At 43.7% G+C, this 124272-nt stretch overlaps 1 protein-coding gene across 1 annotated transcript; it reads left to right on the top strand.

Moving 5' to 3' along the window:
• The first annotated feature begins 2776 nt into the window (after nt 1-2776).
• gabrr2a (gamma-aminobutyric acid type A receptor subunit rho2a) lies at nt 2777-60979 on the top strand. Its single transcript, XM_030724995.1, has 7 exons — nt 2777-2840; nt 17343-17566; nt 24698-24780; nt 36353-36493; nt 38194-38346; nt 40795-41003; nt 57066-60979. Exons 1-7 carry the CDS (start codon nt 2838-2840, stop codon nt 57399-57401), a joined length of 1149 nt encoding a protein of 382 aa, XP_030580855.1. The 5' UTR covers nt 2777-2837; the 3' UTR covers nt 57402-60979.
• The last annotated feature ends 63293 nt before the right edge of the window (nt 60980-124272 follow it).

Genomic DNA, 124272 nt, shown 5'->3' with positions numbered 1-124272 from the left:
TTTCCAGCACCCTGGCATCTATCGTGAAGACTGAGGAGCCCTAGAACATCCAGAGCCTTCAGGGACTCAGGGCAATTCTTGTCCACCCCAGGGGCCCTGCCATTAAGGAGCTATTTAACCACCTCAGTGACCTCACCCCAGTGATGGGCAAGTCATCCCCCTCATCCCCAGACTATGCTTCTACTACAGAGGGTGTGTCGGTGGGATTAAGGAGGTCCTAAAAGTATTCCTTCCACCACCTGACTATAGCCTCAGTTGAAGTCAGCAGCAACCTCAAAAATGGAGGTGGTCTTGGTCTATTCAGACTCATTGTCCTCAGCCTTCCTCAGAATGCTGTCAAAGTTCTGCCAGAGGTGGGAGTTTAAGATTTCGCAGACTAGGGTCTCTGCCAGGCGTTCCCAGTGCACCCTCACAATACATTTAGGTGCACCAGGTCTGTCCAGCATCCTCCCCCACCACCTGATCCAACTCACCACCAGGTGTTGATCAGTTGACAGCTTAACTCTTCTCTTCACCCAAGTGTTCAGAAGATATAGCCACAGATTTGGTGATATGATTACAAAATTGATCACCGACCTCCAACCTAGGGTGTCCTGTGCCATTTTTACTTATGAACATCCTTATGTTCGAACATGGTGTTTGTAACGGCCAAACTGTGGACTTTGCGCAGAACTCCAATAACCAAACATCATTTGGGTTTAGATCAGGCGGGGCCGTTCACGCCCTGCCAGGATGTTCACCGGTGCTGTAGGTGGTGACTTCCTCCTGAAGTCTATGACCATCTCCTTCATTTTGCTGCCGTTGATTTGGAGGGCGTTGGTCTCACACCAGCCGACAAAAATTACTTATAACCCCCCCCCCCCGTATTCCTCGTCGTTCCCATCTGATATGCATCTGATGATGGCTGTATCATCTGAGAACTTCTGTAGGTGGCAGTGGTCTGAGTTGTACCTGAAGTCTGAAGTGTACAGACTGAACAGAAAAGGTGAGAGGACCGTGCCCTGTGGTGCACCCGTGCTGCAGACTACCACATTAGACACACAGTCATGGCACCTCACATAGTATGGTCTGTTGGTGAGGTAGTCAATGTCCCTGCAGTCAGCTGCCTGTCCACTCCAGCGCCCTCCAGCTTCCCTCTAAGCAGTGCAGGCAGGCTGGATGGTGTTGAAAGCACTGGAGAAGTCAAAGAACGTGACCCTGACAGTGTTCCCCCCTGCTCTAGGTGAGAGAGGGATCTTTGCAGCAGGTAGATGATGGCGTCGTCTACCCCAGTACTTGGCTGGTAGACAAACTGCAGGGCGTCCAGCACTGGGTTCACCAGTGGGCAAAGGTGGTGCAGGATGAGCCTCTCCATGGTCTTCATCAGATGAGAAGTCAGGACCACAGGTCTGTAGTGGTTGGGTTCCCTGGGGTGTGTGATCTTTGGCATTGGGACTATGCAGAAAATCTTCCACAGTTCAGGAACCCTCTCCAGATTCAGGCTCACGTTGCAGGACCACCTGACAAAGCTGGTCTGCGCAGTCCCTGAGCAGTCTGGAGCTGATTCCATCCAGACCTGCTGCCTTCCTGAGCTGACTTCTCACCTGATCAGCTGTGAGGTGGATGTGAGGCTGGGCTGGGGTGGAAGATGGGGCTGGATCTGTTGTGGGTGGGGGTGAGGAGAGTGCAAGACGACAAGTACGCACTTTGAGTCCTTTTATGTGTGATATAAACTGATACAAAGCAGCAAGTTCAGCCTTAGGGCCCAACCTAATTCACAGCTGTGAAAATCACATCGCTTTTCTCATGTAATACACACCATGCAGTGAAATAGCAGTAGAAAGCTTTATGTTGAGATGGCAGAGTCACGCCCTTCTGCCACTTTCGTTACACGTTCTTGGTGCGAGACCAGCTAGCTTGTGGGGCCCAAGTTGAACCTGTTTTTCGGCCAAGCACTGAGTGCGTTCATGGTAAAAAAAAACTGTTCAAATACTGGTACCGGCACCTCAAGGGCCAGAGTCAGAAAGAAAAACTTAAAACATAAGAAAAACACACAAAAGAAGGAAATAAACTGGGAGCTGTGGTAACAGGCTGCCTACCGTTGCACCATCTTGAAAAAAAGTCCTTTGAACAGAGGAAAACATAGGACAATATGACCTAGTGGTCGAATGAGGAAGTACAGGAAGGTGATGACAGAAGCAGGGGTATTGGGAGAATAAGTGCACCACAAAGAGAGTTGCAAAGGAATGGCATATAGTGAGTTGTATGTGAGACTGGATTCTAAGGAAGGAAAAAAAGAAGGTGTCAGAAGGAGTTATACTGTGAGTGGCAAAGTTGAGATAGTTTGGGGATGTACAGAGGAGGAATAATGAATATGTTGGAAGAGGATGTTGACCATGGAGCTGCCAGGCACAAGGAAAAGAGGAAGACCACAAAGAAGGTTCATGGATATAATGAAAGAGGACATGCAGAAAGTGACAGAAGAGGATGAAAAGAAAAGTGAGTGAGATGAAGCAGAAGTGTTACTGTGGTGACTCTTAAAGGGACCAGCCAAAAGAAGAATAAGAGGAATCAAAGGAATATCAGCTCTCCCTTCTGCACAGTGATGTGTTTTGCAGGTGCAGTTCAGTAGAAAGAAACTTACAACAGGATTTGTAGGGTGTGATTTTTTTCCTTTTTTTTTCTAAAGCCTGTCATGTCATCAGGGTTCCCACAAGAAGGCAATTTTTCCACAACTGGACAACTGTAAGTGTAGCCTTATGTATTTGTTCATAATGGAATTCTGTTTGATAGGTCCTGCAATCCCTGTTGGAGTGGATGTTCAGGTGGAAAGCTTGGACAGCATCTCTGAAGTTGATATGGTAAGAAAAACTGTGTTTTTCCACACTACTACAGATGGATGATACAGTATCAGGTAAGATGAGATAGAACTTGATTTATTGCTCCATATTAGGGAAAAGTAGAACTAATGGATCAGTAGTTATGTAATAATAGAGCAAATATAATAATTTTTTCTATAATTTTGTTATGGTGATAATTAAATGCAATTTAATATGCATAACTAGCAATGCTACACTTTTGTGATGGTTCCCATTTGAATCTGTTCTAAATTCATGCTTACATTGATTGTATTAAGCTCTGAACTCCTACGCTAAGAATTGTGCCTAAATGTTGGCACAGATGGAAGACTGAAGCAGACGCTGATGTGTTATTGCTATTGTGCTGTTTAGTCATTATATTGAGCCAAAACTGACTGTATATCTTTAAAATAAAAGTAATCAACACCATGGCTAATGTTGATTTCCTAATTACTCTGCATTTTCATCTTGGTGTTGACTGGAGAATACTAATGAAAGGAGTCTGTTAGGTTTCATACATAACAAACCTAAGAAACTATTCCTGCCAGCTTGAATGTTGGGCTACCCGTTGGAGCTGGTGATCAGAAACAAGGTTTACTTATCATCAGCAACACAATTTGCTCTCTGATAGTTGACAGTTTGTTATATATGTATATAGTTGTACATTTTATATAAACCCCTTTTTGTAAAAAGTTGGAACATTATTTGTCATGATCCTGGGTTGTTGGCCCAGTGTTTTGAATTTTTTTATGCTTAGTCCTTTGTTAAAGAGCTCCCAGTTATGATTTTCTGTTTTAAAACTATTTCTTGGATTTAGGTTGGAGTTTCTAGTTTTGTGTTCTAGTCACCCATGTTTCCTGTGACATGTCGAGTCTCTGTCTCTGTTTGGTGTTAGTTACTTCCTGTTTTATTTTGCTAGCTTTTTTTTTCTCTTGTGCATTGTGTTCAGTTTTACTTCCTTTTTTCCCATTAGTTTCAGCTTTCTTTCTTAGTGTTTTCCATTTTCACAATTACCCCACTGTGTATTTATCCCATTTGCTTGTGCTTTTGGTTGCATCGTCACTCGTACTCAGTGCTGTGTTCTGCCTGTGTTCTCTGTTTGCTCAAGTTCCTAGTTTGCTTCCTGGTTCCAGTCTAGCTCTGTATATTCTGTTTGAGTGAAGCCTTCAGCATTAAAGCAATTTTTTTTCTGTTACATCCTGACTCCTGAGTCCTGCATTTTGTGTCCACAACCTGCCTGGTTAACAGCACCCATGACCCATGAGGGTCCTCAGCAAAACCACTCAACATTCTTTTTCCAGCAGCAGCCCAGCAACCAGTTGCCCATCACAAGGGGGGTGCTTTGGGCTCAGCCAGTCCCTGCACCTGTTTCTGTTGCCTGGATGAGGGTGGTCAGGGTCCAGACTGTACTTGTACCCATTCCTATTCCCCGGTTTAGGCCAGACCCCAGCTTCAGTCCACTGAATCAGCAGTGGGCCCTGTGCAGCCCCAGCCATCAGATGAGTTGCCTATGCAGTCCCAGCCAGGGCAACCTGAACTGCCAGAGCCCACCGTGCTCAGCAACATAATATTTCTCACCCCAGCACTAATGCTAATGCTAATTAGTAAGCTAATACTAACCACTAAATGCCGCTCCCACTTGTTAATTGAGTGATGGGGCCTAAGACGTAACCAGAAAGCAGTAATCAGTTTTTTTGGACGTGTAGTTACATTTCTCGTGGTGCATGTCAGGTTTGCTTCAGAGAGGATTTTCAGTTATACACAAAGGATCAATGCAGAACTCTAAATCAGGCCTTATTAGATCGATAGAATGATCATTTTTGCATATAATCCAGAAAAGTTACATTATACAATCAAGCATTTAATGTGTCCCAGAGTGCCGTTTCCTTCCACTGTGTTTGCAGAAATCACATAAAAAATACACAACAAAAACATAATCCAGATTCCTCGGCTGCTAATAGCATTTCCTACATTTGAATATCAGCCACCATGTTTGTGAGCATAAACTATCACGTTTTAATGCAACAATAGGAAGTGACATCATCTTGCTGGGAACTGTAGTATTTTATTCTTGAAGGCTCTCACAGCTCTACTGGTGCTGAAAACTAATGTTTGACTATGGATTTCTGAATACAAGTAGGGCTGCAACTATCAGTTATTTTAGTAATCAAGTATTCAGTTGATTACTCTGTCAATTAATCAAGTAATTGGATAAGAAATAATTTTTAATTTTAACAATTCATCAGCATATTTTAACTTCCGTACTGCAGATGTTTCTCTGTGTGAAACAAACAGGGTGGATGGAGCAGCTACAAAGTTCTCTGTTCTTCATGTTGCTGATCAGGTGGTTGATAAAAACATTTTGACGGATCCCCTCTGTACTGAAGGGGGTGGGGGGGCACCGAACGATTGCTAGTGCTAATGGCGATTGCTAGTGCTAATGGCTAATGGCCCCTTTCCCCAGTACACTGTGGTTATTGATCTGTTCTGGTGGCTACAGCTGACGTAAAGAAAAAAATAACAGCTGACATCCTCTGCACAACACGCGCGCACATTCAAACATGCGCACTCACAGCACAGAGAAGTGGGGGCGTGGAAAAAACATCTCAGCGATCCACTCGTGTTAAAGGGCTCGTTTTTTGTTTTTTTGGAAATGCTCCGCTTACACAGGAGACACCTGAGCTGCAGAGCTGAAACGAAACATCAAAGCAACAAATTTGTGTCGAGGATTTTTAATAATCGAATTGCGTTATTCCAAGAATCGTTGCAGCCCTAAAACTTGCATTAAATTTTTAGTTTGTGTATCAAAATACATGAAGGTTGGTATTTACCTTTCATGCTGGGATTTTTTTGTTGATTCGGAAGCCTGAAATTTTCCTTTGATCTTCATTTTCCCTCTTACTTCTCTTCGTGTTCATGCGGTTATTTCGATTTATGCAGCACACGCGTGACCATAGTGAGATCAACGTACACACTGTGAATGAAACTGTCCGTGCTCTGTGGTAGATTGCAAACTGCGGTGAAATGATACAGGCGTAAGCAGCGATAATAGCAGCGACCTAGCTGGGGCGGAGTCTGCGAGGTGCGCTCTTTTGAGAGGCAGAGGAGCGCAATCTTTGTTGGATTTGAATCAGAACGTTTTGCATCCAATAAAAGCAAAGATGTTAACAAATAAATTGGACAGTATTCTGGCAATTTAGTGATATTTCCACAGCTGTGGTCTTGACTGGTCTTGAAATAAAATCCCGAGTCCGCAAGGTCCGAGTCCATGACAAGACCGAGACCAAATGCGGTCGAGTCCATGACAAGACCGAGACCATCAAAAAGCGGTCTCGAGACCGGTCTCGAGACCAAGACCGATCTCGAGTACTACAACACTAGTCTCAGTAACCCAAGTATCCTGAATATCCTGAACCTGAGCTTGTAGTCTTTGAGCTACCTGAACCTGAGCTCGAGGGTCCCGATCTGCCTGCACCTGAACATGAACCTGAGCTTGAGGGGCCAAAGCTGCCTGCACCTAAACCTTCAAGCCTGTGGGTTCCGCTTCACCTGAGTTTCAAGATTCTGCGCCTGAGTCCAAGTGATGAATGCTGCCTGTGTCAGAGGTGCCTGCAGTGATGTTGCCCCACAGCTAAGCCAGCAGAGGTGTTCTGTCACCTTCACCATCGACCTCCTGCCAAGCTGCCTGATGGTCTCCATCGCTGTCCTCCCAGTCAGCCACTGGAAATGCTTAGCCTCTGCTGGCCTCCAGGCTTGTCCCCAGAGTTCCTCCATCTCTGCTGCTGCCCCTGAACTGATTTGTTTCCACTACTGGGCCACCCAGCCAACCTTCAGAACTGCTTCCCAGCCTTGCTCTATGGCCTGGGCTCCAGAGCTCCCTGTACCTGAACATGAACCTGAGCTCAAGGGTCCTAAGCAGCCTGCACCTGAACCTGAGCCCAAGGGTCCTGAGCTGCCTGCACCTGAACATGAACCTGAGCCAGAGGCTCCCGAACAGCGTTCACTTGAATCAGAACCTGAGCCCAAGCCTGTGGTCCCGAAGGATCCTAAGCCCAAGCCAGTGGATTCCACTATACCTGAGTGTCAAGATTCCGAGTCCAAGTGACAATAGCTGCCTGTGTCAGAGGTGTTCCATTGCCTCCATTGATACAAACACACACACACACTGATGACAACCTCCTGCCCAGCCGCCAGATAGTCTCCATCGCTGTCCTCCCAACTAGCCCCTGAAAGTCCTTAGTTTCCACCACTGGCCTCCTGGCTGGCTCCCGGAGTTCCTTCCATCTTTGTTGCTGGCCATGCAACTGGCCCCAAGACTTGCTCCATCTCTGCCATTGGCCAAGCAGCAAGCCTGTGAACTGATTTGTTTCCACTACTGGGCCATCCAGCCAGTCTTCAGAGCTGCTTCCCAGCTGTGCTCTGTGGCCTCGGACCTTTACTTGAAGAAAGATATGAAAGGGAATTCATAAGGACTTAAGAAAAGGGAGGTCCTCAGAGAATTGAACTGCATTTACATGAGACTGCTTAATAATGTGATGCTGGATGTTGTTGACTTGGTTCAGACATGTTGAAATTGACAGTGTTTCAAAGAAGGATTACAATCAGCACAATTCAGATGTGTTGCTTTATTTTCTCTCCAATGTATTGTCTCTTCACAGTCTTCATTTTAATATAGTTGCTTATCTTCATTCAAAAGTCACATTTCAAAAGTACTTCACACAAACCAGTATTTTCATAAGCAGATTTTTAAAAAGTTCACAGTTTGCCTGTAGCATCATGTATCAGCATGGTAACAAGTCTTGGAATAACAGAAGAAACAACAGAAGAAGAAACAAAATTAGACATATTCCATTTATAAGCACAACCACTTGTACAGTTTAGACAGAGTCTTGTACAATCAAAGGTAACTGAGTGAGAGATACAGTGATTAATACATTTTAGTTAATTTCATGATCTGTCTTGAGGTGTGTTCAGCTTCATGCAACATTCAACAAGAGGATATTTTTTCTGTTTTAAATATTTTATTTTAGTTTAAAGGCATACAGAGCTGTGAAACTTTGAATACCTGTTTGAGCAGTTTTCAGAAGAATTGTATGAAGGTGACAACAAAGTGAGAAAATCTAATGAAACTTTAATAATGTAGGACTGAAAGCACTGGCCGCTGTTTCCCCTTTGAGAGAATACCAATAGCTTACACAGCAGCCAGATTCCCCTGGTTTTCAGCTTCTGTCAGTCATGTTTCTCAGTATGTGAATTCAGGCTTTCTTACAGGAGCTGCTTAGGTTCCATAGTACATTCTCAATTTTACAGCTTTTTTCATAGCTGACTTCTCTTTAGTATGTAGCTTTCATTTTACACAAGCCTACATTATAGATTATATCAATTTCTTCTTAATATGGCCTGAGAGGAGGATCGTCACAAGTCGCAGGTCAGGAACTTGCAGTTTGACCAGATACATTTTATCTTCCTTACAAATAACATTTTCCCTGTTGAAATGATTTGTGAATGCTAGAGAATAGCCTGATTAAGAAAGAAAAATTACTACAGTGCTTTCTAACAGCCAACGCACAAAGGGTCTATTTACCTTAGTGTGCCATGTATTAGAGACCTTAAAAAGGCAACTATAAAAAGCATGCAATGATGCCTGAGGTTGCTCAGGAGTTGTCCACTAACTGTGGGGTTGGGACTTCATTCCAGTTTGCTGAGCCTCTGAGGACTTTGATTGGCAGCTATTCCACTTGTGGTGGACTTGGGGTGGCTGAAGCTCAGGAGTTTGAGCAGGTCACTAACCATTTTGAAGGTTGGTGGTTTGATCCCTGGCTGCTCTAGTTTGAATGCCAAAGTATCCTTGGGCGAGATACTGAACCCCGAGCTACTCTCCGATGTATTCATTAGAACGTGAATGTTAGAAATTTTAGCTGTTCCTAGGACAGCACTCTTCTGGACAGAGATCTCATTCCTAGAATGAGCTGGAGCCACTCTCCCATTGTTCCCTTCAACTTCCACATCCTCCCAAGCTCTTCTCTCAGCCCTTGGTATTTCTTGAGCGTCATGTGTTCTATCACTATGGCCTTCATCCTCTGCTTGTCCACCACTACTATGTCCTGCTTGTTAGCTATCACCAGTTTGTCCGTCTGTATCTGGAAGTCCCACAGGATCTTAGCTCAGTCACTTTCACATTTTGTATACCATTTTGACCTCTGGACTTCCAGGCCATACTTGGCACAGATGTCAGCCACTTGGTTATGGCATTCTATGTATTCCATGCCTGCTAGCATCTTGCACACTGCAATTATGTGCTGGATTGTCTCAGGGGCATCATTGCACAGCCTGCACCTGTGGTTTTGCCTTTCGTCACCTCAGCCTCATTGATCTGGTGCTTAGAGCTTGTTCCTGTGCTGCCATGATTAGTGCCTCTGTGCTGTCTTTCAGTCCAGCTTTGTTCAGTGGTACATGCTGTGCAGGGGCTTGTCTTTCCATCATGGTTCCTGTTCTTTCTCCTCTTCTTCCTTGGGTTTCTTTTGCCTGAAATATTCACTAAGCATGTAATTAACTGTAGCCATCTTCCTGGTTCTGACACTCACTTGTCCTAAGCCCCCTTCCTTCCAATACTCTGGCCCTTTTTCCACCGACAAGTTCCACTGCCAGTATTTGAACTGTTCAGTGGTTATTCCACCAAGAACGCACTTGGTGCTCGGCCGAAAAACAGGTTCAAACTCGGGCCCCCGCAAGCTAGCTGATCTCGAACCAAGAACGCATGACGAAAGCGGCAGGAGGGCGTGACTCTGCCATCTCAATGTAAAATTTTCTACCGCTGTTTCACTGCATGGTGTGTATTACATGAGAAAAGGGATGGGGTTTTCACAGCTGTGAATTAGGTTGGGCCCTGAGGCTGAACTTGCTGCTTTGTATCAGTTCATATTACAGATAAAAGGATGCAAAGTGTGTACTTATCATCTTGCTCGTAATCGCTGTCTGTGTTTAACTCTGTGCTGCACACAGATGCTGCAGTAGTTTTGTTTGGACCGTAAAATGTGTTCGCAGCACAAGAAAGGGGAGCGTGTTCTCCCACGTTTGTGCCCTACGGCTTCTGTGTCCAGACGAGGACCCGCCCACACTCATATGTAAAGGATCAGTTCACAAAGCACAGTGGAAACATAGGCTCGTTCATAGCATTTCACCAGTTCATTGAAACTGACAACAGCACTGGCATGACCACCGGCACCCTGGCAGTGGAAACATAGAATCAGAGTGCTGGATTTGGGCTGAAACCCTCCATGCCTTGTAAGGAGCTTTCTTGATTTGATGTCAGTGGTTTCTATCTCCTCCTTTGGCCGGCCTATTATCCCAGCAGGGTATCTGATGACTGGCAGGGTGTGAGTGTTGATAGCCCTGATCTTGCTCTTCCCATTGAGCTGACTTCACAGGACTTGCTTTACTCTCTGCAGGTATTTAGTGGTTGTACATTTCCTAATGGACACTTCATGGTTCCCATTTACCTATGGGATTCCAGGGTACTTTTATCTGTCGTTCTGAGTTCTGAGATCCATGAGCCACTGAGCATTGTTGTTGTGTGTTGCATCTTTCTCCCATATACTCTTCCAGTGTCGCGTTGTCTCCAGCCTTGATGGGGGGCTGTTTTCATATTGTTCCCCTGCTACTGAGAGTGCACCTTTGACAGTTCAGTGAAGAATATCCAGTTTACTGTCCTGACTTTGATGTCTCTGGTATACCTCTTCAAGCTGTTAGCCAAGGCTGTGAGTCTTTGCTTGATAGTTTCTAATACCTCAGGTATAGATAGATTGTTTGTACTTCTTAGGCAACCCTTTCTACATCACACCTTTTGGAGCTCTGATAGCTGGCTAACTTGTGCCTTGATCTTAACCTCTAGTCTTCTTTTCCGCAGAGCGTACCAAATCAAATTTTGCTTAGGGCCCCTTCAAGGCTTGGATCTCTGTATCTTTCATATTACGTTTCCACCACCGAGGTGCCGGTGCTCGTGTCAGTGCTGGTGTCAGTTTCAATGAACCGGCAAAACGCTTAGGAACGAGCCTGTGTTTCCACCGCGCTTTATGAACTGATGCTTTATGTATGAGTGTGGGCGGGTCCTCGTCTGAACACGGAAGCCGAACTACTGCAGCATCTGTGTGCATTACAGAGGTAAACACACACAGCGATTAAGAGCAAGATGACAAGTCTAGTCTATTCTGAAAATCTTTGTGTCCTTTGATCTGATACAAAGCAGCAAGTTCAGCCTTACGACCCAACCTAGTTCACAGCCACGAAAATTGCATCACTTTTCTCCTGTAATACTCACCATGCAGTAAATTGTAGTAGAAAACTTGATGTCGAGATGGAAGAGTCACACCCTTCTGCCGCATGCATCACGCGTTCTTGGTTCGAGACCAGCTAGCTTGCAGGGCCCAAGTTGAACCCTTTTTTCGGCCGAGCACCGAGTGTGTTTGCGGTGGAAAAAAACGCTGAATGGTTCAAATACTGGCACTGGCACTGAAACCCCACTGGTGGAAAAGAGGCCTCACTCATATTCTGGTAGGTTTGGGAAGCATGTGGGCCTAACTTGGGGACCCTTACTGGATGTATACACTGTCCAGGATTCAAACCCCTGACCTACTGTTCCAAAGACGTTTGTGTTGCCAGTCAAGTGAGTGTGTCCAAAATTTGATTGGTGCTATTGGTACTTTAGATTGTTTAAAGTAGGCACCTCTTGCTTAGATGACAGCTTTGCATATCTTGGCATTTTCTCAGTCAGCTTTATGAGGTAGACACCTGGAATGGCTTTCAGTTAACAGCTGTGCTTTATCAAGGGTTAATTTCTTTAATTCCTTGCCCTCTTAATGTGTTTCAGACCATCAATTGTCTTGGGAAGAGGTAGAGCTGATATACAGTAAATAGGCCTATTGGAGTTCTAATCCATGTTATAGCAAGAACTACTCATTTAAGTAAAGAAAAACAACAGTCCATCATTACTTTAAGAAATGAAAGTCAGTCAATCCAAAAAATTTCAAGAACGTTGAAAGTATCCTTAAGTGCAATCTCAAAGACCATCAAACGTTATGATGAAACTGCTCTCAACAGGACCGCCCCAGGAAAGGAAGACCTTCCCTCTAGCCACTTTTCTACCAACGGGTTGTGGTGCTGGTGCCAGTATTTGAACCATTCAGTGGTTTTTCCACCACAAACGCACTTGGTACTCAGCCAAAAAACGGGTTCAACTGGGGCCCTGCAAGCTAGCTAGTCTGGAACCAAGAACACGTGACGAAAGTGGCAGAAGGGCGTGACTTTGCCATCTCAACATAACGTTTTCTACCATATTACATGTGTATTACATGAGAAAAGTGAAGCGATTTTCACGGCTGTGAAATAGGTTTGGTCTTAAGGCTGAACTTGCTGCTTTGTATCAGTTCATGTCACAGATAAAAGGATGCAAAGTGCGTACTTGTCATCTTGCTTGTATTTTCTGTCTGTGTTTACCTCTGTGCTGCACACAGATGCTGCAGTAGTTTTGTTTGGACCGTAAAATGTGTTCACAGCACAAGAAAGGGGAGCGTGTTCTCCCACATTTGTACTCTTTGGTTTCTGTGTCCAGACGAGGACCCGCCCACACTCATACGTAAAGGAGCGGTTCACAAGTGCAATGGAAACACGGACCCGTTCCTAAGCTTTTCGCCGGTCTTTTGGGAACAGCACGGGCACCGGCACCCCTGCGGTGGAAAAGGGGCTTCTGTTGCACACCATAAGTTCATCCGAGTTACCAGCCTCAGAAACCGCAAGTCAACAGCACCCCAGATAAGAGTCCACCTAAATGCTTCACAGAGTTCAAGTAGCACACATATCTCAACATCAACTGTTCAGAGAAGACTGTATGAATCTGGACTTCATGGTCGAATTACTGCAAACAAGCCACTTCTAAGGAAGAACAACAAGAGGAAGAGAATGGCTTGGGCCAAGGAACACAAGGAATGGACATTAGACCAATGGAAATCTGTCATTTGGGCTAATGAGTCCAAATTTGGGATTTTTAGTTCCAAATGCCATGTCTTTGTAAGACACAGAAAAGGTGAGCAGATGGTTCCTACATGTGTAGTTCCCACCATGAAGTATGGTGGAGCAAGTGTGATGGTATAGGGGTGCTTTGTTGGTGACACTTTTGGCGATTTATTCAAAATCCAAGGCGCACTTAACCAGCATGGCTACCACAACATTCTGTCATCTATTTTGCGCTTAGTGGGGCTGTCATTTGTTTTTCAACAGGGCAATGACCCCAAACACACCTCCAGACTATCTAAGGGCTATTTGCCCAAGAAAGAGGGTGATGGAGTGTTGTGTCAGATGACCTGGCCTCCACAATCACCTGATTTAAACCAAACTATGATGGGTTGGGATGTGTTGGACTGCTGAGTCGAGGTAAAGCAGCCAACAAGCTCAGCAATGCTGTGAACTCCAAGACTGTTGGAAAATCATTTTAGGTGATGACCTCATGAAGCTGACTGAGAGAATGCCAAGAGTGTGCAAAGCTGTAATCAAAACAAAACATGCCTACTTTGAAGAATATACAATCTAAAACATATTTTGGTTTGTTTGACACTTTCAAGTTTACTACATGATCGATTTCATATGTGTTCCTTGATAGTCTTGATGTCCTCAGTTTTAATTTATAATGTAGAGAAAAAAGAAAAAAAGAAACAGTGAATGAGAAGGTGTGTCCAAACATTTCACTGACACTGTATCCACATATAAAGAAAAAAATATTGTGTCTCTTGAGATTTATTCAAATTGCTTGGCTATCTCAGCTAAAAATAATATTTCCCAGAGCATGAAGGGAAGAAGTGGTGTTTTCAAGCCAGCCTACAGTATGCCTTTATCCATACCTTGTCAGTTGTAGACAATTGGAAATCAAGCCTTGGTTGGCTCTGGAGCTTGAAAAAGGCGACTGGACTTCTTTTTGTTTCTTGAAGACGTTTCACCTCTCATCCGAAAGGCTTCTTCAGTTCTCAACCAAATGGTGGAGAGACACAGGTATTAAACCCCTGTGGGCGTAGTCCCCTGGAGGTGGTTATGACCCTCTATTGATCATGTGTGTGAACACATGTGCCCAGGTGTGAAGGGGGCGTGGGTCATATTTAATCAGTGGTTTCAGTTGAAACCAATTTAGGACTCCGCTCCATTGTTTCCTGTGGCCTATTGAGGTCACTGGAACAAAGGTGTGAATGGGGGTTGAGACGTCTGGGAAGGGAGCTCAGGACAGCACTGTAAGCGGGGGAAAGTTGGTGACGTAATCCACCTCCTCTGTTCAATGATGGTTGTTCACAGTGGACATAGATGGCTTCTTTCACTCCTCTTTCAAACCATCTGTTTTCCCTGTCCAAAATGTGAACATTGGCATCCTCAAAAGAGTAGGATGCCAATGTTCACATTGGCATCCTACTCTTTTTTTCCTTCAGATGCAGATGTACTGCTGAATCTTGTCCTGTCGAGGTGGCTCTTCTATGTTGTGCCATTCGTTTGTGAAGAGGCTGTTTGGTTTCACCAATGTAGAGGTCCGAGCACTCTTCACTGCACTGAACAGCATACACTACATCGCTGATCTTGTGTTTGGCGGGTTTGTCCTTGGGATGAACCAGTTTTTGTCTTAGGGTGTGACTTGGTTTGAAGTATACTGGGATGTCATGCTTGGAGAAAATTCTTCTGAGTTTCTCTGACAAGCCTGACACATATGGGATGACAATGTTGTTCCTCTTGTCCTTCCTATTCTCTGTAGTTTGTGTTTGGCCTTCATTCCTGTGCATCTTAGCTGATTTGATGAAGGCCCAGTTGGGGTAACCGCATGTTTTGAGGGCTTTCTTAATGTGTGTGTGTTCCTTATGCTTCCCTTCTGCCTTAGAGGGAACACTTTCCGCACGGTGTTGTAGGGTCCTGATCACCCCAAGTTTGTGTTCCAGAGGGTGGTGGGAGTCAAAGAGGAGATACTGGTCTGTGTGTGTGGGCTTCCGGTAAACTTCAATGTTGAGGCTTCCATCTTCCTCGATAAGCACCGCACAGTCCAAGAATGGTAACTTGTTATCTCTGGTGTCCTCCCTGGTAAAACGTATGTATTTATCCACTGAGTTAATGTGACGAGTGAAGGCTTCTACTTCTTGGGTTTTGATTTTGACCCAGGTGTCATCTACATATCTGTACCAGTGGCTAGGTGCCATCCCTTTGAAAGAACCAAGAGCTTTACTTTCCACTTCCTCCATGTAAAGGTTGGCTACAATGGGAGACACTGGGGAGCCCATGGCACATCCATGCTTCTGTCTGTAGAATCCATCATTGTATTTAAAATATGTTGTGGTAAGGCAGAGGTCTAAAAGTGCACAAATCTGATCTGGGGTGAAGCTGGTTCTGTTCTGTAAGGAGTCGTCTTCCTGTAGTCGTCTTCTGACGGTCTCCACTGCCTCAGTTGTGGGTATGCAAGTGAAAAGTGAAACCACATCAAAGGACACCATGGTTTCATCTGAATCCAGTACAAGATTCTGGACCTTGTTAGTAAAATCTGTAGAGTTTTCAATGTGGTGGGGTGTGATGCCAACAAGCGGTGATAAGATGGTGGCGAGGTGTTTGGAAATGTTGTAGGTGACCGAGTTTATCCTGCTGATAATGGGTCGAAGTGGGACTCCTTCTTTGTGGATCTTTGGGAGTCCATAAATGCATGGAGTGGCTTCTCCAGGGTACAGGCGGTAGTAAGTGGGGCGGTCAATGGCTTTTTCCTTTTCAAGTTGTTGCAGGCAGCAAACAACTTTTTTCTTGTAGTTGCTTGTGGGATCACGTCTCAAGACCTCATAAGTATTGTTGTCACTGAGGAGTGTAGTAATTTTGTTGTGGTAATCCGATGAATAGGGTGATCAGGACCCTACAACACCGTGCGGAAAGTGTTCCCTCTAAGGCAGAAGGGAAGCATAAGGAACACACACACATTAAGAAAGCCCTCAAAACATGCGGTTACCCCAACTGGGCCTTCATCAAATCAGCTAAGATGCACAGGAATGAAGGCCAAACACAAACTACAGAGAATAGGAAGGACAAGAGGAACAACATTGTCATCCCATATGTGTCAGGCTTGTCAGAGAAACTCAGAAGAATTTTCTCCAAGCATGACATCTCAGTATACTTCAAACCAAGTCACACCCTAAGACAAAAACTGGTTCATCCCAAGGACAAACCCGCCAAACACAAGATCAGCGATGTAGTGTATGCTGTTCAGTGCAGTGAAGAGTGCTCGGACCTCTACATTGGTGAAACCAAACAGCCTCTTCACAAACGAATGGCACAACATAGAAGAGCCACCTCGACAGGACAAGATTCAGCAGTACATCTGCATCTGAAGGAAAAAGGGCACTCTTTTGAGGATGCCAATGTTCACATTTTGGACAGGGAAAACAGATGGTTTGAAAGAGGAGTGAAAGAAGCCATCTATGTCCACTGTGAACAACCATCATTGAACAGAGGAGGTGGATTACGTCACCAACTTTCCCCCGCTTACAGTGCTGTCCTGAGCTCCCTTCCCAGACGTCTCAACCCCCATTCACACCTTTGTTCCAGTGACCTCAATAGGCCACAGGAAACAATGGAGCGGAGTCCTAAATTGGTTTCAACTGAAACCACTGATTAAATATGACCCACGCCCCCTTCACACCTGGGCACATGTGTTCACACACATGATCAATAGAGGGTCATAACCACCTCCAGGGGACTACGCCCACAGGGGTTTAATACCTGTGTCTCTCCACCATTTGGTTGAGAACTGAAGAAGCCTTTCGGATGAGAGGTGAAACGTCTTCAAGAAACAAAAAGAAGTCCAGTCGCCTTTTTCAAGCTCCAGAGACTACTATGACCTGGATGACTGAGAATCTACACAGACAAGCCTTGGTTGGCAACACCTAGAGACTTGCACTGCCACTGCAAGGTGGGTAGGGGTATAACAAAGCATCACTGAACATCCAGCAGGATAAACATTTCCATTAGTGCTTTTCTAAAACCAGTAGTCTTTCACTCCCTTACAATTTATACTTTAGCTTTGGTATGACAAGTAGCTTATAGTTGCGGTCCTTGAAGGCTTGGGAATAGTATTTCTATATAACAACAAAGTGGAGAAATTGAGTCAATCACTTTGTTACTGTTATTGTCCTGCTGTTTCTCTATGCATTGGCATGCCAAAGATTAACATCTTAGCAGACAATGTGGAGACATATTTATTTGTTTCCTGTGGTTGCTGCTGTCCAATGATGTGTTTAATGCAAAAGAAGCATAAGAATTGGAATGCCTATAGTTTTCTCAATTTGATTATTGAATGAGAATATCTGTCAAAGATCAGCTCGGCGTGATTGTGAAGCTATCTACCTGTATTCATTAAAACATTATACCTTGGTGAATGTTTTTGTTTCACTGGGTCATTACATTATCTCATCATCTTTACAGTCTTTAAATTGCATGTCTTAACTCCACCAGGACTTCACCATGACCTTGTATCTGAGACACTACTGGAAGGATGAGCGTCTGTCCTTCACCAGCAGCACCAACAAGAGCATGACATTTGATGGCCGTCTGGTGAAGAAGATCTGGGTCCCTGATGTCTTCTTTGTCCATTCTAAAAGATCCTTCATCCATGATACCACCACCGACAACATCATGCTCCGTGTTTTTCCTGATGGGCATGTGCTCTACAGCTTGAGGTCTGTAGTATTTCTGTACCTGACTTACTGACTGATAAATATTTTAGTGAACCTCCAATTATATGGTTAAATAGAACTGTTAAAATAAATCCTTTTCACGTTTATTGAAATGCTTGCTTACAGTCAAACAGCAATAATCTCCTTGGTGGAGGAATAAAGCCTCAGTTTAATAAAAATCTTAGACAAGCAAATACTACCGTATTTTTCGGACTATAAGGCACACTTAAAATCCTTAAATTTTCTCAAAAATTGGCAGTGCACCTTATAATCCAGTGCAAAATAAGCTGTTAAAACAAGCATGACACATTTCAACATCAAGGAATACAGCTGAGCGAATGATTAATTTCCAACTATATTAAGTGAGACATTAATGTTGAATAAAACTATCCAGGTATGATGGTAAATGGACTAGCTCTTATATAGCGCTTTTCTACTCAGTATGAGCACTCAAAGCGCTATTACAACATGTTTACATTCACCCATGCACTCCCATTCATACAAGCACTTCCATGTTTGCTAAGCTAAGTGCTTTTTAGTTAACTATCATTCACACACATTCATACTCCGACGGGACGGTCGGAGAGCAACTTGGGATTAAGTATCTTGCCCAAGGATACATTGGCATGTAGCCTGGAGTAGCCAGGAATCGAACCGCTGACCTTCTGATCAGTAGGTGACCTGCTCTACCTACTGAGCTACAGCCACCCCAATGATGCTTAATTTTAATTTCAGGAGTTTGCTTCACAGGAGCACTTCCACCCTTCATTGGTCTGTGTAGCAGACTGGTGGGAAAATAAACAAAATTTTGAAGTTTAAGCTTATGTATATTGATTCATTCATCAACCAAACTTAAATTAATATTTCTAATGTTAAATATTGAAATGTGATTAAAATGCGATTAATTTCGATTAATTAATTACAAAGCTCCTAATAATTAGATTAAGTCCCACCCCTAATATATATATATATATATATATATATATGGCTGACTGAAGGCTGGACGGTCCTGATCCCCAAGGACCCCGAGAAGGGACCAGTCCCATCCAGCTACTGGCCCATAACCTGCCTCAGTACAACATGGAAACTCCTGTCAGGTATCATAGCAGCTAAGATGAGTAGGCATGTGGCACAATACATGAGCGAGGCCCAGAAAGGGATAGGCAGAGAGACCAGGGGAGCAAAAACCAACTACTAGTAGACAGAGCAGTCACTCGAGACTGTAAGACCCAACTGACAAACCTGTGCACCGCCTGGATTGATTACAAGAAAGCGTATGACTCGATGCCGCATGCATGGATCCTGGAATGCCTAGAACTGTATAAGATCAACAGGACCCTAAGAGCCTTCATCAAGAACTCAATGGGTATGTGGAGAACAACACTAGAGGCTAACTCCAAGCCCATTGCACAAGTCAACATTAAGTGTGGGATTTACCAAGAAGATGCCTTGTCCCCACTGTTGTTCTGCATAGGCCTGAATCCCCTCAGCCAGATCATCAACAAGACTGGCTATGGATACATATTCAAAGACTATGGAATGGAGCAAACATCAGCCGCCTCCTGTACATGGATGACATCAAGCTTTATGCTAAGAGTGAACGAGATATCGATTAACTGATCCATACCACCAGGATCTACAGCAATGATATCGGCATGTCATTCAGACTGGAGAAGGGTAGTCGGATGGCAACTAAGAGAGGAAAAGTAGTCAGAACTGAGGGGATTACACTACCAGAAGGCAACATTGCAGACACTGAGGACAGCTACAAGTACCTTGGAATCCCACAGGCAAATAGGAACCATGAAGAAGCCGCTAGGAAAGCTACAACCTCCAAGTACCTGCAGAGAGTAAGGCAAGTCCTAAGGAGTCAGCTGAATGGGAAGAACAAGATCCGGGCTATCAAACCTATGCCCTGCCAGTTGTCAGATACCCTGCTGGGATAATAAGATGGCCAAAGGAGGAAATGGAAACCACTGATATTAAGACCCTGAGACTGTACGCTAAACGGAAGGGAGGTGGCCGAGGACTAGTGAGTGTCAGAACCACTGTCCTAGATTAAACAACAAAGATCCTGGAATACATCAGGAAGATAGAAGAAGTGGCTGACATAGAGAAATCCTACCAATGGCTGGACAAGGCTGGACTGACAGACAGCACAGAGGCACTAATCATGGCAGCACAAGAGCAAGCTCTATGTACAAGATCAATAGAGGCTAGGGTCTACCACACCATGCAGGACCCCAGGTGCAGGCTGTGCAGAGATGCTCCTGAGACAATCCAGCACATAACAGCAGGGTGCAAGATGCTAGCAGGCAGGGCATACATGGAATGCCATAACCAAGTGGCCGGCATAGTATACAGGAACATCTGTGCCGAGTATGACCTCGAAGTTCCGAGGTCAAAATGGGACACGCCCCCAAGGGTGGTTGAGAACAACAAAGCTAAGGTCCTGTGGGACTTCCAGATACAGACAAACTTGTGGTGGCTAACCAACCGGACATCGTAGTGGTGGACAAACAACGGAAGAAAGTTGTGGTGATAGATGTTGCAATATCAATACATACCAATACATCAAGAAGAAAAAAACACGAGAAGCTCGACAAATACCAAGAGCTCTGAGAGGAGCTGGAAAGGATGTGGAAGATGAAGGTAACAGTGGTCCCTGTGGTAATCGTAACACTCGGGGCAGTGACCCTCAAACTGGGAGAGTGGCTCCAGCAGATTCCTGGAACAACATCCGAGATCTCTGTCCAGAAGAGCGCAATACTGGGAACAGCTCTGGGGACCCTCAAGCTCCCAGACCTCTGGTAGAGGACCCAAGCTTGGAGGGGCGAGCTGGGATTTTTTTTTTTTCTTATATAAGAGCTCAGACGCATTTCACCCCCCCATCATTATAACAGGTGAGGGGTGACACTGGGTTTGATGGATTTGTTACGATGCAGTGATGCAGTTTTCTGCTGGAAAAACTTTTAAAAACCTACTTTGATGTTATTTTGACACATAGCAGCCACTCAAGCCTTGCTACAGACCAACACACACCCAGTGGCTACGATACACCCACCCCCACCCCCACCCCCATTGTGGCAACCTCATGAAGCAGGACTATACAGCCCCACTCAAAACAGTAATGACCTGAAGAAGACATTCTTCAAACTGAGATACGCTGCCCCCGTAAATAGACATTTTAATGTTTTGACTGTTACAGCATACAACAAATCATGCTTAGAGGAGTAGTAATGTTCCAGCAGAAACGATACACAAATTAAGGAGGGTTTATTGAAACCCATTATTATTTTTATTATTATTATTATCATTTGGGGTTTTCTCTGGGGCTCATCTGAATTCACTCTGGTTTCACCAATATTTGCTTCATTTTTAAAAAAAATTTATTCTACCAGTTATATTACACTAAAACACATCACAGTGCAATAAATAAAGCCTGCTATAACTGCATCACAATCTCATCACTAATTCCCTGCAGGGTTTGATACGCCATTTAAAAAATCAATGAACAATTTTGTCTGTGTATTATGTTCCTGACTTGGCACCCAGAGACATCATTGTGGCTAACTTCTGCTCTAAATGACCTACTTATTTATTTGCTTTTCTCAAATTCAGGTTTAATTACTTTCTTCTTCCTTATCTTGAAGAGCGATTCTTTGATTTTTCATGGTGCATAGGACAGGGTGAAAAAAACTGAGAAATCTTAAGGCAGTGTTTAAAGTTGCGTTTGTAGTTGAGCTCAACATCTCCAAATTCATGACATAGAAACTCACGATTTATTTCAAGACATTTCTCCTATTTCATGAGTCATAGTTCAATCTAGCAGCTGACTTTAATGAGCACCTAACCACAGTACAGAGCAGCCAAGCTTATTTACTTCAGGAATATTTGCAGTTGAGAGATTAACAGGGATTATAATGATAAGGTTAAAAAAAAAGAAAAGAAAATGTTTTTCATTTTGTATATTTTCAGGATTTCAGGGGGGAAAGACAAAAAAAATAAAAGTGTAGATAGATTTTTTGGTTGTCTACACATGAAAGTCTTTCTCACATTCTCTTTCAGATATTTAAGAACAGCAGATTGGCGAGCAGAGCAAGTGTTTATGGGAAAATATCTGAGAAAGAAAAGGATTTTAGAAGAGATGATGACACAAGAGAAAATCATCTTTCAATGTTCATTAAATATTGCTTGAATAAAACAATTTGATAGGGCATTTTTTGTAGATGATCTGTTATTTCAATAACTCTTTAATGTGGTTTCAAACAGACATGAGAGAAGAGACTATCATTCTGTCACAGTTTAATTTTATCAGTTGTATGTAAAGGAGGATGAGAAAATTTTTTTTATATTTGCTCCATTACTAACTGAGACAAGCAAACAGATCACACAAAGGGAATGATTCAGATCAAAATGCCATATTCATAAAATTATAATAAACACTCAGAAAATATGTAGGAACAAAAATTGGGGTTCCAGTGCATGCTGAGAGACTTTCTGCTGTATCTTTCCCGAGAGAATGCCAAAACATGTACTAACGATCGAGAATTTTTTATGCTGTTTCCAAGATTTTGGCAGCAGGAGATAATGATTGGAGAGATATGAAACAGCATTTAAAGGTCAGACCAGAGCAACATTACACCTCAATTGATCAGAATCAGCTCCAATGATAGCCTTTGTATTTTTCACATCTGGCTATTGAGGTCATTTCTGACTGAAGAAAATGACAAGAGAAAACTAAAAACAGATGGTGAATTGTTTGTTGCTCAAATGTCACATTATTAATGATCCAAATGCAGTACAGTTATTTTAAACAGGAAAAATCCAACAGAATCCACTACGAAAGAAAAACAAACGTTTGTGGAGTAACATGAGGAAGCAAACCGGAAGTAAAGGAAGATACAAACAGAGTTTGGTAAACAGACCAAGGGAGACAATATAAGTCAATACAGTGTCTTGCAAAAGTATTCATACCCCTTGAAATTTTCCATATTTTGTCACATTACAACCACAAACATAAATATATTTCACTGGAATTTTTTCTCTTTTTTCTGGAATTTTTTTCTTTTCTCTGAGTGCAACAATTGCATTCAGAAGTTGCCTGATGACTGCTAATGACTAAAAAGAGTCCACCTGTGTGTAATCTAATCTCAGTACAAATACAGCTGCTCCGTGATGGCCTCAGAGGTCGGTTAAGAGAATATTGGGGAGTAAACAGCATCATGAAGTCCAAAGAACAGGTCAGGAATAAGGTTGTGGAGAAGTTTAAAGCAAGCTTAGACTATAAAAAGATTTCCCAAGCTTTGAACATCTCACGGAGCACTGTTCAATCCATTATCTGGAAATGGAAAGGGTATGGCACAACTGTAAACCTACCAAGACAAGGCCGTCCACCTAAACTTACAGGCCGAACAAGGAGAGCACTGATCAGAGATGCAGCCAAGAGGCCCATGGTGACTCTGGACCAAATGCAGAGATCCACAGCTCAGGTGGGGGAATCTGTCCACAGGACAACTATTAGTCGTGCACTGCACAAATGTGGTCTTTATGGAAGAGTGGCAAGAAGAAAGCCATTGTTAAAAGAAAACCTTAAAAAGTCCCGTTTGCAGTTTGCCAGAAGCCATGTTGGAGATACAGCAAACATGTGGAACAAGGTGCTTTGGTCAGATGAGACCAAAATTGAACTTTTTGGCCAAAATGCAAAACGCTATGTGTGGCAGAGAATTAACACTGCACATCACTCTGAACACACCATCCCCACTGTCAAATATGGTGGTGCAGCATCATCATGCTCTGGAGCTGCTTCTCTTCAGCAGGGACAGGGAAGTTGGTCAGAGTTGATGGGAAGATGGATGGAGCCAAATACAGGACAATCTTGGAGGAAAACCTGTTGGAGTCTGCAAAAGACTTGAGACTGGGGCGGAGGTTCACCTTCCAGCAGGACAACGACCCTAAACATAAAGCAGGGCTACAATGGAATGGTTTAAAACCAAAGATATTCATGTGTTAGAACGGCCCAGTCAAAGTCCAGACCTAAACCCAATCTGCTGTTCACAAACGCTCTCCATCTAATCTGACTGAGCTTGAGCTGTTTTGCAAAGAAGAATGGGCAAAAATTTCAGTCACTAGATGTGCAAAGCTGGTGGAGACAAACCCTAAAAGACTTGCAGCTGTAACTGCAGCAAAAGGTGGTTCCACAAAGTATTGACTCAGGGGGGCTCAATACTTTTGCACACCGCACTTTTCAGTTTTTTATCTGTAAAAAATCATGTATCATGTATAATTTTCTTTCCACTTCACAATTGTAACCACTTTGTGTTGGTCTTTCACATGAAATTCCAGTGAAATATATTTATGTTTGTGGTTGTAATGTGACAAAATATGGAAAAGTTCAAGGGGTATAAATACTTTTGCAAGACACTGTATGTGCACTCAGGAGAGATTAGAAAAGACTCGGTCGAGAATGAGACACAACTGGGAATAGTTGGGATAGGGCAGACAGTTATAAAAGACACAAAACCAAATACAAGAAGCAAAAACACCTGAGGCCTGATGGGTCTTCATTTTTGTTTTGACATTACAAAGCAGGGTCAGAATTTGGCATTAACAACATGAAAGCATGGATCCATCCTGCTTTATATTCAACAGTTCAGGCTGCTGGTAGTCGTGTAATGTGTGGAGGATATTTTCTCTTGCTAACAGTTGAGCATTTAAATGTCACAGCCCGCCTGAATACTGGTGCTGACCATGTCCATCCCTTTATAATCACAGTATACCTATCCTCTGATCGCACCATGTCACAAAGCCCAAATAATGTCAAATTGTTTTCTCAAACATGACAGTACTGAAATGGCCTCCGCAGTCACCAGATCTTCATTTAATAGAGCATCTTTGGAATGGAAGATTCATATCATGGATATATAGCTGACAGTTGCTACCATGTCAATATGGTCCAAAATCTCTGAGGAATGTTTTCAGTACCTTGTAGAATATATGCCAAAAAGAATTAGGATATTTCTGAAGGGGTCCAATCCAGTACTGGCAAGGTATAACTAATGAAGTGGCCAGTGAGTCTAAGTAGCACAAATTACTATCACTGTGCCCCTCTGTTTTTCTGTTATTTGTTCACAGAGTGACAGTGACAGCAGCGTGTAACATGGACTTTAGTCGATTTCCTCTGGATTCTCAGACCTGTTCACTGGAGCTGGAGAGTTGTAAGTAAATAAAGTAAAGTAAGTAAGTAAGTAAAGTTTCATTCAATGTTCAAAATATCAAGTGGTGATACTCTGCCGGTTTTAAACACCATGTTGATCCTGCAAGGGAAATTATGTTACAGCAGCAAGAATACTACAGTAGTGCAATCTACAATAAATAAACAACAAATGCCACCGGCACAGAGTGCAAAACTATATATATATATATATATATATATATATATATATATATATATATATATATATATATATATATATATATATATATATATATAAATAATTTTTAACATATAATTTTTCCTGGTTATTTGGGGTTTTAATGTAATAGGAAGTATTAAAAACACATCCTGGTGTTGAAAAAATTCTGTAGATCTTGGTATCAAATACACCGTTTCCTATTAATTCTTTATTAATGAGGGTAAAAACTTTCATTGACATTAAAATTGTGTTTTTTTTTTCCAGAGATCTGCCAAAAGGGCTGCAGAAATTGCAACAAATATAACATTACATTTCTATAAAGAGTAGCCAAAAAGGACTGGATTGATTATAATGTAGCTACAATAACGCAGTCATAAATATATTTGCAAAACAAGTCATTTTATTTTATATATAAGCCCTTCATAAATCCTGTGTGCCACAGTATATTTACTGATATAAGCAAATATAATACGTTAAAAAAAAAAAATCATAAATCCCTTTTTGGCACAACACCGGAAACCTGAAAACTCAGCTGTCACCGTGTTTTGTGTATATACAGCACTCCTACAGCTTCTCTTAGTGCGCTATGGCATTGCCCAGACCTCACTTCAGTACTGAGGGGGACATCCCTCCATCTCCCAGACCTCAATTCATCCTTTAGCAACTTCTTGCGACTTTTGAGGCAGCTGACAGTGAGTTTTCTTACACACAACTTACCAACAGCGCCATCTGCCAGTCACCAGATTATGCACATATATACACGCCAGGAACCTGTAGAATTAATGTACATGCCTTCTGAATAAAATCCATCATTGTTTTCTGCGTTTTACTGGGTACGGTTTCCAGTTTTGGAACAATGCTTCCACTTTCTTGTTAAATTTATCTCCGGTGGCTTTGGCTGCTTTCCACACCTGCTGCGCCGCACTCACGGCTTGTTCCTGTCTAATATCATCAGTAGAGTCATTCTGTGAATTGATGATGGACTATTTGAGAGAATTCAATGAGGCCTTTGAACTGATCTGCCAGACTGGAGGCCATATCACTGCAGACCGCACAATAGTGTAGTGGTGTACAAGTGAACGAGTAATTTACCTGATGGAATCTTCCTAAAGAGATCAACAAAGTTTTATCTAATCTAATCTAATCTAATCTAATCTAAAACAGGCCAGAACTAGTGTCTCGAGCACTTTCATTGCATGTGATGTGAAGGCAACTGGACTGAAATCATTAAGGACAGGACAGAAGGGGTGGCTTTCTTTGGTACCAGCCATATACCAAACATGTCTTTCATAGCACGGTACCTTTTACTGCAGCAGACTCCTGCAGGTTGAAGAGATACGATGCCAGACAGCACAAGACCATGCAGCACATGACCCTGGGACTGATGCAATCAAGTCCTGCAGCTTTGTCTTGGTGTAGTTGAATAGAATAGAATAGAATAGAATAGAATAGAATAGAATAGAAATGTTATTGTCATTGTACACACAAGTTGCACAACAAAATTTAAAATGCAGTCCTTCCAGTTGCCTCAGACAATAAATAATAAAAGTATGAGTGGTAAAAGAATTAATAAAATACAATACACAATAATAAATTAAAATTTGAAGAATCCAGCCCTGATATATACATGATACACACACACACACACACACACACACACACACACACACACACACACACACACACACACACACACACACACACACACACACACACACACACACACACACTCACTTCCATTGGACTGCACAGAGTTCAGTTCAATGATGGCTCAGGCATGAAAGCTGTTTCTCAATCTGTTTCTTCTGGCCTTCATTGTCCTGAACTGTCTGCCTGATGACAGTTGCTCCAGCTGTCTCCTCACATGGCCAGCCATCACACTCAAGCCCAGCATGGAGGAGGGGGTGGTGGAGCGGTGAATTTTTTGATGACTAAGGAGGTGTTAAGATTGGTGCTGTGTGAGAAGGGGAAGCAGGGGGTCCAGTACTGAACCTGTTGAAAAACAGATTAGGTCATGTTTGTAAATGAGAACTGGTTCTCAAACATTTTACCTGGTAAAATAAAGGTTTAAAAAAAAAATTGGCTCTGTCCAGGCTGCCCCCTGCTGCTGCTGATCTTTTGGATTGAGGCCTGTGATCAGCTTCATCCCCTCCACACTTCTTTGATGTTATTAGCTGAAGTTTGGTCCCGTAGTAAATAATATGGGAGCACTGTGGTCCAGGTGCAGCCATGTCTCTATAGCCATGTTTCCATAAGTAACTATTCAGCAGGGGTCGACTCAACTCCAGCGTGTCAGGAACACCTCACCCAAGAGGCGGCCAGGAGGCATCCTAGTCAGATGCCCAAACCACCTCAACTGGCTCATTTTGATGTGGAGGAGCAGCAACTCTACTTTGAGCCCCTCTCAATTGGCTGTGCTCCTCATCCTATCTCTAAGGAAGAGGCCAGCCATCCTTCAACTGAAGTTTATTTCTGTCGCTTGTATGCACGATCTCATTTTTTTCTGTCACTACCCAAAGTTCATGACCGTAGGTGAGAGTAGGAACGTACATTGACAGGGAAATCGACAGCTTCGCTTTCACAATCAGCTCCCTCTTTAACACGACAGACCAGTGCAGTGTCCACATCACTGCAGACGCAGCCCCTATCAGTCTCCCACTTCCTTCTCCCAGGGTAACAAGACCCTGAGATGCTTGAACTCCTCCACGTGGGGCAGTAACTGGTCCCTGAGCCGGAGTGGGCACTCCATCCTTTTCCAGCTGAGACTCAGATTTAGAAGTACTAATTCTCATCCCAGCTGCTTCACACTGGGCTGCAAACTGTTCCACTGTGAGCTGGAGGCCACCACCTGATGAAGCCAACAGGACTACATCATCTGCAAAAAGCAGAGATGAGATTCTGAGGCCACCAAGGCAGCGTTCCACCACTAGGTTACGCCTAGAAATTCTGCCTATAAAAATTATGACCAGAATCGGTGACAAAACCTGGCGAAGTCCAACACCCACAGGAAAGAGTCCAACTTGTTGCCAGCAATACGGACCAAGTTCTCACTGCAGTTGTAAAGTGACTGAATGGCCTGCAACAACTGGCCAGACACTCCATACTCCAGCAGCAACTCCCACAGGATACCCCGAGGGATGCAGTCAAATGCCTTCTCCAAATTTACAAAACACATGTAGACTGGATGGGCAGACTCCCACATACACTCGAATATCCTCAAGGGGAAGAATAGCTGTCCAGCATTCCATGACCAGGAAAAACCGCATTGTTCCTCTTGAATCCGAGGTTCAACTAACGGACAGACCCTTGTTTACAGCACCCTGGCATAGACCTTACAGAGGAGGCTGAGGAGTGTGATCCCCCGATATTTGGACCACACCCTCCCATCTCCCTTCTTAATGATGGGGACTGTCACGCCAGTCTGCCAATCCAGTGGCACTGCCCCAGACCTTCATGTGATGTTGCAGAGGTATGTCAACCAAGACAAAACAGCCCAAGGCAGCTCTACAACATCCAGAACCTTCAGGAACTCAGGGTGAATCTCATCCACCCCAGGGGCCTTGCCACCAGGAGCTGTTTAACCACCTCAGTGACCTCACCCCCAGTGATGTGCAAGTCATCCCCCTCATTCCCAGACTCTATTTCCACTTCAGAAGGCGTGTCAGTGAGATTAAGGAGGTCCTCGAAGTATTGCTTCCACAGCCTCAGTTGAAGTCAGCAGTGCCCCACCCGTAATATAAACAATGTGAATAGAGCACCGTTTACCCCTCCTGAGTCACCTGACAGTTTGCAGAATTGCTTTGAGACCATCTGAAAGTCTTTTTCCATAGCCTCACTGAACTCCTCCCACATCCGAGTTTTTGCTTTGGTCACCGCCCGAGCCACGTTCCACTTGGCATGCCTGTACCCATCAGCTGTCTAGGAAATCCCACAGGCTAACAAGTCCGATAGGACTCCTTCTTCAACTTGGTGGCTCCCTTCACCTCGGGAGACCACCATCTGGTTCAGGGGTTACCACCACGACAGGCACCAACCACCTTGCAGCCACAGCTCTGAGCAGCAGCCTCAACAGTGGAGGTGCGGAACATGGTCCATTCGGACTCAATGTCTCAGCCTCCCTTGAAATGCTGTTGAAGTTCTGCCGGAAGTGCGAGTTAAAGATCTTGTGGACTAGGGCTTCTGCCAGGCATTCTCAGCGCACCCTCACAATACGTTTAGGTGCACCAGGTCTGTCCAGCATCCTTCCCTGCCACCTGATCCAACTCACCACCAGGTGGTCATCAGTTGACAGCTCAGCTCCTCTCTTCACTCAAATGTCCAGAACATTTGGCCGCAGATCTGATGGTAGGATTACAAAATTGCTCATCATGCCAAGTGCACTTATGGACACCCTTATCCTCAAACATGATGTTTGTTATGGACAAATTGTGTTTTGCACAGAAGTCCACTAACAAAACACCATTTGGGTGGAGTACATCCCCACCAGAGAGGTGACATTCCATGTCCCAATTGCCAGTCTTGGCCTCACACGACACACATTGCACCCGACCCCTACGGTGCTTCCTGTGGGTGGTGGGCGTGCAGAAGGGTGAGCCCGTGTCTCACCTTTGGGCTGCACCCAGCCGGGCACCATGGGCTATTGCCCGGCCACCAGATGCTCTCCCTCAAGCTCCCTCCCCAGGCCTCACTCCAGGGTGGGTCCCCTAAAACCCTATTCTGTGCAGGGTAAACAGTTCCCTTGGTGACTCTTCCATAGGGGTTGTTGCATCACTCTTTGCCTGGCCCCTCACCCAGGATCAATTTGCCATGAGAGACCCTACCAGGGGGGCAAGCCCACGGACAACATAGCTCCTGGAATCACTTGGACACACAAACCCCTCCACCACAATAAGGTGGCAATTCACAGATGAGACATTTCTACTATATTTAAGAAAAAGGATTCCCTCAATTGTATTTATTTTTGTAAATGACAACCTCAGCTTTTGAAGTGCTAAATCCATGGTCATTGAAGAGATGTTAAAAGTCACTAAATCAAGTCACATAGTTATTAAGCTGCCATCAATAAATGGTGTGAAGCATTACGATCCCTGCTGTGAGGATGATATCAGTCACCCAAGCTGAGATGGTACACATGTCCAACACACACACACACACACACACACACACACACACACACACACACACACACACACACACACACACACACACACACACACACACACTGAGACTGTCTGAGAACCTCCCATGCCTATGTGGCATATTGGGCGGCAAACGATCACCACTGGGCTCGGTCTTGTGCCCGTGTTTCAGCTTCTTCCAATGGAATATTCGATGTTCTGAGGTCTTGGTGGAATGACCTTCGCCAGGTATTGCGGTGGCGTCCTCGGGGTCTTTTGGCGCCCGGGGGCTGCCAGCGCACCGCCATCTTCGGGATCCTTGAGTCATCCATGCGAAGGACATGGCCGGCCAGTCGGAGTCTTCGACGTGCACTGATGTTGTGGAGCTTTTTTTTTTTTTTAGCATGTCATGTCTGGCATTTTTCACAATCGGAATGATGATCCAAATGCACTGATGTACCAAACATATTTGCTTTAACAAGAACAGCTCTATAAGTTTCTATAGGCTATGCTTGTTAATTTTTGTATTTTTATTTATTTATCTTTTTATTTAGTTAGTTAGGAAGGGGCAAGAAAAAGAGGTCGGGGGGGGGGGGGGGGGCAAAAGGAAAAAGGAAGAAAAGAAAAAAAAAGAAAGAAATCAAAGAAAAGTAGATATTCTCACACTCACATCCATACACACACCCACATGCACATACATATACACACACACACACACACACAATTTTATTGTTTCTAGTAATGTGTGTGTATGCGCCTCTGTCATGCAATGTACTCAATAATGAGGGCAAGAAACTGCAACCATGCCCCCCGCGATCCAGAGGCAAATAGGGAAGGACCCAGGGGACCCAGGCCATCCACAGCCCAGGAGCTCAGAAGACCTGAGGCCACACATCCCGATGGCAACCGCGTGCACTCCCCAGAGGAGGAAGGAGGGAGACCACAGACGGAGCCCCCACAGTCAAAGGGCAAGAGTCCAGAGAGCCAGAGGCAACGAGCAGCGCCCCCCCCCCCCCCCCCCCTCTTCGTTGGTGATGTGTTCAGTGTAGTGGATCTTCAGAATCCGGCGAAGGCACCATTGTTGGAAGACATCCAGCTTGGTGTTGATGCTGGCCGACGACTTCCAGGTCTTGCTGGCGTAGATGGCGGTTAAGGATGACTATTGAATTCAACAAGCGGAACTGATCTTGAGGGAGATGGTCGGAGAGGACCACATCTTGTTCATCCTCCGAAGTACTGCGGCCGCCTTCCCGATGCGGCACTTGACGTCCACCTCCGCGTCACCATCATGGGAAATCACACTACCGAGGTAGGTGAACTTCTCCACTTCTTCCAGCCGCTGCATCCCAACATAAATCCCCCGTCGTGGGTCCGTGGAGCTGACGAACATAACCTTCAACTTCTCGGCGCTGATCGTCAGGCCAACTTTGCCAGCTTCTCCTCCCAGCTCGGTCATTGCATGCTGTAACTTCGTCTCGCTTTCCTCGATCAGGGCGATATCATCAGCGAAATCCAGGTCACCGAGGCGGTTGTGATCGGACCAATGGATGCCGGCTTCAATGCGGGCACTGGCTCGCCTCATGACGTAGTCGAGGACAACGAGGAAGAGCAGCGGCGACAGGATGCAGCCCTGCCTGATGCCCGTGGTGATCTCGAAGAAGTTGGTGTGGCCGCTTCCGGTCTTGACGCAACAGCTCGATCGCAAGTACAGATCTTGATGAAGTTGACCGGGACACCGTACAAGCACAGGATCTGCCAAAGAGAGTCGCGGTGGATGCTGTCGAATGCTTTCTTGAAGTTGACAAAGTTGATGACGAGTTGTTGCCGGTACTCGACGCACTGCTCAATGATGTTTCTTAAGGCGAAGATCTGCTCCGTGCACGATCGGCCACTTCGGAACCCTTCTTGTTCCTCTCGCAGCCGTTGGTCAAGGGCATTCTTCAATCGTCAAAGAAGGACAATGCAGAATGCCTTGCCAGGCACGGAGAGCAGGGTGATGCCCCTCCAGTTGGTGCACTCGGAGATATTGCCCTTCTTTGGTATCTTAACTATGGCGCCTTTCCGCCAGTCCTCCAGCACCGCGCCTCTTTGCCAGCACTTGTTGAACAGGATCGTCAGCTCTTCCTCCATGGCTTGGCCGCTGTGTTTCAGAAGCTCCACTGGTATTTCATCCAGGCCGGCTGCCTTGTTGTTCTTAAGGATCTTGAACGCGACCTTCACTTCCTCGATGGGCGTCCACCGCTTCGAAGATGTACGTCGTGGTGGGCTCTGGCTGGTTGAGGGTCTCCTGGAAGTGCTCGACCCACCTTCTGTTTTGCTCTTCTTGGGCGATCAAGAGTTTTCTGTTCTTGTCCTTGACCGGGACGTTTGCATTGGACCTCGCTCCAGTGAGCTCGTTCACAATGCGGTACAAGGTCTTGGAGTCGTTCCGATTGGCTGCTTCCTTTGCTTCGGTGCCTTTCCTTTCCAGCCATTCTTTCTTGTCCTTCCGGCAGCTTTACTTCACTAGCCGATCCAACTCGGTGTATCTTTGGCTCTCTTCTTCTCTGGCTTGCTCGGTTTTGGCCTGGTCTCGTTTGAGCTTGGCGATTTTTCTCTCGTCGATCAGCTCCCATGATCAGATTAAGATTAAGATTAAGATAGTGTTTATTTGTCACATGCACAGTTATACACAGTACAATGCACAGTGAAATGTATTTTGTACCTGCAACCATATATACACACACATATAAATAAGAAGAATAAAAATAAAAAAAAGTAATTCACACTATACACTATACTCTATATACTATACACTATACACACTTTTATAAATTATAATATTTACATTGTGCAATAATGGTCCAGTTAGGGCTCAGAGTTGAGCAGACGGATGGCTTGTGGGTAAAAACTCTTCTTCAACCTTTCAGTCTTAGCCCTCAGGCAGCGGTAACGCCGGCCTGATGGGAGCAGGGAGAAGAGAGAGTGTCCGGGGTGGCTGGGCTGTTTTAGGATCTTCATGGCCCTCAGCCTGCACTGCTTGGTGTAAATGTCCTGCAGGTTGGATCCACTGCTCGCTTCTCTTTCCTCGGTGTCTTCCGATGGTGTTTTGGGCGGACTCCGTGATGGCATCCCTGAGGCCAGTCCAGAGGTCCTCCACGTCCTCCACGTCCTCCATTTCTCCAAGGAGGGCAAAACGATTTTGCAGTTCTAAAGTGAAGGTGTTGACGGCGATAGTTATTGAATTCCTTTATGAGTTGCGCCAGCCGGCCGCTCTGATATAATGTGCGAACGTTCCACGTCCCGATTCTTGTAACGGTCTTGGCGGAGAACAATGCTTCCATCGGGCGTTGAACGTCTTCCAACGCGTCATCCCGCTTGAAGTAGAATTCCCGCTGTGTTGTTCAAAACTTCTACTTTCGTTTGTCGTTTCCGTAGCGGTAAGGGTTTTACGGGGACGGGTTGCTAGCCCGACGCCCAACCCTCCTCCTTTCTCATCCGGGCTTGGGACCGGCAATGGCGGAGTTCACACACACACACACGCACGCACACACACACTTACACACACACACACACACACACACACACACACACACACACACACACACACACACACACACACACACACACACACACAAATTATCCTAAGGGAAAACTGAAAACCCAAATTCTATTAAATGAACAAAATGTTTGTTGACAGTATGGAGGAGATGAATATGCTAGGGCCAGCTTGAGTTCATAGTTCTGCATAATTATGTGGGTTTTGGCATTTATACAGTTCATCAAGGGTACATTCTATGTTTATTTGTTTAAATTCTCAAAATTAATTATTTTTGCTACCATACAGTTTTATACAGCTGCAGAGCAAAGATCCTAGCAGGCCCCAAATTCTTTGGTAGCTACAATATTTAGATAACAATTAACAGAAACTGCAGGTACATTCATTTACAGAAAACTATGAGCATACACAAGATCCAGAATAGATTGGCCATGGTTGTACCGATGACTAAACACACAAGTCTTTTCTCTCCTTGTCAGTTTGTACCTCTCTCCCTCCATGGCTGTGTGTCTAGTCCCAAAAAGGATGAGATTCAAGTTAAACCTGTGGTAAACACCATCTATTGGTTTCTGTAAATATCTGCAGGACATAAGATGCAGTAAATTGGTAGGATCCACATATCAATCAATTGGTTATAAAACAAGTACAAGTGGTTATAATGTGAAAAGCTAAACTGTTTATTATTGGCATTAAGTGCAGCCAATAAGTAAACATTTCATTAATTTCAGTGGCCAAAATAAATAAATACAAATTCTCTTTTTTCAGGACAGCATGGTGCTGCAGTGGTTAGCACTGTTGCCTCACAGCAAGAACGTCCTGGGTTTGAATCCAACATACAGTCAGGGCCTTTCTGTGTGGAGTTTGCATGCTCTTCCCATGTTTGTGTGGGTTCTCTCTGGGTACTCTGGCTTCTTCCCACAATCATGCAGTTACTGGGGTTAGGTGAATTGGTGATTCTAAATGGTCCGTATGTGTGAATGGTTATCTGTTCCTCTGTGTTGGCCCTGCAACAGACTGGTGACCTGTCCAGGGTGTACCCTGCCTCTCACCCTATGACAGCTGGAATGCCTTCTGATAATGCTGCCTAAGTGAAACATGTATAATGTAAATAGAAATGATATTAGCACAAAACCCTGTGCAACTCCATAATTAACCTTAGTGTGACTCCCCATTTACATGAACAAACCGGAGTCTATTAGATAAATATGATTCAAACCACTGCAGTGCAGAACCTTTAATACCTATGGCATGCTAAAATGTTATGATCAACAGCAGGGGTGAAAGTAGTTTTAAATTCTTGCCGGTACTATGACAAGCACACACACACACACACACACACACACACACACACACACATATATGTATATATATATATATATATATATATATATATATATATATATATATATATATATATATATAGTCTGCCTGGATAAGGCAGAAATTAGAATCAGTTGACAATGTGGAATATATTTTTGTTGTTAAGGAACTGACATGTTTGCACACAATGCACACTTAACACAATTGATGACCACCTCCATGCATTCTGGCTCTGTCCACCAATACAAAACTTCTGGACAGAAATGACCATCAAACTTTCGCAAACCTCAATCCTCTTGGCATCCACTGTGTTTTGGAGCTGAATGCACTCTCATGTAGCATAAATGAAATCTCTGGTCCTAAGCAGTGTTTTTGAGCTGTGCTGTGTTGTTGACATTGAGCAGAATAACGTGAAACACAATTAGTTCATCTCTATTTTAATTGAGATAGTTTGTAACAAGCAGACCGACATTAAACGTAGCGGTGAACGTTTTAACCTAGCCGAACCAAAATCACCTGAAAAAACTTCGCCCTCTGGTTATTATTGGCTCTGGAAAACCCCTGTTGTTGCCCGTTAACTGGCCGTGTCCTGTCCTCTGGGATGTAGTGCATTTTATATGAAAGGCTAGACCCTCCCATTTTGATTGACACCTCATTCGGCCAATCATATTATGAAATGGGTTTTCCAGAACAGGTACTAACCAGGGGGTGTCACGTAGCTTTTCGGTTGATTTTGTTGCAGCCAATTACATGATTGGCCGAATGAGGTGTCAATCAAAATAGGAGGGTCTAGCCTGCCATATAAAAGGCACTACATCCGTGCCGCTTACCGGACGTGGCTGTCCTCGATCTCTAAGGGGAGAGAAGCTAGAGAATTGAGGCACAAGCATAGCACGAACAGTTCAGAAACAATTTGAAATGAGAAAAAAAAAGCAATTTATTAACTGATTACATCGTGTTTTAGACTGCTTATTGCTAGTGGATTTATTCTGACCCAAAGTACAGCCGTGACCGGTTCTGAATGATGGCTTTACAGCAGACAGCTGCACGAACTCTGAAGATGCTCCTCAGAAAGAGCCAGCACATACCAGAGACTTTTTCACAAAGTGTCCCCATACGTTACAACCTCTGATGTTCTTGAACTCATCTGCGAAATATGTTATGCTTTAAAACTTCAACATAAGACATTTGAGCATTTGTAGCTCTTGGGTACTATTGCAAAATTACCAAATGTATATGAAATACATTTTTTTAGCCCAGCCAAGACCTGACAGTTTTGCAACTGTGGAAGAATATTCAAAGTACTCATACCTTTTTTCTTTTCCTTAAGGGAAAGAACTGCTTAAAAGTTTTACTGGCCAGGTCTAAGCTCATGACTGAAGTATGTGATGTTTTACAGATGCTTACACAGATGAAGATTTGATGCTATACTGGAAGAGCGGTGATGAGTCCCTCAGCATTGACGATCGTATCTCCTTATCACAGTTTCTTATTCAGAAGTTCCACACCACATCTCGCTTGGCCTTCTACAGCAGCACAGGTATAAACACTTTACAATGAATTATACATTTTTGATGATAATTTTTTGTGTCGTGGTATAAATTCCACCCTTAGGATAAATGCTGCTGTCTTTTTTTATGTCTGCTGCTATGCTGGCATGGTTTTAAGGGGGAGGGTTCCAAATAATATGAAATCCTCAAACATTCAAACTAAGTCTAAGTTAAATTAAAGACTGACAGAGGAACTGTGTTGAAAATGAAATGGTTTATAGGAGAAAATGACAAAAATAGAAATCCCTATTAAGGTGACAGAGGGAGGACTTCAAGGTGAATTTTGAGGGTAATAAAAAAGCCAAATGCAACCCAACCTCACAACAAACTCAACCACTTGAAGTTGTTAATCTAAGTGCTTTCTATCTATTCACACGCCAGTGAACACACTGTGATCAAGTCAGGGTTCAGTATCTTGCCCAAGGATACTTTGGCATGTAGACTGGAGCAGCCAGGGACTGAACCACTAACCTTCTGATTAGTAGATGACCCTTTACCTCCTGAACAACAACCACCCCATTGAGCAAGACTTGAGTTTTTTGTTTGTTTTTTAAAACTGAAACTAAATATGCTCAGATTCATTTTCAGCCAAGAGCCAAGAAATTTTAACAGTCACTTGAATTTACTTTCAAGGATTACTTCTGTGGTGTCAAAAGCAATCCCAAAGAAACCCATGCACATATCTATAAATAGCAGAATGCAGCTGTCTTTTCTCTGGTCTACTGAAAAATACTGTCATGATTAGCTGTGTAGCAGGTGAGAGATGGACCCAAAATGCAGGACTCTGAGACAGGATGAGGCAAGACTTCAGCTTTATTCGCTGATCAAAACAGGTTTACAAAGCTGGGTGGGGCCAGCAGCAAAAATTGGGATACTAACTTAAAGAAGGATACAGAGAGACAGGTGAGCGCACACGGCAGGCAGGGAGCCAAAGACAACAACGAAACAAAGGACAAGCCATACACACAATATATACACACATGAGGTAAAGAGAGAAGAATAGAAACATCTGGGGAGAACGGGTGAACAGAATTACACTAACGAGACAAGGGGACGTACACTAAACACAACACACACAGAACAGGGGATTGGCAAAATAAAACAGGAAGTGACCTCATGTAACATACACGCAAAAAGGAGGGAGGAATGAACAGACTGAGCAACTGAAAGCAAAATATGCTTAACAAAACCCTATACAAGGTTATAACATAACTCCAATCAAACCTGTAACACACCTACAAAACAAAACTCAGTGTCCAAAAAACTGGGCAGAACTAGTCCAGGATTTCTGATCAGACAGACATCATACATCACACATATCTGAAAGTCTTTACACTGATTACCTCTAGTTTAGCATTGATTTTACAATCATTTCATTAGTTTATAAGGCACTGCATGGCTCCTTATGGATCATTACTGGGTTATAATCCAGACGGCCCTGTGGATTCTCCAGTTGTTTTCTTTTATCTGTTACTCAAAGCAGAAAACTGTTAGTTGTTAGTTATTTTTACCTCTCACCAATGACTAATTATATTAGAGGACAAAGGTCACAAATTTTGTTTACAGTACTTGGAGGGAATAAGGGGAAGAAATTTACACTTTTTACACCCTTCACATCTGATACCTAATGCACAATCTTGGTTACAGTAAGCTCTGACCACTCTGAAAAGGTCTCTTGCTGTGATTGCAGGCTGGTACAATCGTCTCTACATCAACTTCACATTGCGACGCCACATCTTCTTCTTCCTGCTGCAAACATACTTTCCTGCAACCCTTATGGTGATGCTTTCATGGGTGTCATTCTGGATTGACCGCCGGGCTGTTCCGGCCAGAGTCTCCTTGGGTAAAAAAAAATATACCTCATGTCAAATGTTCTTTGAAGAGTCTCTGCATGCCTAAGGAAAATCTGTCTCTGTGGAATGATGAAAGCTGGCTGTGACATGGCTCCAGCAATTTTGAATACACACATACATGTGTGATCACACAAACCTCCCACACTATACCACGCTTACTTTTCTTTTGAATTATTTTCTGTTTTGGGGCTGTTGCTGTACTGTCATACAGGCATCTATTTTCCCCCCGTGCTGAGATCCACTCACGGCTCAGTTCATCACTCTTATTAAATTCAGTTGTTAGGAATGTTTTTACGTGACCCGTTGAGCTTTTTTCTGAATTCTTCCCTTCTGCTTTATGCATTCAATAACTTAGAGGCAGTCCTTGGGCAATTTTTGCTGGAAATTTTCAGGTACCTAATTCTAGTCTCTTTTCCTTTGAGAATTTCAGGACATCACAAATAAACATGAAAAGACAAAAGTAACACAATTAAAACGTTTGCTCTCTTATTACCTTGAAGAACAGTTTTAATTTAATATACCTGTAGAATTTTGTTATTTTAGCTGTTCAGATAAAATTACCAACAATTACCAGTTTAACTTGCATCACCTGTTTTAGCAACATGCTGTGTGTTCAGAGAAACACCTTCTGAATGCTAACACAACATTTAGAAACAATTCCAGACCTTTTACTTACTTTACCTACTTATTTGAGTCTGTCGTTCAATAGCATTCAAGCATCTGGCAATGGGGTTATTTGCCTCTCAGGTTAAAGCTGAAAGTCAGCATTTTGAGCATGTTTTCATCATGTAACTGTAACCTGAATAGCTTTTGATGGGCAGCTGAAATAACATAAAGATGTGACAGGGTTACTGTGAGGTTTCTGCTGCAGCCTAACCTTCTATGACAGGTATGTACATGCTCCCTACCATACATAGCTCACGAGCTCCTCAAACAAAGTGACCCTCACTTATAATATGCACTGGTAAGAAAATAAAAACCTTTTATTACCTTTATATGACATCTAAGCTAGGCTCACAGAGGCTGTGATTCTTTGATATATGAAACATTAATAAATGTTTCAGAGACCTCTTTAATGAAACATTGAAGCCCCATATAACAAAAGACTGTTGTAGTCATATTGTCTTCATGTATAGAAAGTGTGTCTACCTTCCCAGTCATTTGCTCTTGCTACACTGCACTACAGTGACTGCTGTAGGCACAATTTAATTTGGTTATGTAGCCAAGAATTTCTGCTGTTCATGTTGATGTTATAACTTCAAAGGGAAAAAGAACAAATCTCAGCTGCAGACACGAGCCAGCAATGAATGCATGGTCCAGCTTTTTTAGGAAGCTGAGGATTTTTCACAAAATAATTATACACATTATGAGCTGATTTATATCATCAGTAGGAACAGAAATGGTCAGGGCCCAGATGCTGATTTTGGTCTTTTCAAAACCGGAAAAGTATGGAACGGCAGGCTTATCGTTGAGGTTCCAGACGCTGAAATGAAGGGAGCACTGTGTAGGATTTGAGGTTGCAGAACTGTAACCAGCTGAGCAGCCCTCCCTCAACCTTTTACATTCCAAGCATGCAGAAGAAACAAACAATGACTTCATAGTAAAAGGCTCTCACTGGAGCCAGAGGTAGCATTGTCTGTTCTGGACCACTATAGAAACATGCTTCATCATTCATGGTTATGGGTGATTGTACACTAAATTAGGAGTACGTTTGTGTATAATCACTTGTAACTATGAATAATCACCTGTAACTGATATTAGATCCCACTAAATCCCAAACACTGGTCATTTAGAAACCTTTGGATTTATCCTGCTGCCTAAATAGAAAATAGGTTCCTCTGATCTTGCTGACAGCACAAAAGATGCATTTCATATATCTCTTCTTCATAAAATGAAAAGTGGCGTTCAGTTTTGAAATTAATTATGAAACTAAAACACTAAGTTCTCACATTAATTTACAGAAACATCTGTGATGTGTTAAAATACCTACCTGGCCTTGCAGGTATCTCAACACAATACACTAATCATTATTTCCTAGCGTAGACACATTTCTTAACAAATTGAATCAAAAGCTATATTTAGTTTAAAGTGGTGATATTATTATGCTTATTATAGAATAAATGTCCAGCATGTAGCAGAGTATCTCATCACACTAGTACTGAAAGTACTTCTGTAAGCAGTAATAATATTTAGAAAGTACTTACTTCCACCAGTTTTACCTCAGTTTGAATCTAGACTAGAAGACCCACAAGGTCATGCAGGGCTGTTGGATTGTACAAGTCGACATAATGCTTTCACCCCTGCAGCTTTAGCTATGTTAAGATGAGGTTAGCTCCCTGAGTCAAGACAGAAAAGAAGTTTGCTGCAGCCTGTCTACACTGTGATGCATGAGAGATTCAAACCTGTTTGTTACAGAACTTTGTATGTCCTGTGTCCAGGCATCACTACAGTGCTAACCATGTCCACCATCATTACTGGAGTGAATGCCTCCATGCCCAGGGTGTCCTACATTAAAGCTGTGGACATTTACCTCTGGGTCAGCTTTGTCTTTGTCTTCTTGTCTGTGTTGGAGTATGCCGCTGTCAACTACCTGTCCACTGTCCAGGACCGCCGGGAGCGCAAGATGAGAGAAAGGGCACGGTCTCAGGTTTGTTTCAGTGCTCTGACAAAGCCACAGAGAAAGTAATGTAACTAAAAACAGGTTCATTCACCCTACTCACAACCCCTTTAGCCCCTTTAGACAAAAACCCCAGACACGCTTGCTGAGTAATTTCACTTACAAGAACATGGACTGGTTCTTATATAGCACTTTTCTACTCTACTTTGAGAACTCAAAGAACTTTACACAGCATGCCTCATTCACCCATTCACTTCTTTCTATGCCTAAGTGCTTTCTATCTAACATTCATACAGTTGCATTGGAGAGCAACTTGGGCTTCAGTATCATGCCCATATATATATATATATATATATATATATATATATATATATATATATATACATATATATATAGTCAGATGAGACAAAGACTGAACTGAAGTAAAAATTTGGTTTTCACTCCTATCAACTATCAAGCATGGTCTGGTAACATCGTGCTCTTAGGCTGCTTTACTGCCCATGTTATTGAAACATTGCACAAAGTGGATTGAATAATGAAGATGGAGGACCCTGTATGAATTCTACATTCAAATTTGTGTACCCATTTCTTGTTTTTATTATTCTCCCATGCAAAATAAAACAGGAGGATATTGTTATCATACCATCTGCCCATCCTGTGAGGTTTTACCTCAAAAAACACACGGAGTAGAGCGATGTCATTTGGTATATGTGCTCTTTACAAAGATGTCCAACACAATATTCAGATGTCTGTTCATCCATCCGTCTGTCCGGGTGTCTGTCCATAAGGTTTTACCTTTCTGGTCTACAGACTCCAAAACCACAAGTTGAGCCATGAAATTTGGCATGTGGTTTTTACTCTTCAAAGATGTGCAGAATGATATTCATATTCCTGGATGTTCAGTACCTTTGTACACTTCGGCTGTATTTATCTGAAGTGGAGATTAAACAACATGAAGGATTTCAGGCTGCTGAAACTATGCTAATGAGATGCAGCCTCTTTCTCATGCCTGATAGGCTTATGCTAATCATGTGATCATATTGTGCTGTGTGACTGCATTTACCTACTTATTGATTGAAATGGAGAAAGTGGGTGTTCCAGATATCTAGCAGTTGATTTAGGTCACTGAACAGCTGGCTGTAGCTAGATAGTGAGAAACTCAAATATCAATTTCTTACAACATGCTTAAAATTGTTTTTTAAACTGAAAAGAAAATATCTACAAATACTGTTTGGCAGGAGAGGCCTCTCTGGGGTATTCTCAAACTAGTGATGTGTTTCTGGGTGTGATTAATGAGATCACACAGGGAGAGGCTGTGGTGATAGATGGAGAAAGCTGTCCCAGCAGGGAACACCAGCATGTGGCAGCCAGGGGAAGCAGAACAGGATGTCTACATCAGTGGTCAGCAAAGGAGAGAGGATGATTATGTTAAACTAGACAGCATTTCTAGATTACATCTTCCCACACTTGTATTTTGAAGTACAATTTCTACTTTCTGGGGGTATTTGTGCAATATGAATGACTAGAGTAAGAAGCCTGACAGTTAGTTTTATGACTTAAAAGTATCATTGCGTATCACAAATATGTAAAGTCTGAAATATTGTTCAATTTAAAATGAACAAAAGAACTGTAGTGTGTGCTACATTTTTATTAAATTATAAAGTTTTATGTTATAAGAAAGCAAAGTCAGTGCACCAACATCAAAAGTCAAAAGTGTGGTAGTAATTTTGTGGATCTCTGTAATAAATAAACAAAAAATAAACATATATATATATATATATATATATATATATATATATATATATATATATATATATATATATATATATATATATATATATATGTTTATTTTTTTTGTTTGTTTTTTTGTTTTGTTTTTTTTTGTTTGTTTATCCTGGAATACCTAGAACTATACAAGATCAACAGGACCCTAAGAGCCTTCATCAAGAACTCCAACTTCAAGCCCATTGCAGAAATCACCAGAAGGCAACATTGCAGACACTGAAGACAGTTACAAGTACCTTGGAATCCCACAGGAAAATGGGAACCATGAAGAGGCCACTAGGAAAGCTGCAACTTCCAAGTACCTCCAGAAAGTAAGGCAAGTCCTAAGGAGTCAGCTGAATAGGAAGAACAAGATCCAGGCTATCAACACCTACACCCTGCCAGTTGTCAGATACCCTGCTGGGATAATAAGCTGGCCAAAGGAAAACATAGAAGCCACTGATGTCAAGATAATGCATGGAGGTTTTCACCCCAAATCCAGCACCCTGAGACTGCACGCTAAGCAGAAGGAAGGAGGCCAAGGACTAGTGAGTGTCAGAACCACTGTTCTAGATGAAACAACAAAGATCCATGATAATATACAGGAACGTCTGATACATCCCCAAGGGTGGTTGAGAACACCTGAGCTAAGATTCTGTGGAACTTCCAGAAACAGACGGACAAACTTGTGATGGCTAACAAACCGGACATCGTAGTGGTGGACAAACAAAGGAAGAAGGTCGTAGTAATAGATGCAGCAATACCAAGTGATGGCAACATCAAGAAGAAGGAACACAAGAAGCTTGAAAAATACCAAGTGCTAAGTGAAGAACTAGAGAGGATGTGGAAGGTGAAGGTAATTGCAACACTCTGGGAATGAGAGGGAGGCTCCAGCAGATTCCAGGAATCTTACAGATTCTGTCCAGAAGAGCGCAGCCCTAGGAACAGCTAAGAGACTGTGCAGGACCCTCAGGCTCCCAGGCCTGTGTGGGTGTAAAATGTCCCTAACTTTACTGTATTTTAAGAGCATGTTAATAAAGAAAAGGCATAATCTCTTTTAAAATGCGACAGGCTATGTGTGCTGATAAGTGTTTGCCAGAACACAGTGGGTTTCCTAGCATCAAAATGACAAAAATATATAATTCAGTTTATATTGTAAATAAGGGTAACAGGGTGGATGTGTTATGCTTTAAATGGTAAATGGACTAGTTCTTATATAGTGCTTTTCTACTCAGTCAGAGCACTCAAAGCGCTTATACAACACGTTTTTACATTTACCCATGCACTCCCATTCATACAAGCACTTCCATGTTTTTACTAAGCTAAGTGCTTTTTAATTAACTAACATTCACACACATTCACACATTGGCTGTCACTTGGTGTTGGCTCTCACTGCGGTATTGTATCACTTCCTGTTCCTGTTTCGGAGCACAGTGTTTTGCTGTCTGTTAGCTGTTATATCTGTATAACTCGATTTATCTGGATAATAACATATTTTAGTGTAATCTTCACCTACATTAAATAGCATACTCTTTGCTGAATCACCTGTATTCACATTACTCACTTTATTTGTTTTTAGAAATTCGCTAGCTTAGCTCAGCTAGTAGCTTAGCCCTTAGCCGACTCACTACCAGCATGGCTTCTTCTCCTGTCTCTCCTACACTTTCCTGCTCTGGGTGTCACATGTTTAGTTACTCCTCGGCCTCCTTTAGCAGTAACGGTACTTGTAATAAATGTAGTCTGTTTGTAGCTCTGGAGGCCAGGCTTTCTGAACTGGAGACTCGGCTCCGCACCCTGGAAAATCCTACATCTAGCCAGGCCCCTGTAGCGGGTGCGGACCATGGTAGCTTAGCCGCCGTTAGCTCCCCCCCAGCAGATCCCGAGCAGCAGGGAAAACAGGCCGGCTGGGTGACTGTGAGGAGGAAGCGTAGTCCTAAGCAGAAGCCCCGGGTACACCACCAACCTGTTCACGTCTCTAACCGTTTTTCTCCACTCGGCGACACACCCGCCGAGGAACAAACTCTGGTTATTGGCGACTCTGTTTTGAGAAACGTGAAGCTAGAGACACCGGCGACCATAGTCAAATGTCTTCCAGGGGCCAGAGCAGGCGACATTCATGGAAATTTGAAACTGCTGGCTAAGGCTAATCGTAGATTTGGTAAGATCGTTATTCACGTCGGCAGTAATGACACCCGGTTACGCCAATCGGAGGTCACTAAAATTAATATTGACTCGGTGTGTAACTTTGCAAAAACGATGTCGGACTCTGTAGTTTTCTCTGGGCCCCTCCCCAATCAGACCAGGAGCGACATGTTTAGCCGCATGTTCTTGAATCGCTGGCTGTCTGAGTGGTGTCCAAAAAATGACGTGGGCTTCATAGATAATTGGCAAAGTTTCTGGGGAAAACCTGGTCTTGTTAGGAGAGACGGCATCCATCCCACTTTGGATGGAGCAGCTCTCATTTCTAGAAATTTGGCCAAATTTATTAACCCTCCTAAAACCTGACTACCCAGGGTTGAGACCAGGAAGCAGAGTTGCAGTCTTACACGCCTCTCTGCAGCTTCTCTCCTCCTGCCATCCCCCCAAAACCCCATCCCCATAGAGTCGGTGCCTGCTCCCAGACCACCAAAAACCAAAGCTAAAATCAGCAAAAAACTATTTAAGCATAAAAATTCAAAAACAATAAATAATACAGCTTCATCAACTGCACCAAAAAATAAAACAATTAAATGTGGATTGTTAAACATTAGGTCTCTCTCTTCCAAGTCCCTATTAGTAAATGATTTAATAATTGATCAACATATTGATTTATTCTGCCTTACAGAAACCTGGTTACAGCAGGATGAATATGTTAGTTTAAATGAATCAACACCCCCGAGTCACAGTAACTGTCAGAATGCTCGAAGCACAGGTCGAGGAGGAGGATTAGCTGCAATCTTCAATTCAAATCAAAGACCCAGACAAAATTTTCATTCTTTTGAAAGCCTGACTTTTAGTCTTGTCCATCCTAATTGGGAAAATCAAAAACCTGTTTTATTTGTTATTATCTATCGTCCACCTGGTCCCTACTCAGAGTTTCTGTCTGATTTCTCAGACTTTTTATCTGATTTAGTGCTCAGTTCAGATAAAATAATTATAGTGGGTGATTTCAACATCCATGTAGATGCTGAGAATGACAGCCTCAACACTGCATTTAATCTATTGTTAGATTCAATTGGCTTCTCTCAAAATGTAAAGGAGCCCACCCACCACTTTAATCATACTCTGGATCTTGTCCTGACATATGGCATAGAAACTGAAGACTTAACAGTATTCCCTGAAAGCCCCCTCCTGTCTGATCATTTCTTAGTAACATTTACATTTACTTTAATGGATTACACAGCAGTGGGGAGTAAGTTTAATTACAGTAGAAGTCTTTCTGAAAGTGCTGTAACTAAGTTTAAGGATCTAATTCCTTCATTGTTATGCTCTTCAGTGCCATGTGCCAACACAGTGCAGAGCAGCTACCTAAACTCTGCTCCCAGTGAGGTCGATTATCTCGGCAATAGTTTTACATCCTCACTGCGTATAACTTTGGATACTGTGGCTCCTCTGAAAAGGAAAGCTTCAAATCAGAAGTGCCTGACTCCGTGGTATAATTCACAAACGCACAGCTTAAAGCAGATAACCCGAAAGCTGGAGAGGGAATGGCGTCTCACTAAATTAGAAGATGCTCATTTAGCCTGGAAAAAGAGTTTGTTGCTCTATAAAAAAGCCCTCCGTAAAGCTAGGACATCTTACTATTCATCATTAATTGAAGAAAATAAGAACAATTGGCGATTCACGGAGGCGATTCCTCCGTGAATCGCCACCTTATCGTGGTGGAGGGGTTTGTGTGTCCCAGTGATCCCGGGAGCTATGTTGTCTGGGGGCTTGTCCCCCTGGTAGGGTCTCCCATGGCAAACTGGTCCTGGGTGAGGGTCCAGACAAAGAGCGGTTCAGAAGACCCTTATGAGTGAAAAAACAAGGGAACAGTTTACCCTGCCCGGGATAGGGTTACCGGGGCCCCACCCTGGAGCCAGGCCTGGGGAGGGAGCTCGAGGGAGAGCGTCTGGTGGCCAGGCATTAGCCCGTGGTGCTTGGCCGGGCGCAGCCCGAAGAGGTTACATGGGCCCGCCCTCCTGCAGGCCCACCACCCGCAGGAGGTGTCGTAGGGGTCGGGTGCAGTGTGTGTCGGGCGGTGGCCGAGGGCGGAGGCCCTGGCGGACCGATCCCCGGCTATCGAAACTGGCTATTGGGACATGGAATGTCACCTCTCTGGTGGGGAAGGAGCCTGAGCTAGTGCGTGAGGTTGAGAGATACCAGCTAGATATAGTTGGGCTCACCTCAACGCATGGCCTGGGCTCTGGAACCAGTCTCCTGGAGAAGGGCTGGACTCTGTTCCAGTCTGGAGTTGCCCTCGGTGAGAGGCGGCGAGCTGGGGTGGGTATTCTTGTATCCCCCCGGCTTGCTGCCTGTACGTCGGAGTTTTCACCGGTGGACGAGAGGGTAGTTTCCCTGCGCCTTCGGGCTGGGGAACGGGTCCTGACTGTTGTTTGCGCTTATGCGCCGAATGACAGTTCAGGGTACCCACCGTTTTTGGAGTTGCTGGGTGGGGTGCTGGAGAGTGCTCCATCTGGTGACTCCATAGTCTTGCTGGGAGACTTCAACGCTCACGTGGGCAATGACAGTGAGACCTGGAGGGGCGTGATTGGGAGGAACAGCCTGCCCGATCTGAACCCGAATGGTGTTTTGTTGTTGGACTTCTGTGCAAACCACAGTTTGTCCATAACAAACACCGTGTTCGAACACAAGGATGTCCATAAGTGCACATGGCACCAGGACACCCTAGGTCGCAGGTCGATAATCGATTTTGTAATCGTATCATCAGATCTGCGGCCATATGTTCTGGACACTCGGGTGAAGAGAGGAGCTGAGCTGTCAACTGATCACCACCTGGTGGTGAGTTGGATCAGGTGGCGGGGGAAGATGCTGGACAGACCTGGCACACCTAAACGTATTGTGAGGGTGCGCTGGGAACGCCTGGCAGAAGCCCCAGTCCGGGAGATCTTCAACTCCCACCTCCGGCAGAACTTCGACAGCATTCCGAGGGAGGCTGAGGACATTGAGTCCGAATGGACCATGTTCCGCACCTCCATTGTTGAGGCTGCTGCTCAGAGCTGTGGCTGCAAGGTGGTTGGTGCTTGTCGTGGTGGTAACCCCCGAACCAGATGGTGGTCACCGGAGGTGAAGGGAGCCATCAAGCTGAAGAAAGAGTCTTATCGGGCTTGGTTAGCCTGTGGGACTCCGGAGGCAGCTGACAGGTATCGACAGGCCAAGCAGAATGCAGCTCGGGTAGTGGCCAAAGCAAAAACTCGAGTGTGGGAGGAGTTCGGTGAGGCTATGGAAAAAGACTTTCGGACGGCATCGAAGCGATTCTGGCAAACCGTCAGGCGACTCAGGAGGGGAAAGCAGTGCTTCACTCACACTGTTTATAGTGCGGGGGGGGTGCTGCTGACTTCAACTGAGGCTATAGTCGGACGGTGGAAGGAATACTTTGAGGACCTTCTGAATCCCACTGACACGCCTTCTGTAGTGGAAGCAGAGTCTGGGGATGAGGGGGATGACTTGACCATCACTGGGGGTGAGGTCACTGAGGTAGTTAAACAACTCCTTGGTGGCAGAGCCCCTGGGGTGGACGAGATTCGCCCTGAGTTCCTGAAGGCTCTGGATGTTGTAGGACTGTCTTGGTTGACACGCCTCTGCAACATCGCGTGGAGATCTGGGGCAGTGCCATTGGATTGGCAGACCGGGGTGGTGGTCCCCATCTTTAAGAAGGGAGACCGGAGGGTGTGCTCCAACTTTCGGGGGATCACACTACTCAGCCTCCCCGGTAAGGTCTATGCCAGGGTGCTGGAAAGGAGGGTCCGTCCGTTAGTCGAACCTCGGATTCAGGAGGAACAATGCGGTTTTCGTCCTGGTCGTGGAACGCTGGACCAGCTCTTTATCCTCTCAAGGATATTCGAGTGTGCGTGGGAGTTTGCCCAACCAGTCTACATGTGCTTTGTGGACTTGGAGAAGGCATTCGACCGTGTTCCTCGGGGTGTTCTTTGGGAGGTTCTTCGGGAGTATGGGGTGTCTGGCCCATTGTTGCGGGCCATTCAGTCCTTGTACAACCACAGTGAGAGCTTGGTCCGTATAGCCGGTAATAAGTCGGATTTGTTTCCTGTGGGTGTTGGACTCCGTCAGGGCTGCCCTTTGTCACCGATTCTGTTCATAATTTTTATGGACAGAATTTCTAGGCGTAGCCAGGTGGCGGAAGGCTTCTTCCTTGGTGGCCTCAGAGTCTCATCTCTGCTTTTTGCAGATGATGCGGTTCTGTTGGCTTCATCAGGGGGGGGGCCTCCAGCTCGCAGTGGAACGGTTCGCAGCCGAGTGTGAAGCGGCTGGCATGAGAATCAGCACCTCTAAGTCTGAGGCCATGGTCCTCAGCCGGAAAAGGGTGGAGTGCCATCTCCGGCTCAGGAACGAGTTCTTGCCTCAAGTGAAGGAGTTTAAGTATCTCGGGGTCTTGTTCACGAGTGATGGGAGAAGGGAACGGGAGATCGACAGGCGGATCGGGGCTGCTTCTGCAGTGATGCGGACGCTGCACCGGTCCGTCGTGGTGAAGAGGGAGCTTAGCGTAAAAGCGAAGCTCTCGATTTACCGGTCGATCTACGTTCCTACCCTCACCTATGGTCACGAGCTTTGGGTAGTGACCGAAAGAATAAGATCGCGAATACAAGCGGCAGAAATGAGTTTCCTTCGAAGGGTGGCTGGCCTTTCCCTTAGAGATAAGGTGAGGAGTGCGGCCGTCCGGGAGGGGCTCAGAGTAGAGCCGCTGCTCCTCCACATCGAAAGGAGCCAGTTGAGGTGGCTCGGGCATCTGATTAGGATGCCTCCTGGCCGCCTCCTGGGTGAGGTGTTCCGGGCATGTCCCACCGGGAAGAGGCCCCGTGGTAGACCCAGGACACGCTGGAGAGATTATGTATCTCGGCTGGCCTGGGAACGCCTTGGGGTCCCTCCGGATGAGCTGGAGGAGGTGGCTGGGGAGAGGGAAGCCTGGGCTTCTCTGCTTAGGCTTCTGCCCCCGCGACCCGGCTCCGGATAAGCGGAAGAAAATGGATGGATGGATGGATGGAAGAACAACCCCAGGTTTGTTTTCAGCACTGTAGCCAGGCTGACAAAGAGTCAGAGCTCTGTAGAGCCGAGTATTCCTTTCACATTAACTAGTAGTGACTTCATGGATTTCTTTACAAATAAAATTTTAGACATTCGAGAAAAAATTATTCATAACCATCTCAAAGATTATTCTTCATGTTCGGCTGCTTTCAGCACTGCTGGTATTTGTTTAGACTCTTTGGCTCCAGTTGATCTTTCAGAGTTAACTTCAATAGGTACTTCCTCCAAACCAGCAACATGTTTGTTAGATCCCATTCCTACTAGACTGTTCAAAGAAGTCTTTCCAATTATTGATGCTTCAATCTTAAAAATGATCAATCAGTCTTTATTAGTTGGCTATGTACCACAGACCTTCAAGGTGGCTGTAATTAAACCTCTACTTAAAAAGCCATCACTGACCCAGCTGTCTTAGCTAATTATAGGCCAATCTCCAACCTTCCTTTTCTCTCAAAGATTCTTGAAAGAGTAGTTGTAAAACAGGTAACTGATCATCTGCAGAGGAACGGTTTATTTGAAGAGTTTCAGTCAGGTTTCAGAATTCATCACAGTACAGAAACAGCATTAGTGAAGGTTACAAATGATCTTCTTAGAGCCTCTGACAGTGGACTCATCTCTGTTCTTGTCCTGTTGGACCTCAGTGCAGCTTTGATACTGTTGACCATAACATTTTATTACAGAGATTAGAGCTTGCTATAGGTATTAAAGGTACTGCACTGCAGTGGTTTGAATCATATTTATCTCATAGACTCCAATTTGTTCATGTAAATGGGGAGTCTTCTTCACACACTAAGGTTAATTATGGAGTTCCACAGGGTTCTGTGCTAGGACCAATTTTATTTACATTATACATGCTTCCCTTAGGCAGTATTATTAGAAAGCACTGCATCAATTTTCATTGTTATGCAGATGATACTCAGCTTTACCTATCAATGAAGCCAGATGACACACATTAATTAATTAAACTGCAGGAATGTCTTAAAGACATTAAGGCCTGGATGACCTCTAATTTCCTGCTTCTAAATTCAGATAAAACTGAAATTCTTGTTCTCGGCCCCACAAATCTTAGAAACATGGTGTCTAACCAGATACTTACTCTGGATGGCATTACTTTGGCCTCCAGTAACACTGTGAGAAATCTTGGAGTCATTTTTGACCAGGATATGTCCTTCAATGCACATATTAAACAAATATGTAGGACCGCTTTTTTGCATTTGCGCAATATTTCTAAAATTAGAAACATCCTTTCTCAGAGTGATGCTGAAAAGCTCATTCATGCATTTATTACTTCTAGGCTGGATTATTGTAATTCATTATTATCAGGCTGTCCTAAAAGCTCCCTGAAAAGCCTTCAGCTGATCCAAAATGTTGCAGCTAGAGTATTGACAGGGACTAGAAAGAGAGAGCATATTTCTCCCATATTGGCTTCTCTTCATTGGCTCCCTGTTAAATCTAGAATAGAATTTAAAATTCTTCTCCTCACATACAAGGTCTTGAATAATCAGGCACCATCTTATCTCAAAGACCTCATAGTACCATATCACCCCAACAGAGCACTTCGCTCTCAGACTGCTGGCTTACTTGTGGTTCCTAGGATACTTAAGAGTAGAATGGGAGGCAGAGCCTTCAGCTTTCAGGCGCCTCTTCTGTGGAACCAGCTTCCAGCTTGGATTCGGGAGACAGACACCCTCTCTATTTTTAAGATTAGGCTTAAAACTTTCCTTTATGATAAAGCTTATAGTTAGGGCTGGATCAGGTGACCCTGAACCATCCCTTAGTTATGCTGCTATAGGCCTAGTCTGCTGGGGGGTTCACATAATCCACTGTTTCTCATTCACCTTATTTACTTTGTTTATACTCCACTCTGCATTTAATCATTAATTGATATTAATCTGTGGCTCTCTTCCACAGCATGTCTTTTCTCTCCCCTCAGCCCAACCGGTCGCGGCAGATGACTGCCCCTCCCTGAGCCTGGTTCTGCTGGAGGTTTCTTCCTGTTAAAAGGGAGTTTTTCCTTTCCACTGTCGCCAAGTGCTTGCTCATAGGGGGTCGTTTTGACTGTTGGGTTTTCTCTGTATTATTGTAGGGTCTTTACCCACAATACAAAGCGCCTTGAGGCGACAGTTTGTTGTGATTTGGCGCTATATAAATAAAATAAATAAAATAAAAAAATTCATACTCCGACAGAACGGTCGGAGAGCAACTTGGGGTTAAGTATCTTGCCCAAGGATACATTGGCATGTAGCCTGGAGTAGCCAGGAATCGAACCGCTGACCTTCCGATCAGTAGGTGACCTGCTCTACCTACTGAGCTACAGCCACCCCACTGATGTCTTATGCTTTAAGACATCAGTGAACCATTCTGAAGCATAGAATTAAAAGGCTGATGAAAGAGTGAGCATAGGAAGCAATTTAGGGATACAGTCAACCCAATCAATCCATCTTTGTATAGTGGAGGAACTGCAAAATATGTGTCATGGATGTGCCACTGACAATTCTCAGAGAAACCGTTCCAGCACTTATGTTGAATCTGTACCGAGAAAAATTAAGCCAGTCTGAAGGCCAAAGGGAGTCTGACCCAGGGGAGACCAGGGCAGTAGCAACACCCTCAGTTCCTCAAAGCAGACACAAGCTAGAGTGATTTCTGCACATGCTCATTAGGATTCTCTGTCTGCGTAGTTCAGAAGTGCAGTGTTTCAGTTGTTTTAGGTTGAATATTATAGTCTTATCCTTATTAATGACACAATATCAGTTGTCCCATTAGATAGTGTATATATATATGTTCCTTTTTCTCAAAAGGCGAATAGTGTGTTTCAAATAGTTTGTGTTATGAAGAAAAACAGTCTAATCTTGGTAACAAATATTAACAGAGTGTCTTAGCCAAGCTACCGTTTTTGTTTTTTGCTTGTTTTTTACGTACCACTAAATTGTTAAATGATTATAATATTGATTATACCATCATGTATCAAGAAGACTGTCAATATGGCTTTCATTTAATACCATCAGGGGGCTGGCCATTCTCTCAGTACATGGCAGATTTTTTTGTTAAATTGTGTTTGGAATCATATTATTACATACATTATTATTAAAAACAAACATGTTGCATTAGACACAACCTTTTTTTATATTTTCCTTGTACTCTTTTTTTAACCTAACTCCACGTCCTAAGCAATTTTTGGAACAACTGACAAACCAGATTAATATATCATAAAGATTAGCTGCTGCTGAACATAGGCCAAAGCCTAGCAGTAGTGGTTAATGGGTCTGCTGCAAATGTGGCTGTTGTCCAAACTTATACTATCCCAGATAGCATAAGTTAAACTGGATTAGCTGTCCTTTTTCAACCAAGTCAATAACAATTCCCCAAGCCACTCTAATCTTAACCAAGTCACAAAAGAGCCCCCCACCTACTGTATCCTTCCATTCTAATGTATGCAGATCATGGAGTCCATGTAAGTCAGGATGGTCCATGTAGAGAGCAGGTTCTTCTTCCAGGGGACTGACTAGTTGTTGTTTCTCTTCTTCTTCCTCTTCTTCCCATCTTTACGTTACAATATAAAGGCATGCTGAGCGCTCAAAGTGGAGTAGAAAAGTGCTATATAAGAACCAGTCCATTTACTATTTACCTTGAGGAAACTGATGTTGTGATTTGATGCTATAGAAATTGAATTGAATTATTATTTTTATTCTCCATTATTATTAGTAGTAGTAGTATTACATTTACCAAAATATCATGGTTTGGCTTAAAATACACTACCAAAAATGTTTTGATAGACATTAACACAACAGTGTGACTGTTCAGCTGCAGTGATATTTCAAAGGCTGCATCAATGATTTCCATGACCAACAGCAGGGTGGTGATATTGGATTATTTGTGCAATATTGAAACATTCTAACTTGGAATAAATATTATCAATGTGAAGGACCTTTTGTAAAGGGAGCAGGCACTTACAGATGGTTATATCAGGTTAGATCAGGTGACCCTGAGCCATCCTGTAGTTATGCTGCTATAGGCCTAGGCTGATGGGATGTTGGGGGGGTTCGTATGATGCACTGAGGGTTTCTTTTCATTCACCTCTGTTTATACCCCACTCTGCATTAATCATTAGTTATTATTAATCTCTGGCTCTCTTCCACAGCATGCCTTTTGTCCTGTCTCTCTCCCCTCTCAGCAGAGGACTGCCCCCCCCCCCCCCCCCCCGCCTGGGTCTGCTGGAGGTTTCTTCCTGTTAAAAGGGAGTTTTTCCTTCCCACTGTCACAAAGTGCTGCTCATAGGGGGTCATTTTGACTGTTGGGTTTTCTCTGTATTATTGTAGGGTCTTTATCTACAATATAAAGCACTTTGAGGTGACTGTTTGTTGTGATATGGTGCTATATAAATAAAATTGAATTGTACTGAAATATATCATTTTGGACACTCGGGTGAAGAGAGGAGCTGAGCTGTCAACTGATCACCACCTGGTGGTGAGTTGGATCAGGTGGCGGGGGAAGATGCTGGACAGACCTGGCACACCTAAACGTATTGTGAGGGTGCGCTGGGAACGCCTGGCAGAAGCCCCAGTCCGGGAGATCTTCAACTCCCACCTCCGGCAGAACTTCGACAGCATTCCGAGGGAGGCTGAGGACATTGAGTCCGAATGGACCATGTTCCGCACCTCTATTGTTGAGGCTGCTGCTCAGAGCTGTGGCTGCAAGGTGGTTGGTGCCTGTCGTGGTGGTAACCCCCGAACCAGATGGTCACCGGAGGTGAAGGGAGCCATCAAGCTGAAGAAAGAGTCCTATCGGGCTTGGTTAGTCTGTGGGACTCCGGAAGCAGCTGACAGGTATCGACAGGCCAAGCAGAATGCAGCTCGGGTAGTGGCCAAAGCAAAAACTCGGGTGTGGGAGGAGTTCGGTGAGGCTATGGAAAAAGACTTTCGGACGGCATCGAAGCGATTCTGGCAAACCGTCAGGCGACTCAGGAGGGGAAAGCAGTGCTTCACTCACACTGTTTATAGTGCGAGGGGGGGGTGCTGCTGACTTCAACTGAGGCTATAGTCGGACGGTGGAAGGAATACTTCGAGGACCTTCTGAATCCCACTGACACGCCTTCTGTAGTGGAAGCAGAGTCTGGGGATGAGGGGGATGACTTGACCATCACTGGGGGTGAGGTCACTGAGGTAGTTAAACAACTCCTTGGTGGCAGAGCCCCTGGGGTGGACGAGATTCGCCCTGAGTTCCTGAAGGCTCTGGATGTTGTAGGGCTGTCTTGGTTGACACGACTCTGCAACATCGCGTGGAGATCTGGGGCAGTGCCATTGGATTGGCAGACCGGGGTGGTGGTCCCCATCTTTAAGAAGGGAGACCGGAGGGTGTGCTCCAACTTTCGGGGGATCACACTCCTCAGCCTCCCCGGTAAGGTCTATGCCAGGGTGCTGGAAAGGAGGGTCCGTCCGTTAGTCGAACCTCGGATTCAGGAGGAACAATGCGGTTTTCGTCCTGGTCGTGGAACGCTGGACCAGCTCTTTATCCTCTCAAGGATATTCGAGTGTGCGTGGGAGGTTGCCCAACCAGTCTACATGTGCTTTGTGGACTTGGAGAAGGCATTCGACCGTGTCCCTCGGGGTGTCCTTTGGGAGCTTCTGCGGGAGTATGGGGTGTCCGGCCCGTTGTTGCGGGCCATTCAGTCCTTGTACAACCACAGTGAGAGCTTGGTCCGTATAGCCGGTAATAAGTCAGATTCGTTTCCTGTGGGTGTTGGACTCCGTCAGGGCTGCCCTTTGTCACCGATTCTGTTCATAATTTTTATGGACAGAATTTCTAGGCGTAGCCAGGTGGCGGAAGGCTTCTTCCTTGGTGGCCTCACAGTCTCATCTCTGCTTTTTGCAGATGATGTGGTTCTGTTGGCTTCATCAGGGGGGGGCCTCCAGCTCGCAGTGGAACGGTTCGCAGCCGAGTGTGAAGCGGCTGGCATGAGAATCAGCACCTCTAAGTCTGAGGCCATGGTCCTCAGCCGGAAAAGGGTGGAGTGCCATCTCCGGCTCAGGAACGAGTTCTTGCCTCAAGTGGAGGAGTTCAAGTATCTCGGGGTCTTGTTCACGAGTGATGGGAGAAGGGAACGGGAGATCGACAGGCGGATCGGGGCTGCTTCTGCAGTGATGCGGACGCTGCACCGGTCCGTCGTGGTGAAGAGGGAGCTTAGCGTAAAAGCGAAGCTCTCGATTTACCGGTCGATCTACGTTCCTACCCTCACCTATGGTCACGAGCTTTGGGTAGTGACCGAAAGAATAAGATCGCGAATACAAGCGGCAGAAATGAGTTTCCTTCGAAGGGTGGCTGGCCTCTCCCTTAGAGATAGGGTGAGGAGTGCGGCCATCCGGGAGGGGCTCAGAGTAGAGCTGCTGCTCCTCCACATCGAAAGGAGCCAGTTGAGGTGGCTCGGGCATCTGATTAGGATGCCTCCTGGCCACCTCCTGGGTGAGGTGTTCCGGGCATGTCCCACTGGGAAAAGGCCCCGTGGTAGACCCAGGACACGCTGGAGAGATTATGTATCTCGGCTGGCCTGGGAACACCTTGGGGTCCCTCCGAATGAGCTGGAGGAGGTGGCTGGGGAAAGGGAAGCCTGGGCTTCTCTGCTTAGGCTTCTGCCCCCGCGACCCGGCCCTGGATAAGCGGAAGAAAATGGATGGATGGATATATAATTTAAAAAAAGAAAAGTTCATATCTAACACAATGATGGAAAAGATGAATCCCTTATCAGGAAAGGAATTTTCCAGTTTGCCAATGATCCCAAACACAGTGCAGTCACAAAAGACTGTACAAAGACAAACGGTACATCCCCTTTATTGAATCTAATAGGAAAGTTTTGGAGAATTTTATAGCAGAACTATGAGTAACAAAATCCCTCCAGATTTTAGCAACTAAAAAGAATCTAAATAACACATTTTCAAACTGCTATCATTCATGCATCTTGTAGGAGTGTTCGGAATAACATTGGAATCTGTCTTTTAAAGATTATGATTATTCACAGCTGGTTTAATGGAAATCAGTTTTCCAGATTCCCTGTCATGGAGCAAAGTGTTAATCGCTTCTGTTGTATGTCTTCCCTGACAGTCACTGCCCTGCACTTGTGATATTTCCCAAACACGAACCATGACCATGTTGGATGGTACCTACAGTGAGGCTGACACCAACAGCTTGGCCGGCTATACTGAAGAGCCCATGATGCCTGAGGATGTACAGGCAGAGATGCACGAGGTTTCTGACAAACCTGAACATATGGTGGTCCACCTGTCAGTAAGTAGCGAGTCCACAGCCACTAAGAAGAAGAAGACCCTTCGTGCACTCAACATCATCCAGAACACACATGCCATTGACAAATACTCCCGAATGATTTTCCCTGGCTCATACATTTTCTTTAACCTTATCTACTGGTCAGTCTACTGCTGAACACCACTGTCAATCAAGACTGAGGCCAGGGACATTAACACATACAGACAGTATGAATGCTACATCCATACTGGGCTAAGAGTGCTGTTGTAATGATGTTGGATGCAGCTAAATCATTAAAATGAAGGACATGAGCAAAAAGTGTCTTGCTCATGTCACTTTGGGATGCATTGGAGCACTCTTTTTGAGTTGTTTCCCCCATGCAGCAGTTTGAGCGTTAGACACTTTCTGTTAAGACAACAGAAAGTGCTGTTGAATGCTGTTTTAAACCACTGATGCTAATTCTTGTAGTTTCTTTTAGCTTTGTCAGTTGTTAGCTGCTGTGGAAAAGGTGTTTGTCCTAATTACTACTATTCCCGATATGATGAAGGAACAGTATGTTTTGTATTTTAATTGTATAGATCAAGATACTGTATATTGTGTGTGTATTTATGCTGTGAGGTATTCTGTTGATTGGAATATGTATTTATATTGATTATGATTGATTTTTGATTTCATAAACTGAAAATCACAATGACCATCACATTTTTAGGTTTATCATGATTATTTTTTTCATATATGTAGAAACTCATATGAACTCATATTTTTTAAGCCAGTTATTTCAGCTGAAAACATGTTCTATCTTAATTTTGAGGACATGTAAATAAGCTCCTTTGCTTTAACATGGACAGCCGCTGCCATTTTCCTGTCAGGTGCAGCATTCTCACTAAACATCGAATAGAGTTCCAAAAAATATGGGTCGAAATCCAAACATTTTTGTGCAGTTTGGGTCCAAAAATATGAAGAAAATGGGCATCCTCTGAGCTCATCTTCTTATCACAGATGGCAAACATTTGCCTGAACACAAAGTCCAAGTGAATGTCAACTTTGCCCTGACAGTAGATAAAAATACAAACTCAGGATTACCAAAGTCAAGATCAAAAAAATTGTATACCAAAGTTCTTTACATTGTAAACCATAACTGCAGTGATATTTCACTCAGCTCAGACACTTGAACTAAAGGTCAACCTACTACACAGGTCAAGTGTCAGTTGATATTAGGAGTTGGGCTTATCAGCACAACAATAACAACTGAACAATATCTCAGGTGCCATTAACACTTTGCAGCAGATGGATCAAAACACTTAAAACTGACTTAAAAAAACATCCAACTCTCAGAGGACTGAGAATTATGTGGATATGCAAATCTGAGTTTGTGTTTGTCTCAAGATATGATGTGAAGAACATATTAGGCTGTGCATGGCTCAAAACAGGGCTGTGCATGGCTGCTATTTTCCACACTTCTATAGCTGAATGAAAGCCTGAGTGGCACCCACACCCAGTGTGGAAAGACCTCTTCTTCTTTTTTTAAATCATATTTAAAATTTGGATTTTTTTTAATGCAATGGCAACAGTCTAGGGTGGGGAGGTTGAAAATTCAGCGTGTTCTAATGATTTTAACTGAGAGATATCAACAACAGGGTAATGGAGCTAACAACATGCAGTCTGGTTAAAATGACTTTTTTTTTCAAATATTTTAAAGTTCAGCTTTGCAAACTAAAGGAACAGTACGTGGTAAATTTAATCACTGTGAGGCATATAAGGTGGAGTCCATTCTTAAGCTCTTAAAATATATTATACTCTAACCAATCATAATCATTGACAAGAAGTAGCACAGTGATGATTATTCATTCAGATAGCAATATGGACAGGGTAACATCACCATTATTTTGCATTTTCTAGCCAAAGTTAGTGGAACAGAGGGTAGAGGTTTAAATGGGCCCAGCCCCATCCTCCATCATCAGAAAGTTCATGACAAACACCAACTTTTTAGAAGACGCAATATTGGCATTTGGGATGCACTGCAGCACATGAGAAAAAAACACAACCTTTTTTTTAAAATACAATTTTGTTTTCATATTCTACATTGCTCTTACATGGCAGTTTGTTAAACCATGACACCGTGATAAAGGATATCCAGCACAGGAAAACAACTCACCAACTGCCACAAAAAGACTCCAATTTAAAGCGTTCATTAACATGTCTGCAGTCCATCAACTGTTAATGAAACACCATTAATGGGGTGGATTAGAGAAAATCCTAAATAAGTTCAAATTGGTGCGCCCAGTTCTTAAGTCATTAAACATGTATGCTATACATTCATTCTACCCTGGTAAAAGAACAGTTCAAAGGAATCATTAAAATTCCCCAAATTACAATGACATTCATGTCCATGATGAGTGTATGCAAACTTCTAACCACAGCAACATATAATCATCTCAGAGAGGCAGTGTCTCAGAAGTAAACATGCTCAGAGGTTTGCCAATCTGCAAAAAACACTTGACTAATTTCAGAATCATGTTCCTCAATGTAAAATTGCAAAGGTCTGAAAGATCTCATCATCTACAGTACATAATTTTAAAAGATTTAGAGAATCTGAAAAAATCTCTGTACATAAGGGACAAGGCTGAAAATTGGATAATTGGATGCCTGTGACCCTCGGACTCTCAGATGCCAGTGCATTAAAAACAGGTCTGATTCTGTCATGGAAATCCCTTCATGGGCTCAGGAACACTTCCAGAAATCATTGTCTGTGAACACAGTTTGCTGGTTGCAGGTTCAGAAACCATATGTGAGCATGATCCAGAAACACCACCATCTTCTCTGAGCCAAAGCTCATTTTAAATGGACTGAGGTAAAATCAAAACTGGAAATTCTTTTTGGAAAACATGGGCACCACATCCTCTGGAAAGAAAAGAGGTACCACCAGCCTTATTATCAGCACTCAGTTTAAAAGCCTGCGTCTCTAACAGTACGGGAATGCACCAGTCCCTATGGAATTGACACCATCAATGCTGAAAGGTATGTACTGGTTTTAAAACCGCTAATCATGATCATGGTTAAAGTCATGATTAAACAAACTGCCACATAAGACCAGTGTAGAACGTTCCCATCCAGACAGCATCTTTTTCCTGGCAGGCCATGCATATTTCAACCAGACAATGGTAAACCACATACTGCACCTATTACAACAGCATTGCATCGTACTAGAAGAGTCCAGGTGCTGAACTGGCATGCCTACACTCCAGACTTTTGACCAACTGAAAACATTTGATGCATTATTATACAAAAAGTATGAGAAAGAAGACCTAGGACTGGCAGCAATGGCCCAACAATCCACTCCCAAACGTCCTACAGCTGGTCTCCTCAGTTTCCAGATGTTTATGTCTTTGCCACCATGGTTTCCCCAACACACACAATCCAACACAACTTTCATGTTATGCCTGCTTCCTTTATTTTCATGTTACACACAGTCTTTACTGTCATTTTTAGACGATGCCCAGTCCCCTCAGTTTGATTAGTTGTCAGAGCCTGATAAACAGATGTGCCAGCCAGCCTCTCCCAGCACCCTCTGCTCCACCCCTCACCTGAAACCAAATCCACACCTCGCTGCCACAAAGAGGTTTCATAGTGAACATGGTAAACATGCTCTTGTCCATAGTTTTTTGAACATGTTGCTGCCATAAATTCAAAACGATCTAAGGTTTTTCTCAAAGTCATATATTTTCCCAGTTTAAACATTTGATATGTTTTCTGTGTGCTACTGTGAATAAAATATGGATTCATGAGATTTGCAAACTGTTGCATTCTGTTTTTATTTACATTTTATACAGCATCCCATTTTTTTAAAATCAGGGTTATATTTTTAAAGTTACATTTGAAATCACATGTGACTTCAAATTAGCTTTTGCAAACCACTGCTGTAGCAAACAAATCCAGTCGGTATTATGGGTACAAAAAAAAGGAAACAACCTACCTCGTCTGGTGTCATGTTTTCTAAAACTTGTTTTTCAAATATTGTAGTTTCTGTAATATGAAGAAAATCACACATTTTATGTATTTTTAGCCACCAATTTTCTGGAACCACTTTCACTCAGCAGGGATTCAAAGTGCCTCAACTGGTGTGCAGAGTCAAATGTGAAACACTGAGCCTCTACATAACCTCCTGCTGTGTTCTTATGTTTCCTGACTTTTTGTTTTGCAGTTCTACAGTGAAGTGTCAAAAAAATACAAAATTCTGTACAGTGATTACACTGCAATAAAACATGTAAGAAATGTTTTAAAGAACCTTTGAAGTTGGTCATGTCCACAGTTCTTATAGCCCTTTGTAATTTAATCACATTATATTGAAATAATATTTGCTGGATATTTTAAAGAATTTATGTATGTATATAAATTACAAACTTTAAACAAATATATAATATATGTATAATTATATATGTATAATAATGTAGACATTTATACATCAAACAAACTACACTGTGTAAATTCTTTTCAAATCCAGACATTTTTTCTTAGTAACTGATGTTATGATTAGTTCAATAATTTGCATGATGACATGACCACAGTAAAGCTTTATACATCATATTGTGACTCTACACATTTATATTTATATTTGGAAAATGTTCTTGTATTAGTAAACATGAAGCCTGTGGCTGAAATGCTCTGTTGGCCAATAACTAGAAGCATACATGACATTCTACTGAATGTTGTACAGTTTTTGGGCATACTGTATTAAACACATGATTCAGATGCATAAAGACTGCATTCATAGAACACAAAAGCACTCACTAAATAACTCATTAAATACCCTAATGTAATTTTTTATATTAGCAATATTTTCTATTAACAATACACAAAATGATAATAAATAATAATAAAGAAACCATGCATAATAATGGACCCACTGGTCTGTAGCTGCCTGCAGCTCTACAGCGCTTAGTGCTGTTATTTAGCTTGTGGTTTTTTGGTACATTCTTACTACTGTCCTCACCACCTCAGCACTAAACAGCAAAAGGACAGTTAGAGGCTGGCTGATGAACATACTGAAAAATTTGCAGAACCACCAACATCGCTTAGAGGAGACACAAAACATGACATGAAATATGAATGCTTTGTGTCTGCTGGATCAAATCAAATGTTTTCTAATATGTTAGCCTCAAGAATACAATATATGACCATGGTGCCTCAGAGGGCCATTTAATTTATTGCAAATATTGTCTGCTGCCCTCTTTAAATGTACAGTAAAGGAGCCCACCCACCACTTTAATCATACTCTGGCTCTTATTCTGACATAAAACTTAACAGTATTCCCTGAAAGCCCCCTCCTGTCTGATCATTTCTTAGTAACATTTACATTTACTTTAATGGATTACACAGCAGTGGGGAATAAGTTTTATTACAGTAGAAGTCTTTCTGAAAGTGCTGTAACTAAGTTTAAGGATCTAATTCCTTCATTGTTATGCTCTTCAGTGCCAACACAGTGCAGAGCAGCTACCTAAACTCTGCTCCCAGTGAGGTCGATTATCTCTTCAATAGTTTTACATCCTCACTGCGTATAACTTTGGATACTGTGGCTCCTCTGAAAAGGAAAGCTTCAAATCAGAAGTGCCTGACTCCGTGGTATAATTCACAAACGCACAGCTTAAAGCAGATAACCCGAAAGCTGGAGAGGGAATGGCGTCTCACTAAATTAGAAGATGCTCATTTAGCCTGGAAAAAGAGTTTGTTGCTCTATAAGAAAGCCTTCCATAAAGCTGTAACTTTAACTAGTAATGGCTTCATGTATTTCTTCACAAATAAAATTTTAACCATTTGAGAAAAAATTATTCAAAACTATCTCACAGGCATATCTTGGTGTATACAAACTTTCAGCACTGCTGATATTTGTTTAGACTCTCTCTGATTGAGCTTTCAGAGTTAACTTCAATAACACTGGTCAACAAAAACCCTTTCTGTCTGCTACCTGAGGAAAAACAACTGATTTATATTCATTTGGTTATGCTGGCTCCAAATATGCAAACTGAATTTCTCTAGCACATCAGGATCTTCAGTTCGGTAACTATGCCAATAAATGCCAATCACCAAACTCAACGTCAGTGATTTTATTAGAAAAGTACACCATGAACATACAACTGGCGAAAAAAGATACAGATCCCTAAATCAATCATATGAGGAATCTCAAAGTAATACAGTCCACAGTTAGTCTGCCTAAACAGTTCAAAGGTGCAACAAACACTTGCTCTTGAGCTTCATAAAGTCTGACACTGAAGAAACCAGCAGTAGTCACCATCATGTCTGTGTTATAGTGCCCCTGGTACCTGGTCTCCATCTCAGAGATATCATGTTCATCGCTCACATCACCCAAACTGGGTGGAAAGAAGTCATGATGAGAGTGAAGGAAGTGAATCTTTGGTGACATTCTGCAACCCATGTTTGAATGATACGAGCATGTCGTCAACTAGTTCTTCAGTTTATGGTTGCCCAAGAAATTCTGTCCCACCTGAACAAATGATTCCATGCTCTTAGTTCAAGGGTCTGAGCTCAGAGGGAAAGTCTCTGTCTCTAATAAGCTCACATACTTGGGGTCCATCAAAGATCCCAGCTTTCAGCTTGGCATCACTTTGGACTGCCCCAGAAACACGATTCATCACTTGATGTAGCACTAAAACTTGCTTTTGTTTTTTTTTAGTCTGTCATGTCTGGCAATTTTTGCAATCACAATGATGATCTGAATGCACTGTCGTACCAAACATATTTGCTTTTACAAGAAGAGCTCTATTTGTTTTCTAAAGGCAATTCTTGTTAATGTTTGTATTTTTTTTTAATTTATTCAGGCCAGGTCTGACAGGCAGGGAGGGGAAAGAAGAGAAAGATAGACAGAGAATGGGAAAAGGACAGATAAATTAAAAAAAAAAAAGGGACAGAACCAAAAATATATACAGTGGCTTGCAAAAGTATTCATATTGAACTTTTCCATATTTTGTCACATTACAACCACAAACATAAATATATTTCCCTGGAATTTAATGTAAAAGACCAACACAAAGTGGTATAGAATTGTGAAGTGGAAAGAAAATTATACATGATTCAAACCATTTTTTACAAATAAAAAACTGAAAAGTACGGTGTGCAAAAGTATTCAGCCCCCTTTTCTCTTTTTTTTTTTTTTTTGTGCCTGTCATGTCTGGCAGATCTTGCAAACAGAACTGTGATCTGAATGCATTGTTGTGCCAAACATATTTGCTATTTCAAGATGAGCTCTATAGGTTCTCTATAGGCTCCTCTTGTTACTGTGTAATCCTTTATTTTATTTGAATTATTTTTAACATGCTATTTATCAAATTGTGCCAGAAATGACAGGCTTAAGAAATAGAAAAGAGAAAAGAAAGAAAAGAGAAAGGGAAAGAGGAAGAAGAAGAAAGGGAAAAAAAAGGAGAGAAAATAGAAAAAAGAAACAGGAAAGAGTGCAAGTAAGTAAACCAAATAGTTAGCCACTTGTTAAACTTAAGATATTGACAATATCTGCAAAATTAAAGATTGTGTGGGGAAAAAAAATAAATAAATAAATAAAAATAAAAGAAGAATAGTTATACAAACCAACCATTTTGTGTCATTATGTGGGTATATGTGTTTGTGTCATGAAATGTACTTACCAATGAAGGCAGAAAGCCGCAGCCCCGCCCATCAGAACCCAGAGGCAGGCAAAGAGAATCCCAGGAAGCCCAGGCCACCAGCAGCCCATCAAGACCTACGAAGACCCGCGGCCACTCATTCCAAAGACAACCGTACACCCCTCCCAGCAGACGGAGGACGGAGGTCTCAGATGGAGTCCCAGCAGCCAAGGAGCAAGGGCACCAGAGCATTCGAGGCAACGAGAAGCCAGCCCCCCCCCCAGCGGCCAGCCCCCCGCACGGCCGGCAGCAGGGCCCCAGGGCCCCCGGCACCCAAGGGCCGCCCGAGCCCCCACAGGGCCCCCCCCCCCGCCGAAGAAGCCAACGCAGCCCCCAGGGGAGCAGGTCACCACCCACATCAGAACATCCGGCCCCACCCAGGAACCAGGGGGTACCCACACCCCAGGGGGGCAGGGGGGGAGAGGCAACCAGCAAGGAGCGGTCAGGAGGCAAGCCACCGGCCCAGACCCAGGTCCAGCCAAACATACAACCACACGCACACCGGCAAGCACACCCATGTACACATTTATACACAAACACACTCTCCCACACACATATAAACATAGATACACCATATTCACTCGCCCACCCATACTCACGAAGACTGTGACAAATACAAAGACACACATTCATCCATAGCTGCCCACTCTCTGAAGATGGGAGCGGAAACCACCCCAGGGCCAACAGTGACCCCAAGATGCCGCCAGCCCGGTCCCCAAGGAACCACCCGACCCCGACCCCGGGCGAGGCATAAGAAATCCTATTCCTTGGTTCAAGTCACTAGATTCAAACATCTCAAAATTTTTATGGAAAAACAAACCGTCAAGAATAAGCTTAAAAACTTTACAAAAGCCAAAACACAGTGGAGGTCTAGAATTACCAAACTTTTATTACTATTTCTTAAGCAGTAGATTGCAGTATATTTCAAAGTGGATCAAACCCAATTCATTAGACAACCCATGGCTGGATCTAGAACAGGCGTTTTGTGGAAAAATAAAAATCTCAGATCTACCTTTCATTAGTTCCAGTATTAAACATCATAACTGCTATAAAGTCCTTAGTATAAATACCTCTCTGACAGCCTGGTGGGAATTTTTAAAAATAACTAAGTCTTCACTCATCCCCTGTAAACTAACACCCATTTGGAACAATCCAGATATTTGTCAGAAAAAGAAAATGCTGAATTTTCCGTTATGGCGTGATAAGGGTATAAATAACTTAGAACATATTATCCAAGATGGAAATTTTATCACGTTCCAAGAACTTATATCAAAATATAGAATTGGCAACGGTAGATTTCTGGAATATCAACAAGTTAAGTCCGTCCTACAGGGAAGATTTAACCTTAATCAATTGAATCTAGAAATGCCTACTTGGGTAACAGAATTTCTTAACCTCTGTACCCCAAAATTGTTATCAAAATTATATAAATTATTAATAAAAACTGATGATTCAGTTTCCCTCCCAATTACAAAATGGGAGCGTGATCTTTCTGTCAACCTGGATCAAAATTTATGGACAGAAATATGTTTAAATATCTTCAAAATTACTAAAAGACCCCAAATACAACTTGTACAATATAAGATTCTCCATAGAACATACTACACTGGACAAAGGATGTTCCAAATGGGCCTTACACACTCAAACATATGCACCCACTGTACAAGCAATTCAGAGGATAATCATCTACACGCTCTGTGGTCTTGTGTACCAGTTCAGAGATTTTGGCAGAGGATTTGTGAAGATCTATCCACATGGTTTAGCTGTCATATCCCAACTTCCCCCAGACTATGCATCTTAGGTGATGTCAGTGAATTAATTATGGAGTTAAATATATCACACATAGTTCTTACTGCCTTGTGCATCGCTAAGAAGATGATCCTCATGAACTGGAAGACAAAAAATAAACTATGTATTACTCAGTACAGAAATTTATTAGTAGATCATGTTAGTTTAGAGAGAATGTCTGCTTCTTCTAAAAACAAATTGGAGGAATTTGACTCTCTTTGGTTCCCACTGCTCAGCTCCATTACTTAGTGGGGGTGGTGGGCTGCGGGCTCTGCTCCTGATGTGCTTTGTGGGGGGGTGGGGGGGGACTCCGGGGGCCTGGGTAGCTGGTAGCCTCCTGAGGCTGGGGTCCTGGGGCGACCTTCTGGTGATGTCTGTGTGCCTGTCCTGGTTGATGGTGGTGGGGGCTTGGATGGTGCTGCCTTCGGTCCTGGGGTGTGGGCGGGGTGCTTGGGGGGGTGGTGCCGGCCCTCGGTCGGTTGGCTGGTCTTCCCTGTATGGCTTGGGGGCTGGGGTCTGGGGCCCCGGCACTGGGGCCGCGCCGGCTCCCGGTGGGCCCCCCCTGGCGCGGGGGGGGCCTCTGCTGTCCCGGCCGCGCCGCCGGGTGGGGTGGGTTGGCCTGACGTCGGGATGTCCGGTCTACGCTTTTGGGGCCCTGGGGTGCCTGCATTGCAGGGGGGTGGGGTGGGGGATGGGGCCGCGGTGGGGTGGTTGGGGGGGACTGGGCACTGCATTTCCATGCCCAGGCCAGTATGTCCTGTCGCCTGTTTGTGTCTATTGTTGAGTGAATGGGCATCTAGGAGGAGCGGGCCGCCCTCTGCGGTGGGGGCGAGGGCGCCAACCTCGGGTGCTGCAGTGCTCCGGGATGCTGTCACCGCGGCCCCGGGCTCACCTCCCCCTGCCCTGTGCTGGGGTGTGGGAGGTCGGGGTGCCTATTGAGCCAGCGGACAGCTGGCTCTCTTCTTCCAGGATTTTTCCTGGTCATATGCACCCCCCCCCCCTCCCCCTCCCCATACACAAACACACACACACACACACACAGAATACACATCACTCACAGATGTAGGATGGAGAGGCCACGTGGAGAGCTGCACCACCACTTGCCTCTCCGTTTTAATTGCACTTTAGTCATTATAACTCACAACACATACACACTTACACCCTGATACACATAGGACCTTTGGGGCAGGCATGTTACTCAGAGGTTGATGAGATGGGCCGCTGAGGTGGCCCCACTCAGATCCTCGTCACTGTCTGTCTCCAAATTTTATTTGCACTTTAGACATGGAGGGTTTTGGGGGGGCAGTGTGGGCAAGCGCTGACGACCAACAGTTGGCGCTTGTGGCATAACTGTCCCCTCAATTTTAACTGCACCCTATACACCTCATTCACTCACAAACATTAACACATAGACCTACAAGTTGGGGAGGAGGAGGGGTGGATGGGTCATCTTACACCCCGATTTCTTGCGTCTCGCCCGGGGTAGGGGTCGGGTGGTTCCTTGGGGACCGGGCTGGTGGCGTCCTGGGGTCGCTGTTGGCCCTGGGGTGGTTTCCACTTGCCCCGCCTTCAGAGGGTGGGTAGCTATGGATGAATGTGTGTCTTTGTGTATTTGTCACCGTCTCCGTGAGTATGGGTGGGTGAGTGAATGTGTATGTATGGCATATCTGTGTGTGGGTAAGTATGTATGGGCATGTATGAGTATCTGTGTATAAATGTGTACACGGGTGTGTGGGTGTGTTTGTATGTATGGCTGGACCTGGGTCTGGGCCTTGTGCCTTGCCTCCTGGCCACTCCTTGCTGGTTGCCTCCTCCCCCCTACCCCCCTGGGATGGGGGTGCCTCGGGGTTCCTGGGTGGGGCTGGGTGTTCTGGCGTGGGTACTGGCCTGCCCCCCTTGGGGGTGCGGTGCGGGGCTGCGTTGGCTTCTTCGGCGTGGGGGGGGGCTCTGTGGAGGGTCGGGCGGTCCTTGGGTGCCGTGGGCCCGGGAGCCCTGCCGCCGGCCAGTGCAGGGGGCTGGCCGCTGGGGGGGGGCTGGCTTCTCATCGCCTTGGGTTCCCTGGAGCCCTCGCTCCTCGACTGGGGGGGCTCCGTCTGAGACCACCCTCTCCCGTCTGCTGGGGTAGGTGTGCGGTTGTCTTTGGACTGAGTGGCCGGGGGTCTTCCTGGCCCTTGGTGGGCTGCTGGTGGCCTGGGGTTCCGGGGGCTTTCCGTACCTACCTCTGGCTTCTGATGGGTGGAGCTGCAGCGTTTTGCCCTCATTGGTAAGTACGTTCCATGACACAGACACAAACATGACACAGACACAAACGCCCACTCAATCACAACTCAACAAAATTGTTGGTGTGCGTAACATGCTTTGTTAGTTTTGTTTTTCACACACAAATTTATTTTTGCAAGTATTGATAGTATTTTTTTATATGTTAAAGTGATGAAGTATCTGATTAATAGACTTGTGCTCTTTCCCCCTTTTTTTTTTTGCTCCCTTTCTCTCTCCCTTTTTCTTCTCTTTATTTTCCTCTTCTTCAGCCTGTCAGCTCTGGCTGTTACATAGTATGTGGAAAAATAACTCAGATAAATAAAATAAAGGGTTAAAACATCAACAAGAAGAGCCTATTGAGAACCTATAGAGCTCATCTTGAAATAGCAAATATGTTTGGCACAACAACGCATTCAGATCACAGTTCTGCTTGCAAGATCTACCAGACATGACAGGCTTTAAAAAAAAAAAAAAAAAAAAAAAAAAAAAAAAAAAGAAATCGGGGTGTGAGATGGCCCACCCCCCCACTCCCCCCGCCCAATTTATAAGTGTATGTGTTTATGTTGTGAATGAATGAGTTGTATAGGGTGCAGTTAAAATTGAGGGGGCAGTTGTGCCACAAGCACCAACTGCTGGACGTCAGTGCTCGCCCACACTGCCCCCCCAAAAACCCTCCATGTCTAAAATGCAAATAAAATTTGGGGACAAACAGAAATGAGGATCTGAATGGGGCCACCTCAGCGGCCGCCCCTCATCAACCTCTGTGTAACATGCCTGCCCCAAAGGTCCTATATGTATCGTGTAGTATGTGTGCATGTGTTGTGAATTATAATGTCTATAGTGCAATTAAAAAGGAGATGCAAGTGGCCGCGTGACTCTGCACGCAGCCTCTCAACCCTACACCCTACGTGTGTGTGTGTGTGTGTGTGTGTGTGTGGGTGGGTGGGTGGGTGGGGGGGGGGGGTAAGACCAAGAAGGTGGAAAAAAAAAAAAAACCCACCCAACCTGGAAGAAGAGAGCCAGCAGTCCACTGGCTCAGTAGGCACCCCGACCTCCCACACCCCAGCACAGGGCAGGGAGGGGTGAGCCCGGGGCCATGGCGACAGCATCCCAGAGCACTGCAGCACCTGAGACTGGTGCCACCGCCCCCATCATAGAGGGTAGCCCACTCTCACTAGACGCCCATTCACTCAACAATAGACACAAACAAGCGACAGGACATGCTGGCCTGACTTGGAAATACGGTGCCCCGTCCCCACCAACCACCCCACCGCCGTCCCCACCCCCCACCCCACCCCCCGGCAGCGCAGGCACCCCAGGGCCCCAAAAGCGCAGACCGGACGTCCCAACGCAGGTTAGGTCAACCCACCCCACCCGGTGGCGCGCCCGGGACAGCAGAGACCCCCCAGCGCCAGGGGGGACCCACCGGGAGCTGGCACGGCCCCAGCACCATCCAAGCCCCCACCACCATCAACTAGAACAGGCACACAGACATCACCAGAAGGTCGCCCCAGGACTCCAGTCTCAGGAGGCTACCAGCTACACAGGCCCCCAGAGCTCCCACCCGACCGCCTACAAAGCACCTCAGGGGCAGAACCAACAGCCAACCACCCCCACTAAGTAATGGAGCTGATCAGTGGGAACCAAAGAGAGTCAAATTCCTCAAATTGATCTTTAGATGAAGCAGACATTCTCTGCATATGTTTGAATGTGTAAGGCCCATTTGGAACATCCTTTGTCCAGTATAGTGTGTTCTATGGAGAATTTTATATTGTAAAAGTTGTACTTGGGGTCTTTTAGTCATTTTGAAGATATTTAAACATATTTCTGTCCATAAATTTTGATCTAGGTTAACAGAAAGATCACGCTCCCATTTTGCAATTGGGAGGGAAACTGAATCATCAGTTTTCAGTAATAATTTATACAATTTTGACAACAATTTTGGGGTATAGAGGTTAAGAAATTCTGTTACCCATGTAGGTATTTCTAGATTCAACTGATTAAGGTTAAATCTTCCCTGTAAAATGGACTTAAGTTGTTGATATTCCAGAAATCTACCGTTGCCAATTCTATATTTTGACATAAGTTCTTGGAATGTAATAAGGTTTCTATCTTGGATAATATGTTCTACAGTATTTACACTCTTATCACGCCATAACGGAAAATTCAGCATTTTCTTTTTCTGACAAATATCTGGATTGTTCCAAATCGGTGTTAGCTTACAGGGGATAAGTGAAGATTTAGTTATTTTCAAAAATTCCCACCAAGCTGTCAGAGAAGTATTTATACTAAGGCTTTTATAGCAGTTATGATGTTTAATACTAGGGCTAATGAAAGGTAGATTCGAGATTTTTATTTTTCCACAAAACTCCTGTTCTAGATCCAGCCATGGGTTGTCTAATGAATTGGATTTGATCCACTTTGAAATATACTGCAACCTATTGCTTAAGAAATAGTAATAAAAGTTTGGTAATTCCAGACCTCCACTTTGTTTTGGCTTTTGTAAAGTTTTTAAGCTTATTCTTGATGGTTTGTTTTTCCATAAAAATTTTGAGATGTTTGAATCTAGTGACTTAAACCAAGCAACAGAAGGTTTATTAGGGATCAGTGAGAATAGATAATTAATTTTTGGTAAGACCATCATTTTAATGGCAGCAACTCTCCCCATGAGTGATATAGGTAAACTATTCCAACGTGTGAGATCATCCTCTATTGTTTTTAATAAGGGGATATGATTTAATCTTACCAAGTCTGAGAGCCTGGCGGAAAAATTTATGCCTAAATATCTAATATTTCCTGACTTTAGTGGGGCCCTAGGGGTTCTATGGAAATTACAATTCAGAGGCAAAACTGTTGATTTACTCCAGTTGATAGAGTAATCGGATATAGATGAGAACTTATCTATCAGTGTGATAGTCTTCAAGAAAGAAGCTTGTGAATTCCCAAGGAAAAGTAATACATCATCAGCATAAAGGCTAATTTTATGGTTCATATTTTCAGTTTGAATCCCTTTAATATTTGCATTTTGACGGATTGCTGCCGCTAGTGGCTCAATGAAAATTACAAAAAGAGAGGGAGAGAGTGGGCAGCCCTGCCTAGTGCCCCTCTGCAGACTGAAGCTTTGGGAAATGAGATCATTTGTCCTAACACGTGCATTTGGGGAGCTGTGTAGTGTTCTGATCCAGTTTATAAAGGATGAACCGAATCCAAATTTTTGTAGAACTGCTAGTAAGAATTTCCAATTTACCCGATCAAATGCCTTTTCTGCATCTAAAGACACGACTGTCGTCTCTAATTTGTTAATAGAACAATAGTCTATTATAGTTATCAGTCGACGTGTATTATTGGCTGAGTGCCGACCCTTGATAAAACCTGTTTGATCTGGATGTACAATAAATGGAGTAATACTTTCTAATCTTTTGGCAAGGGCTTTGCAAATTATTTTAAGATCTACATTAATGAGAGAGATTGGCCTGTAGCTGGATGGGAGTATGGGGTCTTTGCCTGGTTTAAGAAGCAGGCTAATGTTAGCAGAGTTTAGGGTTGGAGATAAGATGTGATCACTCTGAATCTGAGTTACCATTCTGAAAAAAATGGGAGCTAGCTCAGACCAAAATTCTTTATAAAACTCGGCTGGAAAACCGTCTGGACCTGGGGCTTTATTATTTGGGAGATGCTGTAGGGCTTCACTAAGTTCAGATAATGAAAGAGGTAAATCCAGAGCTGCAGCTTGATCGTCATCTAGTTTTGGTAGATTTATATTGTTAAGAAATTCTTCCATTTCAGTATCAGATGGGTTAATCTGTGGTGAGTATAAAGCTTCATAAAAGTCTTTAAAAGAGTTATTTATTTGTTGTGGGTCATGAGTAATGTTACCAGTTGAATCTTTAATAGAATAAATAGCTGTTTTTTCTTTATTTAGTTTTAATTGGTTGGCCAGGAATTTTCCAGATTTGTTTCCATGCTCGAAGTTTTCCAAACGCAGCCTCTGCAACATAAATTGTGTCCTTTTATCAATTATTTCATTTAGCTCCAGTTTCAGTTTCCTCGGGCTGATAATTGTATGTTCTTGTGGTGAAGCGGCATAGGCAGTTTCTAAAGATTTAATTTTCTGTTCTAATTCTAACACAAGTGCTTTTTCTTTATTTTTCCTATGCGAGCAGTAAGATATTATTTTGCCCCGCATTACTGCCTTTCCTGCTTCCCAAAGAACACATGGTGATATTCCTGGAATATCATTATATTCTAAGTATGCTGACCACTCCTTTTTGAAATAATTAATAAAATCTTCTTCTTTAAGTAATGATGTATTAAATCTCCAGTTCCTGATTGGTGGTGTGACTCTTTTCTGTGTCAGAGACATAGACACCGGTGCATGATCGCTAATAGTGATAGGGTGAATCTGAGTGTCTGTGATATCCATCATCATGGAGCTGCTAACTAAAAAGTAATCTAAGCGGGAATGAGATTTGTGTACTGGTGAGAAAAAACTATAATCCCTCAGAGTGGGGTGATGTGAACGCCAAGCATCGCAAAGACCAAAATCCTTCATGTACTGTTTAAGAATGTCTGCAGACTGCCAGTTCCTCTGACTCACTGCTGTACTGAGCCTGTCAATATCTGCATTAAGTACCAGGTTGAAGTCTCCTCCTATTACAAGTGTGGTGTCAGAGTGATCGGACAGTAAAGTGAAGAAGGTATGAAAGAAGGAGGGGTCATCAACATTTGGCCCATATATACTAGCAATACATAAATCTGTATTCTGTATAGATAAATTAAGTATTATAAATCTACCTTCAGGGTCTATTGTACTGTTGCTAATGTTAAAGTTTATCTTCTTGTTAATCAATATAGCTACACCTCTTTGTTTGGAGTTATAGCAGGCTGAGTACGTGTGAGGGAACTGTGGAGAGGAAAGAGTGTGCACAGATGTTTTGGACATGTGTGTCTCCTGTAAAAGAACAACATCTGCTTTTAAGTCTTTTAACTGATTAAAAATTTTTAGTTTTTTTTCCCTCGAACCAGCTCCGTGTACATTCCATGAGACAAATCTGAGTGTGCTCATGTTTAACCTAACTAATGGGCTGTTGTGTTTCTTACTAAAGATGTGTGTGTATATGCGCTGTATGTTGGTGGGTGTGTGTGTGTATGTGTGCGTATGCTCTGTATGTTGGCGTGTTGGCGTGCTAATTGCAGAAATAAAAAAGACGTGAAAAAAGTGACCTGAGTGACATAAGACTGAAATAAGAAGAGGAGGAAAAAAGAGGAGGAGAAGAAGAAGAAACATCTTTTAAACAAAACAAACAAGTGATCACGGCACTATGCTCATTAATCGGCGTTATTGGTACTATTTAGACAGTTGAATATACATTTAGAAAACTGCAGAGAAAGTAGAAAAAGAAACAAAAAAAAAAAAAAACTCAGAAAAGAGCGTTAATATGGACACAGATCACCTGAACGATCAGTAGAGCCATGGCGTGGTGCTTTTGTCGCGGTAAAGCTGTCCGTTTACATACAGTTTGTCCACGGCGATGACAGCCCGGGAGCCTCCCTGCATGAACTTCTTCCGGATGGGGAACAGGACCTTGCGTCGCTCCAGGATCTCCTTCGGAAACTGGTCGTTGACGCTGAAGTCCGTCCCTCTCAGCTCCCGGCCGCGGCTCTTCACCAGCTCTTTTTGTTTAAAGTGTTCGAATTTGGCCACGATCGGTCTGGGTCTGCGTGCTCCGGGTCGCTTTCCTCCCAGGCGGTGGACTCTATGGAAGGCGATGGTCTTCACGTGGTCATCCGGGAGCTTCAGGTGAGTTTGGATAAACTCCTTCACTGTAGCCTCCGGGTCCTCCTCTGCCTTTTCCGGAATACCTGAAAACACAAGATTTTCTCTCATGCTGCGGGCATGAAGCTCGATAATAGATTCTTTAATTTTCTTATTTTCAGCTGAGAGCCGGGTCGTTTCCTCGGTGAGGGAATTTACCGACTCTCTGAGGACAGCGTTTTCAGCAGCCAGTGTTTCCACCTGATGCTGGCTGAACTCGACTGACTCCCGCAGGGCCTGAAACTCCTTGTGGAGGATTTCAACCAGGGCCAAGCGGGCGTCAAAGCTTGACAGCTTGTTGTCAATGGACTCCAGAATGCCCACAATATTAGTGGTGGGTGGCGATACCGCCTCTAGGGAATCTTCGGGGCGGCTTCTTTTCGTGGCCGGAGTTCCCTTGCTGGTGGAGGGAGTCAACGTCTTGTCGGGTTTCCCCATAACGACTCGCTCAAAACACCCGTCGATGTAACGCAACAGACTGTCCAGGTCCTCTTCACCGTCCTCCAGATTGCTGCAAAAAATTTAAGTTAGGCTGAAAAAACTATCTAGATTTGTTAGTTTTAAGCCTGTCTACTTTATAAATTGGCGGAAAAAAAGCTAATCACTCAAATGTTTGCAAATGGAATCACGCCGCCATTGGCGATTCTGCCGAGATTCACAAAGTCTCGCGTGACTACAGCATAGCCTCCCTCTGCCCCCTTTTCTCTGAGTGCAACCAGTTGCATTCAGAAGTTGCCTGAATACTGCTAATAACTGAAAAGAGTCCACCTGTGTGTAATCTAATCTCAGTACAAATACAGCTGCTCCGTGACGGCCTCAGAGGTTGGTTAAGAGAATATTGGGGAGTAAACAGCATCATGAAGTCCAAAGAACACAGCAGACAGGCAGGGGTGAAGGTAGTTTTAAATTCTTGCCGGTACTATGACAAACAGACACATACACACACACACACACACACACACACACACACACACACACACACACACACACACACGACCAATAAATGTCCTGGTTCATGATGAGGACGACTGTTTAAACACCAGCTCTAATTGAACCAGGACATTTATTGGTCGATTCGAGGATCAAACACCTGTTGTGAATTTTGCCGTTAAGTTCCTCATTAGAGAACAGCAACTTGTGCAAAAAGTTCTGAAACATTTAACAGTTGGACATGTGCATTCAAAAGCTTAGAGAAGGTCACATTAAGTTCACCTGTAAAGGTTTGAATACATTTTAGGCTCGTCCTGAAATTTCACCCAAAAGCCAAATATCCCTAACTTTTTGTGAGTAGTGTGTGTGTATATATATATATCCTGCCTGGATAAGGCAGAAATTAGAAGTTGACAATGTGGAATATATTTTTGTTGTTAAGGAACTGTTTGCACACAATGCACACTTAACACAACTGATGACCACCTCCATGCATTCTGGCTCTGTCCACCAATACAAAACTTCTGGACAGAAATAACCACCAAACTTTCGCAAACCTCAATCCTCTTGGCAACCACTGTGTTTTGGAGCTGAATGCACTCTCGTGTAGAGCAAATGAAATCTCCGGTCATAAGCAGTGTTTTTGAGCTGTGCTGTGTTGTTGAAATTGAGCAAAATAACATGAAACACAATTAGTTAATCTCTATTTGCTTTTAATTGAGATAGTTTGTAACAAGCAGACTGACATTAAACGTAGCGGTGAACATTTTAACCTGTTAACTGGCCGAACCAAAATCACCTGAAAAACACTCGCCCTCTGGTTATTATTGGCTCTGGAAAACCCCTGTCGTTGCCCGTTAACTGGCCGTGTCCTGTCCTCCGGGATGTAGTGCATTTTATATGAAAGGCTAGACCCTCCCATTTTGATTGACACCTCGTTCGACCAATCATATTAAGAAATAGGTTTTCCAGAGCCAATAATAACCTGGGGGTGTCACGTAGCGCTCGGTTGATTTTGTTGCAGCCAATTACATGATTGGCCAAACGAGGTGTCAATCAAAATAGGAGGGTCTAGCCTTTCATATAAAATGCACTGCATCCGTCCCGTAAGTGGAACGGATGCAGTGCATTTTACGTGGCTGTCCTCGGTCTCTGAGGGGAGAGAAGCTAGAGATTTGAGGCGCCAGCACAGCACGAACAGTTCAGAAACGATTTGAAATGAGAAAAAAAAGCAATTTATTAACTGATTACGTCATGTTTTAGACTGCTTATTGCTAGCGGATTTGTTCTGACCCAAAATGCAGCTGTGACTGGTTCTGAATGACGGCTTTACAGCAGACAGCCGCTCCAACTTTTGCCGGTACTGCGTACCGGCGCAGAATCTTTTAGTGGTATGCAGTACCGGACTGTACCGGCTTACTTTCACGCCTGCAGACAGGTCAGGAATAAGGTTGTGGAGAAGTATAAAGCAGGCTTAGGCTATAAAAAGATTTCCCAAGCTTTGAACATCTCACGGAGCACTGTTCAATCCATTATCTGGAAATGGAAAGAGTACGGCACAACTGTAATCCGACCAAGACAAGGCCGTCCACCTAAAGTTACAGGCCGAACAAGGAGAGCACTGATCAGAGAGGCCCATGGTGACTCTGGACCAAATGCAGAGATCCACAGCTCAGGTGGGGGAATCTGTCCACAGGACAACTATTAGTCATGCACTGCACTCATGTGGTCTTTATGGAAGAGCGGCAAGAAGAAAGCCATTGTTAAAAGAAAACCATAAAAAGTCCCATTTGCAGTTTGCCAGAAGCCATGTTGGAGACACAGCAAACATGTGGAACAAGGTGCTTTGGTCAGAGGAGACCAAAACTGAACTTTTTGGCCAAAATGCAAAACGCTATGTGTGGCGGAGAATTAACACTGCACATCACTCTGAACACAACATCCCCACTGTCAGATATGGTGGTGGCAGCATCATCATGCTCTGGGGCTGCTTCTCTTCAGCAGGGACAGGGAAGTTGGTCAGAGTTGACGGGAAGATGGATGGAGCCAAATACAGGACAATCCTGGAGGAAAACCTGTTGGAGTCTGCAAAAGACTTGAGACTGGGGCGGAGGTTCACCTTCCAGCAGTACAACGACCCTAAACATAAAACCAGGGCTACAATGGAACGGTTTAAAACCAAACATATTCATGTGTTAGAACGGCCCAGTCAAAGTCCAGACCTAAACACAATCGACAATTTGTGGCAAGATCTGAAAGCTGGGAAAGTTCACAATGTGCACGTTTGATGTCCCTAAGGTCATGCGCGCACTTGATTTCGCGGCTACAGAAATCGAAATGACAGCCAGCATGAATGAGGAGAAGTAAGAAGAAAAACGAAGATCAAATGAAAATTTCAGGCATGATTTAACACGAGTGGATCATCGCTGACAAGTTTTTTCCACGCCTCCATTGTCTGTGTGGTTTTACTGGCTGTGCAGAGAATGTCAGCTGTTATTTTTTCCTTACATCAGCTGCAGCCACCAGAACAATCACTATAACCACAATCTGGTGGTAATCACACTATTGTGGTTTGGTTTGTGCGACTGTTTGGTGCCGTTTCCTTCACTTTCTATGAACTGACAGATTTCCTCAGGCAGCTCATCGCACCTGTGTAATAAGGCACGTCAACAGATTCAGAAGCTATTTACTCCAGAAAAGACTAAAACAGCCGTAACTTAAACCATTGCCTCTTATAAAGTTCCCTGTCTGTGTTACTGTGTTTATGACGCGTTCTGTCTTCAGGACTTTGCTGCTCAGCGTTTCCTGCTGTGTGACGCAGTGATGCACTGTCAGCTCACCTGTGCAGGTCTCCCTCTTCATCTTCTCCATATCTGTCCCACCAATCCGCTCTTTTCCCCATATCGCAAGTGAGGAAAAGAGACAGATGGTTTACCTCCGACGTCAGCGTTCAGATCGTTTGCCTCCCACCTGATTGGGAAATCCCTGTTTTCCACTTTTCCTTTGGTCATTTCTGGGGAGTCAGGCAGCTTAAATGTCACTGTAAAAAGTGCTGACCGATGTTTTATCCGCTGATCACTGATCAATCGGCAATACGGAAAACGGGTTCTTGTTCTTGTTCAAAACAGTTCTTGGCCTGCCGGCAGCTGTTGCAGTGCATTGTGGGATGTATAGTATAAGTGGTGGGAGCACATTTACCCGCATGCAATTAATAATAGCTATATGAAATCACCAATTAGATGTGGGCGGAAGTGGCCCGCAGGGCTTGAGTCTGACATGTGACATAGAGAAAAACTGCAGTATAGAAGTTAAAATGTGCAGATGAATTGATAGTACGAAAAATTATTTCTTATCCGATTACTTGATTAATTGATGGAATAATCGATACAATACTCAATTAATAGAATAATCAATAGTTGGAGCCCCACTTCTATTCAGAAAGCCACAGTCACACATTAGTTGTCAGCAGCAGTGGAGCTGTGAAAGGCCTTCAAGAAAAATGACATGCACCTCGAGAAATGTAACTACAGGTTCAGAAAGACTGTGATTAGTCTTTAGATGTGCTTTCTGGTTACATATGTAAAATGTGTCCGCATACACCTCAGAAAGTATATAGCTGCGCCCCTGAGTACAGCAATACAGTAGCTAAATATTGATGTGTTTAATTCAAGAATCTGACATGCTAGAGAAATTTTGATCACAGATTTGAAATCAGCATACCTGAAATGCCTTATATCAGGTAATTTTCTCCAGGCAGCAAAATCATTGTTGACCAGTGTAATTACTTCCTCCAAGCCATCAACATGTCTATTAGACCCCATTCCTACAAGACTGCTCGAAGAAGTCCTGCCATTAATTAACATCAGTGCATTGTAAATGACTGTCAGATATGGCATGTTCCAAGTGTTCAGGAAAAATGGGCAAAAGCACTTAGTCACAGAACATTTTTAGGCCCCTTTATAGTTCAAATAAGCCAAGAGGTCCAGGCGGACATTATGAGGCTTATGTGCTATCATGGTTGTGTCAGGGATTTCACTGTGCACTGGTGAAATCAAAGAGATTTATTTACAAGGAAATGTCTGCAGGAGGGCAATCCAGTTAGTAGCAAAAACAACTTCTTTCCACTGGCAGGCACTCTCTCTCTTTCTCAAGCTGAAAAGCTGGGTGACTTGTACCCAACGACTTGTGTGTCATTTTCAGTGATTTGGGCAAAACTTTAAGACTTTTCAACTATTAATATCTACGCACACTTGCAGATTTATTTACACATTTACAAATCTGATTACAGACACGGATTGGAATACGGACACACAGATCGTAACGCACACATGTGGATTCAGTTACAGACACACAAATGTTTTGCTACATGGCACACTAGGTTGCAGATGCACAGAACAGTCATAAGGGCGATGAGGTGGAAAGGACAAAGCTAAATCCTTTTGGAACACCTCAGCCTGAGGGGCAGATGTTAAGTTGGGCAGCTCTGAAGAAACAGGGAGAAAAACAGGTGAGTTAGGAGAAGATGAAGCAAACAGATACCGCTGAATCAATTCTGAGTGGTTACCTGAGATAGAGAGTGATACCAGCTGGTTGCGATGGGTGATGTCAGGTAAGTGGGTTACATCCAAAGCTGTAACTTGCAGAGGCTCTGGTAATAATTCCAGAGGGCTATCCAATTCCATGGCTAAGTCATGATCCAAAAAGTTCTGCTCGGCACCGGAGTCAATTAGTGCCAGAATGGAACCGAAAACATTCTGCAACATAATCTTTAGTGGCATCAGAAATCTGGGTAGGGAGCCATTATTAACTCCACCCGACAGTATCCCTACAGTTACTGGCAGGCGCTGTCTTTTGGCAGCCACAGGCAGGATTCAATTATAATTTCCTTTTCTCGCACAGTATAAATACTTACCAGCAGCATGTCTCCTGAATCTCTCCTTGGGGAGAAAGATGCGCACATCCAAGTTGCATAGGCTGTACTTTGTCACTTCTGGGGTCCAGATTTCCCAAATATCCCTCATACAAAAGTGGAGTCCCGGTCATGCCTGTGTTCCCAAAGGGGATCATTAGTCCTAATACACATTGAAATTAATGAGTCCAGGGTGACAGGCAGCTCCTTAGCTGCTAACTGTCCCTTTAGGTCATCATTTAATCCATGCAAAAAGGCTGCTCTTAAGGCTTTTTCCTCCCAACCTGCTTTGTCTGCCAGAATCCAAAAATCCAGTGAAAAGTCCGATACACTCTGCTTACCTTGGTGAAGAAGAGTGAAGAATCTATGGGCGGCAGTGTCAGCATTAGAGCCCTTATCAAAAACACTCCTAAATTTGAACAAAAACTTCTTATTCTTATTCTTAATTCAATTTATTCGAACAATCAAAATAAAATAAAAAAAAAACAACAACGAAAAATAAATAAACGTGTAGGAAAATAAAACATACATATATCCATATATGCATACATACACATATTCACCTATATAACAAATGCAAATCAAACATCAATAAATAAATAAATAAAATGACCAGCAATGTATTTTATAACAATCTCAAGGTGTTCGAAAAGGGAGCAGGAAGAAGCAATAGCTTATCTAGTCCTGTCCCCATTGCCTTTTACAAGTTCATAATTAAACTGAATTTTAATATTAACCAAACATTTTAACCAAACATGCATACTCTAACACCAGCATGCATGGCTACACACACCTACCCATGCCAAAGTGCCCTGTGATACAATCTACCCAATCTTCTATAGATCATTTTAATGTACATGAAGCTACAATCCAACAATAACAAAAATAACAAAACATCTCATTCGTATTTATACACATTATTTATATGCTCCTTATATTTTTTCTTGAATTGTGCAATAGTTGTACTCAACTTAATTTCATCATCTAAACCATTCCACAAACGCACTCCACAAACTGATACACACATACTTTTAAGATTTAAGATTGAAACTCATCACAAGAATTGTTAGGTTGTGTATTCAGAACAGCCTGTGCCCACCTCAGGGCACAGCCCTGCAGCAGTTCAGCAAAAAAGGCTATTTTATCAGTGTCTGATGCATAGGCGTGGGTCTGTTGCTGAAACATTAAGGCACACTGTGTAAGTCTTTAACAACTCAACAGAAAACCCCTCACTTTGGGAAGAGATATTACTGAGGGTCCGGAGGATTGAAAGAAGAAGTGTCCGACTCCAGTTGGAGAAGAGAGACAGCGGGTGAAGGCCCATGGGGAGGTGTTAATTGGGGTGCAGTAGATGTGCGCATACCACTTAATTCCACTAGATGCTGAGCAATGATATCCTGTTGTCCCAAGAAGTGACGGAGCATGTTCGTCGATCCAGTTGGGCTGCGAGGTGAGTGAAAGACTTGTCCAAAAACAAAAAGAAAGAGTAGTTGTAAAACAGCTCACTGATCATCTGCAGAGGAACGGTTTATTTGAAGAGTTTCAGTCAGGTTTCAGAATTCATCACAGTACAGAAACAGCATTAGTGAAGGTTACAAATGAACTTCTTCTCTGTGCTCATCCTGCTAGACCTCAGTGCAGTGCTTGGCACTGTTGACCATAATATTTTATATTTTATAAGTAGAACACACTGATATTTATTCATCAATAATACAGCTGGTATTGCAGTCATTTGAATCATATTTATCTAATAGACTCCAGTTTGTTCATATAAATGGGGCACCTTTTTCACACACTAAGGTTAATTATGGAGTTCCACAGGGTTCTGTGTTAGGATCAATTCTGTTTACATTATACATGCTTCTCTTAGGCAGTATTAATAGAAAGTATTGCATACATTTTCATTGTTATGCCCATACCCATCTATCCACGAAGCCAGATCAATTAGTTAAACTGCAGGAATTAAGGCCTGGATGGCCTCTAATTTCCTGCTTCTAAATTCAGATCAAACTGAAGTTCTTGTGCTCAGCCCCACAAATCTTAGAAACATGGTGGTTAATGAGATACTTACTCAGAGTGGAATTGCCTTGGCCTTCAGTAACACTGTGAGGAATAATGGAGTTGCTTTTGACCAGGATATGTCCTTCAATGCACATATTAAACAAATATGTGGGACTGCTTTCTTGCATTTGCACAATATCTCTAAAATTAAAAGCATCCTTTCTCAGAAAGATGCTGACACAGGATGATATGGTACGTCATAGTACCATATTACCCCAATGGAGTGCCACTCTGCATTGAATCATTAGTTATTATTAGGGGTGGGACTCGATTAAAAAAAATGTATCTAATTAGGAGCTTTGTAATTAATTAATCGAAATTAATCGCATTTTAATCTCATTTAAATATTTAACATGAGAAATATTAATTTAAGTTTGGTTGATGAATGAATCAATATACATAAGCTTGAACTTCAAAATGTTGTTTATTTTCCCACCAGTCTACTACACAGACCAACAAAGGGTGGAAGTGCTCCTGTGATAAGCAAACTCCTGAAATTAAAGTTAAGCATCATAACTGGATAGTTTTATTCAACATTAATGTCTCACTTGTTATAGTTGGAAATTAATCATTCTCTCAGCTGTATTCCTTGATGTTGAAATGTGTTATGGTTGTTTTAACAGCTTATTTTGAATAAAGACTTAAAATTAAACCACAAAAAGGAGAAAAAGTTCGTTCTCCGTTTAACCAGCTGTTTTTACACAGCTGTGCTTCGCACTCACGGTTGCTAGGCGACATGCGCTACGCAGAGGTGACGGCAGCTGATATGAAGGCTAGCTGCTCACTTCCAAGTCTACATGGGCCGGGTCCTTCAAACGATGCGGCCGCTGAATTTTTGACATCGTGCGTCGATATAATCTGTATGCCTGGAACTCGTGCACTGAGAAACGTTCCGGTGCAAAGTGCGATTAAAATGCGTTAAAATTTTTAATTCGTTAATTTCCCCCTAATTAATTAATCGAAATTAACACGTTAAAGTCCCACCCCTAGTTATTATTAATCTCTGGCTCTCTTCTATGGTGTCTGTACTGCTCTGTTAAACTATATATGCATATATGGTCTCTTTCCTTAAGGGCTTCATTGATTTGTGTAAAAAGAAGTAACCTGAGCTTTAAGGTTTGGCCTCAGGCCAGAAAGAGTGCCGAAGGGCCTCTTGTAGCTCTCTGGCCTTCCATATAAGGAATAGACCATATGTTTAGCTGTAGGTTGTAGGATGAAGCTGTTTTTATAGCCATATATGGAAAGTTAGGAGTATGGGGGTTTTGACCACCCCTCTATAACCTTTGTTCTCCCTTTGTTTAGGGAGCTAGGGCAATTGGCAATTTACCCTCTCCCAGGTGGCAACAAGCGCCTGTTTTGACACTGTCTGTTTCTTTGCAATAAACTTTGTATATATGCATTAAGACTTTGTCAGCGAGGATTATTTCTCCAAAGAAATGCGACCATCCAAGATGCGACAAATTCTGGCGTTCACGAACAGAGACAGCTGGTGGGACCTGCAGTTGTGCCTGAAGACTCAGCGGTCCAGCTCATGAACCGGCCGGAGGGTGAGTGTATACTCCCTTATATGGGCAGCTGTTTCTCGTTTGAGCCTTTTTTCTCACACTGTAAAGATCCTGTGTGTAGGAATTTTTTGGATGTTTTTTGGGGAATTCCTCATTCTAAATTTTTTAAAGAGAAGTGAAGAAAAAGAGAAGAAATAAGATGTAAAAGAGAAATGTGAAATGAGTACTGATGAAAAGGAATAAGAATAAAGAAAAGAAAAGAAATAGCTGCTTAATTGGGTTAAGCCTCCTATAAGGAGCTGCATTAGGCAGGCCTAAATCCTGATTAAACAATAGAAATGTTTTATTAGGTCAGTTTTTTGGGGGGGAGGAAAGCTGGAAGTGTAGAAAAGTTCTATGGAAAAGGTTTTCATTGACACTGCTGAAGAGTTGTGTATGATATAACCTTCTATTTGAATTTGCACTTCATTAGAGGTAGCATAAATTATTATCCTAAAAAGCAGATGAGAAGAAGCGGCATTAGTAGTAGAGAAGAAAAGTCGACTAGTCAGTGTATTTCTGTTTCATGTTGAGCGAGACGTGTCTGTGGAATTGGTTTCTTTCTTTTTGTGAGGGGGAGACTCCACCTGACTTTCCTGGCTCTTGTGTGTAAGTCTAAATGTGTTTATGTAAAATCAGAATCAGAATCAGAATACTTTATTGATCCCAGAGGGAAATTTCTGTTGTTACAGCTGCAACCGTTTCATTTAGACGAGTAAACCAAAAACACAATAACATACACTAAGGCATAAAAATATAAAGACTAAAGAGATAATTTGACTTTAAACTAGGGGTGGGACTTTAACGCGTTAATTTCGATTAATTAATTATGGGGAAATTAACGCGTTAAAAATTTTAACGCATTTTAATCGCACTTTGCACCGTGGAACGTTTCTCAGTGCGCGAGTTCCCGGCATACAGATTATATCGACGCACAATGTCCAAATTAGGGGCCGCATCCTGCGAGGACCCGGCCCACGTCTTTCGCAGCCCACGAACACCACAAAGACCGGAAGTGAGCGGCTAGCCTTCATATCAGCTGCCGTCACCTCTGCGTAGCTCATGTCGCCTAGCAACCGTGAGTGTGAAGCACAGCTGTGTAAAAGCAGCTGTTAAACGGAGAACGAACTTTTTCTCCTTTTTGTGGTTTAATTTTAAGTCTTTAATTCAAAATAAATGTTAAAACAAGCAGAACACATTTCAACATCAAGGAATACAGCTGAGAGAATGATAAATTTCCAACTATAACAAGTGAGACATTAATGTTGAATAAAACTATCCAGTTATGATGCTTAACTTTAATTTCAGGTGTTTGCTTATCACAGGAGCACTTCCACCCTTCATTGGTCTGTGTAGTAGACTGGTGGGAAAATAAACAAAATTTTGAAGTTTAAGCTTATGTATATTGATTCATTCATCAACTAAACTTAAATTAATATTTCTCATGTCAAATATTGAAATGCGATTAAAATGCGATTAATTTCCATTAATTAATTACAAAGCTTGTAATTAATTCGATTAATTTTTTTAATCGAGTCCCACCCCTACTTTAAACACATCTACATCTATACACATATGAAACTTGTGAGTGCAAAAAAAAAATTTTTTTAATAGGTGTCATTATATTTATATATGCACAGTCCTTTTTGTACAATGTATAAGTGTATATACAATGTATATAGTGTATGTACAATGTATGTGGAAATTTAAACAATTTTATGTACAATTGAATACTGATAAATGAATGACACTGATGAACCACAATGTCACCTATTAAGGGAGGAGTTATAGAGTCTGACGGCCACAGGTAGAAATGACCTCCTGTGGCGCTCTGTGGTGCATTTTGGTGGGACGAGTCTTGCACTGAATGTGCAATGAGACATTGTTTGTCCTTCATGTCTGCCGGCCGGCCTGTGAGAGTGTTTAAGGGTGTGGCATCCCTGTGCCTTTTCCTTTGTGTGAGAGCTGAGGAGATTTTGTCTTTCTCTTTTTTGGGTAATTGAGTCTATGTGAGGACTGTGTGCAAGTGCAGAGGTGTGTATCTAATGGTAGACACCCCATTTGTGTGTGTATGTGTGTGTCTCCTGCATCTGTGAACGACGTGGAATGGTGTATGTGTTGAAATGTTTTTTGTTGAATCTTTTTGATAATTGCTGCTGGACAGTGATTGGAAATAACAGTTTCTGAATGTTATGTTATTACTTAGAATAGAACACAATACACGAGCTGCCCTAATTGTTAAAGTTATGAGCCCTTGTGAAGGACAAAATCTATGAGCCTTCACAAGAGACGTTTGATAGTCATTTTTTCCCTGGGGACTTTTGTTAGTTTTATTATCTGTCATTAAAATATATATATATATGCAATAAAAAAAAAGAGAGAGAGAAAAGAAAGAGAAGTCCTTTAATTGGTTGCTTGAATGCCCCATCTATGAGCCCCAAAAATATATAGGACTGATATGTACTCAAGCATGAACACTTTGTGTGTGAGAGGTGTTTTGAGAGTGAAATAAACTCTTCTTATTAAAGAAATAAACCTTATTGTCATATAGAGTGCCATATGGAGAAAGAATTTGACGTGCAGAAATTGTATTAAATGTTAAACTAACCTTTGCCCCTTCTCTCCTTCTTTTTGCTTGAGTGAGAGAGAGAGAGAGAGACCAAGGGGGGGACAGCTGAGTTGATCTGATCCAGATGTGCCTGGAGACTGAACAGCCCTGCAAACTGACTTCAGCAAAGGGCCAGTGTTTCTAAAGCTCTTTAAACACACTTATTTTGCCTTCATTTATAAATTATATAGGCACATGCTTTGGTTTGGTGTTTTATACAATATATTTGCTTTCATTCTCTATACAGACTTGGCACAGATTGACCGTATATTTAGTGAACACAGTTTGAATTAGTTATTAAAAGTCCATAGGTCTTGAGTTTGATTCATCTTGTATTGTGTTTGAGTATTTTGGTGTTTCATATAATATTTGCTTACTGGTTTGACAAATTTATACTGCATTTTGACGAATTTGTTTAACAAAAGACCGAGTGTCAAGTGAAATTTTTCACAACAGCAGGCTTGCTGTTTCTTCTGGTGTTGGCAAACATATTTTTACTAATTGTGCTACAACTATTATCATTAAATAAGGTTGATGATATTAATTGCATAAGTGAATAAATAAATAAATAGATTATTCAAAAAAAAAGGGGGGGGGTAAGCCAAAGATTCAAGAAAACTTTTGATTTTAAATTTAAATAAGGGAATAAATATAACTGCTAAAATGTCTAAAAAGACATTAAAACTAAGCAAACAATCACGCCATCGAAGTGGCTTAGTAAAGTAATCCTTTGATTAAACCACTTATTGTAAAATGTTGAATAAATGGCATAAACGAGGGCCACATATTGATCAACCCTGGCCTAAAGATGGAACTTTAAATCTAGATGTAATTCAAACCATACGGGTGCTTGTGTCTACATACAAAGCGGAACAAAAGAAGGGGAAGAAAGGAGAACAATGAAAACATAAAGGCAAATAGAACTTGATGTCCCTTCAGCTCTTTGAAAAAGAAGGGCAGAAATTGATGCAAGCAAGGATGCAGTGGACAAGCCCCCCCTCTTACGAAAAGGAGTTCAAGTTTGAAAAAGTATACCCTCAGCTTCCAGTGGTTAACCAGGATGGCAACTACCACATTAAGCGAGTAACAATTTATACTGACTCTGCTTATGCACATAATGTGTGCCACTTGTTTGGAGCAGTATGGAAAAGCAGAGGTTTTAGAAAGACAGATGGTTCGCCAATACGTCATCATGAACGGATAATGAAATTGTTGCAGGCCATGATGAAGCCTAAAGAAATAGCGATAGCTAAGTGTGCAGCACATAAAGCAGATATGTCAAGGGTCACGCAAGGTAACAAAGCAGCTGATGAAGCTGCAAAAGCGGTGACTGGTGCTAATAAAGTGGGTGAAGTTTTTCTGATCACTAATGAAGTAGGTTTAGAAGGCAATATGTCTGTGTAGATTCTCAGTTATCCAGGTCATAGTAGTCTCTGGAGCTTGAAAAAGGCGACTGGACTTCTTTTTGTTTCTTGAAGACGTTTCACCTCTCATCCGAAAGGCTTCTTCAGTTCTCAACAAATGGTGGAGAGACCCATGTATTTAAACCCCTGTGGGCGTAGTCCCTGGAGGTGGTTATGACCCTCTATTATCAGTGCTTGAACACATGTGCCCAGGTGTGAAGAGGGCGTGGGTCATATTTAATCAGTGTTTCAGTTTAAACCAATTTAGGACTCCGCTCCATTGTTTCCTGTGGCTATTGAGGTCACTGGAACAAAGGTGTGAATGGGGGTTGAGACGTCTGGGAAGGGAGCTCAGGACAGCACTGTAAGCGGGGAAAGTTGGTGACGTAATCCACCTCCTCTGTTCAATGATGGTTGTTCACAGTGGACATAGATGCTTCTTTCACTCCTCTTTCAAACCATCTGTTTTCCCTGTCCAAAATGTGGACATTGGCATCCTCAAAAGAGTGCCCTTTTTCCTTCAGATGCAGATGTACTGCTGAATCTTGTCCTGTCGAGGTGGCTCTTCTATGTTGTGCCATTCGTTTGTGAAGAGGCTGTTTGGTTTCACCAATGTAGAGGTCCGAGCATTCTTCACTGCACTGAACAGCATACACTACATCGCTGATCTTGTGTTTGGCGGGTTGTCCTTGGGATGAACCAGTTTTTGTCTTAGGTGTGACTTGGTTTGAAGTATACTGAGATGTCATGCTTGGAGAAAATTCTTCTGAGTTTCTCTGACAAGCCTGACACATAGGGATGACAATGTTGTTCCTCTGTCCTTCCCATTCTCTGTAGTTTGTGTTTGGCCTTCATTCCTGTGCATCTTAGGAGACCGTCAGAAGACGACTACAGGAAGACGATTCCTTACTGAACAGAACCAGCTTCCCCCCAGATCAGATTTGTGCACTTTTAGATCTCGGCCTTACCACAACATATTTAAATACAATGATGGATTCTACAGACAGAAGCATGGATGTGCCATGGGCTCCCCAGTGTCTCCCATTGTAGCCAACCTTTACATGGAGGAAGTGGAAAGTAAAGCTCTTGGTTCTTTCAAAGGAAGGCACCTAGCCACTGGTACAGATATGTAGATGACACCTGGGTCAAAATCAAAACCCAAGAAGTAGAAGCCTTCACTCGTCACATTAACTCAGTGGATAATACATACGTTTACCAGGGAGGACACCAGAGATAACAAGTTACCATTCCTGGACTGTGGCGGTGCTTATCGAGGAAGATGGAAGCCTCAACATTGAAGTTTACCGAAGCCCACACACACAGACCAGTATCTCCTCTTTGACTCCACCACCCTCTGGAACACAAACTTGGGGTGATCAGGACCCTACAACACCGTGCGGAAAGTGTTCCCTCTAAGGCAGAAGGAAGCATAAGGAAACACACACACATTAAGAAAGCCCTCAAAACATGCGGTTACCCCCAACTGGGCCTCATCAAATCAGCTAAGATGCACAGGAATGAAGGCCAAACACAAACTACAGAGAATGGGAAGGACAAGAGGAACAACATTGTCATCCCATATGTGTCAGGCTTGTCAGAGAAACTCAGAAGAATTTTCTCCAAGCATGACATCTCAGTATACTTCAAACCAAGTCACACCCTAAGACAAAAACTGGTTCATCCCAAGGACAAACCCGCCAAACACAAGATCAGCGATGTAGTGTATGCTGTTCAGTGCAGTGAAGAATGCTCGGACCTCTACATTGGTGAAACCAAACAGCCTCTTCACAAACGAATGGCACAACATAGAAGAGCCACCTCGACAGGACAAGATTCAGCAGTACATCTGCATCTGAAGGAAAAAGGGCACTCTTTTGAGGATGCCAATGTCCACATTTTGGACAGGGAAAACAGATGGTTTGAAAGAGGAGTGAAAGAAGCCATCTATGTCCACTGTGAACAACCATCATTGAACAGAGGAGGTGGATTACGTCACCAACTTTCCCCCGCTTACAGTGCTGTCCTGAGCTCCCTTCCCAGACGTCTCAACCCCCATTCACACCTTTGTTCCAGTGACCTCAATAGGCCACAGGAAACAATGGAGCGGAGTCCTAAATTGGTTTCAACTGAAACCACTGATTAAATATGACCCACGCCCTCTTCACACCTGGGCACATGTGTTCAAGCACATGATCAATAGAGGGTCATAACCACCTCCAGGGGACTACGCCCACAGGGGTTTAAATACCTGGGTCTCTCCACCATTTGGTTGAGAACTGAAGAAGCCTTTCGGATGAGAGGTGAAACGTCTTCAAGAAACAAAAAGAAGTCCAGTCGCCTTTTTCAAGCTCCAGAGACTAGGTTTAGAAGACAAAATCACGCTTAGGGATGTGATTTTAATGCAAGAAGCTGTTCCTGACCTTGATAAACAGCTATGGCTTGATCCAGGTGTCACCCAAGACTCTATGGGACTTTGGAGAAACCATGAGGGACTCATAGTAGCTCCCCCAGACCTTTTAGGTCTGATGATTCAAGAAGCGCATGGGTTAGCTCATGTGGCGAGAGGAGAAGTACAGAGAAAGATCATTAAAGAGTATGGTTTTTGGGCACCATGTTTGCTTGAACAGATTGACTATGTTATAGGCAGATGTGCAATCTGTCTGAAAATAATGTTCAACGGGGTGACGGTTCTTCCTGGTCACATTCCGACTCCGAGGGGTCCAATGTGTGAACTAGTTGTGAACTTTGTTGACAAGATAAAACCAGTTGAAGGTAAGAGATGCATGCTCGTAGTGGTTGACAGATTTTTAAGGTGGCCTGAGGCCTGCCCAACAAAGCGAAAAGATGCTCAATCTGTTGCTAATTTTCTGCGTAAAGAAGTGATTAGCAGATGGGGATTTCCAGATTGAATCGCTTCAGATAACGGAAGGAGTTTGTTGATAAGACAGTGAAATTGATTTTGAAAAAACTGGGGTTAAACTGTTCTTGATACGGCTTATCACCCGCAAAGTCAAGGAATTTGTGAAAGAATGAATGATGTACCTTTTATACACTAGATTTAAATTTATCCCATTTGAGAATAAATGGATAGGAGGTCACATAACTCGTATAGTGATACTAATGATAAGAGGTTGTGATTCCTGTTAGAGTCTCTATAGTATTGAAAAGGCAGGAACAATTCACCACAACAACTATGATAAAACCTTAGCTCAGAAACAATCTACTGCAATAACTACTCAAGAAAATGACAACTTGTTCCAGAAGTAACTAAGAGTGTTATTACAACCCCAAGCTACTACTTTGTTGACAACTTTAGAGGAAGTAAGTAAAAAAGTAAAGACCAATTTCACCAATAAAAATATTGACAACAATGCCTACTGAAAGTATGGTAAAGGTGACTCAGACACTAAAGGTTACAACTTTGAAATCTGAAAGCAAAGTAAATATAACTCAGATGTCTGTAGAGCTCATGAGAATAATTACAAAGAGACTTCATAATGAGAGACACATATGATGAAGAAAACATTATACAACCACCTGTGCTACTCAAGAGATTAGTTTAAAAATGGATGAAGAATTTTTCAATGCTGATTTGTTGCCAGAAGAAATGACTGACCGTTATTATGCATTCAGAAGAGATGCTCAGTGGAAAGCATACGGGTTTGATTCCTCTGTATTGCAAATAAAAGACCCGTGGGCCAGTAGGAACTTATGGTTCCAACAGTTAACACATTCTGTAAAATCTGTTAAAAGATTGAATTGTCCATGTGTGGTCAAAGTTCCAACACCGGGAACAGGCCTTCAATTTTAGAGACTGTACCAGAACCACTGCTCCCTATGTGTCAATCTTATGTGTTATCGTGGTTGTTATATCAACAACAATCAGCAGAAGATATAGTCATGGCATGTCAGTGCATCTGTTTAGACCTAGGTTAAACTGTTCTTGGTTGAGTGAGCTGCCATATTTAAATTTACTTGATCAACATGAAAATGCAATAACAGCAATTCCGGATGCAATGGTGGTAAGACCTGAGAGAGCTGAAGATTGTTTTTGTTCTAATAATACTCACCGAGGACCTGGGATGTTTATGGGCATTTCGGACTGTACCAGATATATGATGGATTTTGGTGAGCATAAGCCTAAGAATGCAAAGGAGTTGTTTCAAGTGACTTTTAAGATACCATTTCAAAAACAGAGTAAAACTGTGAGTGTGAAACATCAACTGTTGCCTGGTAATGTAACTATGGGAAATTTTAACGATATCTGGAGGGTTTGTGGTGACAAAGCGTATATATTTCTGCCATATGGGTGGATAGGATGCTGTTATATGGCAACTTTGAAATTGCCATATGAGGTTTTCACTATTCAGAGGGGTGAAGCACCCAATAAGAACCAATCTAATGAAATTTGGGGAAATAGAAGAAAAAGAACTTGCTCAATTCATAACTTGGAGTCTTACCATTGGAGAATAAATCTGGGAGAAAAGTGGGGTATGGGAATTTTTCCATGGTATGGTGTTGTGTTTTTGGCAGATCATATTAACATATATGTAATATATGTTACATATACTCTACAGGGTTTTGCAAAATGAAACTATTAAAGGATTTGAACTTTTGTCAAACCCAAAAAAGTCACAGACTGACACTGTTAAAATATGATATGGCTCTTGATTATATTCTGGCCAAGCAGGGTGGCCTATGTGTGACTTTGAATTTAACAGGAGATGCTTGTTATATATAATACCAGATAGTTCAGATAATATCACGGTGTCACTGATGCATTGAGATATATTAGAGATATCCATTTTGATCTTCCTTATTGTACTCCTAATATTTAGCCTTATTATACTCTAAATATTTACTCTCATATTATTAATTTCCTTATTTCTTTACTGATGTTTATTATAACAGTGTGATGTTTTCCAAGGGGGGAAATGAGAGAAAAGTAAGAGAATGGGAAATATGGAAAAAAAAATTTCACATTTCTAAAAAATAATTAATAAAATACAATTTTACATTTGATTTTTAATGTTATTTGTGCTTTTACAAAAGATACTGTTCAGTGTTTCTTGTCTCTTTCAGAAAAGGTGTTTGGGAACCCGCTGAGATGAGGGGTTCATATAAATGGACAATAAAATGGACTGAATGTCTGAATCAACACAGTATGGGACACCACATGAAGGAGCCAACGTGCTGGAGAACTACAGTTGATTTCTTTGTTTGGCTGAATTTACATGATATAAATTTGCTTTATTGTATGTGCCTACAGAAGTACAATAGTTGACTTGTGCGAGCTTTCCATGTATGCACAACATTTTTGGTTAATTATTCAAGAATGATGTCTCTGTCATTTGTAGTACATTGGGACCTCAGAGGTTTTATCTTTTATTCGATTGTAGGGAGAGAAATGGATAGGCAGGGGACAAGTCCATAAGAGGTCCGCTGGGTCGACCAGCTGATCTAATGGACACTTTTTTGATTTTATTTGGCTGAGGCTTCTGTGTATTTGCTAATGTAACATGACAATCATTAACACTCCCTTTTGTCTTTTTGAGTTCCTCGGGGTGCCAAGGTGATCACTGTGACAGCAGGATCGTGGGAATTTTCTCCAGAAGTAGGGATTTTGCTCCCACACCTCAAGGAAAGTCAGAAAAAGGTTTTTGGTTATTTGGAGTAATGATAAACATCTTTGGTCTTTCGAGACTTAGTCTGAAGTCTCGAAGCGGGGAAATATGTGGTGTCTGTACTGCTCTGTTAAACTATTATGGTCTCTTTCCTTAAGGGCTTCATTGTTGTGTAAAAGATAACCTGAGCTTTAAGGTTTGGCCAGGCCAGAAGAGTGCAGAAGGGCGCGTAGCTCCCTGGCCTGTCCATATAAGGAAGAGACCATATGTTTAGAGCTGTAGGTTGAGGAGATGAAGCTGTTATCATAGCCATATATGGAAATTAGGAGTATGGGGGTTTTTACCACCCCTCTATAACCTTTGTTCTCCCTTTGTTTAGGAGCTAGGGCAAGGGCATATACCCTCTCCCAGGTGGGCAAGAGCCTGTTTGACACGGTCTGTTCTTTGCAATAAACTTTGTATAGAGCATTAAGACTTTGTCAGCGAGGATTATTTCTCCAAGAGAATGCGACCATCCAAGATGCAACACTTCCATAGCATTTCTTTTGTTCTGCCTCCCTTCCCTCACCCCCAACCTCATGTAGCAGATGCCTGGTTCTGTCTGAGGTTTCTTCCTGTTAAAAGGGAGTTTTTCCTTCCCACTGTTGCCAAGTGCTTGTTGTTTGTTGGGTTGTTTGTTGTAGTGCTTTGGCACTACATATATAAAACTGAATTGAATTGAATTGCTGTAAAAAATAAACTGGTGAATGTGTTTGCACCTATCTACGGTAGCCCTGAGAGGTCAAAAGCACTGTAACTTATGACAGCACTAGCAAATAGAAAAATGCACAAAACACAAAGGAAGTTGAATAAAATACAAAAAAGCGTAAAAAAACCAAAACCTTGAGGAATTCAATTCCATTTTATTTATATAGTGCCAAATCACAACAAACAGTTGTCTCTAGGTGCTTAAACAATAACTAACAATAACATGACAGAATAGCTCTGAAAGTGACAGAAACTGAAGCATGCAAAGAACAGCATTGAGACACACTGATAAGAAGTGAAGGATTTGTTGGTGTTGTGAGGAAGAAAAAGATGCAGGTAATGTGTGTTATATCCACCCTTCTATTTTCTTTTGCTTATCCTTTTCAAGGTCGGGGGGCTGGAGCCTATCCTAGGACTGTGGGAAAAAGCCGGTGTATCTGAAAAAAAAGCCACACAGAAAAGGTCACAGCCAAGGGGATTCAAACCCACGCCCTTCTTGCTGTGAGGCGACAGTGCAAACTGTGCTGCCCAGTGTGGTCTAATGGCATGATAATACTGTAGACATATATTTGCTGTTAGTTACTTTTCCATAATGGTATTGTCTCCCCTAAATCACTTCCACTGCTTTTTATGAGGGTGAGGCATGGATATATATACTGACAATGTGTTTTGTTTTCAGTAGTAAAATTATGCATTTGTTGGATAACCTAAGGAAGGGGGTCATACACAAGGTTTGGTGTTGCTGAGATTTGACCACTTTCTTTTTTGTGGCTTTCCTCAGGTTTCTATCGACTGTATCAGTGACTGTTGATGTGAATTGGCAATATATATTGAATTGAATTAAAAGATTATGTGTTATCAACCAGGGTCAATTACAAAGAATGTGAGGCCTACAAAAAAAAAAATCGTTGAGTGTCAGTTCAGCTTTGCTGCCTGGCCCCTGTGGCGCTTATATGTTTTTTTTCTGTGTCTTTTTAGCTTGAAATTGGTGGGTCCAACAGGAGGAAGAAAAGTGATGCAATGGTGGAAAGTGAAAACTATGAATAAAAAACATTTACAGAACATCAGAGTTGCACTCCATCAAGGGTACTCTTGAAGATAAGAGAGAGAAAAGTGGCATGCTACGTGTGCTGGCAGATTTTGCTGTCAGAGTTTTTTAAAGTGAAGTTAGTTGTAACTGTTTCATGTAGTTTGCTAATGCAGAAGGTTCAAAAGGACTGTTTCTCAACCATAAGTAAGCATCATAAATGTTAAAATTAAAACTTTGCTTAAAATCAGGTTCTCGAGCACATCTGGACTGGTTTTCATACTTTATTATTCTACTTATTATTATTCTACTTATTATTTATTATTCTACTTGGGAACTCAAAGCTTTTGAAACAACACTTCTTCATTCACAAAAGATTCGGCTCTACTCGATTTTGTTCATTTTCCATTACAATTGAGTATCACCTCAGCAAGGCAGCCCAAAAGTCCTGTGACATAATTTGTATGCAATACAAGCACAAGTGATCCTTCTTTCGAGCTCCCTCTGGATTCTGCCGTCAGCCAGCAAGCACAAAAACATCTGTGTTGCTTAGTGTGTAGCCATTTCCCTCATTGCTGGGTTTCAAAAACAGTAGGTTTGATTCTTGTGAAGAAGTGGCTCTCATGTCGCATTCTTTTGACATATTGTTGAGCATAATATCAGCTAGATTCAGATCACTTGGAACCCCTGCTGAGTAGGTACTAAAAAAAACGACCTGGTATCAGGTGCTGCCACCTAATGGAAAACCCTAAAAACTGAGTTGAGTCAAGCTGAGTTAAGTTGAGTACGTATTAGAGGCGATTCCTCAGGAGAAGTCCTGATGTCCCATTGTACTGTATTTTTGCCTCTGCAATGTAAGCTGGATGTACTCCAGTTTATAAAAACAATGTTAATTTAACTTGATTTCCATTTGGGAAATGTACAAAATTCAAGGGAGTAGTCCAGGTGGTGAGTGAAGATTGTGTTTGTAGTCAAAAAAAAAAATTCATTAATTTTCATTGCACTCTGTTCCAGCACATGATGGCATGCTGGCATGCATCACAGTTCAGATCAGTTCCAATCATTTCTGCTCAGTGTTCCTCTCTTCCATTAAAGTGGTGCACAAAACAATGAATTTCAAAATAAAACAAACAAACAAACAAAAACACAAGCACAAACTCAAAACCTAAGACTTAGTTATCATCAAATAGTGTTGTAGTACTCGAGATCGGTCTTGGTCTCGAGACCGGTCTCGAGACCGCTTTTTGATGGTCTCGGTCTTGTCATGGACTCGACCGCATTTGGTCTCGGTCTTGTCATGGACTCGGACCTTGCGGACTCGGGATTTTATTTCAAGACCAGTCAAGACCACAGCTGTGGAAATATCACTAAATTGCCAGAATACTGTCCAATTTATTTGTTAACATCTTTGCTTTTATTGGATGCAAAACGTTCTGATTCAAATCCAACAAAGATTGCGCTCCTCTGCCTCTCAAAGGAGCGCACCTCACAGACTCCGCCCCGGCTAGGTCGCTGCTATTATCGCTGCTTACGCCTGTATCATTTCACCGCAGTTTGCAATCTACCACAGAGCACGGACAGTTTCATTCACAATGTGTACGTTTGATCTCACTATGGTCATGTGTGTGCTGCATAAATCGAATAACCGCATGAACACGAAGAGAAGTAAGAGGGAAAATGAAGATCAAAGGAAAATTTCAGGCTTCCAATTCAACAAAAAAATCCCAGCATGAAAGGTAAATACCAACCTTCATGTATTTAGATACACAAACTAAAAATTTAATGCAAGTGTTAGGGCTGCAACGATTCTTGGAATAACGCAATTCGATTATTAAAAATCCTCGACACAAGTTGTTGCTTTGATGTTTCGTTTCAGCTCTGCAGCTCAGGTGTCTCCGTGTAAGCGGAGCATTTCCAAAAAAAACAAAAATGACCCTTTAAACACGAGTGGATCGCTGAGATGTTTTTCCACGCCCCCACTTCTCTGTGCTGTGAGTGCGCATGTTTGAATGTGCGCACGTGTTGTGCAGAGGATGTCAGCTGTTATTTTTTCTTTAACGTCAGCTGTAGCCACCAGAACAGATCTATAACCACAGTGTACTGGGGAACGGGGGGGCTGCCATTAGCACTAGCAATCGTTCGGTGCCCCCCCACCCCCTTCAGTACAGAGGGGCTCCGTCAAAATGTTTTTATCAACCACCTGATCAGCAGCATGAAGAACAGAGAACTTTGTAGCTGCTCCATCCACCTGTTTTGTTTCACACAGAGAAACATCTGCAGTACGGAAGTTAAAATATGCTGATGAATTGTTAAAATTAAAATTAGTTCTTATCCAATTACTTGATTAATTGACGGGAGTAATCAATTGAATACTTGATTACTAAAATAACTGATAGTTGCAGCCCTACTTGTATTCAGAAAGCCATAGTCAAACATTAGTTTTCAGCACCAGTAGAGCTGTGAGAGGCCTTCAAGAAATAAAATATTACAGTTCCCAGCAAGATGATGTCACTTCCTATGTTGCATTAAAAACGTGATAGTTTATGCTCACAATATGGTGGCTGATATTCAAATGTAGGAAATGCTTAGCAGCCTGAGGAATCTGGATTATGTTTTTGTTGTGTATTTTTTTATGTGATTTCTGCAAACACAGTGGAAGGAAACGGCACTCTGGGACACATTAAATGCTTGATGTATAAATGTAACTTTTCTGGATTATATGCAAAAATGATCATTCTATCGATCTAATAAGGCCTGATTTAGAGTTCTGCATTGATCCTTGTGCATAACTGAAAATCCTCTCTGAAGCAAAACCTGACATGCACCTCGAGAAATGTAACGACACGTCCAAAGAAACTGATTACTGCTTTCTGGTTATGTCCTTAGGCCCCATCACTCAATTAACAAGTGGGAGCGGCATTTAGTGTTAGTATTAGCTTACTAATTAGCATTAGCATTAGTGCTGGGGTGAGAAATATTTCTTGCTAGAACCCGGAAGTTACCATGGCCACCACCAATGGTAACAGCAGAGAAGTAAGTAAGTTATTTCTCCACCATTAGTACATTGAGCTAGTGGTGGGCAAGATTGATCCTGATATCGATAATATGGATGCCAACGTTGGTATTGGTATTGATCGATATCAGTGTAATGAGATCGATACTTTGCTTCCTGTATGCAGTGCTGGCGGTTTCATCAAAGATGCGAGCTGACTGTCTAAGTGTCGCTCCTGTCACAGCACAGAGCACTTTGCTCCCCCCCTCCCCACAGTGTTTGTTATACTGTCATGTGATGCATAACATATTTTATTTGGGGAAAAAAAAGGATTTTGCTATGAAACATTTAAATCAAATTTAAATTTAAATTTGTAGAAAATTAGTGAATGAAGGAACATTTTTTAATTAAATTTTTTTATTATACTTTCTGAAAAATCTACCTGAAAAAAGTTTGCATTTGTTCTTGAGTGATGATTTTGTACACTTAATTTATGAAAAAAAAAATCCAGACATCAATTTATGGGGAAATTGTTTTATTCTATTGTTTCAAAACAATAACTTTTATTTTGATAAAGTATTTTCTACTTACATATAAACTTTGCCAATTCTATCCTCGGTTTTAACTAATTAATGATCCAAAGGAAAAAAAAATCTCAAACCAGTTAAACTTCATGGAAATTCTTCATAATTATTAAAAAGTATTGGTATCAGTATCGGTGATAATGGCCCTGTGTTTACTTACATAGGATCGATACCAAATCTTGAAGTGTCGCACACAACTACATTGAGCAGCATACACCAGGAGTGATTGACAGTGCTAAGACCCTCCTCCTGGCTCTGATTGGTTGTTTTTGACTGGGAGCGGTTCAGGGAGGAGGTGGAGGAGCTCCATTTTTTCGGCAGATTATCGGTCTCATACTGTCTGACATGGTGACAGTTTTAACAATATGTAAAAACCAGATTTTTTATAAAAGTTACATCCTGCAGCTTTAATCTGTATAAGATTAAAGGCTTTAGTTCTTACTGTTGATGAGTGTTTGCCATTTTTTCAGTTTTACACATTTAGTCTATGTGGTTTTGAAAAAGCACCCCTTTTGTCATGGCAGGGCCGCCGTGCAGGCAGAGAGGACCCCAAATAGCAGACTCGGGACCGGTGTAATTCATTCACTCGCTTTATTTACCCCCAATCTGACAGACATTAACATCCCGCCCTGGCATACCTTAACGGAGAGACGTGAACTAAACTAGACTTGACTTGAGCAAACAGACTACATGGACAGCAGAGAACAACCATCAATGACGCGACAAAGAACAAGCAAACCCAGGGGCTTAAATACATACAGAAGGCAATGGTGGTAACAAGAAACAGCTGGGACACAGGGCACAGGTGAACAGAATCTACCTAATCAACAAGGGAAGACAACTAGAAGGACACACAGGGAGTATACTAAACTATCACAAACTAAAACAGGAAGTAAACAAAGACATAATGCAGACTAAGCACAAACCATAACCAACTGAAGACCCCATGAGAGAAACCAAACATACATAATCAGAGATAACCAAACATAACCAACAAAGAAACACAAAGCACTGGGCCACGGCCAGATCATGACAGGTACCCACCCCCTCCCTCAAGGCCGCTCCCGACGGCCGCAACGAAAAACAAAACCCCAACCGGGTGGGAGGCGGGGGACCATGGACGGAGGCTCGAGACAATAAGGCCAAAGGGCAGCAAAGTCCAAAAACGAACTAGTACGAGAAACAAAAGCGGCAGCACAAGCTGGAAAAAGGTCCAAAACAAAACATGAGTGACCAAACACCCCAAGACACCATTACAGGGCCTGCCAAGAAACCAACAAAGTGGCAACTCAGTCTGGGGGCCGCCCGCGCCTCTCATGCGCGGCGGCGTGGACGTGGCGTGGCTTGAGGCCGACCGCGCTCCCGCGGCGGCGGCAAGCCGAAGAGGAGTCACTGGAGGCCGACCGCGCTCCCAGCGCGGCGGCGAAGAGGAGTCCACTGGAGGCCGACCGCCAAGCTCCCAGCGACGGCGGCGCGAAGAGAGTCCTGGAGGCCGACCGCGCTCCCAGCGGCGGCGGCGAATAGGAGTCACTGGAGGCCGACCGCGCTCCCAGCGGCGCGGCGAAGAGACGTCACTGGAGGCCGACCGCGCTCCCACGCGGCGGCGAAGAGACGAGACTGGATGACCGACGCTCCCAGCGGCGGCGCGAAGAGACAGACTGGAGCCACCGCGCTCCCAGCGGCGGCGGCGAAGAACGATACTGGAGGCCGACCGCGCTCCCATCGCGGCGGCGAAGAGACGAGACTGGAGGCCGACCGCGCTCCCAGCGGCGGCGGCGAGAGACGATACTGAGGCCGACCCGCGCTCCCAGCGGCGGCGGCGAAGAGACGAGACTGGAGGCCGAACCGCGCTCCCCAGCGGCGGCGCGACGACGACGACGAAGAACGAGACTGGAGGCCGACCGCGAGGGCATGCGGCGCCGACGAGGAGGGTCACAGGGCCGACCGCGCTCCCAGCGGCGGCGGCGACGAGGAGGGGTCCTGGAGGCCGACCGCGGTCGCGGCGCGGCGACGGGGAGCAGACACTGGAGGCCGACCGCGGGGCATGCGGCGGCGGAAAGGCGACCCGGGCTCTGGTGGGGACCTCGGTGACGTGAGCGCTCGGACTGAGCAGAGACCCCCACCGGCTCGGACTGAGCGGACCCCCTGGCTCAGAGCGCTCGGACTGAGCGAGACCCCCATCGGCTCGGCTGAGCGGGACCCTCGTTGCTCGGAGCGCTCGACTGAGCGGGACCCTCTTGCGCGATCGCTCGGACGAGCGAGACCCCCATCGCTCGACGAGCGGGACCCTCTGGCGCGGAGCGCTCGGACTGAGCGGGACCCCCTGCTCGGACTGAGCGGAGACCCCCATCGGCTCGACTGAGCGGGACCCTCTGGCGCGGACGCGCTACTGACTGAGACCCTCTGGCGCGGAGCGCTCGGACTGAGCGGACCCCCTGGCTCGGACTGAGCGGAACTCCCTGGCTGCATTGCAGGGCGCGCAGCCGTCTCCTCCGACGACTGGGGCTGCTTTGCAGATAGATCGGGTGACAGATGGTGAGGATGAGGGTGACAGGAGAGCTGACTGAGGCGAGCTAGTGCTACAGGAGCGAACTGCGTGGAAGCAGACTGAGACTGGGAGGTGGCTGGAGCTACAGCAGACTGAGGCTGAGGGAGAGCGGCTGGCTGAGAGCTAGGGAAATCAGGCTGCGTGGAAACTGACCGAGAGCTAGGGAAATCAGGCTGCGTGGAAACTGACCGAGAGCTAGGGAAATCAGGCTGCGTGGAAACTGACCGAGAGCTAGGGAAATCAGGCTGCGTGGAAACTGACCGAGAGCTAGGGAAATCAGGCTGCGTGGAAACTGACCGAGAGCTAGGGAAATCAGGCTGCGTGGAAACTGACCGAGAGCTAGGGAAATCAGGCTGCGTGGAAACTGACCGAGAGCTAGGGAAATCAGGCTGCGTGGAAACTGACCGAGAGCTAGGGAAATCAGGCTGCGTGGAAACTGACCGAGAGCTAGGGAAATCAGGCTGCGTGGAAACTGACCGAGAGCTAGGGAAATCAGGCTGCGTGGAAACTGACCGAGAGCTAGGGAAATCAGGCTGCGTGGAAACTGACCGAGAGCTAGGAAATCAGGCTGCGTGGAAACTGACCGAGAGCTAGGGAAATCTGGCTGCGTGGAAACTGACCGAGAGCTAGGGAAATCTGGCTGCGTGGAAACTGACCGAGAGTGAGGGAGAGCTGACTGAGATGGCTGGGAGTGAGCTGAGGCTGAGGCTGACTGAGACCCTGCTGCTGCAGTTAACGCTGAAAACCGATGCGAAGGCTTGGACCTGGCTGCCCCCACCCGCGGAACAGGAACGGGTGCAGAGGTCAGCCCGTCCGTGGCTGCCCCCCCGCGCGAACAGGAACGGGTGCAGAGGTCAGCCCGTCCGTGGCTGCCCCCCCCGCGGAACAGGAACGGGTGCAGAGGTCAGCCCGTCCGTGGCTGCCCCCACCCGCGGAACAGGAACGGGTGCAGAGGTCAGCCCGTCCGTGGCTGCCCCCACCCGCGGAACAGGAACGGGTGCAGAGGTCAGCCCGTCCGTGGCTGCCCCCCCCGCGGAACAGGAACGGGTGCAGAGGTCAGCCCGTCCGTGGCTGCCCCACCCGCGGAACAGGAACGGGTGCAGAGGTCAGCCCGTCCGTGGCTGCCCCCACCCGCGGAACAGAACGGGTGCAGAGGTCAGCCCGTCCGTGGCTGCCCCCACCCGCGGAACAGGAACGGGTGCAGAGGTCAGCCCGTCCGTGGCTGCCTCCACCCGCGGAACATCTCTTGCATGGAAATGGGTGTCTGCAGTCTTTTCTGTGGCCAAAGTATCAGAAGTAGTTTTATGGGTCTTTGAAGGAAAAGGGAGTTCAGTCCAACTCAGTATTCGCTCTACATAACTATGAGTTAATGGTGGTAATGAGTCCGTAAGCCAGGGGTGTTCTATTATTAGTCCATGAAGTCTGTGTGCTATGGCTTTCCCCTGCTTGTCACAGGGTTGCCGAAACCACTGAATGCACAATTCCAAAACATGTTTACAGGAGTCCTGCTTAAATCCCTCACTGGGCTGTTTACACAGTGGTTTACAACAATCTGGTTCCATTATTTTCTTTTTGGGGTGCAAAGAAACAGGCATAGACAAAGAGTCACTCACGGACATGATTAATGGTGTATGAAGCGGTGACGGCTGTGTGGAAACCTGAAGCTGTGGTGACTGACTCCGCGGCGATTCTCTCCGACGCTGCCGGGAGCTTGGCCTTCCTCCCTCACGGCAGGCAGCGGCGAAGCGGAAGCGCTGGGAGGCCAGGGACCCCTGTGTCCCAGGAACCGGAAAAACGACTCCTCCGGATCATTCCGGGCGGCGGCTCCGGCGAAAAGTCTCTTTGCTTCCTCCGGGTTCTCGTCCTCCGTGGCTGCGGCGTGGAAAACCGCGGCGTCATACCGCACGGCTCCGGGGACGAATCATGCAGCTGCTGCCAGGAATTCCCCTTCCGCCATGGCTGCGGCGCCCGCTGAGGAGGGGAGGGACCAGTGAGCGGAGTGACAGGTGAGCGAGCGGCAGGAGACAAAAAATTCCCGCCAGTGCGGATAACTCGTGGCTTAGGAGGAGGAGGTGAGTGGCGTCGCCGGGGACCGTTCCAAAAGCAGGTCCCCCCAGCGCCAGGCGAGTGCCACTGTAGGGGTCGGAGTCTGCGGGGTCCATTCGTGGTCGCGTCATTCTGTCATGGCAGGCCGCCGTGCAGGCAGGAAGGAGGACCCCAAATAGCAGACTCGGGACAGGTGTAATTCATTCACTCGCTTTATTTACCCCAATCTGACAGACATTAACATGAGCTCTCCCTGGCATACACTTAACGGAGAGACGTGAACTAACTAGACTTGACTTGAGCAAACAGACGTACATGCAGGACAGCAGAGAACAACCATCAATGACGCGACAAAGAACAAGCAAACCCAGGGGCTTAAATACATACAGAAGGCAATGGTGGGTAACAAGAAACAGCTGGGGAACACAGGGCACAGGTGAACAGAATCTACCTAATCAACAAGGGAAGACAACTAGACAGGACACACAGGGAGTACTAAACTATCAAACTAAAACAGGAAGTAAACAAAGACATAATGCAGACAAGCACAAACCCATAACCAACTGAAGACCCACATGAGAGAAACCAAACATACATAATCAGAGATAACCAAACATAACCAAAAGAACACAAAGCACTGGGCCACCGGCCCAGGATCATGACACATTTTTACAAAGGTTGTTGGTTTAAAAACAACACAACTTTATGCATAGTTTATGAAAGGCAGAGAAAAGTTAAGACTATTGTGATGAACTATGAATAATTGTTTTACATTCTGTGATAAATGATGGAAGTCACCCAGGAGGATTAAATAAAGATGGTTATATTTATTTGAGCTGTGAGTTTTTAATATCAGGATGATTTATGGGAATGCGGATCTTTCAGATCAATTTGAGAAGTGATTTTGATCATGTTTCACATTTTATTGTGTCATGTAGTGTCAGGCACTGGTCTTGGTCTTGTCTCGGTCTCGCCCCCCTCGGTCTTGGTCTCGACTGGTCTCGGACCCTAAAAGTCTTGGTCTTGTCTCGGTCTCGATACCCTCTGGTCTTTTTTCTCTCGGTCTGGGGTTAGGTGGTCTTGACTACAACACTATCATCAAAGCAATGACCTTTCAACTGAAAATCAGGTCAGTATGAAACAGGAGTTCATGTTTGCTCTGCAGTTTGAGGTGAAATCATAGAGGACACAGTGCAAGAGGGTCACTTAAAAAGAGCAGCTGCACTGGAAGCCACGTAAACATGGCCCAGAAGATGATCTTGGACTGGAGATCAGTCAAATTTAAATCATATAAACCTTTTATTTTTTTAAATGGTCCAATTCCCAGAACTTTTTCTTTTCCTGCTCTCGGCAGAGACGGTCGCATCTTTCTCTCTCTCCGCCCTCCCCTAACTACCCTGCTTTGCTGCTCTTCTCTTCACACATCGTCCAAAAGAACGAGTACCATGGGTCTGGCAACTGGGCTCTCAATGCTATCGATCGAATTTTATCCACTATGAGATTGGGGAAAGGGGAGCCCACCTGTCCTAGTGGAACAGACCGTCGGATACGTCATTGACTCATGGATGTGTGGAGATCCATGGTGTCTTGGTGACCTGTCATTGTGTCGTGGAAGTGTATACATATTCGGTCTTTGGTAACAGGATCTCTTTGTCTGGGCTTGGAGGACACCTGATTTACTGGGAACTTAAAAGAATCTGGGCAGCAGTTCGGCCCCCGCGAGACTGCTTAACCACAACAGATGGGCTATGCAGACTGTACTGACTCAGACTCAGTACCTGGTGGACCTGAGCCGCAAGCTGGTTGCTTGAAGTCCAACTGTGAATGTGCTCACAGGTGAAAGGGATTAGATCTTGGAGGAAAGTACATGTCTACACAGTGAGGAACGGTTACCAAGCAATTTGGACAATTGGATTTACTGAGAGTGTCCCAGTGAACTGAAAGCTGTCGAGAAAATAACAATGGCACTCTGTTCCAAAACATCTGCATTATCTGGAATTCAGCTCCCTTAGCCGGCCTTGGGGCCAGTAATCATATCTCTCCTGACGATGTGTCAACAGATGCTCTTCCCTCCTCCCCGTCTTGTGTGATTTGTGTGCACTGGGATGTGATGAACCATGACCGCTGGCGAGCGCCCACACTCAGCAGACTGTTTAGGCAGGGAGCTAGGTCCTGGCTCCCTGACCCACTCGTCTCTGTTGGCTCCCCGTACCCCACCCCTGCCCTCCCCACCATGTTGCTATCCCAGGCTATTCTTGCCATGCTTTGAATGTGGTACTTGCTTTGCTGAGGTGTGTTTTTTTGGAACCTCTTAGGTGCTCATAAAGAACACAGTAGGAGATGATTTTATTTAACCTACCTACCCACTGTATTCCTTCTGTTTTCCTGCTTAAAATGCCAGCACTGTTGATGGCTGCGGCTGCAGACACTTATCTCTCCTGTTTGTTTAGATTTTGTCTGTCCTCTTAGATGAGTGTTCTGAAACGCAATCTCATTGTATGTCCTGATGGATAATGACAATAAATTCTTCTTGATTCTTGAACTTTTTCATTAGACCTTATAGTTTAGCAGTTCTTACACCAGAGCTTGGGCCCCACTGAACAAATAAATTCACATCTGAACTTTGGATTGAGCTTTCTTTGTGAAAAATCAGCTAGAATAAATGCAACATTTTGTGTGCTCATATTCAGTCAGTACATCAAGACTCATTGTACCAAGTTTCATCATTCAACAAGATCAATGAAATACAGTCAAATCAAACAAAGAGCTTTTCACACTAAGAAGGTGAAATATCCTTGCCTGGGTCAGTCACTCATCTGATCTCAAGCAGTCTGGGCTGCAAGACTAAAGGCATGTACACCTTGACACTTTAATGGAAACTATTTAAGTCCAATCAAAATTTGCTGAAGCACAGACCATAAGGAATAAATATATATGTCAATAAACGAAAAGGGATGTGTTTTTTTTTTTCATTTTGTTAAAAATAGAGTCCTGATTGTGAAGGCAAACCATTTACACAGAAGTATGAGACGCAAATATTTGGACAGACCGTTGAAGCAAAAGCATGGTGTACTTGGCAGAAGAAAGGAAGCACAGAAATTGTCCAGGGTGTGAAGAAGTTGACACTTTCAGAGGCAGCTAGGCTCAACCATTCAGCGTTGAGATGAAAGCCAGCAGCGTGATGCTGCTTTATAGTGTGACACAGAGAAAGGAGCATCTCAGTGCCCTAAATGTGGAACTACAGAAATACAGACAATAAGAGTCACTCAACGCTGCTCTACTTTGAGCACCCCCCACACCAAAGAGGCCAACGCCGCTATGCCGTACCTGTATGAGAAAGCGTAAGTGTCTGTGACACTCGTGCTGTCCACACCCCACACACACACACACACACACACACACACACACACACACACACACACACACACACACACACACACACACACACACAGGACCAGGAAGAAAAAGAATGAACCGGAAGGAGAGAGCCAGCTTCCACTGGCTCAGTAGGCACCCCTATTTCCCACACATCAGCATGGGATAAGAAGAGGTGAACCCGGGGCCCACAGCGACAGCACCCTGGAGCACTACAGCACCTGAGATCTGCACCACCACCAGACACCCATTCATTAACAATAGATACAAACAAGAGACAAACTGGCCTGAGCTGGAAACACGGTGCTCTATCCACCCCAGCTACCCCATGACAGCACAGAGGTAAACACAGACAGCAATTACGAGCAAGACGACAAGTACGCACTTTGCATCCTTTTTATCTGTGATATGAACTGATACAGAGCAGCAAGTTCAGCCTTAGGGCCCAACCTAATTCACAGCTGTGAAAACCCCATCCCTTTTCTCATGTAATCACACCATGCAGTGAAACAGCGGTAGAAAACTTGAGACGGCAGAGTCACACCCTTCTGCCACTTTCGTCACGCGTTCTTGGTTTGAGACCAGCTAGCTTGAGGGGCCTGAGTTAAACCTGTTTTTCTGGCCGAGCACTAGGTGTGTTCGTGGTGGAAAAACCACTGCACCGGAACTCCAGATTCAGATATGTGGAAAAGCGGCCACAGAGAAGACCAGCCACCCGGTCAAGGGCCAGCATCCACCACCCCAAGCCCCCCAGGCACACACCCCAAGACCGCCAGGTAGCATTCACCCAAGCCCTCCCACCACCAACAAACAGGATAAGCTCACAGACATCTCAAGGAAGTAGCCACAGGACTCCAGCCCCAGGAAGCCACTGGACTCACACTGGTCCTCGGAGTCCACTCTCGGCCTCCCAGAAAGCACCCCAGGAGCAAATCCCACAGCCAACCACTCATACTAAGTAATGGAGCTCAGTGGGAGCCAAACAGAGTCAAATTCATCCAACTGGTTTTTAGAAGAAGCAGACATTCTCTCTAAACGAACATGATCTACTAATAAATTTCTGTATTGAGTAACACACAGTTTAGTTTTGACTTCCAGTTCATGAGGATAGTTTTCTTAGCGATTCACAAGGCGGTAAGAACTGTGTGTGATATTTTTGCCTCAATAATTAATTCACTGACGTCATCTAAAATGCACAGTCTGGGGGAAGGTTGGGACATGACAGCTAAACCATATGAATATGTCTTCACATATGCTCTGCCAGAACTTCTGAACAGGCATACAAGACCATAGAGCATGTAGCTAATTCTCCTCTGAATTGCTTGTACAGTGGGTGCATATGTTTGAGTGTGTAAAGCCCATTTGAAACATCCTTTGTCCAGTATAGTGCATTCTATGGAGAATTTTATATTGCATAAGTTGTAAGTTGGGACTTTTCGTCATTTTGAAGATATTTAAACATATTTCTGTCCAGAAATTTTGATCAAGGTTCACAGAAAGATCACGCTCCCACTTTGTGATTGGGAGGGAAACTGAATCATCAATTTTTAATAATAATTTACATAATTTTGAAAGCAATTTTGAAAGCTACTTCCGTGGGGCTACACGAGATCTGGCCAGAAGGAAGGACAGGTGCACCTGGCCCGCCAGATCCACTGAACGCAGGTAAGCCACAGAACCATAAGCCTTCTCAGAGGCATCTGAGAAGACATGAATCTCGTGGATCACCTCCGGATGATCCATTGTACTTGGGGTGTAGCACCTAGGTAATCTCATCTGTGGCAAGTATTGGAGTTCAGCTTCCCAAACCTTCCATGCTTGAAGAAGGTGATGAGGGAGTGCAGGGTCATCCCACTCCCTCTGTTTGCCCCACAGCTGCTGGATGATCACCTTTGCCCTGGTGGTGAAAGGAAGGATGACCCACTAGGGGGTCGTACTGCATGGCCAAAACCCGGTATATATTTCTCATGGTAGGGGCACCATAAGTTACCCTTCGGCACTTGAAGCCTAGGTAGTCAGTGTCGCAACGCCAGCTCAGACCCAGGGTGGATTCCGTGGCCTCTGTTTTGTCATGGGAGAGCCACAGTTCCAACTTAGGGGACTTGGCCTCTGGTGGAAGATGGCTAATGCCCTCAGGTTGGTTGCTGGCCCACTGCCTGACATCAAACCTGCCAGATGCTAGGAGAGCTCTCAGTTTATCAAGGAGATGACGGGTTTCTGTAGCTGAGGGGAAGCTCTGAAGACAGTTGTCCACATAAGTGCACTGTTTCTTCTCATTCACCTTATTTACTTTGTTTATACTCCACTCTGCATTTAATCATTAATTGTTATTAATCTCTGGCTCTCTTCCACAGCATGTCTTTCTCTCCCCTCAGCCCAACCGGTCGCGGCAGATGACCCCCCCTCCCTGAGCCTGGTTCTGCTGGAGGTTTCTTCCTGTTAAAAGGGAGTTTTTCCTTTCCACTGTCGCCAAGTGCTTGCTCATAGGGGGTCGTTTTGACTGTTGGGTTTTCTCTGTATTATTGTAGGGTCTTTACCCACAATACAAAGCGCCTTGAGGCGACAGTTTGTTGTGATTTGGCGCTATATAAATAAAATTGAATTGAATTGAATTGAATTGAATAAGTGCACCTCTCCACCGAGAATCTCACATCCTCCTCAGGCAGACTGTGTGACAAAACATGCTTCTGGAGAGCAAAGGATGCACAACAAGGACTGCAAGTAGTCCCAAATGGCAGTACTTGCCACTCGTACACCGCAGGGGGTTCTTCTCTCTTCATGTGGCGCCACAGGAACCATAAAAGAGGCTTGTCTTCAGGCGAGAGTAGCACCTGGTGAAACATACCACGTATGTCCCGACTGATGGCGACATTGTGCTCCCTAAACCGAACGAGTAAACCCAGGAGAGAGGGACTCAAGGCTGGACCAGGCAGTAACCATTCATTGAGGTTGAGGCCACCATACTGGAAGAAACAGTTAAACACAATGTGGTCTTTGCCATTGTGGTTGACCATATGATGAGGGATGTACCAACTTTCCCCAGTCGATGTAGTGCCTGAGGGAAGCTTGGTTACCACACCTGCAACCACTAACCTATCAATTTCAGCATTGTACATGGCTGCCTTGTCAGGATCCTTGGCCAGGCGTCTTTCCATGCTCCTAAGGCCAGGCATCACAGCTTCTTCAGGGGCCTGGAAGCAAGGAAAGTCCTTCTTCCGCAGTAATGGTGTGGCATAGCGAAAGATCCCATTCACCTTAATCCTGGTCGTCTTGGCCTCTAGGAGGTTAAGGGCTTCTTGATCCTCTCGGGATCTGGTGGCCAGCTTCTCACTACGATAGGATAAGACATCAAGCTGCCACAACCTTTCCACGTTCTTCTTAAGTTCGAGCTCTGCAGGGCTGAGGGAGAGGAAAAGGCACTGTTGTGGTGACAGCTGTCTTTGCACAAGCTGAGTTGGTCCTTGCAGCACCCATCCCAGCCGAGTCTTAATGGCAGCTGGACTCCCGGGTGGTCCGAGACAAACTGGTGCAGTAGGTGTTATGAGGTGGGTGTGGTCTGCCCCAATGAGCAACAAAGGATGGACCCGTTCGAATGGCTGCAGAGGAAGTCCTTTGAGGTGCTTATACTTGGCTAGAACAGTGGCCGGGTAGGAATGGTCGGTCAGCCCATGACCGTTAGCCGTAAAGGCTGCGGTAATCTGGAAGGTTGTATGCGGCCAGGATGCAGGAGATATCTGGAACGATACAGAGGAGCCACTGATGGTTTGGACATCTTGGCGGATCGTTCTCAGGGCTAAGCTTTCGTCGGTACCTTGAATACCAAGGGTCAGGGCAGCACTGGAGAGAAGGATGGTACGTTCTGACCCATCATCCAGCACTGCGTAAGTGTCAAGACTCTTTTCTTGGTGATGTAGCAGGACTCTGTCAACCTTGAGGAGGACTTGTTGGGCTTGTCCAGATATAAAACGTCTGTCGCTGAGCTTAGCAGGCAGGAATCCTCCCGAGCGCTCTTAGAGTTAACCTCATGTAGGATCTGAATGGTAAATGGTAAATGGACTAGTTCTTATATAGCGCTTTTCTACTCAGATATGAGCACTCAAAGCGCTTACACAACACGTTTTTACATTTACCCATGCACACCCATTCATACAAGCACTTCCATGATTAATTAATTAAGCTAAGTGCTTTAATTATATAACATTCACTCACATTCATACTCCGACAGAACGGTCGGAGAGCAACTTGGGGTTAAGTATCTTGCCCAAGGATACATTGGCACGCAGCCAGCAGTAGCCAGGAATTGAACCACTGACCTTCCAATCAGTAGGTGACCTGCTCTACCTACTGAGCTACAGCCACCCCGTCTGAAGGTGACGGCCCTTACAGATACTGCAGGGTTTCTTCAGTGTGCACTGGGCTGCCTGATGCTTACGTCCGCAGCGCCAACAGCGATGATGCATCTGGATCCACTCCGACATCTGATCCTTACTGAATGCCTTAAAGGTGGTGCATTGGCTGAGGTAGTGATCCACTTTGTTGCAGTAGGGACAAAAGGCCTTAGATGAGACTTTCTTGTTGGCTGGCTGATTCAGGTTAGAGGAGGCTGGCTTAGAAACTTGATTCTCCCCTGCTTCATCCACTCCATGTAGTTGAACGGGTTGGTGGCTTGTGTTCCCACTTCCTATCTCGTCCCTGTCCTCATTTCTCCGTAGGGGGTATCGTTGAGCTCTGACACCAGGCTTCATACTGGAGCCATTCCGAGAGGTCAAACAGGGTATACATTGTTCCACGTTGGCGACCCATCTGTCTGCAAAACTCCGACCTCATCTCACCTGGCAACTTGCTCAGAAGTCGCTCTACATGCGACCCGCATCGTAGCTCCGCTTCGCCAACGAGAGACCTGATCTGTAAAGCGAATCTCTCATATGCTCCAGTATCTCCTCGTCGAATGCTCGGTGAATCCATCATGAATCATCATGAATCTTCATGAGAGCCAGTTTATGTGGCTGGCCATACCTCTCATTCAAAGCTGCCATGGTGTTGGTATAGGGGAACAAAGAGTTGAGGTAGGAGTCTGCTATAAGGCGGGCTTCTTCCAACTTCAGGTGATCCATTAGAATCTGATATCTGAATAGCTCTGTAGCATCAGGTGGTAGAAGGTTATCCAGAGCTATCTTCAGTCTCGTGAACTCACTCGGATCCTTAGACACAAAGTCTGGTATTGTTGGTGTAGGACCATGGTAGGTATATTCTCTCACTGCTGGGACCATGTGGGACTGCGTAGGAGCTTCGTAGTGAGGTCTGTGAGGCTGAGGCATCTGTGGGGGCATATACTCCAGTTTGGGTGGACCTATCTGTGGTGGCTGGTGCCAGGAGCGAGTGGGTTCACCAGCATGTGAAAGGGAGGCCTCGCCGACTGATAGGGGAAGGAAGAGGTCGGATATACAACAGAAGTGGGTTCATGAGAAGAGGGGAAGGCTCTTTGTTGGCTCCCAGATGGTGGGGGCTTACTGGGTGTCAGGGATGCCACCTGGTCTTTCACGATCTGCAACTCACTCAATATCCTTCCCATAAACTCAGATAGTAGCTGGTCCCTGTCTATACTCTCTATACTTTCTACTCAGTATGAGCGCTTTGAGTGCTCATACTGAGTAGAAAAGCGCTATATAAGAGCTAGTCCATTTACCATTTACCATTTACCTCGGCACGTTGGGAGGCAGCGGGTAGGATTGATTGACCGGGCCTGGAAGGCTGTGGAGCTGAGGTGAACACTGATGCTGTGTTGCCGAGGTTCTAGTAGTAGCAGGAATGTGAGATGGTTGACCTTCCCTGTTTAGGAGGAATGACTGAGGGCTCCCTCTTGATGCATAGCTAGTTGCAGGATGATCAGGATGGGATTTCTGTCTGCTCTCAGGAACCATAGGCAACCCATACTGACTGACTGCCTCCTGAGGTGACTGCGAGGGTCCTCTCTCCCATGGCCGATGGTAAGGGGATGACTGCGATGGCCGACCAGGCTGTGGGAATGGGCTAATAGGGCGGAAACCAAGAGGTTGTGTGTCCACTTCAGGCCCCTCCCCCTTATGCCCTACCTCTTCCGAGGATGCACTGAATGAGTCCAAAATCTCCTACTGACTTTGGCTGATAGGGCTTGAGATTCCAGAGTGTGATGGAGTCACCTTCGATACTCCTTCCAAATGAGGCTGTTCCATCTGGTGGTCTACTAGTGCTTGATCTGCTGGGTGAAGAGAGGCAGGTCGCTCGACGTGTCTGTAGCCTCTAGTCAGATCATAATCTTGAAGATAGGATGGTGGCTGTATATGGCAATGTGGCCTGACCACTTCTGGCTGGGATGTATATGGCTGCATGCTGGAAGGCTACTTCTCAATCCAGGAAAAGATACCCATTCCAGCTCGAAGGACCTCTGTTAGATAGCGCTAGCAGAAAGGACTATAGAGGTTTTATATTGGATGTCTTCCCGGTGTGTCCATCAGAACACTCAGCAGCCCATCACATGCAGTTGTGTACTTTAATTAGGCTTCCGCATATGAACAGCACAGTAACATCAGTAGGCATGCGTGACAGTATGTGTGGTCTGAAATAGATTAATAAAGAAATGATATTTACATTAATAAACTCAATAAACAGATAAATATGAATAAAACATCCTCAGCTTACTAAACATCAGACAACAGCTCCTGAATTTGCACTATTCTTTCTATTTCTCCTACTTCACTAGAGTTCTACAGGTATTAGGGAATTCACATTCAAATGTAATGCAACACTACCATCTAGTGGCTACAATGGCTCATAGCATGGGGACATGTCGCTACATGCCCCTCGGCAAATGGGTCGGCAAGCCGACCGCTAGCTTACAACTAATATAACCATAACATGCATGCCACAAGCAAGATAAACATTCTAACATGTATGTGAGCTAAAGGGTAAAGTCTGCACACAGTTTACACTAGGAGAAATCAGTCATGGAATACACAGGGAAACATTGTTACTACTCATCATGTATCAGACTTAACTGTAAGTTTATTCAATTCAATGCAATTCAATTCAATTCAATTCAATTTTATTTATATAGCGCCAAATCACAACAAACTGTCGCCTCAAGGCGCTTTGTATTGTGGGTAAAGACCCTACAATAATACAGAGAAAACCCAACAGTCAAAACGACCCCCTATGAGCAAGCACTTGGCGACAGTGGAAAGGAAAAACTCCCTTTTAACAGGAAGAAACCTCCAGCAGAACCAGGCTCAGGGAGGGGCAGTCATCTGCCGCGACCGGTTGGGCTGAGGGGAGAGAAAAGACATGCTGTGGAAGACAGCCAGAGATTAATATCAATTAATGATTAAATGCAGAGTGGAGTATAAACAAAGTAAATAAGGTGAATGAGAAGAAACAGTGCATTATGTGAACCCCCCAGCAGCCTAGGCCTATAGCAGCATAACTAAGGGATGGTTCAGGGTCACCTGATCCAGCCCTAACTATAAGCTTGATCATAAAGGAAAGTTTTAAGCCTAATCTTAAAAATAGAGAGGGTGTCTGTCTCCGAATCCAAGCTGGAAGCTGGTTCCACAGAAGAGGGGCCTGAAAGCTGAAGGCTCTGCCTCCCATTCTACTCTTAAGTATCCTAGGAACCACAAGTAAGCCAGCAGTCTGAGAGCAAAGTGCTCTGTTGGGGTGATATGGTACTATGAGGTCTTTGAGATAAGATGGTGCCTGATTATTCAAGACCTTGTATGTGAGGAGAAGAATTTTAAATTCTATTCTAGATTTAACAGGGAGCCAATGAAGAGAAGCCAATATGGGAGAAATCTGCTCTCTCTTTCTAGTCCCTGTCAGTACTCTAGCTGCAGCATTTTGGATCAGCTGAAGGCTTTTCAGGAAGCTTTTAGGACAGCCTGATAATAATGAATTACAATAGTCCAGCCTAGAAGTAATAAATGCATGAATTAGCTTTTCAGCATCACTCTGAGAAAGGATGTTTCTAATTTTAGAAATATTGCGCAAATGCAAAAAAGCGGTCCTACATATTTGTTTAATATGTGCATTGAAGGACATATCCTGGTCAAAAATGACTCCAAGATTTCTCACAGTGTTACTGGAGGCCAAAGTAATGCCATCCAGAGTAAGTATCTGGTTAGACACCGTGTTTCTAAGATTTGTGGGGCCGAGAACAAGAATTTCAGTTTTATCTGAATTTAGAAGCAGGAAATTAGAGGTCATCCAGGCCTTAATGTCTTTAAGACATTCCTGCAGTTTAACTAATTGATGTGTGTCATCTGGCTTCATTGATAGATAAAGCTGAGTATCATCTGCATAACAATGAAAATTGATGCAGTGCTTTCTAATAATAGTTTATCACACTATGTCACCTACAACTCAGGCTACTCATAAGTAGGGCACACGATAAAGAGAAATGCAGTTAAATGATCACTCACATCTTCAGCAATGACTACACACTACACACATTTAAGGTTTTCTCCCATTATCCATCTCAGAGTCCACTCTGGCACTCGCCATCAGCAGCTGATCTTACTGCTACGTTGCTGCTATGTTGCTACTTGGCGCATGCCCAGTAGGTCGGTCTTTCCAACAGACTTCAGTTGCTGATATTAAATAAATTTACAATTGGTATGGGGTGGCTGTACCTCAGGCAGTAGAGCAGGTCATCTACTGATCGGAAGGTCAGCGGTTTGATTCCTTGCTACTCCAGACTGCATGCCAATGTATCCTTGTCTGTCCCCAAGTTGGTCTCCAACGCAACCGTTGGAGTGTGAATGTGTGTAAATGTTAGATAATAAAAGCACTTAGCTTAGTTAATTATGGAAGTGCTTGTATGAATGGGTGCGAATGGGGTAAATATAAACATGTTGTATAAGTGCTTTGAGTGCTCAGACAGAGTAGAAAACTGCCTGTTCTAGACCCAGCCATGGGTCATCTAATAAATTTGATTTGATCCACTTCGAAATGTACTGCAATCTACTGCCTAAGAAATGGCAGTTCTAGACCACCACTGTTTTTGGTTTTTGCAAAGTTTTTAAGCTTATTTGTGATGGTTTGTTTTTCCATAGAAATTTTGAGATGTTTGAGTCTGATGACTTAAACTAAGGAAGAGAAGGTTTGTTAGGGATCAGTGAGAATAGATAGTTAATTTTTGGTAAAACATCATTTTAATTGTGACAACTCTCCCCATGAGTGATATAGGTAAACTATTCCAACGTGAGAGATCATCCTCTGTTGTTTTTAATAGGGGGATATGATTTAACCATACCAAGTCTGAGAGTCTGGCAGAAAAATTTATGCCTAAATATCTAATATTACCTGATTTTAATGGAGTCCTGGAGGTGTTGGTGAAAATTACAATTCAGAGGCAAAACTGTTGATTTACTCCAGTTGATAGAGTAATCTACTATAGATGAGAACTTATCTATCAGTGTGATCATCTTCGGAAGAGAAGCTTGTGAATTCCCCAGGAAAAGTAATACATCATTAGCATAAAGGCTAATTTTATAGACCATTTTTCCATTTGAATCCCTTTAATATTTGCATTTTGTCAGATTGCTGCTGCTATTGGCTCAATAAAAATCATACAAAGTGAGGGAGAGGGTGGGCAGCCCTGCCTGGTGCCCCTCTGCAGACTGAAGCTTTGGGAAATAATATTATTTGTTCTAACACTTGCATTTGGGGAACTGTGTAGTAGTGTTGTAGTCAAGACCACCTAACCCCAGACCGAGACAAGACCAAGACCAGAGGGTATCGAGACCGAGACAAGACCAAGACTTTTAGGGTCCGAGACCAGTCGAGACCAAGACCGAGGGGGGGCGAGACCGAGACAAGACCAAGACCAGTGCCTGACACTACATGACACAATAAAATGTGAAACATGATCAAAATCACTTCTCAAATTGATCTGAAAGATCCGCATTCCCATAAAATCATCCTGATTTTAAAAACTCACAGCTCAAATAAATATAACCATCTGTATTTAATCCTCCTGGGTGACTTCCATCATTTATCACAGAATGTAAAACAATTATTCATAGTTCATCACAATAGTCTTAACTTTTCTCTGCCTTTCATAAACTATGCATAAAGTTGTGTTGTTTTTAAACCAACAATCTTTGTAAAAATGGGTGCTTTTTCAAAACCACATAGCTAAATGTGTAAAACTGAAAAAATACCAAACACTCATCAACAGTAAGAACTAAAGCCTTTAATCTTATACAGATTAAAGCTGCAGGATGTAACTTTTATAAAAAATCTGGTTTTTACATATTTGTTAAAACTGTCACCATGTCAGACAGTATGAGACCGATAATCTGCGAAAAAAATGGAGCTCCTCCACCTTTAAATTTAAATTTGATTTAAATGTTTCATAGCAAAATCCTTTTTTTTCCCCAAATAAAATATGTTATGCATCACATGACAGTATAACAAAACACTGTGGGGAGGGGGGGAGCAAAGTGCTCTGTGCTGTGACAGGAGCGACACTTAGACAGTCAGCTCGCATCTTTGATGAAACCGCAGCACTGCATACAGGAGAGAAACTGAAGCCAAAGTATCGATCTCATTACACTGATATCGATCAATACCAATACCAACGTTGGCATCCATATTATCGATATCAGGATCAATCTGCCCACCACTAGCTCAATGTACTAATGGTGGAGAAATAACTTACTTACTTCTCTGCTGTTACCATTGGTGGTGGCCATGGTAACTTCCGGGTTCTAGCAAGAAATATTTCTCACCCCAGCACTAATGCTAATGCTAATTAGTAAGCTAATACTAACCACTAAATGCCGCTCCCACTTGTTAATTGAGTGATGGGGCCTAAGACATAACCAGAAAGCAGTAATCAGTTTCTTTGGATGTGTAGTTACATTTCTCGAGGTGCATGTCAGGTTTGCTTCAGAGAGGATTTTCAGTTATGCACAAAGGATCAATGCAGAACTCTAAATCAGGCCTTATTAGATCGATAGAATGATCATTTTTGCATATAATCCAGAAAAGTTACATTTATACATCAAGCATTTAATGTGTCCCAGAGTGCCGTTTCCTTCCACTGTGTTTGCAGAAATCACATAAAAAAATACACAACAAAAACATAATCCAGATTCCTCAGCTGCTAAAAGCATTTCCTACATTTGAATATCAGCCACCATATTGTGAGCATAAACTATCACGTTTTTAATGCAACAATAGGAAGTGACATCATCTTGCTGGGAACTGTATATTTTATTCTTGAAGGCCTCTCATAGCTCTACTGGTGCTGAAAACTAATGTTTGACTATGGCTTTCTGAATACAAGTAGGGCTGCAACTATCAATTATTTTAGTAATCAAGTATTCAATTGATTACTCCGTCAATTAATCAAGTAATTGGATAAGAAATAATTTTTAATTTTAACAATTCATCAGCATATTTTAACTTCCGTACTGCAGATGTTTCTCTGTGTGAAACAAACAGGGTGGATGGAGCAGCTACAAAGTTCTCTGTTCTTCATGCTGCTGATCAGGTGGTTGATAAAAACATTTTGACGGAGCCCCTCTGTACTGAAGGGGGTGGGGGGGGGGGGGGGGGGGGGGGGGGCACCGAATGATTGTTAGTGCTAATGGCAGCCCCCCCTTTCCCCAGTACACTGTGGTTATAGATCTGTTCTGGTGGCTACAGCTGACGTAAAGAAAAAAATAACAGCTGACATCCTCTGCACAACACGCGCGCACATTCAAACATGCGCACTCACAGCACAGAGAAGTGGGGGCGTGGAAAAACATCTCAGCGATCCACTCGTGTTAAAGGCTCGTTTTTGTTTTTTTTGGAAATGCTCCGCTTACACGGAGACACCTGAGCTGCAGAGCTGAAACGAAACATCAAAGCAACAAATTTGTGTCGAGGATTTTTAATAATCGAATTGCGTTATTCCAAGAATCGTTGCAGCCCTAAAACTTGCATTAAATTTTTAGTTTGTGTATCTAAATACATGAAGGTTGGTATTTACTTTTCATGCTGGGATTTTTTTGTTGAATTGGAAGCCTGAAATTTTCCTTTGATCTTCATTTTCCCTCTTACTTCTCTTCGTGTTCATGCGGTTATTTCGATTTATGCAGCACACACATGACCATAGTGAGATCAAACGTACACATTGTGAATGAAACTGTCCGTGCTCTGTGGTAGATTGCAAACTGCGGTGAAATGATACAGGCGTAAGCAGAGATAATAGCAGCGACCTAGCTGGGGTGGAGTCTGCGAGGTGCTCCTTTGAGAGGCAGAGGAGCGCAATCTTTGTTGGATTTGAATCAGAACGTTTTGCATCCAATAAAAGCAAAGATGTTAACAAATAAATTGGACAGTATTCTGGCAATTTAGTGATATTTCCACAGCTGTGGTCTTGACTGGTCTTGAAATAAAATCCCGAGTCCGCAAGGTCCGAGTCCATGACAAGACCGAGACCAAATGCGGTCGAGTCCATGACAAGACCGAGACCATCAAAAAGCGGTCTCGAGACCGGTCTCGAGACCAAGACCGATCTCGAGTACTACAACACTACTGTGTAGTGTTCTGATTCAGTTTAAGAAGATGAACAAATTACAATTTTTTGTAGAACTGCTAATAAAAATTTCCAATTTACCCGGTCAAATGCCATCTCTGCATCTAATGAGACAGCTGTGATCTCTAATATGTTAATGGAACAGTAATCTGTAACATTTATTGGTCTTATGTGTTTTATTGTCTGAGTACCAATCTTTGATATAAACCTGTTGGGTCTGGATGTATAAGTGGAGTAATATTTTCTAATCTTCTGGCAAGGACTTTGCAAATTATTTTAAGGTCTGCATTTATGAGTGCGATTGGGTGGCAGCTGGATGGGACTGTGGGGTCTTTGCCTGGTTTAAGAAGCAGGCTGATGTTAGCAGAGATTATATTTGGAGATAGTGTTCGATCATTCTGAATCTGAGTCACCATTCTGAGAAAAGCAGATACTAGCTGGGAACAAAATTCTTTATAAACCTCTGCATGAAAACCATCTGGACCTGGGGCCTTATGATTCATAAAACTCAAACACTGAAAGAGGAGAATCCAGAGCTGCAGCCTGTTCATCATTTAGTTTTGGTAGATTTATAATATTAAGAAATTCTTCAATTTCAGCATCAGATGGATTAATCTGTCAGGAGTATAAAGCTTCATAAAATTCTTTGAAACATTTATTTAGTTGTTGTGGGTCATCAGTAATGTTACCAGTCGAGTCTTTAATAGAATAAATAGCTGTTGGGTTTTTTTTTTTTTTAGTTTTAACTGATTAACCAGGATTTTTCCAGATTTATTTCCATGTTCAAAGTTTTCCAAAAGCCTCTGCAACATAAATTGTGTCTTCTTATCAGAATAATTAATGAAATCTTGTTCTTTAAGCAATGATGTATTAAATCTCCAGTTCCTAATTGGTGGTGGGACTCTTTTCTGTGTCAGGGACATAGACACTGGTGTGTGATCACTGATAGTGTTAGGATGAATCTGAGTGTCTGTGATATCCAATTCAATTCAATTCAATTTTATTTATATAGCACCAAATCACAACAAACAGTCGCCTCAAGGCGCTTTGTATTGTTGGTAAGGAGAAGGATTTTAAATTCTATTCTAGATTTAACAGGGAGCCAATGAAGAGAAGCCAATATGGGAGAAATCTGCTCTCTCTTTCTAGTCCCTGTCAGTACTCTAGCTGCAGCATTTTGGATCAGCTGAAGGCTTTTCAGGGAGCTTTTAGGACAGCCTGATAATAATGAATTACAACAGTCCAGCCTAGAAGTAATAAATGCATGAATGAGCTTTTCAGCATCACTCTGAGAAACGATGTTTCTAATTTTAGAAACATTGTGCAAATGCAAAAAAGTGGTCCTACATATTTGTTTAATATGTGCATTGAAGGACATATCCTTGTCAAAAATGACTCCAAGATTTCTCACAGTGTTACTGGAGGCCAAAGTAATGCCATCCACAGTAAGTATCTGGTTAGACACCATGTTTCTAAGATTTGTGGGGCCGAGAACAAGAACTTCAGTTTGATCTGAATTTAGAAGCAGGAAATTAGAGGTCAACCAGGCCTTAATGTCTTTAAGACATTCCTGCAGTTTAACTAATTGATGTGCGTCATCTGGCTTCATTGATAGATAAAGCTGAGTATCATCTGCATAACAATGAAAAATTATGCAATGCTTTCTAATAATACTGCCTAAGGGAAGCATGTATAATGTAAATAAAACTGGTCCTAGCACAGAACCCTGTGGAACTCCACAATTAACCTTAGTGTGTGAAGAAGACTCCCTATTTACATGAACAAATTGGAGTCTATTAGATAAATATGATTCAAACCACTGTAGTGCAGTACCTTTAATACCTATAGTATGCTCTAATCTCTGTAATTAAATGTTTTGGTCAACAGTATCAAAGCTGCACTGAGGTCCAACAGGACAAGCACAGAGATGAGTCCACTGTCAGAGGCTGTAAGAAGATCATTGGTAACCTTCACTAATGCTGTTTCTGTACTGTGATGAATTCTGAAACCTGACTGAACCTCTTCAAATAAACCGTTCCTCTGCAGATGATCAGTTAGCTGTTTTACAACTACTCTTTCAAGAGTCTTTGAGAGAAAAGGAAGGTTGGAGATTGGCCTATAATTAGCTAAGACAGCTGGGTCATCATGGAGCTGCTAATTAAAAAAATAGTCTGAGTGAGAGTGATGTACTGGTGAGAAAAAAGTATAATCCCTCAGAGTGGGGTGATATGAATGCCAAGCATCACACTTTACCTTTGGCACAATGCAGTCAGACAAGTACTGTTCTCCTGGCAACCGCTAAATAAAGCTACTTTATACAACATGAGTGCTCAAAGTACCATACCATACCACTTTATTTATAGAGCACTTTTAAAAACAACAGGGCTGACCAAAGTGCTGTACAAAAACATCACACATAAAAGACCAAAAGCAGGTCAGAAGGCAATGAGATATAGAAATAAAACAAATGTGAAGGAGATTAAATAAATTAATTAATTAAGAACTATAACAGGGTCTTAAGATTTAAGTCAGAGTCTCACACTGGCTCAAAGGCCAAGGAATAAAAATGTGTTTTTAAACGAGATTTAAAAACAGCAAGTGAAGGAGCCTGTCTAACATACAGTGGTAAACCATTCCATAATTTGCAAAGGCTCGATCACCCCTGAGTTTTCGTTGCGACTTCGGAACAAGTAAAAGCATCTGGTCTGCTGACCTAAGGGAGCGAGATGGAACATATGGGTTGAGCAGTTCAGATAGATAAAATGGGGCACAACCATTAAGAGACTTAAAAACAAATAAAATAATTCATCCATCCATTCTCTTCCGCTTATCCGGGCCGGGTCGCGGGGGCAGGAGCCTAAGCAAAGAAGCCCAGGCTTCCCTCTCCCCAGCCACCTCCTCCAGCTCATCCGGAGGGACCCCAAGGCGTGTCATAAAGTTAAATAAAGCCAGTCTTGCAGCACAACATTTTATTCAATATTTTACACTTACTACATCACTAAAGTCAGTCGGTCTTGTAAAGTTTTTAGCAACCATGACTCCTGACTGTGGCAAAACATGAATGATGGGTAATGTAAAGTAGACTATACTTTTGGCCAGATACCATGTTCATCTGGATACACTCAGGAGAGGGCTGGCCTTCTCCAGCTCTCCTCGGACGTGATAGAGGCCTGGCTACTTGAAATCTTATCCTCTCTCCCATCCGGGCCCCCTCTAAGCCCAGGCCGGGGGCGTGCCGTCCTCCCAGCCCCCCCAGAAGCTCCACCCCTGCCGCTGTGGAATGTTTAGTAGGGAAGAAATTTCACGACTGGATCTGTTGTACAGGTGGCATCCTATCACAGTACCACACTGGAATTCACTGACACTCTCCATGCCCAGGTGTTTGGTTTTATACACCTGTGGCCAATGAACTGATTGGAAAACCTGAATTCAATCACAACATTTTACAACAAAGACTAGAATACACGGCTGGAATAAAAGGAAATGTGCTGCACTGATTATGTCACAGATTCAACTTGTGCACATAAATGAGGAGTCCTGACACACAAAATTTAACAAAGGAGTTCCACAGGGTACTGTACTAGGCCCAATCCTATTTATGTTACACCCGCTTCCCTTCTGTATCCAGAGTAAGGATAACATGATAATTACTTATTATTAGGCTCCTTGAAAAGCCTTCAGTTGATCCAAATATGCCACAGCAATATATGATATTTCAGTGTCTCATCAGTCTCTCACAACTAAATCCATGAAGCAAATGTATACATAAGGTTAAATACTGACTTCAAATATGTGATCAAATATAAGGGAGCAGCTGAAAGAAATATCAGTATGTACAAATAAATAAGTAACGTGTCTAAATTATTAAAATTCACACTTTGCTGGTGACACTAAGGTCCTTTTTCCACTGACCAGTTTCCCGGTGCCAGTGTTCGAACCGTTCAGCAGTTTTCCACTATGAACGCACTCGGTGCTCGGCCAAAGAACAGGTTCAACTCCAGCACCCCAAGCTAGCTTGTCTGGAACCAAGAACATGTGACAAAAGCAGCAGAAGGGCGTGACTCTGCTATTTTAACATAAAGTTTTCTTCCACTATTTCACTGCATGGTGTGTATTACATGAGAAAAGCGATGTGATTTTCACGGCTGTGAATTAGGTTGGGCCCTTGTGGTTCGGACATACAGTGGCCTGTAGCACCTCCCAGAAGGGGGGGGGGGGGGGGGGGGGCGTGTCTGGGATGTGTGATTATGGTTGTGACCCACCTGGTGCAGTGGGTCCTCTATATGTCCTCTAGTCTGGGGAGCTGGGTGCCAGTGATCCTCTCAGCAGTCTTGATCATGCACTGGAGAGCCTTCCTGTTGTCTGCAATGCAGCCAGAGTACTGAGATATGTATGTGAGGATGGACTCGATGGCTGACCTGTAGAAGCTCACCAGCAGCTGTTGTGGAAGTGGCGCTCTCTTCAAGCACCTGTGCTGTGGTGTTGACGGTCCAGATCAGGTTGTGGCTGACTCCGAGGTACTTGATGCTTGGCACGACCTCCACTCTCTCCCC

This window comes from Archocentrus centrarchus, unplaced genomic scaffold (genome assembly GCF_007364275.1).
Source record: "Archocentrus centrarchus isolate MPI-CPG fArcCen1 unplaced genomic scaffold, fArcCen1 scaffold_44_ctg1, whole genome shotgun sequence".
Classification (NCBI taxonomy): domain Eukaryota; kingdom Metazoa; phylum Chordata; class Actinopteri; order Cichliformes; family Cichlidae; genus Archocentrus; species Archocentrus centrarchus.
Note: the sequence above shows the minus strand (reverse complement) of the source record. Positions and strands in the feature narration are given on the sequence as shown.

What these genes read in the sequence shown, in the direction of transcription:
- gabrr2a (XM_030724995.1), top strand. An exon ending in CATGTGCTCTACAGCTTGAG is followed by an intron (nt 17,567 to 24,697) that starts GTCTGTAGTATT and finishes ATTTGTTCACAG; the next exon opens with AGTGACAGTGACAGCAGCGT. An exon ending in TCCGGCCAGAGTCTCCTTGG is followed by an intron (nt 38,347 to 40,794) that starts GTAAAAAAAAAT and finishes TCCTGTGTCCAG; the next exon opens with GCATCACTACAGTGCTAACC.